We start from the raw sequence: 144,179 nt of genomic DNA, 5'->3' as shown, positions 1-144,179 counted from the left end.
TGGCAATGACATTTAGCAGGAGATGCACCAGATGTCTCCAGTTGCAACTGTTACCTATGAAAACTTGCTGAAATGTATCTTTCACCTTTAATATAAACAGAAGCAGATTAACTAAACAAGTGTCTCCTGGCACACTATGTTGGCTTAGACCTGTCCAAGCCTTAAGCAGATACCATAAGGCCCAGCTGTTTCTGCTGGCTCCTAATGGCTTGTAACCCAGCAGGAAAGCATTCCCTTCTATTCTTAGCCTTGCATGCTGAGCCATGGTGTTGTGGTTTGGACTAGGGCTCCAGGAATCCAAGGTTCAAATCCCCACTCACTCATGGACAGTCACTGGGGAGCTTAGGCAATTTACACACTCTCAGCCTTAGGGGAAGGCAATGGTAAACTTGAAAGCTTGTTGCTGTGTGCCTTCAAGTCACTTCTGACTTATAGTGACCCTAAGGTGAACCTTTCATGAGATTGTCTTTGCAAGAGTTGTTCAGAGGAGGTTTGCCATTGCCATTCTCTTAGGCTGAGAGAGAGTGTGACTTGCCCACAGTCACCCAGTGGGTTTCATGGAAGATCAGGGAATTGAACCCTGCTCCCCAGAGTCACAGTCCTACACTCAAATTACTATACCACGCTGGCTCCTAAATTAGAAAGCATATAACAACAATTTTGCATTCCCTGTCTCAGTTCAGTCTTGTCCCCTATTTACCATTTACATGAAATGGCTGGAAGCGGTTGTCTGGAGTTTGGGAGTCAAGTGTTACCAGTATGCTGAAGATATCCAGCTTTATTACTCCTTTCCACCTAATTCCAAGGAAGCTGTTCCCGTGCTAAACCATTGCCTGGCAGCTGCAATGAACTGGATGAGGGCAAATAAACTGGAGCCAGACAAGACAGAGGTGCTCCTGATCAGTCAAAAGAAGGATCTGGTATTAGGAAATCAGTCTGTGTTAGATGGGATTACATTCTCCCTGAAAACACAGTTTCACAATGCGGGGTTGCTCTTGGATTCAGCTCAGCTCTGACCAGGATTGCTTTTGCACAGTTAAAGCTAGAGTGCCAACTGTTCCCATTTCTGGAGAAGTCAGATCCGGCCATGGTGGTACATGCCTTGATTACATCCTATTTAGATTATTGCAATGCACCCTATTTATACACCAATAATGTTATTGACTGGAGATTGCTACAGGTAGCACACAACTCCCTTGTTGTAACAGCTCCACTGGCTGTCAGTCCATAGCTCAGCAGGATTCAAAGTGCTGATGGTTACCTATAAAGCCCTTTACTGCTCGGGACCAGGTTATTTGAAGGACCATATTTCCCTTTATGAGCCTATGACAGCTTTAAGACTGTCCGGGGAAGCCCTTCTCTCTGAACTAAAATCATCTCAGACTCATTTGGTGGGCCCAAGTGAGAGGACCTTCTCCAAGTCTTAGGAACTCCCTAAGGAGTTCTCTGTCCTTCTGACAACATATTTTTGTGACCTCAGGCTTGTACATAGTAATTGGGGTGAGGCTTTTAATGCTGCGCAGTGCAGTTGTTAAGTTTGGTATCTAGTCTTTTAATACACTTTAAAATTTTTAATGTTCAGTGTTTTTACCTTCATAGTTTGTTTTTAATTCTTATATTTGTACTTTTATTAATGTTTTTGTACTGTTTTTGAATTGTATTGTTTTTAACATGTTAGTGACACAGAGTCTCGTTATTGGGAGGAAAGTGGGATATAAATGAAACTGATTATTATTATTATTATTATTATTAAACTTTATTACTAAAGCGCTGTAATTATACACAGCGCTGTACAAAGTCAGTAAAATTAAGGAATATATAAAAGCCTGCCCAAGGCGTACACTCTAAAAGTAATAACATTTGGATAGAGGAATAGATAAAATTACAATATAGGAAAGAAAAAACAAGTTTAAAAAATCAGATATAAAAGCAAATCACATCAAACATTATCAGACAGCCAGATGACAATCACAAATTCCCTGAGAATGCATCCCTAAACAATATGGTTTTCAGCTCAGCCTTAAAGCTGGTTAGGGAAGTGGTGAGCCGTGCATGCAGAGGAAGAAGGTTCCAGGAATGAGGAGCAGCAAGAGAGAAGGGGCGGATCCGGGATGGGGCAGAGGAGATCCTGGGTTGAAAGAGGAGACTTTGGCTACCAGAGCGGAGAGTGTGAGTAGGGATGCAGGGAAAGAGAAGATCAGTTAAATTAAGAGGGGCCAGCCCATGCAGGGCTTTAAAGCTGAGAAACAGAAGTTTGTACCTGATGCGGAAAGGAAGAGGGAGCCAGTGAAGGGAAGACAACAGAGGGGAGACATGATCATAATGGCGAGCAAGTGAAATAATGCGTGAAGCTGAATGCTGAACAGAAATTAATGGGTGGAGGTGAGAGAGAGGAAGCCCTGCCAGGAGGAGATTACAGTAGTCTAGTCGTGAAATCACTAGGGCATGGACCAGTGTTTTTGCGGTAGAAGCTGAGAGATATGGACGAATTTTGGCAATATTATAAAGAAAAAATCTACAGACCTTGGTTGTAGTCTAGATCTGGGGAATAAATGACAAAGAGGAGTCAAAAATGAAACCAAGACTGTGGGCTTCCTGGACTGGCTGGATAGAGATGTTATTGACAGAAATAAAGAAGGAGTAGTGAAGGGTGGGCTTAGGAGGGAAAACAAGAAGCTCAGTCTTGGACATATTGAGTTTCAAACGCCGATGGTGCATCCAGTGGGAGACAGCTGTTAAACAGGATGACACTTGCTGTTCTAGCTCTGGTGAAAGATTAGGAGTGGAAAGGTACAGCTGGGTATCATCAGCGTATAAATGGTAGGAGAGACCAAAAGAACTAATAAGTTTGCCAAGGGCGAGTGTGTATAAAGAGAACAAAAGGGGACCCAAAACAGAGCCCTGAGGAACTCCAACAGATAAGGGGACAACTGATGATGAAGCAGCAGCAGTAGCAGCAGCAGAAGTGGTGGTGGTGTGCTGCTACCACTGAGAGCTCCTAAGATTGCTTTTCAAGGAGGCAGGAGACAACATCTTCCATCAAAGTGCTAAAGTGGAAGGCAAAACCATTTTCTCAGTTATACCAGTGCTCCTTTCTCATATTAAATGTGGTAACTTTGTGGTCAGATGCGTAATGCGCTTCCACAATATTACATCCTGTGATGCTAAACTTATACTGAAGGGACAGTACAAAATAGAATTTGGATGAGTCAGGGAAAATATGTACAGTAGTTCTAGTCCTTAATAAAAGAATCTTAGATGCTGTACAGACTGGCACTTTGTGCCGGCCTGACCACATACTAGGGCTGACCTAGGGTGGAGCATTCACATGCTCTGAGCCCTAGTTATGCCACCCCGCCGCCATCATGGCACACACTCGTCCACACAGCACATGCCATGATGACATCCGTGGTGTGTACCACCCAAATGGCACTGGCCGGAAGGGGCGTCATCATGGCACACTGTGACGCCCTTTCCAGGAAGCTGCTCAGAGCAGCTTCTTTTAGGGAGTGGATCAGTGCTGCACCATGCAGCTGCTGCAACACCGACCCTGGGTACTGTACTGCCCCTTAGTTCTCTATAGCACAATGGAAAGGTAGACAGAAGAACACAGGGATGGATAAATCTAGAAAGGTACTCTGCAGTAGAGAAGTAAAGAGAGAAAAATACAAGAAAAAGAGACTGCATCTAGACTGTAGAAATAATTCAGTTCAATGCCACTTTAAGTGCTTATGGAATTCTGGGATTTGTAGTTTTCAATGTCTTTTGCCTTTTCTGCCAAAGAGTTCTGGGGCCTCACATAACTGCAAATCCCAGGATTCTGTAAGATAGAGCCAAGCAATTAAAATGGTGTTAGGCTGCATTATTTCTACAGTGTAGATGCACCCTAAAAAAGGGGTGTGGGGGGTTTCAAGAGAAAGGCATATTATTTATTTTAATTTATTTATAGTCTGCTTTTATCCCAACATGGAATATCCCATACAAAATAAGTAGGGGTGGTGTTTTCACAATACTCACTGCAATTATGAGGGCTAAACATATTTTTGAAACAGTAAAATCTGAAGGCCCCTTAATATACATAAACAGCTGCAATAATATGTAAAAAGATTTATAAATAAGGGTGTCTGGTGGCTCCTATATCAGTGGGACATTGAATCTGCTCTGGATTTAAGCATGACCTTTAAAGAGATCCCCAAAGTCCTGAACCCAACACCCAACATCTTTGATAGTGCCTTTAAAGTTCATACTAAAACCCAAAGCTGGTTCACTGCCCCATTGACATAGGAGTCAGCACCTGCAACTGTACATTTCTTGGCAGAGACACTGAATCAATAGTGCAAGCATCAAATCACAATTAAACAATTAAATACCATCAACACTGAAAATGAATTACAACTTAGGATAAAACCTGGTTTTAACATTTCTGTAGTAGTTTGTAACAGCCATTCTGAGAGCCAGAATAGTATAGTGGTGTGAGTTGTTGGACAAGGATACTGAAAGGCCAGAGTCTGAATCCTTACTTGGCCATGGGAATTTGCTGGATGAACTTGGGCAAATCATGTTCTCTCAACCTCAGAGTCAAGGGCAAACTGCCCTCTGAACAATTCTTGCCATGAAAACCTCATGACAGGCTTGCCTAAAGGTCATCATATGTCAAAAACGATGTGAAAGCGTACAACAATAACAAGATTCATTCCAGCAAGCAGGAGATCTAATGATAATTGCACTCGTGACATGATAAAAATGTTACGCAACTGAGTGAATTGGACAGAAGGTAATTTTCTTGCCTTCTCTCTCTCATAGTTCTCCAAAAGTCCACTCCTTCAGGGATGAATGGAATGAATCATGGCACAGGGGAATGAATGCAAAAAAATCAGGCAGAGGTTTGTGTTTACGGAAAGGGTTCCTTGAGTTTTGAATTTTTCATGTCTATCACAGCTAGAGGATTCTTGGAACTATAGTCCAAAAAACAATAAAATTTCCAAGCCCTGAGAAAGAAACGTTCTGCCCAGATACTGGCAAAACATCAGGAAGAAACTCTTCTAGAACATGGCCACATAGCCCGAAAAACCCACAAAAAACTATGGATGCCGGCCATGAAAGTCTTCAACTTCACTTCTGCCCATTACGTTGAACCCATACTTAGTCATACTTAGAATAGACCAACTGAAATTAATAGAACGTAAGTTAGTCATGAGTAAATATTGGCCTGAATACAGTTGATTAGTCCCAACTAGAATAAACCCATTGAATTAATTTATGAATATGAGTCTACACTTAGGTAAAACCTACTGCTTATCTAGATCTGCTCTAGTTGAGAAAAACAATAGAATTCAGAGCTATATCTCATCAATGTTGATGGGTTTGCTCTTAGCATGACTAAATTTGGATCCAGGCTATTATCTTGTAATCCTTTGAGCCTTGGAAGATAGGTCGATATTATTATCACCAGAATGCAAATAGGGGCAAAGAGGGCTGAATCTGAGACACAGTAGCTTGCCTAAGGTCACCTCAGTAAGTTTACAGCAGACACTAGGGTTTGGAAATGTAACTTAATAGGACTACAGCTCCCTGAATGTCCCAGCCAGCATGGCCACTGGGGAGTTCTTGGAGTTGTAATCCTTAAAGAATAACTTCCCTGAGATCCAGTAGAGATAGTATAGTTGTTTCGTGAAAGCACTATTTTTGTTCTTCAAGCTCTTTTTTTTAAAAGTTTATGACTCCTGCTATCTAGTGATTGTGTGTCCTCCATGACCTCCACACTGTAAGCTGACTTGCAGTACATCACAAGTCTTGAATCGTATCTCAACAGGCATGTCAGTCATGTTTACAGCTCTGCATGGCATCTTTTACTGCTCGCTAGCATTTTGTCAGACAAATATGAATAATCTGACATGTTCCTCGTACTACAATAGAGTCTAAGCCAGTTCCTATTAAAATCAATGAAATAAGTACCAGAGAGAAAGAATGACATGGAATCAGCCACTGTAAACGAAACAGGGGGGCATAGGAGGAGATTGTGTTGGCTAATAGAATGGATCAGACCTTCAAACAGTGTAAAAACATAACATTACTGACCTGGTTGGGCTCTCTCAATTTGCAGTAGCTGTCTGCACCTAAAGGTCTTTGCTTTGCCGCCACGCAAAATCAGAACCATATGCTACTAAATAAAAGAGATCTCAACACATCAAATTAAATTATTATTATTCCTTTGCTCTGTTTTTCTATCTTATGAATGTGTTTAACTTGAAAGGGAGGACCAGAAAGGGTCAATCCTCTTTTATTATGGTTTACATGGCCGTTTGTGCCAGACCTTTGAATTGTTCCCCAAAAAGGCTGGTGTAATTTTCACTCTTTGACATCATTTTAACCATTCAAGAAGCTTGTACAACGGTAGATTAAATGAGTCTTTTGCACAATACACTGGGTGAAACCCCAGAGAAAAGCAAATTGGGGAGGGGGGGGGCTTAAGGGAGAAAGGATTAATATCCTCTACCTCCCTGGTTTCTTTAGAAATAAACCACTAAAGCACAATACTGAACAATAATACCACACTGCTGTAGTGAAATATAAACTGCCTCAACCAGATTACATTCTTTGTTTTAAAATGACATTTTTCTCACTCTGCTTTTCATGCTTAACAACATTGGTAAATGCATACAAACAGCCTTTTTTCCCCCAGATGGAAAAAAAAGCAACTGGGGAGTCAGTTGTGACTAGAAAAAGGGTTTGAGTGGGAAAGTTTGATGAATCCTTTCCTCCTCCTGCCCTCCAGTTTATAGCATTGTGCTCTTGTTTTATTCCCCTCTTTTAAAGTTTGAAACATATTGAGCACATTTGTGTGTCACATGTAGTTTCACCTTCAGAGTTCCTGTATGAAAATTTCCTAGTCTGGACTGATAGCTACTAGTCTGCCTTCTGGTTAACTTCCATGGCTGGCTGAAAACATTTTATTGTTTGAAGTAGATCAGCAACTGTCTCTTTGCCTCCTTAAATCAAGCAGCACAGTAATCCCCCAAAGGAAGTTATTCTGGTACTGAGAATGAAAATTTCAGAAACATCTCTACCACTACCTAGGAAGAAAAAAAATGCAACCATAAGTGGAGTAGCAAAGAAATTTGCTGAGGGTTTTCTGATACCAAAAATGACTTGCCTGCAATAGTCAGATTACTCTGCACATGAAGGAACATTATTTATTTTCTCCTGAGAATGATAGGTTTGTTTTACCTGTCCTGCACTTGGCTGTGGTGGATATTGTAATGGAATAAAGGATAACTTTACTCCTGACACAAGGTAATTGTAACTTTAAATTATTTTTACAGTTACAGTATGGGTGTGACCACAGCACACAGATGCTTTTGTATCACAGGCCAGCAATCTGATTCTGATCATTCGTAAAGTAACTAAAAGGAACTATTTAGGTTGCTCTTGAACACTAAGCTAAGAATTCAGTCGGAATCCTCTATGCCGGTTACGAATTTACAACTTAGATGGTGTTTGTATAGGTCAGCATACTCAAGCAGCAGCCTGAGGTATTCTGGCCCAGAAGCTGCTTCGACATCCTCCAATTAGCTACCACTCTGGAGTGATGCTGGATAGCTGTTTGTATGCACATCCCACTGTGCCACCAACCGCTACCACTGCCACAACAGGTCATTCCCTCTGAGGCTGAAAATGAGGCACTCAGCCTCAATCGCATGGCTGAGCAACTTATTCTAACCTCAGAGGTGGTCACAGAGATAGTCACAGTGATGGCAATAGCAGTGGGTGGCACAGCTGGGTGTATTGAAAGCAGCTGCCCATTGTTGCTCTGGAGGGCTCCAGAAAAAAGAGAGCAAAAGGTAACTTTTTAAAAATGGTGTAAGGGGGTATACATCAGTTTCAGTGCCAAACTGGCCAGATGTTGTCTAGACAGTTTGCTCCTGAACTGGGGATTGGATCCCACACTGTTCAGACTACTTATTCTAAAGATGAGGAAGAACGTGGTATTTGGCCCATATGGAAATAGCCCTAGAGTTACACACTGTTACATATTCATGATCCCTAATTAAAATCCCCTGGTCATCACTTACCAGGAAGCAACCACTGTGATCGATGGGAGCCTCTATCCATACAGAAACAGTGGTCTAACATTCTCACCCCCTCTCACTTGATCCGTTTCTAGCATGAGCTATCTCTGGTGTGAGGGACAATTGGAAAGGGGGTTCTGCTTCTGCATTGGAGATCACTTATGGGAGGGATGAGATTCACTGTGTAGCACCATAACTATGGTATTGATGCATATGTATCTCCCATACAGGATTCCAGCCATAATTTCTAAATTTGTAAGTGTAACTGTAGCTATGTTTGGGATTTCATGATGGCAACATCAAAGTTTTAAAAGTACCTTTCCAAGCTTTGACCTGGTCTACTGACTGTTGGTGGTTCATGATATGTCATTTGACATCCAAGGCCAGAAGAGATCTTTAGATCAAAAACTACTGTTTGTAATGTGCAAACAGGCATTACAAGCTATGCAGATCCATACTCTAAACCAATAAATACTGATTTTCAAGTAACATCACTAACTAGGCCTTACAAGCTGCATGTTAACTTTGTTGATTCCCAGATGAATCCTGAAAAAAGTCACAGTGGTAGCCCACTGGTGTACTGTGCAAAACCATACAAGAAAACACATGCTCCCCACCTCTACATTTTGTGCTGAAGCATGAATGGACAGCATGGGGAAAATCCATTTTAATATGCCAGAAGTGTGCCAAATACAGTTATCTATATTTGCTTCATGCTTCCAAGTCAGACACACATACACACCAGCTCATCAATGTAAATATTTCTGTTGATCTGACCATCTGTTTATCTGTGTTACTTTATCTCTGATTTAAAAGCTCTGTCTTAGGGATACTGCTGCATTATTTCACATTGTTCTGTCATTATAAGTGGACTTTGCGTTTGCAGGAGGGGTCAGCATTCTATGAAAATGTATCATTAGGGTTTTAAAATCTCTTCATATAGAAGGCATTTGATGGAGTGAGTCTTATGTATATTATTTTCTGGTTATATATTCAGCCTTCTGTCGCCATAGATTATTAAGACATTACCTATTCTGCAGGCTTGAACCTCCCTTTGGATCATGGATGAGGAAGATTGTAAAAGTCCTTACCTCTTCTTTTGGTTGTCAGTATGGCTAGCTGCTCCTTAATGATAATCTAGGGTAGGCAAACTGTAACAGACTCTCTATAATCCTGAAAGTACCAACCAGAACTGATGGCATTCTTCGTATCTATGCTTCCTTTGCCATGATCCAGCAATTAAATGCACCCCCTACAGGACTCTTCCACCCAACCCCTTCTGGCTCAGATGGTTCTTCCATTCATTTCAAGAGGTGAAAACTGATTCATAGGCATGTTACTTTGAAGATGGTTCCTCCAGTGAAATGAAAAGTGACATAATATGCGAGGAAGGCAAGAGATCCATGTGTATGTTTGAATACACATATAACTACAGATCAGGACAAATGTCTCCAGGGCCCCTTGTCAGTCCTATACACAAAAGTAAAGATCAGAGTCAAGAGTCTTAATAGTGTTGGATAAAGACATTTTTTCCAGCTTGTCTATGCCACAGTTCTAAGCATTCTTTCTCCTTGTTAGTACAAGACAGAAGAGTATGTGAAAAATGGATAGACTGGAACCTTCTAATTCTGGTTTTTTTTACAACTGCAGGAGCATATGTCTCTGCAAAAGGTGAGTCCAGGACTCTGAAATGAAGACAGTTTGGATTGGATTCTTCCAGATTCATTTTCACACTTTCCAAAAGACAATAGGTTCCAATTTCACAAATCTCACAAAACATTAATTCATTATCGAGAAAAAGGAACCAACAAGTGACACTTTGGAACTTATTAAAATGCTCAGCTAATTTAACAATTCACTTCAGGCATTTTGCAAGCTGTGAAAACAGAAGTGTTTTTAAGATAACAACTGCTGTATGATTGTTAATGAAGTCTATATACATATATGCTTCTGCCATTTGTGTGGCGTGTATTTATTCAGGCTCATATGTGATCCTTGTAAATTGATTTACCAGTACCAAATAAAGAAAAAATAACATTTCCCCACTCACCCCCTCCACTGTACGTATAATTGTCTTTTATGCAAGTTTGGTAGATGATCGCTGGCTGTTTACAAATCCTGCTTCAAAGACTTTACTGCAAAAGAAAACCTTGGACTTCTATTGTTTATCAAATGACAGCTCTTAAAGGATCACATTAGCTTGAACACAAACTATTAAATCCTTCTCAATAAATTATTTTGTGTTCCATTCCAGAATCTTGTTAGCTCTGGGATGTAGGTGCAAACTCCTGAGGAAACATGAGCACACATTGAGACTATTATAGATAATGTTTATTAAATAAGCCTCTGAGGATGTTTTTCTTGGGTTGCTCTCAAGCATTCTGAAGGAGTCATGTTCCATGTTTGAGGTCCCATGTTTCTTCCTCTCAAACTATGAGCAGCTGTAGCACATGACCTACTTCTGTAGATCTCTGTAATGATTTCCTTCCTTCAGTGGCTTCAGGAGTCCCTCTTTGCCCTGCAAAAAAAGGGACAAATATTTTAATCCAAGCAAAATGCGAATGCAGGTTTTGTTGGTTTCAGGGAAGAAACTCAATACAGCTACATCACTGAGTGTAGGCCTCAAATTGGAACCATCTGGCCTTCAGAAGCTCCACAAGTTCTTTAGGGAAGGCATGGAGATTTTTCTTGCCGTGGGCTGTAATTCATACACCTGCAAAAAAACCGAGAGAGAATGAGAGTGGGGAGGGAAAAAACTTTAATGGCAGAGAAGCTGGACTAGTGCAAGAATTCAGCCTTTCTCACACAAACTAAAAAAGCAGCAGTGGCTAAATGTGTGGAGGTTGAACGGATATATTTCATAAACATAACACAAAGCTGTAGCTGGAAAGCACTTGAATTAAGGTCTCCCCAAAACATGGCTGTAAATTAGATTCACATATTACAGCCTTTTCTCAAAAAAGCAGCTGACCTGACAAGAAAAAAAGACAAAGGGAGGCAAATGGTTGAACATATGCAGACTTTCCAGTAAAGTACTGCAGAGTGTTTGCTTCTTTAAAGGCTGTGGAAAACAGCATCCTGTTGGTACTTGTGATGTTCATTTCTGAGTACAGTGGTACCCCGGGATACGAATTCACCGCGTTATGAAATTTCCGGGGTACAAAAAAGTTAGATTTAAAAAAACTGTTCCGGGTTACGAAGGATTTTTCGGGTTACGAAAATCTTTTCGGCGCGAAATTCAAAGCGCGGCTAGCGGCTTTCCAGCGGCTTTTCGGGTTGCGAAATGTATCGGGTTACGAACGGCGCCGCGGAACGAATTAAATTCGTAACCCGAGGTAGCACTGTATGTGTAAGCTACACCTTACAAACATGGCCAGGAAACTTGTTGTTTTCTAGTGTTTGTTGCACTGCAACTCCCATCAGGGCTCACCACTTCCTATGGTGACTATAGCTGGTTGGACCAATAGCAGCTGGAGAAATTGTCCATTCCTGCTTAAGAAGGTTGTTTTGACCCTCCCCTGCCCTTTCTTGCCAAAACTGAGTAGCAACATGTGGTCCTTTCCACATTAAGGGATTTAGCACTGCAAAGCCATTTCTTTCCCTCTTAGATGGAAATGTGTGACATACACTCAGACATTTCACAGATGAAAACCTGGCCAAACAGAATATCCCCTTCACCACTCTTCACCCCATGTCCCCCTGTTGGGTCTTCTTTTTGCTCCAGTTTTTAGCCCTGGAGCATGACTTTGTTCCACTTTCCACCTTCTTACTCCTTGTGTGCCATCTAAATGACCTGTCTTCAAAGCAGTTGGATACTGCTTTATTTTAACCATGTGTTGCACCCCACAGTCATATTGGAACAGTTGAAGAGTTAGCTCTGCCCCTCCCAGTAGGCAAAAGCAAACTGCTGTAGCCACCTCTGCCTTGCGTCTTCTTCCTCATTAATATCTTTTGCGCGCGCACACACACACACACAATATACCTGTGGGCACCTGCCTGAAAACTGGGACAGCAAGACTTGACTGATCAGCTGGAAACCATGCTAGTCCATAAAAAAACAAAGCCCCCACTGTGAAGACTGGAAAACATAGACCCTGGGTGAAGGACTTATACAGGCATCTCTATGAAAGGTTTGTCTGCACATACCCTGATAGATTCAATAGGCCTTTTTCTGGAGGTCTTCAGTATTATTCTAGTTACTTTTGTCTAACACAAAAATGCTTACATATTTAAATTTGCTCCTTAAGGAACCATAAACTAGGTATTTTCTCAGATGCCACAAAAATCAACAGAAGGACGCTACTCAGAGGTGCATTGCACCCTTCCAGAAAGTGCAAGATAAACTAACATTTGTTTTAAAATACAAACATTTCACTCCTATCTCTGATGAAAACAACTTTCTACAGTTGCCAATACCGAATGATAGGGTTGATTCAGTGGTTTCCAATCTTGGGTCCACAGAGGTTATTAGACTCCCAGAAATTGTGAGTAATGGGCATACTGGCAGGGGCTTTTGGGAGCTGAGGTTGAATAGCACTTAAGTATTCAAGGCTGGAAACCACTGATCTAGTCCAACCCCCTGTTGAGTACAAGCTGTTAGTATGTGAAGAGTAAACTTAACTCATTTCCAGAGAAGGATCACAGCTCAATGACACAGCACATGGTTTTCATGCAAAACATTCTGGATTCAATCCATGCAAACACCAGATAGAAGACAATGTATACAGTTTGGGCTACCCTAATAGGAAAGTCAAAAGTGTGGCCACCATCTTTCTTCTCTTGCTGGCAAGTGCTTCTCTCTGCAAGGCATGTGCCCTCTGCTCAAAGAACCAAAGAATTCCACCACAATTCATTTTGACTCATTTCAGTTTGGGTTTGGAACAAAATGGGCCCTGGCCACTTTGATGGATCACCTTTATGAGAGGGGCTGAGATTGTGACCCTGGTGTTCCTGCTAGGTCTTTCATCAGCTTTTGAAACTGTTGACCATGGTAAGTTCCTGGACAATTTCTGCGGGTTGGCATTGACAACTTTGCCTTACAGGGATTCCTCTATTATTTACAGTTCCAGGGAACAGCTTTGGCTGTCTATACACCAACAACCAAGGCAGCTATGCTGTGAGATACCTTCTTGCCCCTAGTGCTATTTAAAAAGTCCTTTCGGAACAGACATTAAGAGACCTGGGACAAGGTGAAAGCATTATGCTAGGTATTTGCATGGAAAAGCACAAGTCTAGATGTAGTGACAATGTCAAATAGGCTGAGAATGAATCTTGCTAATGATTCATTGTGATGAATAGCTCTCAACTGAGGGATTTGAAGGATTTACCCATTCTGCAGATTTGCCTTCTCTGAAGGGAGGGGTATGTAGCTGGAAGGTCCTTCTGGATCCATCTTGGCCTCTAAATGCTCAGAGCTCTGTTACCATATCCTACACCCTTCTAGCTGGACATGTGGTTTCATAAATATCTAGCAGCAGCCATGTTTTTTTGACAGGTCACAATGACTTTTAGATACTAGGAAGCTACATGTGTAAGGAGTCACGCTGACCTAAGGACATGTGGGAAACTTAGACAGTACTAAAATAAATGCTGAATGAGTTTACTGATTCCCTCCATTCAATCCAGGCTCTTCACATTTTCTCTCACACGGGAGACTAAGCAAAATAAAAACACTGATAGACTGGGCAAAAAGGATCTGTGAACCCCACTTCCTGGAAGATGAGTTGAAGCACCTGGAATGGGCTGTACAGGCTAATGGTTACTCCAGCTCAGACATCAGAAGGGCTGCCAGACCCAGAAAGACCCATAGGAGTGAAGACAAACAACCACCCAAAGGGAAGGTATTTTTACTATACATCAAAGGAGTCACAGACAGAATAGGGGAACTAGTGAGGAAACACAGCCTTCAAATGACCTAAAAACTGACCAAGAAAATCAAGCAAATGCTACGCTCAGCGAAGGACAGGAGATACCCTCTCATGGCTGCAGGAGTTTACCACATACCGTGCAGCTGTGGACAAGCCTACTTAGGGACCATCAAACACAGTGTTCAAACATGAATTGAGGAACATGAGAGACACTGCAGACTGGGTCAGCTGGAAAAACCAGCAGTAGCAGAACACAATATAAACCATCCTGGGCACAAAATGCTATTTGAAAACACTGACATTCTGGACCATGCCAACAACTATCGGGTCAGAATGCACAGGGGAGCCATTGAAACCTAGAAGCACTTGGACAGGAAAGAGGAAACCCTTAAAGTAAACAAAGTTTGGCCACCAGTCTTGAAAAACACCAAAATCAAGACCCAGCAAGTGCAAATGAAACCGCCCAGAGTGAGGGGGGTTTCCCAGCAGACAATGGATCACAAATTAAATAGACACCCTCAGGCCTTGCCATTCAACAATAGACTAACACAGAGATTAACATCTAAATCACTTCCTCTCAAGAGTATATATACCCCAATTTCTTCCATACCAGCATTCTCTGAAGATGCCAGCCACAGACACTGGCAAAACGTCAGGAATAAACTCTTCCAGAACAAGGCCACATAGCCCGAAAACCCCCACAAAAAACGATGGATGCTGGCCGTGAAATCCTTCGACTTCACGTGAGACTAAGGAGCTTATTGCATGCACATGTAACCCAACTGCACCCTAATGGGGTGCAGCTGGGATGCAGGATGCAGGCAGGAATTATTGCATGTAATTTGCCATCAATTCTGCCAGCCAAGTACAGCTGCATCCCAGCTCCCATACGAGCATTGGTGGCCATTTTTCCAAGCCAGTAGCTTTCCAACTTGGAAAAGTGGCTGTTGAAGCATTCCTGGGAACTGGGATGCAGCCGGGCTGTACTCAGCCAGCAGAATTGGCAGTGAATTATGTGCAATAATTCCTGCCTGCATCTTGTATCTCGGCTGCATCCTGCTAGGGTGCAGTTGAATTAAATGTGCATGCAGTAAACTCTTACATGAGTCCCATTGCAAAAACAGTTAAATACCATACCTTCCACTTCAGGCTGTGTTCCTATTCACCCTTTCTGACTGACTATCCTGGGATTGTCTCAAATTCAATTCATGTTTTATCACTCCATATTTAAAACCACGAGCCATTCCATTTCCCTTTCATCTAGTAACTTCAGGAAAAGTAATCTTAGAAAAATGATCAAAGCTTTGTGGTAACATCAAGCAGCCCTCAATGATATGAAATAGGATATAAATATCAGCCCTAGCTCTAGCCTCATGTGTACACAGAGGGATCCTCTCATTCACTGTGCCACCCTCAGATGCTATGTAAGCCACTCTCCATTTTCCATGCACCTATCTTCAGAACTGGTAATTATCACCTTCGCTAATTCCCAACTCTTCTCTATCCAACCCTCCACATCTTTCTGATAGCCTTATATGGTTCTTCAGGTTCAATTGGTTTTGTATGAGTGCATGCTTCCTTGCACATTTCTAAATAAAAACTCTTTCATTCACTGAAACCGGAGTCTCTCTGCAATTAGTACAGTTGGCCCTGTATACAGATTTTTTTATACACTGATTCAAGCATCCAGAGTTTGAAAATGTTAAAAAAAGTATAAATTTCAAATATCAAACCTTGATTTTCCTTTTTTTATAAGGGACACCATTTTGTTATGTCATTATATTTAATGGGACATGAGCATCCATGGATTTTGTTATCCACAGGGGATCTTGGAACCAAACTCCAGCGGATAATAAGGGTCCACTGTACTAGTATACACAAGTGAAAAGATCCCCAAAGTTACCCTCCTCTTACAGGCTTCTTTTGAGCTATAATTTCCCCAAATTTCAAAGGAGACCCTGACATTGCTGGTGAGGACCCCCATGTCCCCCCATCTTTTAGGGTAACAACCCCCTTACCAACACCTGCACTGTTGGTAGAACACCTGCACTGTTTCCTAACTAGGGATACTTTAACCACAGCTATTCATGTATTGCTAAAGTCATGCTTTGACTACTATCTTGTTTTCTACATGAGGCAACAGTTGAGAGTGGCTTAAAAATGCTGAATGAGGCTACCAGGTACTGAATGAAGTGCTGAGCCATAGACATATCCCACTTGTGGTGCATTGGCTACCTTTTTGCTGCTAAGCTATATTCAAAGTATCCATTTATTGTTAATGTATAAAGACCTGAACCACTTGGGGCCAAGTTACTTGAAAGACCATCTTTCTGGTCTTTAAAGAAGGAGTTGATGACATTTGGTGGGAACATGGAAATTGGCCTTCTCTGTGGTGGCATCTCTCTTCTTAATGAGAAGATCTCAAGAGTAATGTGCTTCTTACACTTACACTTATTACAAGCATAACTCTTTTCATAGGCATTCTCTGACTATTAATTCTGATTCTGTATTCCATTTCTATATTTTATTGGTCATCTTATTTGCATTTTGGGGCTTGATTTGAATGAAGACTTTAACATTGTGAGTTAATCTGGGATGTTTCACTTGCAAGTGGTTTTACAATGCTTTAAATAAATGAGTCCTTCCAGTGGACAAGGAAGGGGAAGCCTTCAGCTTCAGCTGACCAAGTCTCTTTGTTGAGCTGCAAAGGGACTCTAAGTACCTTTGCTAAGCAGTAGTTTGCAGGAGCAGACATAAAGAAATTTCCTTGGTTTCAGAGACTTGTGATCCCAAAACATTTCCAAACTCAGAGCAGAGGTCTCTCTCTCCCTGCCACTGTCTCCATGGCAAAGAAACATGGGAAGCATGTAGTAAAGCAGTGGGCCACTGGACCCTCTGCTGAACAGCAATTGTGAGAGCCTCCCCTGTCTTTCTCTGTCTCCTGCAAAAAAAGAGGTAGAGAGCAGATGGGATTCAGCAGTCATTGGACAGCAGGATGGGAGGATTCAGAATCCCAGTACTATAGAAATCTTACCATCTTCCCCATGATCACCTCTGTTTTACATTTAATATTTTTTTTAAAAAAAATGAGGTTAGGAGGAGAGGTTTTCTGAGCAGAGAACATAGCTTCTCAACTGCCTTTCAAGCCAAATACTCATTTCTTAAGGAATTAAACAGAGTGACAAACATTTAGGTAAGGTTTCACCACAATATTTGGTGTGGAATATTTGGCAGGAATGAAGCATGGATGTCACAGGAAGCCAGAATTTCTCAGACTGCAGTTATTCATGCTATGGACAAGAGAAGGAGCAAGCGCTGATGAATGAAAAGAAATATTTACAGAGGGCTTCCAGGGATAAGACAGCATTCAGGAAGTGATGGCTGTAAATAACATTAAGCTATTTTGCAAAACCCAGGTACTGGAATGTACAAACTGCAAAATGTATTATAAGCTGTAGCGCAAACAATGTTAATGACTGTTACTTCATTAATATTATTTATTGATTTGATTTATATCCCACCTTTCTCTTAAAATGGGACTCAAAGCAGTTCAACGTATAAGTTAAAATAACTTTAAAAAGTGACCCAAAAGTTTAAACAACATTAAACTATCAATCCAATTAAAACATTACTTTTTAAACATTCATTTAAAACAATTAAAATGCATAAAAACTCACTATATAAGCAACATATCCATTTCACATCCTTCAGTCCCACTCAGTTAATGGGTGAAGGGCCTGTTTAAATGGGAAAGTCTTTGCCTGCTGGTAAAAAGAAAGCAGAGAAGAGGCCAACTGAGCATCCCCCAGGAGAGAGTTCCATAGCGTAGGGGCAGCCACTGAGAAGGCATGGAATGGAGGGAATGCCCTCCCAAAGCGACAGTAGAACTTGGGCAGGCTCATATAGGGAGATAGGGAATTTCAGATAATCTAAAACCTGTATCTCCCCATACATGTATTGATGTGTAAGGTTTGGGGAGCTCTTGTCCTGTTTTTTGTCAATCTGGATAGTAAACTTCAATGGGTTTACTTAACAGCAGCCTCTGCCTTCACAGGGAAGCGCTGAGAAACAGGGAAATGTCCTTATTATTTAAACATTGTACAATATGCTTTAAGAACAGGCACCTAGCAGCAGTGCTTAGATTATGACTTCGATGACTACTTAGACATCACCCCAAAAGAGAGAGAAAGGACAGCAGGACATAGGTTAGCATGGAAATAGAATACACTGATGTATAGATCAAAGTGAGACATTATTACTATAATTTCAATTGAAATATGTTACATTTGTCCTAATGGCAAAGACTATGATGAAGGGAATTACATGCCCTTTAGTTGTTGTACTAATTGTTAAAGGTACTAATTGTTGATGGTGCAGTGGTTAAATGCCTGTACTGCAGCCACTCACTCAAAACCATAAGGTTGCGAGTTCGATACCAGCAAAAAGGCTAAAGCTCGACTCATCCTTCCAAGGTCGCTAAAATGAATACCCAGATTGTTGGGGCAAATTAGCTTACAGTTGTAAACCACTTAGACACTGCTTAGGCAATATGAAGCGGTATATAAATGAAGCTTGTTTGTTTGTTTATTTGTTTGTTGATATACAATGCAAAGGGTCCTGCTATCTCTTGTTATAGTTATTCAGCTTCAAACTGGACTTGGGCTATATAGTCATTCAAACAGAAGATCATCCTCTGTAAAGAAGGATGGAGCACTACTTTTATGTATGTAATAGTAGGAAAACTGGAATGGGAACCAGAAGCATCATCATATTGGAAATGTGAGTAGTGAATCTCACAAGCAGAGTAATGCAGTTGGCAAGGCAGAAGCTGAACAACAACTAATCTAAGGTTTACAAACACAGGGTTTAACAGAAGAAAGAAAAAAGCTTAGTCTTCTCCGTAGAACATATAAAATAAGATTTGGATGGTACAAAAGTGACAAATTGTTCAGGCAGCACAAATCAAATTTGTATGAGCTATGAAGGTTCTCTTAGCTGCTCTTTATTATTATTCTTTTAAACCATATTAAATATTAAACCTTAGAATGCTAGTAAGCTTCTCTGAAGTACAGTTAGTCATTATTGCTAAAGAAAAGTGATCCTTCAATTAACTGATTAATTACTCAAGTCGGGTCTTTCAGGGATATCTCCTGCAAAAGTATTTCGCCTTAAAGTTATGGAAGTTCCCTTTGGCTGAACCCTATACACACTTACCTAGGACTAAGTCCAATTGAACCCAATGGACAATTTTCAGAATATATATGCGTAAAACTGAATATTAGGTACTTAACTGGAAGTTTCCACAGTGGTGATCAGAAATGTGAATGCTGCAACATTTGATGGTAGAAAACTGGATTGTTATGATTCCTCTATATTAAAGATCCTAGAATTTGTAGTCCTATGCCTGGAATCAATATTCAAATGGAAATCTTTGAGGTTTAGCTTTCTTTTCAGGGTCTCCAGAGGAAGAACTAACACTTCCTTCACTGGGGCTGCATCTGCACTGTAGAAATAAGGCAGTTTCACACCACTTTAACTGCCATGGCTTCATGCGATGGAATCCTGGCATCTGTAATTTGTTGTGGCACCAGAGCTCTCTGACAGAGAAGGGTAAATATCTCACAAAACTGCAAATCCTTCCAGAGCTTTGAGCTATGGCAGTTAAAGTGGTGTCAAACTGCATTATTTCTGCAGTGCAGATGCAGCCTAAGACTGCAAAGGGCAGAAAGTGGCTTGTTATTTGCTTGGCTTATAAGTATATTGAACTAAATCTCCCAGAACCCACATTCAGTATGGCCAATGGAAGATTCTGGGAGTTGTAGTCCAAAAGGTATCATTGCCAAGCGGACATCATACTACAGAGTATGATGTTGGAAAGAATCTTGATGCTTGGCGCAAAAACATACCTAGATTTCCCTTTTAATCATTCATTTCAGTGGAAGGCCACAAATGTAGGGAGCCCTGCAAAGTAAGGATGACTTGGGAAGGCTGGAACAACCTGTTATTTTTAATAATCAATACAAAAAAAGAGAGATCAAATAGATGACATGCAGGGCTCTCTCTCCCCCAACAAATAAGCTACAGAACAGAACAGAGTTATCTGAGCAAGAGAGAGAAAAGACAAATTGCAGCAGAGTAAATGGGGCTGACAGCCAGAATCCTTCTATCCTGAGCACTGACTAGTCACCCTTGTTCAAAAAGAGATCAGAAGCTGCCCAGGGCCTAGGGAGAAGGCATTCAGCCTCTGCCAGGGGAGAATGCCGGCTTCTGTTTGTTAGCCCTCTTTGTTCATTAGCCAAAGCATTGTGCTGGAAATGGCAGCAAATGTAGCTGTCCTTCTTCCCTACCTCTCTTCCTTCCCCTCCTGCTGCGAGGAGGAGAGTTGCTGACAAGTTCACTGACAGTAAGGGCAAGACGAAAGGGGGAAAATGTAGGATGGGAAGAAAAGCAAAACACATGTTGGGGGTGAGGCAATGCTGTACCGGTTGGGTAGAAAAGCACATTCACTGAGAAGGAGCGAAAATGCCTGCCGACACCATACGCCTACACCCGCCACACAGGCGGCCTTCCCTCCTCTCACAGCCCACCAAATCAAGTGAGAACTCAATTGAGGTCACCACGTTCACTTGATGATTTACATAAATCATGTCAACAGAGCTAAGAGGAACTGCAGACAAATCAAGCCGGGAGGTAATCCATTCAACCTACAGTTACAAATCTTAGAACAGGTAGAGAATGTTCCTGGGCCCACCAAATCTTCCATAATACAGGAGGGATAATCCTGCTAGAGAAGTTACGTGTATTACCACTCTCTCGCTTCTTAGCAGAAAGCTGTCTTTACTGCTTTGGATGAGACTATATAGAGCACCGTAAAAGGGAGGCTGCAGGAAACCTTTGGATAACAGGGGAGTGTGTCTGTGTATGTCTGCGTGGGGGCACAGTGCTCACCTGTGTGCCCGTGCATACATCCACAAACCATCGTGAAAAATATCCCTCTAAAGGATTATTCAGGCAAAAGGTTTACTGTTAAAGAAAATGTGGAGACACTGAGGAGAACATCTGAACCTCAGCAGGGTTTTTTAGGAAGGGAGAGAAAAGGAAATGGTGAAAGAGCCAAATCATCTTTCCCATTTTAGCACCTTGAGAATTTCCCAATTTAGAACCCACCAGATGTGTTGGATTACAACACCTGTCATCATAGCCAGCATGCAATGGATATTATAGTTCAACACATATGAGAGAAATCAGGCTAGGGAAGGCTTAAATAAAAGAAAATTTGTGCAAGCAGTCAAAAGGATTTGGGGGTGGTAGTGGAATCACTCCTTTGTAAGGTTAACATATATGTCGCCTATTCCATCCTAAATTGACCCTAAACCCACTTACAAAGGAGTAATCACTGTTGGACAGAGCAGGATTTACTTTTGAATAAATATGTCTATGCTAACATACATCTGAAATCTAAGAATACGTATTAATCTTCATCTATCCTATAGGAATGCTGTATGATCATGTATCTGTCTTCAGTGCTCTCAACCTAAACTCTGCCTCACTCCAGAAAACAAAACAAGTATGCCATAGCCTGAGTTACCCTTTATTCTATAACTCCAAGAATCATCATCCAACTAGCTGGGGATAGTTATAATTTAAAAAGTTATTTGTTCAAGCTTTGGAATAAAAGAGCAAATCAATAATATATAATGTGTATAGAAAACCAACAAGCACAATGATGTAGCATGCAAAGTAGGTAATGAAGACATTGAAATAGTTAAAGATTTTGTATACCTAGGCTCAGCCATTAATCAAAATTGACACTGTAGTCAAGAAATCAAAAGAAGACTAAGGCTTGGAACAATAGCTACAAAGGAACTAGATAAGACGCTCAAGTATACAGATATATTAGTAGATACCAAAGTCACAATCATTCATACCATAATGCTGCTGGTCTGTAGGAAACCAAGCTGGGATTGAGATCACAGCCTGTTCTGGATGGGCTTGCTCTTGTGCTAAAAAGTAAGTTTGCAGTTTGGAGGTGCTCTTGGACCCAGCACTGCTGCTACAAAGCCAGGGTGCTGCGGTGGCCAGTAGTGTCTTTTGGCTTGTTTTGGCTTGTGTGCCAGCTGTGCCTTTCCTGGGGAGGGCAGATCTGTACACAGTAGTTCATGTGTTAGTTGTCTCTTGGTTAGACTGCTTCAATGCACTCTATCTGGGGCTGCCCTGAAAAGGTGTTTAGAAGCTGCAGCTAGTGCAAATTGCAGCAACCAGATTTAAGGAACTTTAAATAAATGTGTGTCTTGAAGAGTGCATTTTGGAGACCACACAAAACTGGTCTTGTAAGAATTATACTGGCTTCCTGTTTGCTTCCGAGTTCCATTCAAGATGCTGGTGCTGGCCTAAAAAGCCCTAAATGGTTTGGGGTCAAGATATCTGAAAGACCATCTCCTCCCATAGGAGTCTGCCAGAAATTTGAGATCTTCAGAGGAGGCCTTGTTGAGTGTTCGAACATCTTGTGAAATTAGGCTGTGCGTACATGTAACAGGGCTTTCTCTATATCTGCGCCTTGACTGGGAAACTCCTTACTGAAGGAAGTTAGGTTGGCCCCATATCTTTTTAAGTTTCTGGTAGGCAGCAAAAACAGTGGTGTTCTTGGCATTTGATGTTTGAAATTGCTGTTTTAAGTGGGGGGGGGGTTATATATAAAAAATACAAAACCCTTAATTCTAGGATTGTTTTTAGACTGCTTTTAGGGGTTTTTAAAAAGTATTTCAATGTGTTTTTAAATACTTTTTTCTTTGTATTGATTTAATGATTTTTTTTATTTGTTCACTGCGGGAACAAATGAAATGGAGCCATTGTGGGCTGAAAGGCAATACAGAAATACTTTAAATAAATAAATAGTATTCCCAGTTGAATACTGAGTGACCTGCTTCCTTCCTTCCCAGTTTATGTGTATGAGTGTGAAAGCTGGACAGTGAAGAAAGCTGACAGGGAGAAAATGAATTAATGTGAAATGTGAGAAGTATTATGTAGATATCATTGACTACTAAAAAGACAAATGAATGGGTCTTTAGAGCAGATCAAGCCTAAACTCTCACTAGAAGCAAAGATGACTAAACTGAGGCTGTTGTACTTTGGACAGATCAAAAGACAATGGCCTGTTACAGACTGCCAAAATAAAGCTGCTTCAGGTCTCTTTGAAGGCATGCTATTTAAATGATGCATGCATCCTAAGAATCTGGAAGCTGCACCAAAGCTGCACTCCAGTGCTTAGGAATGGAGTGTGGCTTTGGCACGACCTCCGGACTCTTAGGACGCATGCATCATTTAAATAGCATGCCTCCAAAGAGACCCAAAGCAGCTTTATTTTGGCAGTCTGTAACAGACCAATGTGACTCATAGGAAAAGACTGCAATGGTTGGTAAAGTAGAAGGCAGTAGGAAGAGGGGAAGACTGCACTACAGGTGGATTGACATATTCAAGGAAACCACAGTCCTGAGTTTGCAAGACCTGAGCAGAACAGTTGATGACCTGTTTGCTTCTAGTGAGAGTCTTGGAGGTCTCTCAGTCATCAAAAGTCAGTGAGCTTGACAGCAGATAACAGCAAGAACCATTGTTGCTTTGTTTCTTCAAGTCATTTCCACCTTATGGTGACCCTAAGGCATGGCGTTTTCTGGGGCTGAGAGTGTGTGATTCACTCAAGGTTACCCCGGGGTTTTTCATGGGTGAGCTGGGAATCCTGCTCCCCAGAGTCATACTCCAATGCTTAAACTACTACACCATGCTGAAACTTTCAATAGAATATGCCCTTGAAGTATCACCCCCCAGAAATTCTTATCAATAAACAAGTGTTCAGGTTCAACAATAATAACAGATGGATTTAAATTCAGAGGATTCATGGCTGACTTCTAATCTTTTGGTGGTTTGCTCCTATTTGCCTCTTGGCTCAGATAATATAGCCTGATCTGGGTTTTATGCATGACTCCATAACATGCAGTACAGCACATCCTTCAGTTTGTTGTGGAGACCTTCAGATTCATATGACCATTGCCATTTTGGATCAGGCAACTGCCACCGCAGTGACTTTGCACCACATGTCAGCATCATCCAAAGAACAGTGTTATTTTTTCAATAGAAATTATATAAAATGTGTGCAAAATTTTTTTCAAGGCTCCTTCTGCACAGGAACACCTAGGGCTCCCTGTAAACTGCCCCTTTAACAATGGCCAGAATCTGTTGGTACACAATGCTAACAGTTTCACCTTTTTCCAGGGGTGCACAGCCATGATGAAGAAATACAGAACAAAAGCATCTTAGCTCTGAGTGACCTGCTTCCTTCATGGCTGCTGTAATTATGGTATTTTCTTCTATTATAGTGGACCAAGAGGATGCTGGCCTTTGAGTGCAGCTATACTACAGAGCTCTATTAGCTTGATCCCCCTTTAGCTGTCATCCTATCTATCCTATGGGATACTGAGCTGAGATTTGTAGTTTGGTAAGCTCTTTAGGATTCTCTGTGATCTGGGAAGTGGATTAGAACTCTCTAGCAGAAAATTCTAAGTACTTCACCAAATGAGAAGTTCCAGGATTCTATAGGATGGAGCCATGAAAATGATTATGTACTACTATAATTGTGTACGCCAGCATGGTGTAGTAATTTGAGTGTTGCAGTATGACTCTGGGAGACCAGGGTTCAGATCCTAGCTCAGCCATGAAAACCCACTGGGTGACCTTGGCAAGTCACACTCTCTCAGTCTCAGAGAATGACAATGGCAAACTCCCTCTGAAGAAACATGCCAAGAATACCCAGTGACAAATCCACCTTAGCATACAACAACAACATCAACAACAATTGCGGAGGGTAGAAACTGTGGAGAAACAGTTGTAATTCTGTGTGTTCATTCTCACTGAACGATGATCTTACTACCTTTTAGGCATAAGGTGAATTTTTTAAAACTGCTATTAATGAACACTGAGATAGTTTTAATACAATTATTGCTCATCTGCAACTCTTTATTATGTTAATTTGCTGCTTTTACTGGTTGTGTGGTTTACTCTACAATTTTGTTTTTGATAGAAAACTGTTGTTTTTAAGGAATTTTAAAGATTTCAAAATGTAAAGAACATTAAATAAATGGGTGTCTTGAAGAGTACATCCAAATAGAAACTTGTCCCCCATCCACTCTGTTCCATCTTGGGTACCACTACCTCTGGAAAGCTGCATCTGAACAGAGAAGAAACAATATTTCACAATATTCTACAGTTGGATCCAGTCAAACAGATGAATACCCATTTGACATAAAGTTTAGTCTAGCTCTAAGAGAGCTGATTATTTTAGGAAGATTGTGATTAAATGTACATAACTGTAAGTGTCAAGAACCACATCCACTAGTTGTCTAGTAATGATCAGAAAGCTGGTCTGCAAACAAATATACCAACTGCAAAGAGGAATTATGAGAAACTTGAAAAGCTGGCTGCAGTCACATATATTCTTCATAATGCAGTTTGATGCCACTTTAACTGTCATGGCTCATTGCTATGGAATTCTGGGAATTGTAGTTTTGTGAGACATTTAGACACCTATGGTTTATGAGCAAAGAGCAAATCCAACAAACAGATTTCCCAGGAGTGAAGCTCACAGAATCAGAGTTAGAAGAGACTCCAAGGGCCATTTCATCCAACTCTCTAACAGTGGAAGAACTAAAGCATCCCTGGCAGATGACAGTCTATGGCCTGTTTAAAAATGTCCAGTGAAGGAGAAGAGACTACTTTATAATGCAGTTTGTTCTACTGTCAACCCCCCCCCCAAAAAAAAAACACCTTACTGTCAAAAAAGTCTTCTTACTATTGAGTTGGAATATTTTTTCTCATAATTTGCATCCACTGGTTCAGGTCCTAGTCTTTGGAGCAGCAGAAAACAAGCTTATTCCATCTACATGATATGCTTTCAGAGATTTAAAGATGGCTATCATATTACCTCTCAGTCCTCTTTTTCTCCTGACAAAACACACCCAGCTCAACTATTCCTCATAGGGCTTGTTTTCTACATCTTTTACCATCTTAGTTGTCATCTTCTGGGCATGTTCTAAGTGCCAATGTCCTTCTCAAATAATGATGCCATCCTTAAAGATGATGAATCATCCTGAAAAAAAAAACAAGGAAAAGGCAGCTATTCTGAACTACACCAGTGGGATCTCTCTGGAAGAAGCAAAATAATAATAATAATAATAATAAGAAGAAGAAGAAGAAGAAGAAGAAGAGAAAAGTAGGTATTCATCATGTTAGTCCTCATATCCACCAACCTAAGGTAAGCACAGTAACACAGGTAGCTGCATCAACCTGCATCTATGGCAAAGAGCAGACCAAAGAACAGCAGCACACAGTGTAAATCACAATTTATTAGGATCAGGTCATAGGGCAGACATAGAATACTCAGCTAGCAAAAAACAGTGTGGTTAGTATACTGGGGTTTGATTTGAGAGACTGAAGATTACAAAATAATATCTCCAAACAGGATCAAACCTGATTCAGTTCAAAATTTCCCTATTCTTCAAAGTGCCAGTGAGCTATACTTTATCTCAAAGGCTGCATCTGCACTGCAGAAATAATCCAGTTTGATACCACTTTAACTTCCATGGCTCAATGCTATGGAATTCTGGGAATTGTAGTTTTGAGAGACATTTAGCCTTCTCTGTCAGAGAGCTTGGGGCCACAACAAACTACAGTTACCAGAATTCCATAGTATTGAGCCATGGCAGTTAAAATGGTATGAAACTGGATTATTTCTGCAGTGCAAATACAGCCCAAGTCAACAAACTAGTTGTAATAGTTTTCATCTCCACCAAGAGCAGGCCTTTTGTAAAGTTAATGGGTCCTAACTACCCATTCAGGGACAAGCCACTACAACTGGGGTATCCATGACATGAAGAGTTCACAACCCATATTGTTACTAGGAAAATTCTCCTATCCTATCCTGCCTACAGAGATATTGTGGGGATTGTAGCTATGCTCAGAGAGAATGGTGATATCTATGGGTGAGTTCATCACCTCTGATAATCAAACAAATCTAGTGCTGCTATCAGCCCTGAACCTCCTTCATTGCTGGCATATAGCATCCAAAGGGTATAAAGTCCAATGGCTGTGCTTCACGGAACTGTCCTGCACCTACCAGACTGGGAGTCTTTTGTACAAATGGACTGCAGTCCAGAAATAGCATCTCACAATGGAAAAGTTAGGCAAGTTCAAAGGCTTTCTTTTGCACTTGTCCCAAAGGACATTACCCTAAAGGAATATTGTCTCAGTTCTTACACGTTACCTATTTTTCGAGTACCAGACTCCTGAAATTCAACTTAAGCTTTCTTGGTTGCACTAAACTGAAAACAATTCAAGAAACTGAGCAAAATTGTTTTCTCTCTCTCTCTCTCTCTCTCTTTCTTTGTGTACATAAGCTGCCCCAAACATTCTACCTTAAGAACATTGTTTTACACTACCAGGTAAATTCCCTTCTACCTCTGCAAGTATGGAGAAACAGTGACATTCAGTGGTCAGTTAGATTTATGGCATCTTTGTATTTTCTTGCAAATCCCTGGGGTGCCAAAATCCTGCAATAATCTTCTGTTTTGTTTCCAGTTTCTTTCATCTATTGCGAAAGCGGAGGAAAAGGAAAAGAGAATGAGAAGCAAATGCTTCATGTTTCAGATGTATATTTAAAAAAATCACTTGAACATTAATTTCAGATTAACTCAAATGTGTTTGTGCTGCATTTTTATGGAATAAGTGTAATGCAAGAAACTACAAGGAAGAATAAAGAATTTCATGATGGTGCAATAAATCACTGAGGCTTTCTCCTTGCCTTCTCTCAGTCCTTTGTATTTGGAAGTAAGAAATGCATACGCAAAAGCAATTTAAAACAAAATCTAGTGAAAACTGTCCAGTTTTAGACATTTCTATTGGACTCAAAAGGTGTAGTGATGATGCCATAATGTACATGTTAGCACAATAGAAAAAAGGTTGAGTTCCTATTATCAACCCATATACATTGTTAAAGAGATTGCTCTGTGACCAGATTAATGTGGTGGAGATATATGAATACAGTTTTGGGCAAGCATATGACTTTGCACAAAATTATTATATTTATTATTACTCATAAGAAAGGGAGCTAATGTGGGAAGAGCTGACAAAGGGGGGAGGCTTTCAATAAAAAAAATAAAGAAGTGATTTTAAAACCAATTGAATGATCTATACAATGATCATTCATAGGTTACCATTCATTAAATCATAGGTATAATGTAATCATAGGTTGCCATTCATTAAAAGGCAACCTATAAATCTTCCCATCTATTCTTTCTTATATGAGAAGTGAGAAAGAATGGCTCCAGCACAGGATTGGACCACTGTTCCCTGAGTCTGCAACTTGAAGCACATGCTTTGCTGGCTACAGTTGGCCATCCATATCTAATGATTCCTTATCAAAGGATTCAACCATCTGGGGTTTGAAGATATTTAAATATATGTATAAATTCCAAAATGCAAAACTTGATTTTGCCTTTTTATATAACGGACACCATTTTATCACCTCATGGTCATAAAATGGAATTTGAGCATTCACAGATTTTGCTATCCATAGTAGGTCCTGGGACCAAACTTCAGAGGATACCAAGGCCCCTTTGTATTTTAGAAAGCTGGATTTGCAGTGACAAGACAACTTGTCTATGAACCTCAGACCACAGAAAGCAGAGCTGTAGAATCTTGGTCTTACCAAACATTACAGGACCCACTGAAGGAGCTCAAGTCCACATCCTGAAAATACACTAAATATGGTCAGTGACCAGGAATTATAAAAACTGTACCGTTAAGAGATTTTGGACTTCAGCTCCCAGAAGCCTCAGCCATATTGGCCAATTGTCTGGAATTCTGGGAGCTGAAGTCCAAAATTTCTTAAAGAGCACAGTTTGGAGACCACTACTGTAGTCCAACACAAGCTCCATAGACATAATGCTAAACCTAGTTGAGAGGCAAGAATTGTACCTAAATTCTTATCTATATTTGGGTGTGTGTAAGGATATATTATATACCCATTACTTTGTAAACAATAGGTAAACACTGGCACATGAAAAGAACTCTATTAACACATGAGGGTTCCCATTTGAACATCATGTCCTTCTAACTAGTAGAAGAGGAGTGAAACTGACATAGTGTAGCAAGATGGAGCTGCTCCATTGCCTTTCAACAGAATGATGTAGCTATGTTGATGCACCGTAGCAGCGATGCATAATTTTTAAGATCAGGGTGCCATAGTCATGCTCATAACTGAGCTTTGACGTATAGCTATAAAGGAACTTGCCTTGCTTAAACAGCAAAGAGCAAGTTCTGGAGTTTATGTTGTTCCTCTGTTTATTAAAAACGGATGGGAGCACTTGACAGAAAAATCAAACTTCTGGTCATGGCTCATTAATCTCTGCTGTATCTGTCAGAGATGTGTGTTTAGAGTTTCAACAAGGCTTGGAAATTAAGATTACTGCTGTGCTTTTGTGTTTGCTCTAATTTCAAATGGAGAGAACTGCCACCAGGAGCTTAAAATGAGAGACAAGAAAAGGGTCGTCTTATTAAGCCAGATAAAGCAAATGACATTTGCAAGTTACCTCCTTTGGCACTAATTTTCAGAATCAATTGGCAGCTGTTCATTACATGTATTGACTTTCCAGTGGTGTCTGGGCAGCTCAGCCTCTCTAAAAAATTATATCCAAAATTTACACTCAAAATACTGTCCTTTGAGTGAGACTATGACTTTCACTTGACATTTTGAGAAGATGCCTCTCCACAACCAGATTCTGCTATGACATACAATGGGGTCAATCATAATCCACCAGAGTGAAGACAACAGAATTTCACAAATATAAGAACGTCAAGCATAAACTAATGGTAAAGCTTAATACAAGGGCACCTTGGGAAAGTTATTTTTGGACTACAGCACCCAAGATCCCCAAATAGCATGGCCATAGGTCATGCTGGCTGGTGTTTCTGAGAGATGTACTGTAGTACAAAACAGGAATGTTTCCTAGCTCTTTTGATGGGAGCCCTGTTGTGATATTGAACAGACCAGACAGGCATGAAGTACAGGCAAATAGTATAGAATTTCTCAAAACATTTAATTCATACCCTTTACTGAAATAGTTCCAGAACAATATCGCAAGGATTTTGGCTGGGGAGGATGTAATTAGTTTGAACACTGTGGTAGGTTCCACTAAAGGTTCTTGTTCCACTAAAGACTGCCAGCATCGTTTCAAATAAAACTTAAGATGACAGAAAGTTATGATACTCCTCATCTTCTGCTCTCGAGTTACTTTTTAAAGTGTCATTTCTTGAGACTTGAAATTAATATGCTTGCTAGTTTTTAGGGATAGGAGACAACTGGTGTTTAGGACACTTTTCCCCATACAATACTTCACTAGGGAATCGGGCCAAAACCAAACTGTGTCCATTGTACTTTTGTGTTTTCTCAGGGTATGGTTTCATAATTGGCTTCAATGTGTTTATAAGTGATCGTATCTGCACATTTATTGGTGTGAAAGATAACGTTCATCTTGCTTCTACTGAAGACCTCTGCATGAACTATGACCATTTTGGTCCTTGTCATCTTTGTGTTAGTCTCATACAATAGGATATGATTTCAACCTCCCTTTTTCGGAATGCTTTTGGACAGATGACTTCCAATGGTTACATTTAAAAGGCATTGTGAAGCTATTCTGTCTGGACGTTTTCTGATAAGTAAAAAGATGAAAGAAGCCAAGGAAAAGCATGGGAGACACACAAGTGGAAGATGCCACTGTACAGAATGCCTGCAAACCTCCATGAACAGGGCAGTGTGGTTTCACAGTAAAAAAAAATCACCTAGAAACACCTTCGTGCCTGCTATCTAGTAACAGAGAATTCATTCTATGAGTATTTCTGCAGCAAAAATAGCATCATTCATGCAGAAGAGGCAGCTTCCAGGAAACCTGGAAGAACCCCAAGGTTTGTAACAGTACCAAAAAAAAGTCTTTAGAGGAGAAAAGTGCCTTACAGGGTTTGGGCTTTTTAAAAAAAACACTGCCTTGAGATGCTCAGTGGGTATGGACAGTGTGGAAATTAGACAAAATGGAACATTCAGTCAGTTCACTGAAACATGGATAGGATTACACTGCAAGTACAGCCTGTTCCAAATCACTCTGTTAATGATGGCTTTTCAAATGCATTGTAAGTTTCCAGCTAGTATACGGTTGAAGATTGTGATGGGATTGCATGCAAATCTTATCTTCAAGAAATCAGTACCATATGTGACTGTAGTTTCATCAAATTTCTTTGCATTACCCTGTTACTGTAGCAATCAGATCATCAACTATCATTAAGGAAGTACTTACAGTAAGCAGAAGAATGCAAATTCAAATTTTCACCTGTAATAATCATAGCTACCAATATAGCACATATTAATATTTATTCATTCTGTTTCAACCAACCTGTGTGCCTCTAAGCATATCTGTCTCACCATCACAGATGTCACAATCTGAACTTTTCTATGGTACAGCTGGAAGCAACTTGAAAAGAGAAGGATCCATACCAGCTACATTTGTCTAGGTTAACATTGAAACAAATCTTTGCAAAAGTTATTTCACCCAGACAGGGACATAGCCAGGATTTTGGAAAGGGGGAGGTGGGTGGGTCCAGACGAAGTGCCACCATTGGGGGGGGGGAGAGGTAAATACATTGCAAATATATCAGGATATTAAAGTAATAAACAGAATTTTAACTAGATCCACCAGGGAAAACATATATTTTGTGATTAGATTAGGTTTGGTTGATATTATTTTTAACATTAATTAATTTAAGTGGGGTCCGGTCCCCACAGGCCTCCCCTTTGGCTATGACACTGATCCAGAGCAGCATCTCACTTCATTTCTCTTCTTTTTTGGAGAACAAAACATTCTGGAGCTTTCTGTTGTCCAGTGATACAACAGGAGAAACTACAAATCTAAAAACCCATTAATAAGCATTACTGAACTTAATAGCAGTGCAAAAAGACAAAACAGGAAAAAAACAAACTTGTTCCTAATAACAGACTGGAACCATCTCCAATATCTGATTCTTTCCTTTATCCAGAGTATGACCTGCACCAAAATGTCTGGCTATAGAGGCTGCATATTAAACAGGAGAAGTATTAATATCCCTGTATTTAGATGATTAACTAAGGTGCAAAACAGACCACCCCAAAAGTCCAGGCTGGTGGCGGCCAGTTTTCCCGTGGAGGGACGCCGCAACAGCCAAACTGCCTGGTGTCCCTCCGCCCCAAAAAGAACCTGGAAAAACTGGGTTCTTTTTTGGATACCACACACACGTCACAAATGTTCCACTGGCACACTCGTGACATAAGTGATGTACAGTGACATATTTACACTGCATGTCGCCTATGTCAATATGGTGGTCCGCATGTGGACAGGAGGCCAGCATGATGGCAGTGGCGGCACGTTCTAGGTTTCTGGAGCATGTGGTTGCCACGCACTCCGGAAATCTAGGATTGGCCCGAGGATGGCGCTTCCAGCCAGTCTGTCCCAGACCTTAATTAACGGCCAGTTCTCCAATTTCCCAGGGACCAAACTATACATGACACAACTCATTCCCATTGTGAGTCCTTTTGAAAGCTCAAAAACAGATTTTATCACTCCTTCTTGATCAGTAAACAGGAGGCTACTTGAAGCAAAAAGTGCAAAAGCTGTATTCTGATTTCTCCAGCACATGTTCCTCCCAGCAGAAAATGGGAATTTGCTCCAAAGGTTATTGTTGCTGCTGCTGCTGTCGCTGCTGCTGCTGCTTTATCATCATCACCATCATCACACTCAGCAGGATTGCTTGAATTATCTTCCAGTTCTCCCTGAGATTCAGTAAAAGGAATAAAAGATTCCATTCCACTTCCTTAGCTGCCCTCCTCACTATTAAATGGGAGGTCTCTCTAATGCTCTTCTGATGACAAGATGTACACTTGTCCCTCCACATTTGCTGGGGTAGGGGCACAGGCTGGATGGCCAAACAGAGGCTGGATGGCCATCTGTCGGGGATGCTTTGATTTGGATTTCCTGCATGGCAGGGGGTTGGACTGGATGGCCCTTGCGGTCTCTTCAAACTCTATGATTCTATGATTCTATGAATGTGGAAAAACCGCAAATCGCAAAAACACTGTTTTTACCTGAGAGAACACTTCTCTAGGAATCTCTAGGTCCTCCAGTGCAATCCTGTGGTCAACATCTGCCAGACATGGACCATAGAATTGTGCTGGAGAGGCAACAAATGTTTATTGGAGTGTTTTCTCTAGGAATCTCTAGGTCCTTCTGTGTGACTTTTGGTTAAACATGACCATAGAGTTGCTCTGCAGGACCTAGTTATTCCTAGAGAGAACATATTAATAAAATTAGTGAATAATCAAATCCACAAAAGACAAAGCCACAATATGTCTCCATCCTCTGTGAGGCTACAGACCACTTTGTAGGCAGAGGATACTGAATTTCTCAAAAACCTTCATGCTTTGCATCAGGAGAACTTTAGGTGGTGTTGAGATCAAACATGCCAATCCAGTCCCAATATTAGAAAAAAATTCATTTTACCTTTATTGGATGTAGAAACCTGAAATAGTAAGGTCCCAGTCCACTGGCTCTTTCATTCCTGTTGTGCATATATTCCCGTTGTGGATATATATTATGGTATCTTGACATTCAAAAAACATCCAGGGTTAGCCATGTTGGCAACAGGTGTAAAGAGTATTGATATCCAGTTCCTTTCAAAATTAAAAAGGCAAAAGGGCATTCAGACAAAAAATGTTAAGGTTTTATGTCATTCACTTCTTAATCCCAATATTGTTTTCCTTCAGAAAAATAACTGAAACAAATGGAAAAGAAACAAACGGTGCCACAAATAAGGTAATAAATTAATTTTTTTCACAATTGAAATAGGTGAAGGCAACAAGTTATTTTATAAACAAGTTATTTTTTAATCCAATTTGTCTTGAATCGTTTGTGAGGCTACAAGCCCCTTTCTTATGAAGAGAACACTGAATTCCTGAAGAAGCCTCCATGCTTTTGTATCAGGAAAGCTTTTAGATGGATTCGAGACAAACTGGCTCTCAGAAGCAGTAGCTTTTTGTCTTGCTAATGAAATGTAAAGTTTATTTCCTAGACTTTAAGAATCTCCCAGTACCCACATAGCCAGAAGGACAAGGGGCCTGCCTACATGAATACCTTCCATATCATCTGAACTGAGGACAATAACCACAACATATTGACAAAATGCACACCTATGACGAAAACTGTCACCTTTTTCTCTCTCCTGTATGCTTTTTAACACCTTTGCCTGATGAAGAGGCCAGTGGAGGTTTGAAAGCTTGCAACATATATATTGTGCATTTTGGTTGATCCAATAAAGGTATTACTGCTTTGTGGATGTTAGATGTTATTGTACTTTGCTAAATGGCCAGCACGGTTACACTAGATATGTTTAGCACTGAGCAGTTCACCACAATCATGCAAATCAATGAAAATACAAATAAGTTTCATGAGCAGCCATTATTGCATGTCTTCACAATTGCATGACTGGGGCTGTTACTGCCACCGCATTCTCTCCTGCACACCCCCTTAACCTTGTCTCCCTGCCCTATTCCCTACCCAGCATGAATTTTGTTTTACCTTATTTTATATTTTTTTAAAACACAATTCTACAGTTCTGGTAATGTAATTTAAGGGTTTTTTTAAAGAAAATAAATATTTTAAAAATCACTTGAACATTAATTTCAGCAACAGGTCAAACCACATGTGGTAAGTGCCATCAAAGGTGCTATTTCATAAATATAATCACATTTAAAAACCACATATAGTAATTGCCACATTCTCTCAGCCTTGCAAGAAACCTCCTTTGTATAAATTTTGCCAAGAAAATCCTTTGATCGGGTTGCCATACATCAGAGTCAACTTGAAATCACATAGACCCTTATCACTTGTGAAACTGGAACTCCAATCCAAAGCCGTTCTGAAGGGAAAGGGAAGCAGAGTCAATTCGAATCCAAGGCAATTCATGTGCTTAATTATCACACGTGAAGAGTAGGGTTGCCATAAGTCAGGACCTCCAAACCGGGACAAATGTAGGGCAAATGTAGGACAACCTTTTCAAATGTAGGGCACATTTTATAAAAATGGAGGACATGCGGAAAAAATTGATGCTTTTTAAAAATGTTAATATAAATGCATGTTTCTTAGGCATGATCAAAATGGAGGACATTTGGGCATTATTCCTAGTCAGATGGCAGAAATGGACTTCCTTTTCTGCCCAAACCACCCCCCTCCATTCCAAAACACACACAACAGCACATTTGGGCACTTCCCGTGGCTTTACTTAACATGGCCTCTTGCATAGTTCAGAGGCTTATTCCATAATCAAACCCCTTGAGTTTAACACTTAGCATGGTTTAACACGGCTATGCATATTGAACATGTCAAGGTGGTTTCACAAGAAGTGGATTTGCCGTTTCAGGTTTCTTGCACCAACTCTACTTCTCAGAAGTGTGTACTTAGTCAAGGGACTTTGATTTTTTTTCACTGCACATGAGTTTGTAAAAATCAGAGCAGCTAACATTGGCCATGCCTGAGAGGCTTGCTGATATCAATATCACCATCACCATCATCACCATCATTGTCACAACAAGGGAGACTTGTTAGCATTAAAAGCACAAAAAATACACCAAAACCACACTTTGGAAGGTGACACTCTCTCAACTTCAGAAGCTGACTCAAATCACATCATCACCACACTATCCTTGTCGAAGCAAGGGACAATTGTTAGCATTAAAAGCATCAAAAATACACAGAAAAGGCACTTTAAAATGCACTTTAAAAATACAGTTTAAAAAATACGGCTTAAAAATGCACTTTAAAAATACAGTTTAAAAAATACAGCTTAAAATGCACTTTAAAAATACAGCTTTAAAATGCACTTTAAAATACAGTTTAAAAAATACACCTTAAAAATGCACTTTAAAAATACAGCTTTAAAATGCACTTTAAAATACAGTTTAAAAAATACACCTTAAAAATGCACTTTAAAAATACAGCTTTAAAATGCACTTTAAAATACAGTTTAAAAAATACAGCTTAAAATGCACTTTAAAATACAGTTTAAAAAATACAGCTTAAAATGTACTTTAAAAATATAGTTTAAAAATACAGCTTAAAATGCACTTTAAAAATATAGTTTAAAAATACAGCTTAAAATGTACTTTAAAAATACAGCTTAAAAATACAGCTTAAAATGCACTTTAAAAATACAGTTTAAAAATACAGCTTAAAAATGCACTTTAAAAATATAGTTTAAAAATACAGCTTAAAATGTACTTTAAAAATACAGCTTAAAAATACAGCTTAAAATGCACTTTAAAAATACAGTTTAAAAAATACAGCTTAAAATGCACTTTAAAAATACAGCTTAAAATGCACTTTAAAATACAGTTTAAAAATACACCTTAAAAATGCACTTTAAAAATACAGCTTTAAAATGCACTTTAAAATACAGTTTAAAAAATACAGCTTAAAATGCACTTTAAAAATACAGTTTAAAAATACAGCTTAAAATGCACTTTAAAAATACAGTTTAAAAATACAGCTTAAAATGCACTTTAAAAATACAGTTTAAAAAACACATACAGTACTTCCTCCTTCTCCTTCTCCTTCTCTTCCTCTTCATCCTCCTCCTCCTCCTCCTCCTCCCTGGCACCAAAAAAGGGCAAAGGAAATGGCCCTTTCCTTTCCCCTCTGGCTGCAGCCCAGCCCAACAGAGGAGGAACTCCTCCTCCTGAGTCTGGCTGGCCAATGGGGGCAGACTGGGGCTGGAACAGCCCCGCCCCCTGCCAGCCCTCACAGGCTCAGGCCTGGAGGACCTAGCCTCAGGAGGAGGAAGTCCTCCTCATTAGCCCTGCGCGCAGCTCTGCAAGGGCCAGCAAAGGCAACCTCATCCACCCGGGACAAGGAGGAAACCGTGCAGGGACGCCCCCTAGTGGTCAAAACCCGGGATTGTCCCGCCCCCAGCCGGCTTATGGCAACCCTAGTGAAGAGCGAAATTGTGGTCATTCCTGAGGCAAAGCGGAGCGAGTGCAAAATAAATGATCACACCAGTACATACCATGCGGATTCACCAATTCGAATTGGCACCCTTGCGCATGCTCAGTGGGGCTCTGAACGCATTGTGAACCTTTGCACTTCCAGGGTGAAGAAGGGGGCCACTTTCTGGTTCCAGTTTCACGTGAATGATAGCTTCATGTTTCTTCTTTCCTTCTATTTTATTCTTTTATTCACTCTATTTACTCTATTTCAACAATTTAGCAATGCCTGCAACTCCCGCCATGTGTGGTCTTGAGTATACATACAGCCACATCCAAACGTGTCCTCTGTGTCAGTCATTCCTCCCTGTCACATCCAAACATGACCTCTATGTCATTCATCCCATCCCTCTCTGCAATATCTGAACATGTCCTCCATGTCATTCATCCCATCCCTCCCTGCAGCATCCGAATGTGTCCTCTGTGTCATTTATCCTTTCCCTCCCTGCCACATCCAAACGTGGCCTCCGTGTCAGTCATCCCTCCCAGCCACATCCAAATGTATCCTTCATTCTTGAAGGAGTACCAGAAGCAAATGGAGCAAAATTGCAGTGCCACATCATGGGAAATGTGGCACCTTTGAGGTTGGGGGGGCAGTGTACCAGAACCAAAGCAAAGTTGCATATCACACCAAGACCAATTCAAAATGGATTTGAATTGACCTTGGAAAAAAAATTTTGAATTCGCTAGTTCACCGAATTCACCTACATCAGGAGTGACTTTGGATTGACTTAGGATCAGACTCGGAATGACTCCCCATAGAAAGCAATCATGTGTGATAATCTATCGTGTTACATCGTGAATTCACATGGTTGGGCCCGTAATGGCTTTGGATTGCAAAAACCGTAGTGTGATAAGGGCCATAATGACACAACAAACTAGAGGCTCAATAGGTTCCAGGGTCGTCCCCTCAAAGACATATAAGACAGGCTTACATGACCAAGGGTGTTCTGTTCACCAAAGTGAACTCTGTGGCATATACCATGGACTTTCTGTATCTGCATACACAGATTTGGCAGCTCATCCTGGATTACACTGTTTTTGCATTGTTTGGATTTTGAAAAATTCTCCTTAGTTCTAACTCTTAATAAAATTGAAGTGGAGTCAGTGGTTAATAGATACTAGAAATGAAAAATGCAATGTTATCTGAAATGTGTGAAACTAGCTGATTTAAATCTGGAAACAATGCTTCAGTTTTTGAATCTCAATTGTAATAGCTGTGCACTTATATATATCAAAATGTAACAAAGACATACTGAAACAAGCAACAAGGAAAAATTAGAAACCTGGGCATAATAGAAGAGAAAATCACTACAAGAATATTACTTGAAAGGAGATGAACATAAAACATCACAAAATAAAAATCTGTATCTGTTTTATCTGGATGCAGAGTTCTGATTGTTTTGAAAATATGTATCCCATTCGCCAGGTAGCATTACCTGGCTGAAATGAGAGATCTATTTTTAAAAACATTATTTTTCCCATTTCATTTTTAAGAAAATAGAAAAGTCAACTATAAAATGAAATGAATGCAAGGAGAAAGAAGGAGAGGGGGAATCAGAACATTTAATTGTTAAAATAGTGGTCTGAAAAGGATGCCAAAAATAAAATATTAAATGTTTCATCTATATGAATGGAAAAATCCCTCTGTATTTCAGTCCAATACTGAGAAGTATATACTCAAAAGCAGACATTAGAAAATGATACAAAGAACTGAATGTTTGTGGCATAGATCTGGGGCCTAAGGCGACATTTGGTCTTTACTGAGACAATTTTGACTGAATATAAGAGTCATGAGTGCAGTCCTGTGCATGTCTACTCATAAAGAATCCCTATTAGGTTCAATAGAACTTACTGCCAGGTAAGTGTAAAACAGAAATTTCATTTAACTTTTGTTAGGTTAACTTTTAATTTTTGTATTAAGAGGATTTTTAATTGTATTATGCTTTTAAAGTATTGTAGGCCATTTGGGATCCCATGTTGAGAGAAAGGCAGAAAATAAATCCAATAAATAAATAAATAAATAAATAAATAAATAATTTAAAAGGGGTGTACATGAGAGCATCTGTCTAGAATCACAGCAGCCCCTTTTGCAAAACAAACAAAGAGCCAGTTTGCCAATATGTCAAAGACTACCGTATAAACTCTACTATAGGTCAACCTCATGTATAAGTTGAGAGTAGGTTTGGGGGCCAAAATTACAGATTTTGATGACCTGTGGCTAAGTCGAGGGTAAAATTTATAGGCATGAAACAAAAGATCTAAAGAATGACACAAAGGAAAACAATGCCAAAGAATTTACAAAATTCCAGCAGGCATAACTGTTCATGTTCACTTTAAAGGCTGGATGGATGAGAAAATAGTGAGGTCAGTGCTTCCAAGACAGATTACGCTCTTGCGTTTCACTAGGGGATGATTCCCTTTTTTATAGGAGTTAAAGTACAGTACTTACATTGAGCCATGGATAAGTCAACTTAGGTTTGGGGGCAATTTTTTTTGAATAACATTTCTAGACTTATACATGAGTATATACAGCAACTAAGCTAATTAAGGGCCATTGTGTCCAAATTGTCCAGGACTTAAACTGGCATCCTTCTGGTCAATGCCCTGTTCTCCCTGTGGAGAGTCACAAGACCAGAGAGTAAGTGAAATAGGACTTATATTATCCTCTCAGGTTCAAGCATGTCTTTATCTTCCAGACAGCTTATTAGTCTGCTTCTTCTAGCTTAGGCCCATCCATCAGTTTGGATGTCTGCCTACTCTCTTTAGAATATTTCTTCATATCATGGATAAGACTCAAAAACCTTTGACCTCCAGGTGTGTTAAACTTAGCAGTACAATAGCAAGTACATTTCTATACCACTTCTCAGTGCACTTAAGCACTCCCTAAGTGGTTTACAATGTGTAAGCGAATTGCCCCCAACAAGCTGGATATTCATTTTAGTGACCTCAGAAGGATGCAAGCCAGACTCAAGCCTGAGCTCCGGCTGCAACTGTACTCACAACATTGTGGTTTGTGAGTGAGTGGCTGCAGTACAAGCATTTGATCACGGTATCACCAAAATATTTGCCACCATATCCTTACCATTAGCCATGCTGGGTGATGCTGTAGGCTACAACATTGGAAGGGCCAAAGATACCCCACCCTTGCTTTATCTCATTCATACCTATTTGATTGCCTGTCCATTTGCCTGACCTGTGAGATTCTGCCCTCATTGCAGTCTGGCTTCTGATAAATTTCTAGCTGAAATGCTTGCCAGCTGCAAATGATTCTTTCTCTAGATTAATGTTCCTTTGGGTCTTCCCAAGCACTCTGTCCAGCAGTATTGCCAGTCCTGCCAAGAGTCACATTCTGCATCCTAACATATTCTGATTCTCTTTAAAAATCACTTGAAAACCCAAAATGCACTAATTTAAACACAGCGGATATACTGGTAGAAAAGGACACTTCACTGTAGTTCAAAAGGTACTGCAGGGTAACAAATGAGCTTGGTATCCTATCTTCTCTTATATGGAACAACTGTTCTCACTACAGAAGCTCTTTATCAAGATACAAGCTCACAATAATTCTTGATCCATTTTGTTATAAACCTGTACCTCCAATTGGTAAAGAGTTTCTATTCTGGGAACAGTTATTTCACAAAACACCCATAGAGAAGATATGTCAAGGATGGCATTAACCTTGCTAATCAGTTCCACTATTTTTTAAAGGGGGTGTTTTGTAACCAACACAAACATGTGATGACAAAAAGAAAAAGAAAAAAAAGAATGTCGATAAAAACCTATGCATAATCCCCAGGGGGAAATCATGTGAGCAGACAAGAGAAACTGCACTTCTGATTCCTAAGACAGCTGTGGCTCTTTTTCAGCTTCGATATTTCTAACAATAGCAAGGCAAAGAGAGTGGACATGTCCCCTGGTAGAACCGAACCATGTACCATCTGGCCACTAGTCAGGGGAAAAAAATCAACAAAACAGTGTGAATAATCCCCTCAGTCAGTATTCCAGATGCTCTTCTACCACATTACTCATGAAGGCTCATTGTAGCTACTGCTCAAATTTATAGAAAGGATATGATGGTTGAAATTCTTGATCCCTAAACCAGAAGATGCATAATCTGTTGGTTGGATAATGACTTGTAGGATGCTGTTCTGCTTTTCTGTATGTCCCTGTAAAACAGAAACAGCACCTTGAGAAAATCTCTTCTTGTGTTATTAATATGAGACATCATGTGTTCCAGGGATGAGTATGTACTTTATTTCTCATTATTTGAGGACATTTATTTAAATGACTATTTAGTGTATCTAGTAACAGTGGTATATATCTGAGGCTTAAAGTGGATTCAAAGGCTTGGACTGTAATCTCTTCTTTTGCAGTTTTATTTCAGCCCCATGGATTAATCATCTTTTAAAACAACTGTGTACTACACATTTTCAAAACTTTAAAAGTACAGTTTGTTTTTACTTTCAATTTCCAACTCACCATGTCTGGATTTTTCTCCCAAATCAGGATTGATTCACACATCATGATCGCTGATCAATGACTTGTAACAAAATATGATAGACAGGTTGTGAAAGCAGTACATTATAGGAAGATTCTGAGATCACCTCCAACCAGGGCGAGGGGGAAGTGGATGGTACTTATGTCGGTATGGCAGTAAACATGATCTCGGTTTCAGTTGGAACATCCAATGGACTATCCAAAGTGTGAAACCCACCCATTTCCCCCAGTGCAGCACAAGTCACACATTTAATTGCTAGCAATCAGCGATGTAGCACCCGAGGGCCACTTTACATTCTACACTATTAGAGCACTGCAGTTCCACTTGGTCCTAAATGCATTGCATGGAATCCTGGGTTTAGAGGAGATCATTGGTAGGGAATTATAAATGCCCCTCCCTCAATTGCAGACCACCAAGATGCCATACGATGTTGTCATGACAGTTAAAGTGGAAGTATAGTGTAACTGTAGTGTGAAACGAACCTGCAGAGAAAGTCACATACATGCAAAAGTGAAACATCCCTGCCACAGATCACCAGGATCTGAAGCTCAAAGAAGCTTAGACCAATAAATCCCCAAACAACGCAGCAAGTTAGAAGTAAGCTTACTGTCCACTGGGGCTTACTTCCAGTGAAATGGCTAATGCCTCACTGAAAACAAGGAGACTTCTGATTATATACAGTTCAGGTGACTGGAAATACTGCATATTCCTATATGTTATTGCCATATCTGAAAGGTTTAGTTTAGATAAGAAGAACTGGAATTTTGAGCTGACAAAGAATGGCATTGAAAGCTATTTGAAGAAGGAAGAGAAACATCTGATTGTGAGAATTTATAAACTGTTGTTGAGATATAATACAGAAGATACATTGTGAGTTGGTCTAGAAATGTGGGGCATAACATACATTTATGAAACTGGGAGAAGATGCGGACCAAGGACATCCAAACTTTGATATGTTACAGTTTAAAAGAAAATGTCTACAAAATGATGTGCCAATGGTACATATCATATCATTATAAGAAAAGAGTGGGTTTTTTTCTTCTTCTTTCTTTTTTTAGTTATAAAATGTTAAAATTAAGAGTAAACTGAATAAATGAAGTTCACATATAAGGGAATGGGGAAAAGGATTAAGGGATACACTGTTTGTCTTGGCAAATGGGAAGTTAATATTTGTTATCCTTTTATTTGTTTACTGTTTTTTGGTGTTTTGGGGGGGTTGAAAGGGGGATATATGTATATAGGGGAATGTTAGAGATTTGTCTTGTGCTTTTACAAATATGTGTGTGTTAATATATCATATAAATATATATACCATATAAATATTTATATATATATGTGTGTGTGTGTGTGTGTGTGTGTGTATATATATATATATTTAAAAATACATTTTCCCTCTAAAAAGTGTTTTGGTGCTTCTGCAGTCCTTATGGTGAGGTAATCAGTGGCGTCACTAGGGTCAGTGTCACATGGTGCAATAATTCATGGTGTCACCTCCCCATCTCCCCATTGACCTCCTCCCATAACACACCATACAGAATGTTTAATAATTTTTTGTATTAACATCACTCATAAATTGTATGTAATCGCAATACCATATATAATCATCTATAAGTCTAAAAATGTATGCCCAAAAATTAACCCCCAAATCCTAGGTTGACTTATTTATTGGTCTTTATGGTAATGTGATAGCAGAGCTTTCAGATTTACCCTTGCAGTTTCTGTCCTGAGCCAAGCAGATAGAGTCTTTGGTGACTGCTGTTTGTTTAACAGCCAAAATTCATAATTTTGGCTCAAAAACTTGTTCTTGACTTATACATGAGGTCAATGTATAGTCGAGTATATACGGCAGTCGTGACATAAACAACTATCAAAATTAACATTTTACCTTTAAATTGTAATATCACAAATAGAGACTAAATGTACATTTATGTGTACATAATTTCATGTGCTCAAAGTGAAAATTCAGGCAGGGTACAGACCGCCCATAAAGGGCGGCCTGCCAGCGCCTGGTTTTGGTCTGCAGGGAAGCTGCAGCCTCCAGACTGCGGAGCTTCCCCACAGACCAAAAAGAACCCACAAAAAGTGGGTTCTTCTTGTGATGCCACTCGCGACATCGTAATGGCGCCATGACATGCGGACGCTATGTGTCCAGCACATCATAATGGTAGCATCTGTCTGTACAGGGCACCACCATTTTGACACCCTTGCCACGTGCGAGGGGCGAGGGGCATCTAGAAGCGCTGCCCTGAGGCACCCCTCACATGTGACAAGGGCGTCCTTTTCGGCCCGTCTGGACCGAAAAGATGTGATGCTTTTGAATAAAAAATTTAAAGAATATATTTTTTTAAAAATAGAAATAAAAATGGGGCCTCTCCTTTCTCCTCCCATTGACTCTTGCTCCACTCGCATCATCTCTTCAGCACTTTAAAGGGATGCAAGTAAACATCACAACCTGTTTCTGCCCCAAAGCAGATGTTTGTGGAGCAGTAGTGTCAACCTCCCTTTAGGGTGTCACCTGGTACAATCCATATCCCACACACAGCCCTAATGACACCCCTGTGGGTAGTGCTGTTTTGACTACATAAATAATGGCATTCAGAGCCTGAACATCAGATAGAGGAAATGATTATCATGTAAACTAAGGAGATTCACAACAGTGTACTAACCAAACCAGAGAAATGCTATCTGTTTACTGCTGTAGATACAGCAACATCATCACTACAGAACATCATGGTCGTGAAATATACAGCTTCGCATCTTGTTCTAAATCAAGAAAGAATGTACACAAATGTATTTTAATTACAGGTAGTTAATGAAAAGAAGACAACAGAAAAGCATCAATTTAAAAACTCAAGAGATACATCAGTATTAAGATGGCTATTTTTGCCCTTTTTGAGGCTGTAGCATCAGCCCTGGAGATGATTAAATGTTGTATTTGAAGATTAAAGGAATTTGTTAAAGGCATTTATTGGAATGGCTCTTATTTAAAGAAGTACTTCAGGAAGTAATCAGCTGCTTTATAGTTCCATTGAGAAAGCTATCTTTCTGCCACTGTAACCTCAAATAATAACCATGTCATCAGTCTAAGCAATGAGATGTGTATAATATTTCAGGACAAACTATGTGGAAAGCATCTTGTAAAACTGCATAACATACATTTTTAAAATGTGATTAATAGAGCAGAAGTTAGAAAGACATCACAAAATATTCAGTATTAGAGAACATCTGGGAAGAAGCCTGGGAAAGATAATACAGAATACAGAAAATGTGGATTTTATGTGCTATATATATGAAGTGTGTCAGGATGTATTTTGAATTATGCAGGAAATATCTCTGTAAAAAGATATAGTGAAATAATTTTCCAGTCAAACTACTGTGGTTGGGCAATGTGTCCAAACATTGCTTAGAAAACACTAAGAGGCTCCATGTAAAATTATTCTGATAAGAATAATTCCTATCCCCTTCCATTGTCTACATTTTAACTGGGTAGACTAGAGAATGTTTTCTTCTTTGTGTTTATTATTGCAATCCCAGACATCTGTTCTTGTTCACCTCACTGTTGCATTGCTCTGTAATGTAGGAAAGCTTGGGAGTGCATTCCAAGGTATTTAGATTACAAATCCTCCAATATCTAGATTCGAAAAATAAATTAAAATATGGTGAGCTTCAGGGCAAAACTAATTTTGAGAAATGATTTGGTAAGGATCCAAAGAATGTCATATGCATCCAGGAGTACTTCTGACCAGATGCACTGGATCACTTCTGATAATCTGGCACCATTCTGATAATCTAGCACCTTTTTCAGAAGATACCAGTGAAACCATAAACTCTCCAAAGTGATTTTTAGAACTCATTGAGGAAGGGGAATCAAAAATTCTAGCCAGTGGGAAAGGGTTTACTGCTATCACAAAAGCACCAAAGATTAAGTGCTGGTGCTTGTTTAGCTACTCCTTTGGTATGCAGTACTATTGCTGCTGTGTTCCTTCAAGTCATTTCTGATTTATGGCGACCCTAAGGCAAAACTATCATGGGGTTTTCTTGCCAAGTTTCTTCCGATGGAGGTTGGCCATTGCCATCCTCTAAGGCTGAGAGAGTATGATTTGCCCAAGGTGATCCATTGGGTTTACATGGCAGAGCCAGGATTCCAACCCTGGTTTCCAGAGTCATAGTCCTGTGTTCAAACCACTATGCTACACTGGTGCTAACCTCTACTAAATCACAGGACACATCTGGCTGCATAAAACTATGAATCATGGTTGCCTTTCCCACACCTTTACTTTCTTATATTTGAGAATCATGTCAGGTAACAAATACAAAGGTGGCTAGCACAATTCACCTTTCCTTGCAGTTGAGACCTATTGAAAGACAGATCTAGTCCAGTGAAGACACAGGAGAAAGTATTTTTCTAAGCCCATTTGTTATTTGTTTCTTAAAGGAAAATGCTATATCACTGGAAGGGGGGGGGGGGAGAGAAACAGGTATCATTGTCAGGTAAAGATAAAGAATTAGCCCTGCCAAGATAGGAAGGCAAATGCCTATATCAAGACAAGAGTAATAGGTCTATCAAGAAATGTGGTGACGATATGATAGATGTTGGGGGGCGAGGGGAAGCTGCCAGCACTGCTGGTTCACCCCTTCTTATTCCAATACTGATGGAAAACATCTGGGGAAACAATTTAATCCTACAAATTCTGTTTGATTAGAATTCCAAAGATAAAGGCTAAATATGCATGATGATAGTTATGGAAGTCACAAAGTTTGGGGGAGGAAAAAGGATATACTGTAATTAAGTACACTGGGGAATATGTAGTTCTATTTTGTCTAACATCTATTTTGGAGCAGAAATAAAACCTAGCCAATGAGATTTTAGACATGTCTGTAATTTCCCCCCTATATGGCACTCAGGCTGCATCCACACTGCAGAAATAATCCAGTTTGAGACCACTTTAACTGCCCTGGCTCAATGCTATGGAATTCTGAGAATTGTAGTTTTAATCTGCAATTTACAATCTACAATTACAGTTCTACAAATTACCATCAACAGTTCCCAGAATGCCATAGCTATGTGCCATGACAGTTACAGTGGTCTCAAACCAGGTTATTTCTGCAAGTGTGGATGCAGCCTTAATCTCTAAAATCCACAATGACCTAGAGCTTCAGCATTACAGAAAAGGTCAGTCACTGATTAGTCCCCAAGATGACACTTGACTATCTCTGAGACAAATTTGAGGGTGGCCACCTCTGATGTCCCAAACCTTGATGAAGATTTTTTTTTCTCCAGGGTTAAAAACTTAGAACATTAAATATGAGGAAAAGATCAAATAATGTATGAACATTTATACTCTTTGTGATAGCCACAGGAATTCTAAGAGCTACCTTTCTTTTATTGTAAGTGCTGTAAATTTGAAACAGATAAATATTTAAAAATAAGTCCATTATCTTTTTTTTCTATTGTATTTTCAGATCAATGTCCTTGCCAGCTGTTATAAACTGTGGGGACCTGCTGTTATATCATACTTGATCTTTGATTTTCTTCAGCCTTGCAATTTTAATAAAATGCAATCTGAAACATCAGCCACGTGAAACTGATGCTTATAAGAGGCTGAAGAGTTTTTGTTGTGTCCTGTAAAACCAGCATTTCAGTAGAATAAAACTCAGTGTACAAAGCCCACAGACAGTGTTTGAAAAGATGTTTGAAAAGGCTACAAAACAGTCAAAGCAATCAAGGCATTTGCACATGGAATAAGTGAATTCTGTTCTTATCAGCTCAATCCATGCATGCAAAGAAATAAATGTCAATTTTACCTTACACACACATTTTTGCTGTAATTGTATACCTAGGGTGGCAGAAGGGAGGGAAAGAGCATCTTGAAAATAGCAACATGGTGGTTGGTTAGAACTGTAGGGTTTTTAAAAATTAATTTTGTTACTTGTCCCCCTCTGATTCAGACAGTACATATTCTTCTGAACCAGAGCATTTCCTCCATATTAATACAATAACCTGTAAGATGATGGTATTAAAAATGTTTAATAAGGGAAAACCAGCATTATTTTTTCATATATTTTAAAGGTGCTCTCTTAAATATTTTTGAGTGGTTAGATGCATCTGCATGGTAGAAATAACGCAGTGTTAGCCCATTTTAACTGTCATGGCTCTATCCTATGGAATCCTGAGATTTGTAGTTTTGTGAGGCACCAGCACTCTTTGACAGAGAAGGATAAAGACATTGTAAAATGACAAATCCCAAGATACCATAGGATGAAGCTAAACTACCTTATTTCTACAGTATAGCTCCACCCCCTTCTAGTGTTTCACACATAGTTCTTTGGACTCTTGCATTATATAGCATAGAGGACAAAACTGCTATGCAATTTGTAGCGTGGGCCAAAATGTTCCTTTGTTTGTAGATGTGGTTTGGAAAATCAGTCCTTTTGGAAGTATACCTGCGGCAGACATAATGGACACAGGGGTGGTCTCCTGAAGGTCTGGCTGCACTCATCATGTACCATGTTCATGTATGCTTCTGTTCCCTGAAATTGGTGTTCATCAATTGCAAGTGTGCTATTTTGGAGGTCAGTCACACTTACGTTTTTTGCATGGAGAGATTCGCATCTGCAAATCGATTCAAAATGGATTCACCATTCCCACTACGTTTTAAGGCAGCTTATATCCCACTGGCATTTAAATCCACTTTTGAGTTTCCATTCAGCATCACGCTGGATCAAAATGGAGGCACCTCCATTTCCTGAACAGTGGCTGCACGATCCAAATCAATCTGATAGCGCATTCATACTATCGGAAATGCGGATCGTTGTGGTTCTTAAAAAATAGAATTGCTAAAGGATCCAGTTTAGATGGGCTTTTTTGTGTCCCCCCTGCCCACAAACTGCACTGAGGCGACTCAGTGCCAGTGTGAATGACCCTGAAATAACCTGGTTTCCAAACCAGGTTATTTCATAGTATGAATTACCACTTGGGATACTATCCTCCCACTACAGACTTCAGAATTTAGGCTGTAGAAAAAGTAAATAATGATAAGACTCTATTAAAAAAAGAAGCTGAGTGGATTTTAAATTAAAATAGGGCTGACACAGACTGGCTCGAAGGGACAGGTTGATGCTGCCGCTTTGAGCTCGCAAAAAGTCAGCGTTTGCGCCGTAGCGACAGCTTTTTGGCACTCCTGTGTGCGCGACATATAAACGCAGTGCTGCCAGAGCACTGCAACACTGGCTGCCATGTGGCTGGGCAGGTGGCATGAAGCTGCCTTGGCGGCAGTATTGAAATATACATCATCTAAATACCACACCCCCACACTGCTCCAAAGCCGGTGTATTGTGCCGGTCTGTTTTGCTCCATAATTGGTTTCTGGAAGACTAAATGAAATGTTTGATTTTCTTTCATTTTTGCAAATTCACTCAGACCTTTTTCTAGATCAGTTGTATGATACATCCCTGAAGGCTAGTTCACTCCCCTTTCCTTTCTTTTCCCTGATCATCTGCCAGCTTAAAAACAACAACACGCACACAGCCTTGGGCTTAGTTCCTGTGTTTCTTTTCTGTCTAGCAAATGGAATGAGATTCTCAGCTTCAGAAATTTCTGCTCTTAAATTTCATATTTGCTCACACTGTCTTAGCCTCAGAGGAAGGCAATGGCAAACCTCCTCTGAACAAATCTTGCCAAGAAACCCCTGTGATAGGTTTGCCTGAGGGGCCTTTCAGACTACCTTTTGTGCCAATTTGTAACCCGGATTAAAAGGCAGAAGTTCCCATTGGCACTGGTTTAAACACATCAGAATTAGGGTGTTTCACACCCGATCCAGGGCAAATCCCCCTTGGAGCGTTTTTTCCGGAAGTGGATTATTTCCAATGTCTTTTAGGAAACCCCATTTCTTCCCTGCTGCCGGCAAATGTGAACTTGGCCCCGGTCATGATCTGGTCAAGTTCAGGGGAGGGATTTAGGGCAGAGGGAGGAACATGCCTCCCTCTTGCAGGCAGTTTTTTCTCTCTCTCTCTTTTTTTTGTAATTTTATTTTTGACAGACTATGCAAATAGTTCTACAGGTTGATACATACTGATAGAATGTGTCTGCTTGTGCTACATTTCCCTTTTGTTTGCTTGCTTCCAGCATGGCACCTCACTTTGCAAGAGGCATTTTTTAAAAAAAAATTTTGTGTGTAATATGTGAATGCTACAATGCGAATGTTATAAATGTTTCCCTTTCAATTTGGCAAATTGATACAATGTGTGAATGCTTGTGCTACATGTGTGTATGTAAGGAGAGGTGGCATTCTGGGGTGGCAGAGATGGCATTCACATGGCCTCCCCTGCAAGCGACACTTCTTGTTGTTGTTGTTATTATTATTGTGACAGATTACGTGAATGCTTTGGGCTGGAAGGGAAGAGGTTCCAAAGAGGAGGAAATACTGGGCTGGAAGCGAAGGGGAAGCTAGAGGCTGGAAAGCTGTGGAAACCCATGACTTTGGGGGAGTCACACTCTCTCAGTCCCAGGGAAAAGGCAATGGCAAATCTCCTCAGAACCTGTCTTGCCAAGAAAACCCCAGGATGGGGTCATTTTAGGGTTGCCATAATCTGTAATAAACACAACACACACACACACACACCTGGAGGTTTTTAAATTTGACAAGTTGACAGAATATGTGCACACTGCCGCTAGTTTTTTTTTTTTTAAAGAAGCACCCATTCAGTTGGCCAATGGCTGTAGGATACGTCACCTTTGATGAAAGCGGAAGTGAATTTGATTGAGACAACAAGGGGACGCCATTTTAAAACGGTATACTGCAAATGTGAACTTCAGAGGGGCAAATTGCCCTGATCGAGGCAAAGGTAGTGGGCACTTGTAACTGGGCTGATTTGGTATGGGGGCAACCGGATCTGCCCAGTTCTATCCAGAGCAAATGGGCTAGTGGGAATGGGGCCTTGAAGTCTCCTTATGTCTCCATAAATTCGAAATGACAGACAGCAGCAACAATGCATACAATAATTAGAATAATATGTATTACAATGTATTACGTATATTATGTATTACGTATTATCTTCATCCAATTATGTGTAGTCATTTTAATTTTAAATTTATATACATATTTATGTTCTTATGTACCCCTGAAGAAGGCCATTGAAATGTATATTCAGTGGGCCCTTGGTATCCACTGGGTTTGGTTCCAGGACCCCCATGGATACCAAAACCCATGGATGCTCACGTCCCATTAAATACAGTGGCATAGCAAAATGCTGTTCCTTATATAACATGGCAAAATCAAGGTTTGCTTCCTGGAATTTATATATTTTAAAATATCTTCAAGCCATGGGTGCCTGAATCCATGCATAGAAAGAAGCCTGTGGTTTTGTTACCACTCTTCAAATGGCGTACCTAAAAATCAGCCAGCGATGGCGGCAAATGCAGCACGAGTGGCAAAAACAAATGACTATAATGTGATTTTCTTCAGGTTGGGGGAAAACAAAGTTTGAATTTCTGTGGACATGGTTGGATTGGTTGTTGTGTGCTTTCAAGTCATTTCCAGCTTGTGGAGACCCTAAGGCAAGCCTATCATGCTTTCTTTTGGGAGGGTTTGTTCAGAGGAGGTTTGCCATTGCTTTCACCTGAGGCTGAGAGGATGTGACTTGCCCAATGTCACATAGCCCCCAAAACCCCACAAAAAACCTCAGAGACAACCCCCCCTGAACAAATGCCAGAAAACCTCTTAGTTTGAGATGGCTTTAACTGCCCTGGCTCAGTGCTAGGGGATTCTGGGAAGTGTAGTTTTGTGAGACATTGAGCCTCCTCTGTCAGAAAGAGCTCTGGCGCCACAATAAACTACAGTTCCCAGGATTTCCTAGTTAAAGCTTTTAAAACTGTGCTCTTTAGATTGTAAGCCTGAGAAGGCAGGAAACTGTGTAATTAATTTTTTTTTGTTAATTGGCAAGGTTTTGTTTGTTCAGAGGAGGCTTGCCATTGCCATACTTTGAGGCTGAGAGAGTGTGACTGGCCCAAGGTAATCCTGGGGTTAACATCACGGCAGAGCTGGGAATCGGACCCTGCACCCAAGGAATCCTAGTCCAGCGATCAAACCACTACGCTACGCGGGGAACAGCCTCAAAGGGCGGGACATGCGCAAAACAAAACAGCAAAGGGAAAAAAAAAAGCCGTTGAAATAGAAAGCCCCGCCCACTTGTCTAAAAAAAAGAGATGGCGCGAGGAACAGCAACGGCGCGAGCTCCTCCCACTGCCTTCAGTCACGTGACTCCCCTACAAGAGCTGCGCCGACCTTTCCTCCTCACCCAACCCAACCTTCGACTTAAGTTGTTCCAGCCAATCAAAACTGACGTCGCGAAGAGGGGCGGAGTTTGCGTCATGCGTATGCGTGAAAACGTACTGCATTTGAGGAATAAGGCTTTACGCTGCTCTGGGTCTGTGGTTGCTTTTTTTTTTTTAAAGCCCACCCCTTTTTTCACCTCTTTTGAAAGCATGGCAACGGCGGCGGCGATGATGATGATGAGGCGCGCGCTGGCGGGGAGCTGCCCTTGGAGGAGGAGGAGGAAGCCCTTCGTGGGAGCGGAGGTGAGAGGGGAAAGGCCCCTTGTGATGGAAAGAGGCCGCCCAGAGTGCCCTTAAGGGATTTTGGACTCCAGCTCCCAGAGTCCCTGACTATTGGCCAACATGGCTGAGGGCTTCTGGGAAATGAAGTCCAAAATTCTCTTAAAGGGGCATACAGTGGTCCCCAAACTGTTCCCTTTAAGGGAGTTTTGGACTCCAGCTCCCAGAATCCCAGTCTATTGGCCGGCATGGCTAAGGCTTCTGGGAAATGAAGTCCAACAATCTCTTAAAGGGGCACAGGTTTTTTTTGGGGGGAACCAAAACAGCCTGCAGAAGTAACAGTCCAGTTTAAGACCGCTTTAACTGCCCTGGCCCAGTGCTAGGGAATTCTGGGAAGTGTAGTTTTTTTATTTAATATATATATATATATATATATATATTGAAATTTCATTCATAAACACAAAACAACACTATACAAAAACAATGACAATATATAACTAATTTAAATTTAGACACTGTAAACAAACTAGACACTAAATGCATCCTGCCAACATGCAGCCATTACTTTCATCTCTGGTTTACTGAACTCAAACTACATAGAGTCTTGATCATTTCTCATCTTGCATTTGTGCTTTAGCTTTCTATTTTGGTCAAGCAAAAATTTAAATTCCTTTCCTTTCCCAAATTGTAGTTTTGTGGGACTTTGAGCCTCCTCTATGAGAGACGGCCCTGGCGCCACAATTAATTACGGTTCCCAGAATCCCCTAGCACTGAGCCAAGGCAGGTAAAGCAGTCTCAAACTGGATTATTATTTCTGCCCAAAATGGCATTTCGTCCTCTGGCCAGCCTGCCAGCTTCTCCAGGGGAAAAAAAGGAGGAAAGGGCACGTGGTTTCCTTTCAGCGAATATCACTAAACATCAAAACCACTCTGCACCTGAAGAACTGGGTTTATAGCCACAGATGCTCGTGCTTACAATAAAAACAAACTAGTCTTAATGGTGGTGCTGGGAGAACTGGGAGACCAGGGTTCGAATATCCCAATAGAGACCCACCTTGGGCAAGTCACTCACTCTCAGTGTCTGAGGAAAGCAAAGGCAAACCCTCTCCGGACAAGCCTTGCCAAGAAAACCCCGTGATAAGTTCACTATAGGACCTCCATAAGTCAGAAATGACATACCATCATTGCTGTGACATGCTATATCCCCTCCTTCCTCTTTTTTATACCACAAGGTGCTAACGTGACTGCGTCATTGGAAACATTTCAGCCAGTGTTTCTTAGCCTGGATTCGGTACTCTTAAAAGAAACGTGATAGAAAGGAGAAGGCCCCATGCTGCCTCTGTCACAGGAAAGCCTTCAGTGGGTACGTTTCTGCTTTTCATAACTGTCAGAGTCACCTTCTAATGCTAGCCTTCTTTACAGATTCTTAGCATGAGGTTTGTGCTTCACACATGACTTCTGGCAGAAAGCCTCCTTCAGTTTTAGAGTTTTGGATAGCACAATTTCACTCAAATCAGGCTGCTGCCTTGGAAGAAATCAGTGATAACCCGTTTCAACTGCAACGTTAGGGCTGCATCCACACTACACAAATAACCCAGTTTGACACCACTTTAACTGCCGTGGCTCAATACTGTGGAATTCTGGGAACTGTAGTTTGCTGTGGCACCAGAGCTCTGGCAGGGAATTCTGAATGACTCGCGAAACTACGGTTTCCAGGATTCCATAGCACTGAATCATGACTGTTAAAGTGATGTGAATTACTTTTGCAATGCGGATGCAACCCTATTGTTATCACTGATTTCTTCCGTGGTATTCCAAGGCAACAACGTGATTTCAGTCAAACTGTCCCTATCCAAAACTATACAACTGAAGGAGGCTTTCTGCCAAAAGCCATGTGTGAAGTAAGAGTTTGTAAGTCTGTAAGAAGGGTGGCATTAGAAGGCCTCCGTGATTTTGACAGTTATGAAAGGAAGAAACTTTCCCAGCCCAGGATTTATGAAAGTTCTTCAGTAAGGAGTGTGTAAAAGGCAGTGGTTCTCACCTGTGATACCATGAGTGGGAAACAGAATTAGCCTAGGTGGGATGCAAGTTTTATAGCAATTACTAAAAATTCACCCTCTTTCAGTTCCCATGGCCTCCTGCTGAGTGTGCTATACTGTCTCCTTGATTCAGCTTGCCATAGAATATCTATGATCTTCTGGCATGCTAGCAGTAATTTAAACATTTTGTGCTTCTCCTAATGCCCCCTGCCCACCAGGATGTGTCAGTAATGTGCTTCTTCTTGCCAATAGCTATCTGAAATTTTCATCTACTAATGGAGTTACTATTTTCCTTGTGTTTACGCCCGTCAATAGTATTGCATTTTTAATGTCTGTAAAAACTACCGTGATACATTTCTATCACATTGTCAACATACAAAAGTCTTAAGAAAGGTGGACTTGTTGTTTCTGTCGTGATGGGACTCATGTTCTTTATAGAGCAATTCCTGGGACCATAAAGTAACAAAAGATTTAGACCTACTGGGATAAAGGATAGAGGCCAGAGTTCTCTTGGTGAGCAACGTTGACAGCTGTACTTTTCAGACAGCCAAGGTGTATGAGGGTCTGTGCTCTTTGGAAACGGTGATGCAGTTGCCACTCATTGCACACTGTATTGTCATAACAGGCAAAGAGAATGATCACTTTATAAACTGTAATTGAACTTGTTTTTCTGCTTTCTGTTAATTATTTTATACCTTGAAAGCCAACTGTTAGAGAAGGCTGTGTTCTTTTTGATATCCTCTCCTGAATTCTACTAATTCTTGACAGACAGTTTAAAACATTCTCACATCACTTTGTTATAGTACTTCTGAATTAACGTATTAACAAATTAATGCCTCTTTCTTGTCTTTTTAAATAACATACAGCTTTTAGTATATTTTATCCTGTAGTTCATCTGTATATTTTAACATTTTTCAACAAATATCCCTTGTCCATTTTTATTTTTGATGTACAGGAGTTCCTATGCACCTTTTGGGGATACAGTATTAGATATTGCCCTGGGAAGTGTCATGTATACTTCAGTTAGTATAGTGATAAAAAAAATAAGATAAAGCAAGAGTTTGCCACAGGCTTTAAATCTGAAATAAAAGGAAAAGGAGATGGATAGGGAAAAGAAAAATAGGGTGGGATGGGAAGGTGTAGTGACTGAAAGGCCACTTCTGGTTAGAAAAATGGATAAATCTTCAGTAGTTTGTAATATGAGAGCCAGCGTGGCGAAGTGGTTTGAGTGTTGGACTACGACTCTGGAGACCAGGGTTCAATCCCCAGCATAGCCTTGAAACCCACTGTGTGATCTTGGGCAAGTCGCATGCTCTCAGCCTCATGTGAAGGCAGTGGCAAAACCCCTCTGAACAAATCTTGCCAAGAAACCCCCATTATAGGTTCACCTTAGGGGTGCTGTAAGTTGTAAATGACTTGAAGGGACACAGCACACACAGAGTTTGGAATATTAAAGAGTGAGGCTCTGTGGATTTTTGGTTCTCAGATTTGGGGATTCAGCAAGCAACGTGTCTAGACGGAATTGGACTCCCCTCAAAGGAGCAAGTTTGTATCTTGTAAGTACTCCTGGTTCACACTGTCACTGGAGGCACAGGTAGACTCCATGGCTTGGGGTGCCTTTAGTCATCTTTGGTTAATCCTCTAGCCAAGGAATTTTTTTTTTTTTTGAGTGAAGTAACCTGACCTAACTTGACTATCCATGAATTAAGCTTATTAATTCATGCACTAGTAATGTCCTGGTTAAAATACAGCTATGTGGTCTAAATGGGGCTGCCTTTGAAGATCACATAGAACCTGTATCTAGTACAAAATGCATCAGCTACACTGCTGACCAGTGCCCCTTACAGAATTATACGATGCTGTTTTAAAGGAATTATATTGATTTCTGCCATGATTGAAGGTACTGGTGATGACATTCAGAGCACTAAATGACCAGAGCCATCAGTGCATGAAGTAGTGCCTCTGCCTATATAGCTTGCCAGGGATAGATTGTAGCTTGCCAGTGGGGGCAATACACTACGTGAAAACATGTAGGTGACTCTTATGTGTTGTTGAATGCTTTTCTCTTACCCATGTTGGCTCCATTTTTATGCATTGGTGAATCAAAGCTGCAAAAAAATTTTTAGGGGGTTGCTCACATCTGCTATGGAGTATAGATTCACATTGCAGTGGCAGCTACAGAAACACATGCTGTTCTATTTTGGTCATACCACTGACAATAGCATCTTTATGGTGAACTCTCCCACTTCGGCACAAATGGTGTAACAGAAATTATTATATTGGCTATCTATCACTTTGCAAGCCAGTGGAGCAGGACATGGTATAATTGCTGTACTCTGCTACTGGTTCAGTAACCATAAGGAATATGTGGATATTTGATAAAATCTAAGCATTTGAAAATGTGAACTCTCCATATTGCCACTTGATGAATGAAATATTGAAGTCATGCTCTGGCCAATGCATTGACTGAATGTAATTTATGTTGACATACCAAGTTCTCTTTGAGTAGAATTTGTCTAGTTGGAATTAACACTTGGCCTAACTGATCTTAAGAAATTAAGTGATTTTAAGTAATTTTAAGAAAATTGAAATTTGCATCTGGATTCCTTATTGTAATTAATGTAGACCAGTTAAATTTTAATCACTGATGCTATGTGTGCTGTTAATTAAATTAATGAATGAGGGTTTACTGTAGAAATCAGGAATCCACAACATCAGGACACTAGTATATATATAACAGAGTATTCAGTGATGGTGGGTTTAGAAATTCCAGCTGTGCTTCCACATTTTGACACGCGAAAACCTGGGAGGGGTGGATAGCCAAGGTGTTCAGACAGTGGACAATCTGCTTTACAGAAAGATCCATTTTGTTCTGTTAATGGAAGCTAAGCCCTGTAGTTCTGTCTCTGAAACTTCAAACTAGGCACATACAGTGTAGTCAAACAGTTTAATGTAACTGCTTAATGTTCCAGGCAAGCGAAAGCCAAGAAATGGCTCTTTTCAGCTATTGTATGCTGTTTCTACAAAGTGATAAGTAGTGATGAGCTCTCATTCTCATTTTTCTCCAGTTTTCATTCTCATCATTGTACTTGTTTCTGTAACTGTCTTCTGCACTCCACTCATATTTGACATAATAAAAATGGCCTTCCTATATCAGTGCTATGGCAATGTACTTTTGTTCCATCAGGGAAAGGCACAGTGGATGGCAGAGTGTTGTCTTAGCTTAGTTTACTAACAGTGCCACTGGTAAAGGGTTCCTTTAGCATAATCTTTGGCACTACTGCCATGTATAAAGAATCATCAGAAGGATGCTTCATTTCTTTCCTACAAGGGCTTAGATCATTTGTAAAAGAAATTACTGTATTTTTTATGGTGTAAGTTTTAACACTTGCTAGAGCTGGCATTATATAGTGGTTTGAAGGCTGAACTACAACTATGGAGCCCAGACTTTGTATCTCAGCTTGGCCATGGAAGCCTACTGGGTGATATTAGGCAAATCACACTCGCTCAGCCTCAGAGTGTGACAAAGGCAACCACCAACAAATCCTGCCAAGAAAACCCTGTGATAGATTCATCTTTGAGTTGACATAAGTCGGAAACAACTTGAAGGCAGACAGCAACAGGAAAAATTATCTCTAACATTTGTCAAAAGTGTTTGCTAGCAAAGAATGGCATTCTTCTAACTTCTGCTGGAAGCCAAGTTTGTTTGTTGCTGAAGTTCTGAAGTACATTGATTCTTTATCAAATAACTTAGAGCTGCAGCCCCAAAGTCTTCTATGAATAAGTACCATTAAAATCACTAGGACCTATTTTTAAGTAAACAGATATAGGCTTAAATCCCATTGTTAGTCCTAACTAGAATAGACCTATTGGATCAGTGGGATTTACCTATGTCTTAACTCACCATTCAACAATTGATTGAATGTGTCTATTCTAGTTGGGAATAACCGACAGAATGCCAATCAGAGGTGTGTGCTCTGTGGTACAAAATTAAGAATGTGTGTCAAACTGCAGCTTAAAAATACCCTGCTGAACAGACCTCAAATATTACACCCTCTAGCTTGTGGCGGTTTTCTTTTTCTTGTAACTTGTTTCTTTCCAGAGAGACAACTCCAGTAATCTGTTTATGGAATAATTAGACTGCTGAGAAGCTTTGTTAATACAAGCATGGGACAAATAAAGTAGTGCATAAAGTTGGCCCTTTGCCAAGCTTCAGCCATTACTGCTTTGCCAGTGATTCTTCTGTTCCTTTGGCAGAGTGCTTGATTGAAATTACAGTTGTCTTCCCCACTGATTATCTTGGTAAAAGAGAAACAAATCTGTCTAGCCGTATCTTATAGTCTTCCACAAAAGCCAAAGGACAACTGTCTCTTGGATCATTGTTTTGAGCAGGAATTGTGTTTGCTAGTAGGCATTGATGGCAATTTTTCTCTGGTTTCAAGATGGAAAGAATAATTGCTCAGCCAAGCCTATCAGCCTCTGAAACCAGGCATTTTCAACGGGTCGCTGTAGTCAGTGCATAAGGCAATAGAACTATATGCTGAAAGGTTTGAAATCATCATCTGAACTATTGGGAAATGGCCAATACTTGCTAAGATGGTAAACTACCAGAATATTATTAAGGCTTTGTCTTTGCAAATCATTCATAGTAAGGTTAATTGACATGTTCCAAGTAAGCTTGTATAAGAGAGGCAGGCTTAATATACTCTGGATACCTGCAAAAAAAACACCTATCTAACATTTATGACAATTTTTATCCCCTTTCAGCAAAGGTAAATAGGTGCTAGATTGGGAGGTTGGTATAAAATTTGATATCCTGAAAGTCTTGGGTTTAATTTTCTTAAAATGTCTGTCTGTCTTCTGTGTTGTACACCATGAATTTCATAGAATTTTCTTAGGCAAGGAGTACTCAGAGCTGGTTTTACCGGTTACTTCCTCTGAAATATTGGTGGTCTCCCACTCAAGTACTAACCAGGGCCAACCCTGCTCGTCTTCCAAGATCAGACCAATATCTTTTAGGGTATTTAGTAGTGGAGCTGAAATCTTGAAAAATACAGCAACCTTTTCTTTTGATTGCTAATAATAATAATAATATTTATTTATACCTTATGTTTTTAGAATTTGTTCTTCCCTCAGCACTATAAACTGGTTTGTATCTGTTTTTCATCCCCTTTGGCATGCTTACTAAAATAACTTGAAAACACTATTTTTGAGCCAGCATAGGGTAGTGGTTTGAGTGTTGGACTGTGACTCTGAAGATCAGGGTTCAAATTCCTGCTGACCCATGAAACCCACTGGGTGACCTTGGGCATGTCACGATCTCTCAGCCTCTGAAGAAATTTGCCAAGACAATCTCATGACAGAGTCACCTTGGAGTTGCCATAACTCAGAAACAACTTGAAGGCACACAACAACAGGAAATGAGTTGCAATGCTTATAGTTCAGAGTAGACAATGCCCCCCCCCCGCCCCAAATCATACTTCATTGTGGCAAATTTATGAAAATCACATTTACTAGTGAAATGTTCTCTCTAAAAATCTTTATGTCCTTCAATGCGACTATGGGTTACAGTTGACTATAGAGTTGTGCTGGAGGATCTAGAGAGTTAATGTTGTGAGCTACTCTGAGTCCCAGTTTTGGGAAAAGGGTGGGATGATGATGATGATCGAGAGGACATACTAATAAAATATTTGAATACAGTCGGCCCTTCTTATACACAGATTTTTTATACATGGATTCAAGCATCCACAGTTTGAAAATGTACAAAAAAAAGTATAAATTTCAAATATCAAACCTTGATTTTCCATTTTTTATAAGGGACACCATTTTGCTATGTCATTATATTTAATGGGACTTGAGCATCCATGAATTTTGTTATCCACAGAGGATCTTGGAACCAAACCCCAGCGTATAACAAGGGTCCACTGTAATCAAATCCGCAAATAGTCAAATCTGCAAATGTGGAGGGGTGACTGTATGAGCTACATTGTATAAAAATATGTGTGCTCCTACCCTGAAGTTTAAGTTGCATTTTATTTCAAAACAATCCTTTGAGTTGGATTAACATAGTAGAAGGGAACCCTGAGTTCTGGAGAGTCCCCATATGACCAGTAGAGGGTCTTGCAGCAGATGGTCTTTCCTGAAGGGCTATCCCTTGAGCACTAGCAGGGAGATTTCCCCACATTTCTCCCGCACACCCACCCATCTCAAATTGGTACTGCAAGGCAGTGTTCTAAGACGAACGGTGGAAGTTCCTTTAAGTGCTAGCTGCAAAGAGATGCCACCCCTCTTTCTGAATAAAGACAATTGGAATAGGTGGCAGTAAAAAGAAGGGACTGATGATGTAAAACGAGGAGACAAGATGCAGCTCCTTGATGTCATTCAGCTCACCATATTACGCATGCACACGCACCACACACAGTGTTGGGTCATTTCTGGTTTATTGAAGGTGAGAGGTTTAACAAATTAGACTGTAATTGGACAGCTATCCAGAAGAGACCCATGTTCCCTGAGTTTTTTTATTAATGGAGTAGTGCAGCTGCTTGAGAGCAGAATCTACAGCCAGGTTATTTCTACCACGTATTTTTCTTTAAAGGATTACATCTCGGCCAAGCTGGACTTTATAATGTTATACCAGTCTAGATAATATTAAGCAGTCTTACGTATTGACTTTTAAAACTTAGAATACAATGTGAAATTAATCTCCTGCTTTGCTAGTATAAAGGCTGACATGTGTCTCTTAATATCTACTCACTGCCTAATAAGAAGTTGTTGTGTTTCACTTAGACAGACCTGGATAACTTCTGGACTTTATATTTTCCAAAAATGTGGGTCAGCTGTTTCTTCTTTGTCCCAGAATTCTAGATATAACCTGAAACATGTGGCACCTCACAGAGACAAAAGGAATACTGCCTGCGGTCTCCTTAAGACAGACCTTACAGCTGAAGCATCGAGTCAATTTTGTTTCTTCTTACTCTTGCCTTTTGCTAACATCCAGCCTCCTGAACATGGCTGGTTAACTTGAAAGCTTTTTCACTAATTTGTGACATCTTGTGTGAATCTGAGCTTTCATTGATTTGAGTCCAACATTTGAGCTTCTGTTACACACTAGCTCTTTAAAACTTGCTCATGTTGCTAACTGTGGTCCAAAACACACAGCAGTTTGAGACTGCTTTAACTGCCCTGGTTTAGGGCTAGAGAAGTCTGGGAATTGTAGTTTTGTGAGGCATTTAGCCATCTGTCAGAGAACTCTGGTGCCACAATAAACTACAATTCTCATGATTTCCTAGAACTGAGCCAGGGCAGTTAAAGTAGTCTCAAACTGGATTGTTTCTGCAGTGTGTTTTGGACCTAGATTTCTGTTACAGCGGACCCTTACCTTATGCGTTGAATATAATGGGGCATGTGCTCGCAGCGCGGCAGAATGTGCGCGCCATGGATGTGCACACCATTCATTCTTTTCTCGCGTGGCTTCAGCATAAGCTGAAAGCCACGTATAGTGTGCCCGCATATGGCGCAGGCACACTGTATTATTTATGGGGCAAACATTGCTCTCTGTGGATCTGAGTGAATTGTGTTCACTGTATTTCCATCCTGTATTTCTTTCATCATGTGTGTTAAAGCAGCATAGAGCTTCCATGCAGTGTTGAGGCCAGGACCTGCTTACCATCAGCAAGGTGGCTGCATCCTGTTGTTCAGACAATATGCATGCTTTCATTTTTATATTGCAGTTTGTTTAAAAGCTGCTCTGTATTTTTCCTTCCTAGACATTTAGACTAATCTGTTCAACAACAGCAGTGCAGAAGAAAAATGTTTCTGCTTCAGGACCTGAAAAGTACACAGAAGCTTTTATCAAAAAACAGATTGAAGAGTTCAACATAGGAAAGAGACATTTAGCCAACATGATGGGAGAAGATCCAGAAACTTTTACCCAAGAGGATATTGATGTAAGTATGGTTGCTCAGTTGGAGAAGTAATTTACTGCAGGGTTTCAGAATTGAAAGCTCTTTGCTTCAGCGTGAGCCCCTCAGCTCTCTGTGAATTTTAATCGAACTGTCAGCATACGAGAGAATACTACTATACATAGAAAACATTGCAACTGTGGCTCTGAATAGAGATTCTGCCCCTACTACTGTGCGAGGTCAGACATCATGGTGTAGAACTCTATACTATACCTTGCTAAAGCACAGCAGGTTCTTTTTAAAACTACTAATGGATAATCCCCTTGATCTAAGGTCGTAAGAACCACTATCAAGGTTTATGTAGCATTTGGAAGCATTTATCCGTAATTTGACCTGCTGAGTATACTTACACTGGGGTTTCATGTATGATACTATAACAGCTAGTATTGCAAGTGACCTTTTGTTGCATTTTGGGACCAACACTTAGGCTGCAACTCTTTTACATTTCTTTTGGTCTAAGATCCCAGTTACTTATGTCTTAGTAAAGATGACTACAGTTGCCCTTCTGTGCTAAGTGTGACTTGTGGCTTTGCTGTATATTTGTATCCAAGTCTGTTTCTTTCTAATCTTCCTTGTATTAGATGCTTTGCTCCTCAACTGTATATGACTTTTGAAGTAAAAACAATTTGAATTAGCATTTCCTCTTCCCCTGTAATTTTTTTTAATTCTCCTTTTTATTACCATTAGTGATATGGCATAACTTGCAAGTGATGGTTAATCATGGGAAGGTAATATAATATCTATGTGTAGAGGTAGAATGCTTCCTGAATACCCACTATTGGGATAGGCAGTAGGGAGGACATTACTCCCATATTCTGCTTTAGAATAATAATAATAATAATAATAATAATAATTGTTATTTCTTACCTGCCTCTCCTTATAAATCAAGGTGGGGGACAACAACAGTTCAGTACTCAGAAGCATTCACATTGCTACTGGTTAAAATAAATAGTGGACTTGCCTTCCTGTCTAGCAATTGAGTTAACTTTTTAAAACTATGCCTTTTATTTTCCAACTTGGCATTCCCCCCCCCCCCCTTTTCTCTCTTTCCAGAATGACCCCTGCCAATTGTTTGCTATCATATGTTTGGGTCTGTAGAGTACAACATGACAGGTCTCATGGCACTGAGGCTAATGAAAAAATTTGTAGAGTAGTTCAATTTGCAATTTATTTATTAGTCTGGTTCACATTATGACATCCATGCTGTGTGCCTTACCATGAACTCATGGTTATATGGAGTTTCATTATTTATGTGGCAGTTCTGCACAGCAGAGTAAAATGCCAGCATGCAGACTGTTACAATAAGCAGTCAGTTATTTAGGTTTAAATCACATGCACTCATGTTATTAGTATATTAGAACTGATATTCTAATTCTCTGTTTATGACTCTCACTTCAGAATATGTGATAAAGACATTTCCATCCTTTCATGTCATTCTAGGTGGCATATGCCACAACAGCCAAGAGGTATTTACTACAAAACATTTTGAAATTCTCTTCTAGCTGATGTCAGGTAGTCATCTACAGTCTTGGCCTCCAGACATCCTTATTAACTCTTTATCCTAGCTTTCCCAGAGTTGTGACTGAGGCTGTTGAGCTGCAGAAGTTATAGCTTTATTGTTTTATTTTTATATTATAGTGTTGGAAGTATTGTTGTGTTCACATTGTCAAATAAGTTTATAACCAGTGATGCAGATTAAACAAGACATACCCAACTCCCCACTTCTGCAGAAAGTGTGACCTGGAAGAGAGAGTAGAATATGCCATAGGTAAGAAAGGTTTGAGTTGTGGTGAGCTGAGACAATTATTCTGATTTGTGATATGGGTGTGGAAATGCAAGCAATTGCAGGCCAATTCTATCTATCTATCTATCTATCTATCTATCTATCTATAGCAAGTATCATTTAGCCTAGATTCTTTGAGTGCCAGATCTCATTGCCAAAATTACCAAAACAAAGGAGATGCTGTGACACAGTAATATATCAGTAGAACATTTTTAATCTACTTTCATTTCCAGTCAAAGTCCTTCAATTCTTTCTTTCCTTATTTTATATATCTTCTTTTCTCTCCCATATACTCTGCTTTCCTCTTGAAACCATCTGGAAAGCTTTGCATTTTATTTATTGTGTTAATAGACATGTTGAAAAAAATTCTACCATTTTTCATTTCTTCTTGCATGCTTCCATAATAACATCTGTGTCTGTTAGAACACAGACTTTGCCATCCGTTGGCAAGCCCCATTGATTTCAATGGCAGTGCATGTGTGCGGTCCTGGGAGAGCGGCTGTGCATGCACCACCATTGAATACCATAGGAGTTGAGGTCTTATGGTTTTTGCCATGCTCTGGAGGTCCAGAATGAAGACCCTGCTGATAAGAAGGGCCCACTGTATTGTGTGGGGGTGGCGTGAAGGTCTTCAAAAAGTAGCTTTGGACAGGATGGACATGTTAAACCCATCATTTTAATGATCCCCCCCCCCTCATGTAATTCTTGCGTTCTCTGCCTGAAGTTTGACTAAGGGCAAATACCTGTGGGAGTGGGGGAGGCACAGGGATGGGGAAAGGTTCAGAACTCCTTTCTTGTCCACCTTTTTTCTGAAAGGCATGGTGCCCCATCCCACTGTTAGTTGCTTGTCTGTTCAATAGTATCCCCATTTGTGAACACAGCTTGCTGCCACTTTAGTTAGAGTGTTAAATCAGTTTTTCCCCTTCAGTTCAGTAGAAGGTTCTGGTGACAAAAGACTAGGATCAAAATAAATATCTTTTGAAGCAATGTGGAGCAGTTTAAGGTGCAGGAATAACTTTCAATCCTATGACTAGGGAAAGAGCAATTATATTAGTTGTATAATTTATGGGCAAGCAGTTAGGCCCAAGCCTAGTTCATTGTAAGCATTCTTCCATGTTATCACTCTCACTTCAAGAAAAGTAGGCATATCCTGAAAAATCTCATTTTCTCCTTACAGCAGATGTAATATGTAAGACCAGCTCAGTTCGAACACCTGATGAAGACAACAAAGAGCAACATTTTGCTTAGCAAGGCATAGTACTTCTAATGCTTGTTCAATTTGTTCATATAATATCAGGTGTTGTAAATACACTGCCTAACAGTGTCTGTTATGCATAATTAAATTTCTGTTACAAAAATATAAAAGCTGCTTAGCACTGGCAGGAGAATTATCAGGCTTTACACTTGGAATGGTAATAATTCCTTCTGATGAGTGCTTATGCATCTCCTGTCGTCTACTGTTAATCAGCGGGTGTAGTGCATTTCCAAAGTAGACATCCTAGGGTTCTTTTCTTACTGTCATTTTGGGTTTGTATATTTTGAAACCAGTCATACAAAGAAATGTGTTAAGAGTGTTGTCATTGTTTTGACAGAATATTTTTGCCCAGAGTAGTGCTTTACAAGTGCTTTTAATACTTTTAAAAGAAATTAAAAAAGTAAAGCTGTAAATTACAACTGTGTGTCTTACGGGGGGGAAGCCCAGCAAATTGATATATAACTCTGCAGAAGTCTACCAATTGCTTTTTAATTGGTATTATAGACCGTGCTCTGAAATCAGGATGTTTTATTCTCCTATGTGTGAATATGCAGTATGAAGTTTCTCTAATTGATTCGCTTTGCCCATTCCATTTGATGTATCATTTTTCACAATATTTCATAATTTGTGCTCATTTCTAATGAACAGAGTCGTTAGGACAGGCATGTCTAAGTACAACTGACAGCTAACATTAGGTGCCAGATGCAGTTTATAAAGCTATGAAGAACTGTAGAGAACAGTTTAAATAAATTAGCACCTGTACATTAGTCTCACTTGCTGGTAATTTATAAGCGAATCAGTAGAGATGACATTTAGGTAAGTCATTGATCAAGTTAACAGCTGCATACCTGCTGCCCAGCTGGGATACCTAATTAATAGAGATTGCAGTCCTGACCTAGTGGTTTTCCCTGGGTTGAGAATGTAATCCTTTTATTTTGTGATTTTTAAAATTTATTTATTTTTTACTTTTAATATACAGAGTAAACAATTTGTTTTAGTTCTGTATAGGCACCTGAAAAACTGAACTAAACAGTATCCTCGCCTACTTAGTGTTTGTTTAGCTATCATACCTCCAGTTCTCTGCCAGAGAGTTCTAGTGCCTCAACAAACTATAAAATTACGCAGTTGTAGCACTGATACCACTTTAACTATCCTAACTTCATCCTGTGCACTCTAAGATTTGCAGTTTTGTGTAGTATTAGAAATGGGAGGTTGTGCAAAGAAGAACTCAATCAGTGGATGCTTAGCTTGAGATCTTAGAGCCTCCAGTGTTAAGAGGTAGATTTCCATCGTAGACCGTCCCCTCTTCGTGTAAAAAGCAATGGAATTGGATGAGGGGCAAAGAAACAGAATGACTGTCTCCATTCCTCCACTTTCATGCAGGACTAAAGTATGCATGTATTTTGTCTTGAGAGGAAAAGGAAAATAGAGTTGAAATCTCTAGCCAGTCTCTCTCCTTTGCCATCTGCATCCATTCTTTCCCTCCCGCCCCCTGTCTTCTTCCTTTTAACAGGCAGTTCACAGGTGTACAATATGACTAAAATGCTAGCCTCTTAAGATTTGCACAGTAGATTTCTCTTTAAGAGTAAAAACACTTAAATGTTCTTCTCATATTGTTTAATGCTAAGCTACAGCTAAATATCCTGCCTTCTGTGCCCAGAGGCTTGCACTTGTTTTCCTAGGATTTCAATTTTTGCTTCATCCATCAGAAGCTTCATTCTGTATTGCATTAACAATCACGCTTGAAACAATCCTGAGTCTGAGAAGGAGTCATGGCATGGTGAACTGCTTCAGGAAAGCAGAGGTTTCATAACTGCAGTTACAGCCTTTTAGATGTATAAAAGTTATAGTGGGAAGCACCTGGTGCAGTAAGCTTGCTGAAGTTAAGCATACCTGAATTAGGTTAGTGCCTGGGCTACTTAGGATCTCTGTGTGTCCACTTTCTTGGATTTCACGGAAGAAAGAAAATGAAATTAAATACATACAAGTATTAACATTTTCAAAAAGTTTCATTGTATGAAAGTATGAAAAGATACAGGGATCCTTCTAATAAAAAAGGGTTGTGAAGTAAGTTTTTAGCACCCTAATAATAATAAGGCATAGTGCATTTGCTGGCAGTAGCTGTGTCAAGCTGTGATGCTGATTTTGTGCAATAATCTCCTTTTCCCCTATAGTTAGTTATTGAACATCTAATGTTTAAGCACCAGCAATTCATTGAGATGGGATAGGCACAGCCACCAATCATGGATCTTATCATGCAACCAGCTCAAACAAACAAGGTATTCATGTTCCATTTTTCACAGTATAACTTGAAGACCACATCTATCAATAAGAAGGTCTGTTATTGTTAGGCTATTTAATTTTTTAAAATGGAAGTTCTTCTTTGTGGTTTCTGTGACTCATACAAATGGGTTATCCTATGCTTTTGCAGTGGCTCTTTCAAAGCATTCGGAAGAGTTTGGTGGTAGATCATCCCACTGCTGCCAGACCTATACAAGGGACTCCCACTGAAACCCACCAGTTCCTTTTGTCTGCAGTTGTCTTATCAGGAAGAGTATCCACGTACTCAGATTGGGAGACATCTTCTGAGATTGATTGTCAGTGTGGGTTTTGAGCCATGCTAACCCTCGGGGCTTTCCGGATACTGCTGGCTTTTTAAAAGAAGTGTGTCAAATGCAGCACTAAGATTCTGGGCCAAGATGGGCATTTCAGATCCCTGCAGTGTTTGGGGAACTCTCATATTGTTGCCTCATGTGTGGCATTTACACTACAGGTTGGATGCGACAGAGAGTGTTGGCTTAAAGCTCTTCTGTATGAGCAGGCCTTCAAACTGTAAGAGCCTGTGCGTCGCCAGCAGATTACAACTTTTAGAGACAAAGCAGCCCTTGGCATCAATCTTCAGCTTCAAAGAAATTGAAATCAAGTATGGAAAAGGCAGTCTCAGTCCCAACAGATGTCGCTATATCCAAACGGAAGGCCCCAAGTACATTACCTGCTAACAGGATCTGAGACAGTACTGGGGACAAGCTGTGTCATATGTGTCCATATAGCCTGGGTATATCTCCTGAGACTGAAATGCAGGCTGGCTTGAAAGACAAGCATAAGAAAAAGAAGAGATTGAAGCAACACTCTTGGTCTCAGCCACCTTCTTCTCATTCTGCTGAACCTGCAGCTGTAGCTGAACCATATACTCTTCTTCAGGGAATTGCCTGAGAGATAGTTTTTCTTGAGGCCATGGTCTCCCCCTTGCTGGCTTCTCCAAAACAGTATAGAGTGGTGATGGAAACCATCTCCATCCAGGACAGAAAGTGAGACAACCATCTTTTGGAGAGAAATACAGGAGTCTTCTGTCATTACAGCTTCTTCCCTAGCTCAAGTTTTGATTCAAGAGAAACCTCTACCATTGATTCCATCTGGATCTGGTTCTGATTTGGTGGCCATGCCAACTAGAAAGTCTCCTCCAATTGAGTTAGGATCCATGTACCCTTTCGCTCCAACTGATTATATCAAAACATTTATTGATCAGATGTTCTGCATGGCCAAGTCTGTCGACACCAATGTCCAGCAACAACTCATTCCAATAAGGTCCCAGTTTTCCAGCAGATCGAATCACAAGCAATCACTCCTGTGACTCTACCAATTCTTCCATATCTTGCTTGGATCATTCGGAAGTCTTGGTTGACACCATCATCCATTCCATCCACTTCCAGCAAGTACAGGCTAGATGATGCAGCATTTCATCCTCTAGGGTAGCATCTGAAACGTAATTTTGTCATTGCTGATGTTGTCCAATCGAGCTTCATGCTGTCTGTATTCTACACTTGCATATGAGGAACACAAGAAGCTTGATGCCATGAGTAGGAAATTCTACTCTTTGGCTGCTCACATCTCCAAGATCTCTGATTACTTGACTTGCATGGGGCCTACAACCAACTCCTTTGGGACAAGATTATACCGTTCTTGAACAAGCTTGGGGATGAAGATTGCAGAGTGGCTTTTCTCCTGCAATTGGAGGCACACAAGCTGACTTTCAGCAGGTTGCCAAGTGGATCCCTTACTATTTAGCAATATGGAATAGTACCAAAAAAGTGGCTTGGAAATTTATAGCTCGTGTCCAGCATTCCTTTCATCTTGTTTTCTACCTCTTCAGCATTTATACATACAGTATTTATTCTGCTTTAATTATGGATTTGTTGCAGTTAGAATTTTCTTCTCACAGCTGTGAGAATGTTTGAATCATCAAGGAGAGCCTAGTGGAGAAGAGACTACTTAATAAGTATAAACAGTTGGTCCCAGTATTCCTTAATATATTCTTTTGATATGTTTTTTATACAGAGTCTAATATCCGTTCGCTCACAGTGGGTTATTCTATTGTCATTATAATTAATCCTCATTTGTTCACAAATGGATGTTCACCTACTCTGTGTATGTACAGTATCCCCATTGACTAACAAATGGGAATTCATCAAGTCACTAAGAGAATCAAAATACCATTCAATAAAATCAAGTTAATCCTTTTTGTTTGCTGCTGAATTCTCAAAATTTCTGTTTGGAATGCCAATAAGGTATTAATAAAGTAATAGGTGAAATCGTGATGCACTCTATGCATATTAAGTAGTTTGACAGTTCTGACAAACCAATCTATGTCCACAGAAAATATCAGTGTGTAATAGCCTTGAGTTAATGTAACCAGCAATGCAACACAATTCTTCAGAGAGGAAAACATTAGCTGTAGACTTTAAACTTTATTTCTTGTCCTTGTGGAAAACATTTTGCTTCCACTAGTTTTTCTTGACATTGCAATTTAAAGTTCAAGATTATAATGAATTTTACATAGTGTTAGTATTACACTGTATTATGAAAGTGCTATATTAAATAATTTTGTGGTTAATGTATTACTTTGAGTGATTTAATAAATTAAAATAATTAAGAGATGTAGTAAATGATTGTGTAAGTATATTGTGCTAGATACTTTTCCTAACATCTCAGTCCTAAAGATGTCCAGACCAAGTCACATTTACTGTTCACATGGAATTCACTTCTGTCATGCACTCTTTCATCTTGTGTAGTCTGGGCTCTTTTGCAAGCACCCAGAACATTTGAGTAACACTAGCTTCAGCCAAAAGAAAATATGTCTTTTGTCCCTCCAGTTGTCTGGATACATAAGGAATTGGAACTATTTACTTAGAAGCGAGGCCCACTGAAACCTGTAGGATCTGTGTGTCTCAGTGAGCATTGATCTGTCCTTTGCCCCGCTAAACACGAGAATGATGCAGAATAGGGTGAAGATATTCTTGGGGAAAGTTGCTGAGTGACCTTTGCTCTTCTGTTTTCCCAGAGTTGCAGAGAAGTGGTTCACTTGAAGGCATCTGTGCCTTTCTTTGTACAGAAAATTGCCTGGATCTCCACAAACAGCCCCCAAACACAAGAGACTTGTGAATTCTTAGAAATGGCAAGGTTTTGTTCAATTGTAATAACATTAGCCAAGATCCAAAGAGCACAGTGCACACCTGGAAAGAACTTACACTTGATGGGAGAATACTACAGATTCACTCACATCCCAAATGTCTTAGCTCAGAACACATCAAGACTATTTTTTCCATCAGATACACTTTTTAACATGCTTTGAAATTATTTTTTGTAATTTATTTAACATTTTCAACCTTCCTGTTTAGCTTTCATTGTTAGATTAATACTTATCTTGGCTTCAGGCTTTATTGAGAATACCATTGTTTTGGCAGTGAGTTCAGGTGGAGCTTAACATGATGTCTTCCAGGGTGGTGTCAGCTCAAGACTGGACGATGTCAACAGCTAATTATGCCATGATCTATGCTAATTCCATTGCCTCATTAGAAATCCCATGTTGACTTATGAAAACTTTAGAGAAAGCTATTGCTCAGTATTGTGACAGGATTCCTTCCATCTCTCTGTCTCTCTTAGTGAAAGGGGATCTTCCTTCTGTAGTATTTCAAAACACATTGTGGAGAATCTGTTACTTATATTCCCATGTTAAGGTCATGTGTAAACCAAGTTTACTGATATGGGTATGCTAAATATCAGATAGGATTGTGCAGCTAAGAGAAGTTAGATAGTAATCTTCTGGTAGAGCTCTGTATGTGTTGCAGTAGATTGACAATAATGTCTTATTCCCAGTTGTTGACAATAATGAGCAAAGAGAAATTTGACCTGCAATATTATGCTCTTGAAATGGAGAAAGCTTAGGAAAAAAACAGGAAGGGTTTTTTTTCCTGTCAAAGGGTATGTATGCATGGCAGTTGGACTGGATGGCCCTTGTGGTCTCTTCCAACTCTATGATTCTATGATTCTATGCACTTAGTTCTGGGAATGAATATAACTATCTGAACATGTATCCAGAAGCCCTGCTTCTTACTGCTAAGTATGTGTTCTGTTCTCCCTGATCGACCCCTTCTTCTGATGGCTTGTGGATTCTTTGTGGGTTCTTTACTAGAGTCCTGAAATCTAATCATCCTTGTAAAATATATTTCCTGAATTCATGGTTTTAGTATAAGATGCTGTCATTGCCATTCTCAAAACAAAGTCTGTTTTTTCTTTGTTTACAGAAAGCTATTGCTTATCTTTTTCCTTCTGGTCTGTTTGAAAAAAGGGCCAGGCCTGTAATGAAGGTAAGATCATAATTCTTTGCTGCAGATTATATAACGATAGATGTTATATCAAATAATGCTAACAATTTTTATCATTGCTTTTATACAGCACCCTAATGAGATTTTTCCAAAGCAAAGGGGTAAGTGACAGTATGAATATATTAAAGTAAGTTGCTGTCTATAAACATATGTATAAAGGTTGGGCCCAAATAACTACTAGGTGTGCATTCAGAGGTTTATCCATATCCACAGTGATGCTTTTTTCACTTGACCATGCCATGTAAAAAACTACTTTGGAAAATATCAGTTTCAACATCCATTTTTTATATATATAACACAACAGAAGATCTGTGGATTGATGGACCCTGTGTCTGGCGGTAATCAAACTGTTCTAGATGGGGTACACTTCCTCTAAAGGAGCAGGTACATGGTCTGGGAATGTTCCTGGACCCATTGCTGATGCTGGGATGGTCATGCAGATTTGGTGGCATGGAGTGCCTGGGGAAGCTTTGGTTGGCCCACTACAGTTGCTTACCCTGTCAAAATGGCTGAACCGTTTAGATTGTTCCAAGGTGATTTTACTGACTGCACCCTTCCCTGAGATTTATTACAGGTTGGGTAAGAAATATTTATATATATATATAAATATTTCTTACCCAACCTGTAATAAATCTCAGGGAAGGGTGCAGTCAGTAAAATCACCTTGGAACAATCTAAATGGTTCAGCCATTTTGACAGGGTAAGCAACTGTAGTGGGCCAACCAAAGCTTCCCCAGGCACTCCATGCCACCAAATCTGCATGACCATCCCAGCATCAGCAATGGGTCCAGGAACATTCCCAGACCATGTACCTGCTCCTTTAGAGGAAGTGTACCCCATCTAGAACAGTTTGATTACCGCCAGACACAGGGTCCATCAATCCACAGATATTATGTTGTGTCAGGATTCAGTTTCAGTTTATTGGTCCTCATACAGTGCACTACAATGTCAGTCTCTGTAACCAGCCCTGCAAATACTGTAGCTCTGTACCTCCCAGTCCCATGAACTAGAACCACTGCAGTCAGATAGCATAGTCATTGGTATTGGAATTCTTTGTGATATTTTGAAAAATCATCAGGGTAGCTCTCCCAAAGTTTATCCTTGAGGTGAATAAGGGTTTTTCAGTTTCAAATCCCTTCCTAGATAATAGAAAATTTAAAGTTTCCCAGTCACTATGCTTTTAAAGTAAGGTAGTCACATTTTTAAATGTGAGGGGGAGATAACACTGCAAAAATGTAAGCACAAACCTGGAATATGCAGAACAATTGTGCAGTTCTTTGGATGCCAACCTGTATCTGTCTCATTCTTTCATTACTAATTTTTATCCTTACAGCTTCATTTTGACCACAGATATGAACATTACAAGTCAAAATGATAAATAATACTAACAACATTGAAACAGTGGGAATTTTCAAACTTCTTGTTCAAGTGATTTAAAAACTATTTCTATTAAACTTTTAAAAATATGAAATTTTAGACTGAAGGGTTGGATTGAAATTGGTGCATCTTAAGTTATGAATCACTTGTTTGATTTCACTGAGACTTAATTTGGGTAACTTTGGGTGATATCCAGTTAAAACTAACCACTGATAAAACTGCTTTTGTCATCAGAACGGGAGCAACTCTGCTTTCCTGTCTGTCTGTAAGGACATCCCAAGAATCTCTGGAGGTCTGTCATATTGCATCCAACTATAGGAAAATGCCAGTTTCTCATATCAAATAGTTTGAGAAGTACTGACATAAAGTACAGTTTGTTTGTTTTTTACCCAGATGTTTATAACTAATTTTTGTTTACTTGTATTTCTTTCTTTCTTTTTTTAGCAATACAGTGGAGTGAAGATGGTCGTCCATTTCACTTTCTTTTTTACACTGGCAAACATTCATATTATTCTTTAATGCACGTAAGTAATTACTGATTTTTTTCCCTAATGGACCAAGGTAAAATTACTTACAGTACAATATCTGTATTTAAGTTATAATATTTTTTTAAGGAAGACTTAACATTTTAGAACTCAACTCATTCAGTGAAATTAAAGTATGTATTTCCTATTGTTCCCATAATGGTTAAACAGACCTAGTTACTAAACATTTCAAGCTATGATAAATGAAACTTCACCCAACTTCCCACCAACAATTCTATTTAAAATTTAGAGTATTCTTTGGAGATTGAAAGTTGCAGAAGGTACTTCTTTAATCTGCTTTGAAAGGACTTACATTTAGTATGTGTGATGCAGCTTTAAATGTTTAATTTACGTAAAAGTATAATAGCTGAATATTCAGGCATGTTTTCTGGTCAGGAAGCATATCTGGCTGGAAGGTAATTTTTAAAAATGTGTGAATTAGTATGAGTTCTTTCAGAGTTTAGATGGCTTTTTTAAAAAAACAGCCTATACAAAGGACTACGCGGGAGGAAATTAAGAAAAAGTAAAAAAGATACAAAAGGAAACTGAACAATAATGGAGAAATGCAGGAGGGTGGGATAAAATAGAAAGGAAAATTAAAGCTAAACAGGCCTAGACAGAAAAGACTCTCCTGTTAAAATCAATTCTGTAGAGGTTCTACTCAGGAAAGAGTCTACTAAAACCAGTTTCACAGATATTCTAATGCTTGCCTAGGGCTATAGACAGCAGAGTGAGGAGCAGGAAGCCATTCCTCATAAATATACTGGTGCCGGTTTAAGACCTGAGGCCATATTCGGGCCAGATTACTCAGTGGCATTTGTAGCCACAGAGATAATACTGTTAAGCCATGCATTGTCATCGCTAGATTTCTGAGCGGTTGCAGTGTGATGGTCATGTTAGCCTTAACCCGCTTATTTTGAAGCTATAGAAAACCGCTTCCTCGTGTAGCAGAGGCACAGAGTTAACTATGTTAATTCATTCTGGTGATGTCTTAATTAGAAAATATTGTGCCTATCACAAGGGATCTTCCTACTCAGTTATAATACAACTTAATGAAAGTTCTCAGTTAATCCCACACTTGATTATTGTGTTAGTATCTAGGTTCCCACCCTTTGTTTTCCTGTGCTGCCTAGCTCAGAAATATGCAGTCCGATGCCCTTCAAATGTTTTAAAGAGGTATCTCTGGCCACTGGTTCTTCTGGCTGGGACAGATGGGAATTTTAATTGAGAACATCTGGAGAGCATCAGGTTGCTTACATGTTCAAAAGAAGTACAGTTGGCCCTCCGTGTTCATGGGGGATCCGTTCTGGACTCCACTGCAAAAATGGAGGCTTGCACATATTCAAGCCCCATAGGCTTGAATGGGGCGCGTGCCCGTGCACGCCCCCATGCATGCACGCACAGGGGCGCACCCCATTAAAAATAGCGAAGGTCACCCCTCCGGATTTCCAAGGTCACGGGAGGGGCAACTATATACCTTTCTGAGCAACTCCTCTTAAAAGGATATCCAGGATGGATGGAACTCAGGAAGTAAGACAGTTCTCAGATGAACCTGTACAGTTACCTTCTTGGTAATTTTAATTTTAAAAATAATTAAAGAACTACTGATTGTAATTGCAAAACCAAAGCATTCATAGTATATACATACTATACTAGGCACCTACAGACCTTGATTCATCGACTTTTCTAGAAGACTGAACAAGGTACTGATGTTCACTTACAGAAAACAGGACACTGTTCTGCAGAGAGACGAGTTTGGTGTGGTGATGCCACATTTGGTTTCCCTTATTATCTACTAGGCTTCAATAGCTTTTAGAGGACTTCTGAAAAAATCCTGGCGTTAGTGTGTTTTTTTAGAATTATCTCATGTGTTTGTACTCGACACACCCAAAGGACAAAATTCCCACTTGTCAGGTACATTTATTTCTTTAGAGGAAGAAGAAAAGAATTATTTTTTTCTTTTGGTTGACCTTGGGCAAATGAGCTTCTTGCCCTGGCAGAAATGAAATGAATGATAAATGTAGAGTGTGTCTTTGCTGAGTAATGGAGCTGCAGCAGAGGCTTTCCAGAGAGGTTTTCTCCTGCACAGCCTGAGGCAGCCTGAGGACCCCTACTGTTCATTTAAATAGGTATGTCAAATCTGCCTCGAAACGCCGCTGGTTTGATCTGTGGTAATATTTGTGAAGGTTCCATATGGACTTGAGCCCCCTGCAGTGCTAAGAAATAATGTACAACGCTTCATGGTGCAGACGCAAATTTTCTCTGAAAAGGGATGCAGCGCTGCGTTTTAGCTGTCGGAGAGGATGATGGAGCTGACGCGCTAGGCCTGTCAACTTGTTACACGGATGGGTTGCACGCAGAGAGGCTGTGGAAAATCTGTGCCTTTTAGCTTTTCTACTTAATCACGGTTGTAGCATTGCCTTTAGACTGTATGCTACATTAATTCTCTTCCTGCCTTCTGCCTTTCATCCCAAGTTTCACGGAAAAAAGTAAAGCATGCAGGTCTTGTAGAGGAGCCTTATCAAGCAGCTGTCATCTGACAGGCTATTTGCATTTGTTTTGGCTGAAACAGAGCAACCCAAGGGCAAGATGTTTTGTTGCGTTCCATCATAATGAAGAAATGTTTAAAAAATTACAAGGAGCACAACTTTAGTTTTTTAGCTATGCCTTGCCTTTGAAAAAAGGTACGTAAGGTTTTCCTGAGTTTGAGCTTTTTGAAGTGTCATTTGCTACTTGATTAAGCCATTCGCTATATGAAATCCTTTTGACAAACACAAATGTAATTATTGAGGAATCTCTGGTAAGTTTCTTTAAGTAGTGTCAGGGCATTTGGAAATGTCTTCATTAAAATATAAGATAAATAATGTCATTAAACAGGATTTCTGATAACATTTTGCTAAGGAGATGTGATGTATGTATAAAATGTTTTATAGCAAGATTCTTAGGTTTACAGAAATCAGGGATATACTTAACTACAAAACTGTTGCTTAAAAAGTAAATATAGAACAGTGTCACATTAATTTAGTGCATTCTGCACAGACTGCAATTTATCATGTCTGGCATAATATCTGTACAAGTTAGCATTACATCTGAACATTTTACAAAAGAAACTGTGCTTCCATAAGTCTTTTCAGCATTTTATTTCCTTGGTTTATTTCACTTCTTACTCGTTGCAGGTTAGATCTGCCATTTTTATAAGTGCAAATAATCTATGATGTTAAGTTTCCTTATAGAATCTGTATCATTTGTATTCCATTTCATGTACCTTTTAGATATGAAAGCTTTGTGTAACACCACTGTTGTTTATAATCCTAGTTTCATTTGTCTTCTCTGCTTTCTGAAAACAGTTTGAATTTAAACAGAAGCATTGAGTTCATGTGATTTTTTTTTGTAAGGGTTTAGTTCATGTAAAGAATTTTTAGCCAGAAGGGTTTAGTTTGTGTGATTCAGTTGCATACAGAGCAAGTTTAACCCCTGATCTTTGTGTTAGAATAATTTTAAATGATGTTAATACAAACTCTGATGCACCAGCATCATTGTCATGTTTAAAATTATATTAAAACCTCACATACAGTTCACATACAAATTAGCTAAACTTCTTCACGTTTCAGAAGTGAGAATATATGTTAATTTACTTATCTTTGACTGTTAAAATATTTTTAAAAATCAATATCAAAATTGCTCTTTCTATCCTTAAAGCACAAAATGGCCTTCTACAGTGGTTGCATATAACCCATCTATTTTTCTTCCCCTCATAGCACCCTTTGTTTTTGTAAGGCTAGTGTTATTTTAAAAAAACCTGTTACATAAACAGTACTAATGATGGTTATGTAGTCTGTTCTTCCAAGATGTGTTTCAAAAATTCAGTCATGATTGCTTGCTTTTTACCTATTTACCAGCAGTGTAACATTGTTTAAAACTGACTATTTTGTTAATTGACAAGCTCAAGGTTGAAGTGCTCCACAAGTATTTTATAAAATCTGCTGCATAAATAGTTACATTTGTAAGCAATATAGAGCTGTGTTGTTTGTGACTATAACTGTTGCTATCACCTCACCATTTTGCAGAAGTCTCAAATGTCTTAGTTGAGAATATTTGCCAGTTGACATGTTTCTCAGATTCTTTTAATTTTTGTTATACTTTTCAAGATGAGGTGTGTCATTATCCTGTCCATTGATCTGTTATCCTGTACATAATTTTGCACGTACCGACCATAACATCTATGCTAAAAGCATTAATACAATCTAAGAAAATCAAAATACTTGGGAAAACAGCAGAAGTAAAATACAGAATGAAGACGACTTGAAAAAACCAACCCATTTTACACTTTACTCTGTCAGTAACTAAAAACTCTTCAGATTATTAGTGATGTTTTTACAGACTTTATTTGAGAACAATGAGGTAATAGGTTGAGAAATATTTAGAAAAGATTACATCAAAAGCTCCATTGTATGAGATCCTATGAAGCATCCTCATAAGGTTTTTTTGGCCTGCTGTTACCTAGCCAAATGCACACAACCTCTGCATGTTGTCAGGAGAGTGGATTGACACCAGTGTCCAGAATCACACCTGTATGAGTGAGGCTGTTTGGATTAGTTACTCATTTTAACTTGTAACATCTGGTGCAGATTTTTAAAATGTTTACAGGTCTTTGTGCAGAGAAGAGCTGATAAGTGTGTAGGCCATTGAAGATTCAGGGGGAGACTTCAGTAATATTCCTCAAAATGTATTTGAAACTTAGAAAATCCCAAGGCTTCAGTTGAGCCAACTGTGAAAGATAAATCTCCAGTGGAGATACCATTTATTTCACCCCATGGCTGTAGATGGGAAACAAGTACAGTACCTCTCTATCCAGTTAGAACCATTATGGAGTTCTTTAGATTTCTGAACCTACTATAATTCCAGGTGACAGTAAGTGAAGCAAGATTTTCCTTTTCTTCCACCCAGGTAGCACTGTCTTATATTACTGCCATCTCAAGGCTGAAAGAACTTGCAAGGATAATAACAAAGCAGCATGTAATTTTTCCTTTTTAGCATGCATGAAACTTTGAGAGCATTTTACCCAATTTTGTTTTAGAGAGAGGAGAAGATGCAGATGAATGACTATGCTTTCCATAGTTTGGAAGTTGTAACCAGCACGTTCCTTTTTTGAAAAAAAGAATAAAGTTTCATTGTGAGATGCCAGCAATGGGGATCTGTTCTGATACTTTTTGTATGCAGATTCCTTAGTTTTGATGACACCAAAACCACCCTCAGTTCTGAAGAAATGTTCTAATAGAAATTCTGTCCTTTTCTTCAATCTCTAATTGAAATATGAAATAGATTTTTTTACTAGCTAATAGGATAGCTGGTTGATCTGTTGCCACAAGAAAAGTGAACGTCCTCTTGTTTTATGGCTGTTTCTCCCATAGCTGCCTGTGTTGCCTGGGGCCACCAAATTCCTGACAAGGGGTTGGCCTTGGAAGAGTCCTCATATAATCTGGAGTAGCAACTGGGGGAGTGGCCATAAAAACAAGAGGGGAATCACCAGCTTTGCAGCAACAGATTCACTGGCTGCCCTGATAGCTCTAAAATATTGTTACAGAGGCCTGTCTTGTCACCAGTCAAGAAAAGAAATTGTTTATTAGTGTGGCTTTCTCAAAAGGATTTTCATAAGCTCAGTCTGTTTGTAAACATTGATGGAAAACAGTTTGCCCTAGTGTAAGACGCTTTCATATTAGAGACTAGGATGAGATATAGGAGGAATTTATAATTTAGGGAATAACCCCACTGTACAAGTGCATTTGAGAGCCAGCATGGTGTAGTGGTTTGAATGTTGGACTGCAGCTCTGGAGACAAGGGTTTGATTCCTAGCTCACCTGTGAAACCCACTGGGTAACTTTGGGCAACTCACATGCTCTCAGACTCATGGGAAGGCAATGGTAAATCTTCTCTGAACAAACCCTGTGATAGGTTCGTTTTAGGATCGTCATAAGTCAGAACAATAACAAGAAGAAGTCCATTCACCATTTATATACACATGCACTCCTCTTTTGTACCTTTAAATTTAAGGACGAAACTGGTGGTTAGAGGATGATTGAAGTTGGATAAATTTCTTTGTTTTCTTTACATAATTATAACTAGAACTCACCTGTCTACACATTCCTATGTATTGTAGGACATCTATGACAAGCTGCTGCACATTCAAGAACAACAAGATCAACTGCATGGTCAAGGATCAGCTCCTGACAACAAAACCCAGTTGTAAGTTGTTTCTCCGATATTAGAATAAAGAACCAATGGCCCGTTACAAATGGGCCTTAAAGTACGCGATGAGCGCATACTAGGGTTAGAAAGGGGTGTCCTTTCCAGATGCCCCTAACCCTAGTATGCACTCCGTGCGTAGAAAATGGCGGCGGCCATTTCACACGGCCATCACCATCACTACGTCACGACCGCACCGCCTCCAAACGAGGTGGCGTGGTTGTGATGTATTGGGGCCGCGCCAGGGCGCCCTTTCCGTGACCCTGGAAGGAGCTCCATTTCGGAGCTCCTTCCTGGCTTTGCATCGCTGGGCGCAGCCTTCAGACGGCTGCGCCCAGCGATGCAGAGGAGAAAGGGGCCAAGCGGCCCCTTTCTCCTCCTCCCTGCCGTCGCGGGATGTCCTTGGGGCTTGGAGCCCCAAGGACACCCCTTTCCAGGCGGCAGGGAAGCGGCGTTTTGCTGCTTCCCCGCGGCCTGGAAAGCGGCAGATCGGGGCCTCAGCGGCTGCCGCTCTAACTGCTGAGGCCCCGATCCGGCGGGGAAACGGGTGGGGTGCAGGCCACCGCTTTTCAGCGGTCTGTAACCCGCCAAAGTTTGATCAAATTGATTTTTATGAAAACTTTTCAAGATATATAATTCTGTGCATCATGTACAGTCCTCAAATGAGTTCTTAACATGTTTTGTTAAGAACATTGAGCTAGACCCAAGCTAAGTTACTGGCTGGTGACTTAGGGCCCGAACAGACAGGCCAAAATAAAGCTGCTTCGGGTCACTTTAGAGGTATGCTGTTTAAATGATGCATGCATCCTGAGGTCTGGAGTGCAGCTCTGGTGCAGCTTCTGGCCTGTTAAGATGGGTGTGCCATTTCAACAGCATACCTCCAAAGTGATCCAAAGCAGCTTTATTTTGGCCTGTCTGTTGGGGCCCCAAGTTGCCCCATTGAAATCAGGGTCAGAGTTATTCATAATTAACCTGAGTCCAACTGGTATATCAACATTTTCAGCCTGTTAATTACTGTGATGAAAAAGCAAACTGATAGTCATGTGAGAACTCAACAGGGCATTTTGGATTTTAAAAAAAACCTAAAAGAATATATTTTTGATATATTTTCCAACAAAGTAAGACAAGTGTATTTAATAAACACTGGAGTCCTGGTGGCACAGTGTTTAAATGCTGGTACTGCAGCCACTCACTCATAAGCCACAAGGTTGTGAGTTCAATCCCAGCCAGGAGCTCCAGGGTCGACTCAGCCTGGCATCTTTCTGAGGTTGCTAAAATGACTACCCATCTTGTTGAGGGCAATTAGCTTACACATTGTAAACCACTTAGGGAGTGCTGAAGTGTACTGATAAGTGGTATAGAAATGTGCTTGTTATTGCTATAAACAAATACCAAATGCAGAATGAAATGAGTGGGCAAAGTAAAGGTGGAAGATAAGATGTAATTCCTACCAAACATATATAAAGTACAGTGGAGTTCTCCGCATGTCTGTCTAGGAGTTAGTCCTAGTGCAGCAGTTTTTTTTCTTGCAAAGCTAAACTTAGATTTCCTGTTTTCCTGTTTACAAACCTCAGCTAATTTCTTCTATATGCAGGATATTAAATTTAAACACCCACATCTCGAGTCACTAAGTAGAGATAATAGTAGAAGAAGCTTGTAGGCTACGGTTCCCTACTCTTGATACAGATTATATGTTCTAGGGGGAAAAGAGGCAGTGAAACATTTTAAAAGATTTCAGTGCTCTTGAACAATTTATGACAATGAGGCAGAGGCCAGGAAAGAAGGAAAAGATAGCAAAAATATTACAGGGCTGGAGGGCAAACAGTCAAGAAGAGGGAATGGGAAAAAAGAAGAAGAATAAGAAGGAGGAATGAATCAAAAGATGAAGCAGAGTGGATATAGTTCAGGAACAACAGAATTTAAGTTAAGAATGAAGAACAATTACAGTATTGAAAGTGTGGTTGAGCATTAACCACCTTTCAAATGTTTAATGAGACTTAGAGATGATTTCTGTGCATAGCCTCTTTGCACCACCCAAAAGACTGTATCAGAACCACAAAGTGCCAGATAAACTGATTTGGAGCTTGTCAGACCTTCAAAAGAACAGCCTGACTGATATCAAATGGTGTATCCTTACTGGAAATGGATATTGGTTGAGGAAAGAAGTGGAAGTTAGAAGATGGATTGGTGAAAGGTAAATTGGAAAAAGAGAAGGAAGTGGCAATCAGAAGGAATTTAAAGCTAGGAATACAGAAACAACATGATGATTTAAATCCCGAAGAATAATGTTAAAAGATGTCAGAAAAGATGGGGCTTAAAATATAAACTATCAAGTCAAAGGGAAGGTTTCCATCTAGTATAAATCAAGGAAGGAGAGAATGGAAGAGGAACAAGAAGAGAAAGAAAGAAAGAAAGAAAGAAAGAAAGGAGATAATTCTTTTGAAAAAGTATAGGGTGGGATGTAGAACAAAGGCTAAACAGAAAGTAAAAAAAAAAACAGAGCCATTGAAGTGTGAGAAGAAGCAGAAGGAAAGTAGAAAGCCTGAAGTGTAGTTAGATGGGAAAAAAAGTACAACTTAACAGGCTGATAAATGAACATAACTAAATCCAGGATGCGCTCACAATCCCACTGCTCAGTGTTGATTTATAATCTGAGAAACAGGTGAAAGTGGAGAATGGCTAATTAATTTCTTCCCCCTGTACATTTTAATGCTGAGCTATTCGCTGCTGTATCTCACCGCTGTTGCCTATTGAGCATGAGCCAGTGCCTGGCTTGCATGCCTTGGGATAGAGCATATAGAGATAAGCTATCTAAGATAAGAAATCCCAAAAGGTAACACCTTTTCCATTTGCATGATTCAAGCAATGAAACTACCACCAGATTGAGAGGAAACATTAAAGGGAAGGGGAAGTGAGAACAATGTGCTCAAGTTTACGTTTTTTTATTGTGTATTTTCACTGGGAACCCTGTTTCACATTTTATTGTAGTACAAACATTTTTCCTATGTGTTCAGCCCTGTATAAAATCAGCCTCTCAACTAAAGTGATCTATGGCCTATAAACTATCAACTGTGTTAGTTGTGTTATTAATTAGTGTAGTCAATTTATGAAGTTGGAACTGAACCTCTTTGCTTCTTGAATACCTGTAGGGGAAATTTGCACTTTTCCAAACTAAAAAGAAAAGTATATTTCTAAATGAAGTGTGACTGTATGTGTGGCCCTTTGCAATCTAACTCTAATTGCATGATTAGTTAAAAAGAGAATATATGTGATATTTTAAACAGCGACCTGATTGGCAGCAGATGGCTGATTAAAGAGGAATTGGAAGAAATGTTAGTGGAAAAACTGTCAGATCAAGATGTGAGTAATTAATCTCCTTTATTTAATGAACCCTGTATCCTAACAGAACAGCTACTGCTTGTTTTTAAGGATTCGGGGGGGGGGGGGGAATTCTCCTTGGAGACAAGGCATATTCACATTCTCAGTGTGAATAAGTGTGTGTGATTAAAGTATAACCTTGTTTGTTCTGATAGAAATTATTTAAGCAACAGTTGGTGAACTTGTTTACCAAAAGTTTGGTATAGTTTGGACCTTGAGTGATATCCACGGGTAAAACTGTTCTTGGGTTCTACCACTTCAGAACGTGCAGGGTGGACTTATACATTTGAATGTACACTAATTATATCCTCCTTCCTCAAATATTTTGCCCCATGTAGGGAAGAAGCGTAGGTAGGCTGAGCACTTTCCTCCAGGGTGTTCCTTTTCCCATGTACAGCAAGGATTCTTAATCTGTGTGGATTAAAGCATGAAACTTCCCAGCAGCATAAAAACATCAGGTCCAAGAATTTGTCAGTTCTTCTGAATCCTGTGTGTTATGTTATGTGCCCCTCCTCTATCTGACCTGTCTCACCTTAGCACTCATGTCATCCCTCTCTTATCCATGTATTCTTGCTGGTAGCTACTTGCCCTCCATCATGAGCTCCATGTCTCTTTCTCTCCATTTCTATCTCTGAGATGACTGACAGCCAACTATCACAGTCTCCTTACTACTGCCTGGAAATCATTGACAGGTTATCATGGCTGCCACCAAAGAACAGCGCTGTAGAAGTCTGGCCATGCTTGATGGACTACTAGTATTATTTAAAAGCCTGTACACTTTTAACAGCTTCTCTTCCTTGCACAGCACCACCTACTGAATGTGTTGCCTTCCTTTTACAGGTGAATTTAGAACCAAGACATAATTCTGGAAGAACAAAATGAATTCCTTCCCAAAAATTGGTTTTCTTAAATCACTGACTATTAAGTAATACACTGGATAGCAAAAAAAAGAAAAAAGAAAAAAAAAGGAAATCAAAAAAAGCTTCCTACAATGCTACCTTTAGGGCACAACAGAATGTTGACACTAAACAAATATGCAATAGTATATACAGTCAGCCCTCCTTATCCACGGATTCAAGCATCCATCACGGTTTGAAAATATTCCAAAAAAATATAAATTCCAAATAGCAAACCTTGATTTTTCCATTAAAATAAGGGACACCATTTTACTATGCCATTGAATTTAACGAGACTTGGGGGTTGTTCCCACTTAAGATTTGAAACGATTTAAAATACAACGTTTTTAATAAAATCGATTCAAAATAACACTGTTCTTATCCCGCTATCCGAATCGCTTTGTTCATCGTTCCCATCTGGTTATTTAAATCAAAGTTTTTACCTGCAAGCGTTCCTACTTGGCATGAAATCGGTGTTTAAATAAAGCGATTCTTCTCCTCCATACCTTATTTGGAGCTGTCAATCAATAGTACGTCAGAATGACGTAACGTTAATCCGGAATATTTGGAAGCAATTTATCTTTTGGCATCGTTTCCATTTCATTGACTGTTTGTGAATTTAGCGAATTTAGGAAAGCGAATTTAAGAAACCCAAGCTCTTTCCAGAGGAACTATGGGATAGGTTTTCCATGACAGCATCCCCTCTTCATGTCTCCCAAAAGACAGCCAGGGAGAATCCCTTCAGAGAGCACAGAGATCAATGGGAGAGGCTTCTGGCAAAGCGAAGCTCTTTCCAGAGGAACTATGGGATAGGTTTTGGAGGGCAGCATCCTGTCTCCCAAGACAGCCAGGGAGAATCCCTTCAGAGAGCACAGAGATCAATGGGAGAGGCTTCTGGCAAAGCGAAGCTCTTTCCAGAGGAACTATGGGAGAATCCCTTCAGAGAGCCCAGAGATCAATGAAGGAGGCTGCTGGAAAAGCAGGGAGGGAGCACTCTTCCCAAAGATTCTCTTTCCAGGGTTGGAGGAGAAGGCAGATTCCATTTGAGAAAGGGAGAGAGAAAGGCTCTATCCCCCCCCCCCCCATTGATTAGAGCCCTTCCCTGCCTGGGCGAGATCAGATGTCTCCTCGCGAGGAGCCATCCCTTCCCTGCCTCTCCTCCATTAGAAATGGGCTCTCCCCACACAGAGGGGAGTTTGCAATCCACCGGGGGAAGCCTTGAGCAGCCGGGACTTCAGGTGTTTAAAGCGCTGAAGAGATTAAGCGCCTGTAAACCATTAAAATAAAAAATAAAAATAATCCTTATCTCTTATTGAAAGACCACAGCGGACAAAGGGGTGAGGGAAGCAAAAATGGCGACAGCCATGACAGATGGGGACAGAAAGGGCAACTCCCCCAAGGACAGCCCCATCGCACTCCGCTCCTCCCATTCATCTAACGCAATTTCAAAGGCTGTCGTTCCTATTTAAATGCTCCGGTTCCTAAATCGAATCAATGGAAAAACGTAGGTCGGACCCTAGTGTTTTTTTAACACGCGTTAAATGAGGAAAACTCGATTCAAAATTTTATTCCGCTCTACAATTCGATTTGTAGTGGGGACGATTGCGGGTTGCTCTAGAACCGTTCTAGGTTTAAATCGGATCCTAATAGGAACGCCACTCCTTGGATTCGATTCAGAACGCGGGGTTTCACCTAGTGAGAACAACCCCTTGAACATCCATGGATTTTGTTATCCACGGGGGGGGGGGGGTCCTAGAACCAAACCCCAGCAGATAACAAGGACCCACTGTACAGTAGTAATATACAAAGGATTCTGAGATGTTTAGTTTCAAAGTTACGTGGAGGGAAAGAATGGGATAGTGACCATGACTGCAACATTGTGCAGCCACACACCCAATGTCCTTAAATTTGAAGCCTGTTGAAGTCTCATAGGCTTGCTCTATGATCTGGAGCCCTGCTTGTGATTTCCAGATAACAGACAGATTATTTGTGTTCAGTAGGTTTTTCTGTTAAACATTTCCCCAAATTTGTGGCTGGCTTGATGGTTGACAGAGGGCAAGGGAGTGGAGATAGCATGCATGTTTCATCACCCACTCGCTCTGTGACTTTTCTCATGTTGAAAATAATGAACGAAATATCTCATGTTAAATGATTATTATTATGTGTGCCCTCAGATTATATTTAACCAAAAGCAATGATATGGATGATAGTAGTATTCTCAGAGCTTGCTCTTCATCTTCATCGCCTCACCTCTGTTACCACCTGATTTTCTTCCATCTAATTCATCCTCTTCTTTATTGATGTGTGTGTATGTGCGTGTGTGGTGTATAGAGTCTTATGCTCTTTTGATCAATAAATGAACATTTTAAGGTCTATTTTCTTCACTTCTCCAACATTCAATGTAAATTTCCATCCACAAAGAAACATTTGCCATTGGGTGAAAAGGTTTTTATCTATCACTAGTTCTTTAATTCCTGGTTATCAGGGGGCCACAAGGCCTCCAAATAAGCCTTGGTAACAAGACCATGTATTATCAGGAAGGCATTTTGCTTTCTAATCACATGTTCATGATGTAGGGAGAGAAGCATAGAGTAGCAAAGGATAATTTATTTCAAGAGGTTGCCCTTTAAGTCAAGTATCTCTTGAATTTTTAAAAAGCTTGATTGTTTGGCTTTTAAATAATATCATAAACATTAAAGTAACTCCTGCTTGAGCAGCCAATGGCATACATACACATTTCCTGTATGTATTATGAAATATAATCACCTAACAAGTGGAGTTTAGGAAAATAAAATTATTTCCATTTAAATGCAATACGTCAACTTCTTTGAAATGAGTTGGGAAGCTTACTTCTTGCCACTTTCATCAAAGAATTGGATGCTGTTTGAGGCCTGCTAAATATTTCTTTGAAAATTAAGATGAACTTCATCTTAATGTGGTAATCCTGTCTTACAAAAGGGTTGGTTATATTTTTGAATTGTGGATTCATTTGTTGCTAGGGGGAATGGGGATTAGATATCTTTATTCACAAAGAAAGATACATCTGCATGTTGTTTTGAAAGCAGCATGCAAATGCAGAAGTGTCATCCTGTCAAAAGTTATCAATAAGAACAGAATCAAAAAGATCAAGCATGTAAAAATAGAAGTAGTTGACAAATGCAATTACACTTGCACCCCAGCCCCTTAATGAATTTTTATTGTCTACAGTATTCACGATGTATTCAGCTGCTTGAGAGATTAGTAGCATTGCCATGCAGTGGCATTGAAGAAGCATTTGTGCTAAAATTTCGTAAGCAATTACCTGTACAATCCAAGAAGCAGGTAATTGAACCCCTGAAGTATGATGAGCGGGGAGTGGCCTTTAGCACTGCAGAAGGTAACTTATTTTCTTTTTGCTTCTCCTTAGTTCGGACATAAAGTGCTTGGAGACCTGAAAAATCAACTATATATTCTATTGTTAACCTTATCTGTTGACATGGAAAAAAGAGCTATTGTGTCAATACTGGCATAGGCAGTGCACTATGTTCCATGCCATCATTCTTGTTTAATAAATTTTAAATAGATGGCTGTGAATTTTATATATTTGCAGACATTTCTTCCAGGTGTTTTCATCTGTGCAGAAAAGAAAGTACATATCAAAAGAATTAAGTCATTATAATCAGTGGCTCTTACTTCTGAGTAAACATCCATGCTAAAGATCAGGCTACAATTCAGTTTTTAATATGAATTTTATATACCATTCTGAAATTTTGTCATTGAACAGAGAGATGTACATGTATTGTATCAAAATAAAATAATGTAGATTCACAGATTTATCCGATAGATTCTGTAAATATTTGCAGCATTTGCACATTCAGTGTAGCATTTAGTATTATGCGACTACTATGTAGTGTTTTTTATACATATTTTAAAATTATTAATTGTTCATTAGGCTAATTTAGTAAATCCTTAGGGAGCAAAAGTTTAAGTTACCCATCAACATATCTAGTTTTCAGTATTACAGTGTCTCAGGTGAATATTAGAATCTCTTCCTGCCATTTCCTCCCTTAACTGTTTGGTCTGATGCAGGCTAAAGATGATCAAAATCTATCAGATAGGACAGACTTTGTTTATTTGAACACACTGTTTATAACAAGAGTAAGCATAAGAATGCATTACTTGTTTAGGTTACTAAATTTGTTCAGTGATCAGAATAGCTGGAAATGTTGGTCATACTTGACACAGTGATACGCATAATGAAATTCAGTGTAAGGAACTCAGTACAGTTCTTTACATTTTACAATTCAGTTACATTCTTTAGTCCAAGCAAAGTTTTCTGCAACTGAACTGTCATGTTCTGCAGTGTAGATTAAAAAAAAAAAAGGAATGTTCTTACAGTGCCATCGTATAAACATGTCTACACAGAAGTAAGGTACATTGAGTTCACTAACTCAGTAAACTCACAGTTTACCTCTCAGGAGTAAGCCCTACTGTGTGTAAGAAAAATGAGTAGAACTGAAGCCCTGAATGCATTTACTGTTGCAATGTTAATGCTAGTATGTGTTTTCTTCATTAATAATTAATAATATTTTTTCCTTCTAATTCACACCAAAGTCTCCTAAAAGTTTTGGTTCACCAGCATCGTTGCCACTCCTTATTAGTTTTTTCTACGTTTGTATCTCACATTTTAATGTTACATTACATAACATACAATGTTACATTAATGCACTCCAGAAAACTTGCAGAAGTGTATAAAAATAAAAATATAAAAATTAATAACAGAAATAAACAGGCAAAAAATGTGGGGGGAATTATATTGCCCTAGGTTTTTGCATATTGAGAATGGCATATATGCTACCCTTTTGGAAATACACAGGATATATACATAGCTTGTCTTTCAATGTTAATGAGACAGAGGATACGTATAGAACTTTTGCTTCAGTAGGTCACTCTTAGAGAATTAGCTATATGCGCTAGTCATATGTCTGTGAGTCTAGGCTGAATCTTCTGTCAAAAAACAGTTTCTGTCACAGATGATGCTGGCTGCCATGTTGAATTCTCAGAGTATGCTTCCCTCTGCTGGGGAAGAAGGGGAATATTTATAGCAACGGCACATAATTTCTCTTGTACAATACTGTTTTTTTTTCTTAAGATGAGCCATGTTTTTGTTCTTATTGTTTATCCCTTTTTGATAATTTATTCAAATCTGTTTAGAATTTTTATAACTGCTGCTTGCAGGGACAGGAAGAGATTATGTTGAAACCCTTTGTTATATAAAGAGGTTAGTCTCTTTGCTTTGTTACAATGCTAATATCAGGACTCAGCCATGCCACTTAGGGTTTCCTTGGCAACATTTTAGCAACCTCAGCTAAACAGAAAGTATCAGAACCCACTCAGTGGTCAATACCAAGAATTCCTGTCTGTTGGCTGGAAACCCACCCCCCCCCAACATTTTCATGATTTTACTTACTAGGGGAAAAAAGGGAAGTCTTTATCATAGGGGAGGGTCACAAGGCTGGCAACCTGAGTCTTTCCCAGCCAGGAACAAATTTAGAATCTCAGTCAGCACTTGGGATTCATGATAGTTATAATAGGCATTATTATATCATAGTCTGCAAATCAAGAATTGCTTCTTGCAAAGCAGAAGCCATCTCAACCTTGGCCTCAGCCTTTTTATTCATGGTGGCACTGTAGTTGATCAGTACAGGACCTTGCTTGATGTTTGAATAAAATTGTCTTTATGGAAAAAGCACTATGCGTTTAATCCTTGTTGGGATTTTCTTGTCATTAACATGCTGTGTATGTTGTTTGAAACATTAATGATATATATATATATATAAATATATACACACACACAATTATGTGTTTTCCAAGGCCGGAGAAAGACTGCAACAGCAACTGTTACTGTTTATGACAATGGAAGTGGGAAAATTACAATAAATGGAGATAATTATATACTTTACTTTCCAGTATTGCAGGACAGGTGAGTACACCGAGCAAAGATGTACTTATATTTTCAGTCTGGGGTAATTCTTTAAATTAGGCGGGTGGGTTGTAGAATCAACACTGTGGTGATTTTCTTAGTCTTGTTAGGTGTTTTTTTCTAATTAATAATTAAATTTTATTATTAAAACAAATAATAACACAACAAATATTACAAACTACCATCAACCCCGTCATTTAGACATAACACTTCCATCTTAAAAATAAGGACCCTACTTATTAATTACATACACTCATATTAATTATCCTATTTCCAACTAATTATAACAGTGTTATCAATAAGCCCTCCCTCGTCTCTCCTCCTCCTACTTTCCATAAACCCCAACCTTTATGTTTTATTTTAATACACATATTTAACCTCTAAATAAATCCAAATAACCTATTCATAATCATAATAACATCTTCCCCCCGTCCCCTTTCTACTTATTTTCTTTCATACTTTCATTCATCTCCCTTTCAATTTCTTTCCAGTCCTATCCTCCTCCCTCCATTACACTTTTTTACTCTTCCTACTCTTTCTGATTCATTCTCCATCCTTTATCTTTCAATCTCCATCCCTCCTACTTCTTCCTTAATCTTCTCAATCTTGTTCTCATCATTCCCATTCTCTTTCCTTACCTTTCTTTCTTCTAAATCTCCTTTCCTTTCACAACCCTTCTCATACCCTTTCTTCACTTACTCATACCTTCTTTACACTTAGATTTCTTCCTTCCTACTTTTCCTTCTTCCGCCCTCTTATTGTTAGTTCTTTCTTTTAAAATGAAAAATAATCAAGGTTGTCACTGTATATCTTGCTAATGGAACAATTAAAAAGCATGCAGGGTGTCATACTTTACCATTTTGTAACAATACAACAACAACAACAACAACAAAAGAGCCCTGAACCACTGTTGACCAGTCTTGCCCATGCTGGTGCTTCCCTAGACTTGTTGAGATACAGCTCTCTACTTCCCCATCATGAAGCACCAGATCAGAGTAGATGAACTGTACTCTTGTTAAAGGGTGAAGCTTCTTAGGTAAATGATTTGTTTCCATCACTTTTTAAATTTGCTGTGAAAGGTATATAGGAAGACCACTTAGGTCTCAGTCTTTTCAAATGACACAGAGCAGACTCCTGTACTGTTCTGAAACTCTTGTGCAAACCAGTCAATTTTCTTTTTTCACAAACATGGGTTGTTCTATTAAGTGATTGTAATATGACCCATCTACTGTGTGAAAAGGAAGTTTATGCAAATTAATTCTTAGTATTTATTAACATTAATTAATCTTTGACACAAAATGGGAATTGTGAGATCTGATAGGTGCCATTTATGTACGAGCTTTACTGATGGGAATGCAGCACTTTTCTTGGTTTGAATCCAGTATTTAATATACAGAGATGTAGTGATGGCTTTTGCTTGTGGCAGGTCTGTAAACTTGCACTGACCAAGCCAAGTGTTTCTCATAGAAGATTGATAATATCCCTGCAATGGCTATCTAAAAATGAAAAGAAAAGAAAAAAGGGGGGAGGGAGGGAAGAATTGTAGTCAAGGATCTCACAACAATGTAATACATAGGCTGAATATTTTTTGCAAGAAATAAATTATGCTGTTTCTCAGAATCTTGCTGCTTTTTTCATTTGAATCATTTGCGCTTTGCAAATGAGCCTGTCTTAGGTTTTGCTTTAGGAGTCTTCATTTCTATATTGGAATAGAAATGAACTTGGAACTGAGTTTTGTCACTGTGAAATTCCCCACCTGCAGGTGTCTTTCTAGATTTTTGTTCCCCTTTCAAAACATTTTGTATACTATCAAAGTATTACATCTGCATGGAAAGATTATCTGATCTAGTTTATTTTACTGTTAGCTATAACAAGTAGAAATGTGGACTGGATTTACTCTTTGCAGGTTTTTTTTTTCCCAAACAGATTTCAGTATCTCAGGAAAAATTTAATTTTAAAGAAATTTTATCATGGCTTTTTACAGGAATGGGAATATTTAAGCAAGCAGGCTGTCCCTCTTGGATCCCAGACTATGCTCCTGTGAGAGAAAAATGCACTGGATACTGGGGAAAGAGAGGACTATAGTCACTCTTGGAAGCCCCAAGGGCCAGCAGTTCTCTTTTGAAATGGTGCACTGATATAAGCATACCTGTATCTTTCTTTCACCAAAACAAGGAGGGTTGCAAACCAAACTTCATTCACTTCTGGTTTCAATTTGGGAAGCTTGTGTAGCCTATAGAGGGTGCTAGGTGTTGGCTACTAGCATACTACTGCCTACTCTTAACTGTCTTATGTATATTTATACAAGTGTAATAATTTTCAGAGAACAGCTGATGTTCCCATTCCAGTTTCTTGATCGACTGGAGAAACATGACATGATCTGCTCTGTTTCTGGAGGAGGAAGGGCAGCACAGGCTGGTGCAATCCGCTTAGCTTCTTCAAGAGCATTATGTAGTTTTATCACAGAAAATGAAGTTGAATCCATGAGGCAAGGTATAAGTATAAAGTGAAAGAATGATTTGACATTAGTTACTTGATTTACCTAATATACAGAGTTTCCTATATGTTGCATTAAAAGGTGTGTCATGGAAAATTATCTTATTTCGTGTTATAAAAATATGGAAGTAACTGTTGTGTAAAATACATATGGACAAGAAAAAGCTGATTCTGTGCTTGCTATTTGTCTCATAAAACCAGGAAAATTAAGCATTAAAGTTTCTATAAAATGTCCCAAAGGGCTGGGCTGGTTGAAGCAGCATATCCCAGGTTCCTCCCTCATTGCACAGTGTGGCCAGAAGGGAAGCCAAACTTACCCATAGTCCAAGGGCTAGCCAAGTGTGAGTGCAGCTTTTGTGTGTGCTTAGCCTAGCCTCAATCCGGGGTCAAGCTGTCTCCTATCTGACCCTTCCCTCTATTAAGGAGGTGGAAGAGGTAAAAGTGTAACACTGGGCTTCCTTTCCACAAGTCTCTTTCTACCTCTCCTTGCCTACAAAATAGAAGATTCCTGCTGCAAAAGTGAAAGCTTGATACCTTCCTTTCTTCTTGTCCTCCAACAGGTGCAGGCTGTTCTTTTTTTGCTGGGGCTGGGGGAACAAGGTTGTTTTTTGCATTCTGAACTTGCAACCCAGATTAGAATACTAGGGCCAGTGTGTCCAAACATAAATTGTTAATGGGTAAACCCATCAGTAAGAAGTGCCTTGGTGAGTGCAGTGTAAACTTTAAGCAAAAAAGCTGCCTTGTTTTCCATTCCTGCTGTGGCCCGTGGCAGATACTCACCTAACAGAACTGTCCCTCCCCATTCCTGCAGACATGTATTTACAGTACTAGGGGAAATCCCACCTCTTCATTTTTGTTTGGGTTTGCCTGTCTGCCAATTCTTGAAGTCATATGGCAGGCCTGGGGAAGTTAGGTGAATTTTAATTAATGCCTTGATTCAGAATAATTTCTAATTTCTGTCTATGTGCTGATTTGATGAGGATGAAGATGATAATACAACTGAAATATGCAATAAAACAGTGTTAAATGTCAAAGTGTGTGTGGGGAGAGGGGGGTTTGTTGATAATCCTCCCAATCAAGCCGCATATACTTTAATCCTGATTTTGTGGAAGAGAATTATGGCTTTCCAATATTCTTCCAACCCAGTTCTGAGAAATTCTAAGCTTTGCTTTGTGACAGAAAATCAAAGGGGTGAAAACTATTTTTGGGGAACTAGGAAGAACACTACAAAAGCACAAAGTGTATGAACAAAGTAAATTTTACATTTCAAACGAATATTCCTAAAGATGGTTATGGGAAGCACCTGCTTACTTGTACTACCTCTGCCTACATCCAGGAAGCAACAACTTCTGTTGTTCAATATGGTAATAAGTATAGAGGGTTTTTTTTTAATGTGCTGTATTCAACTGCTACCCCACCCCCAAAAGACAGCACAACAAACCTATGTAGAATTTACAGGCTGAAGTTTAAATCTTAGAAAAATGGTTACGTTTCTGATACTCCACTAAATTGCTGAGGGCTTCAACGTGAGTTTCCCCCTTTCACCCCCAGACTCCACCATTCTGAGTAGCCCTGAAATTTCTGTAACTGAACTGCATCAAACTCTTCTTCTTACCTTTGCAGCTGGTCTCCTGACAGCTGATCCTCGTGTGAAAGAAAGAAAAAAGCCTGGCCAGGAGGGAGCCCGCAGAAAGTTCACATGGAAGAAGCGCTGAATCAGAGGATGAAGGAACACACATTGCTGTTCTTACAAAATATTTTATATATGTGTGTATATATATTTGTAACTAAAGTGTATTTCACCTTCTTTCCATTGTGGTTCTTCATTGTACAAAACATTAATCCTCAGTCAGTGGAACAACTGGAAAGCACTGTGTCTACTTAATCTATTGGAGGTAACAAACCAGCTGACAGCAGTGTTCCTTCCTACCAAGCAGATGGTTAGAATTTACTCCAATAAACTAAAGACAGGATAGAGAGGCAGCCTGACAGCATTTAGGATCATTGTGGCAAACCTATGGCACACAGAGCCATTTCTGAGGGCACACAGAGAGACAGGTGGGCGGGGAGAGAGGAGGAACAGGTGCTGCATGTCTGTTCCTCCTCCCCCACCACCACCATCCTGGGCCTTTGGCTGTGTCCAGGGAAGTCCTGTCTCCTGAAGTCCCACCCCTGGAGGTCCCAGTCCCCTCTGGAAGTATTCCCCCAGCACTAGGTAATACTCGGTGTGGAAACACCTTTGAATTTGGGCACTTGGTTTCTAACAGGTTTTAAGAAATGGGGCTCTACTCTATCTGTTATGCAAAAAGCTTCAATTTTATTGAGTATTCCATATGAAAAAGCAGGGCAGTGAATATACCTATTTGTACATAAAATTCTTATGTGACCTCCTTTTAAATAATGAAAATAATTTGTTTTCTAGCACTGTGCCAATAAACTGACATTAACCCTCAGGACAGAACAGGGTAATGACTTCTCATTGCTACATTTGTACTATTGTTCATGATTCTAGTTCATGTCCTTCATGAATCAGGCCATAGTAGTATATTTGGCCATAGAATCATAGAGTTGGAAGAGACCACATGGGCCATCCAGTCCAACCCCCTGCCATGCAGGAACTCTCAATCAAAGTATACCCAACAGATGGCCATCCAGCCCCTGTTTTAAAGACTTCCAAGGAGGGAAACTCCACCACACTCTGTTGGTCAGGAAGTTCCTCCTAATGTTGAGGTGGAATCTCTTTTTCTGTAGCTTGCATCTATTGTTCCGTGTTCTAGTCTCTGGAGCAGCAGAAAACAAGCTTGCTCCCTCAATATGACATCCTTTCAAATATTTAAACAGGGCTATCATACCACCTCTTAACCTTCTCTTCTCCAGACTAAACATCCCCAGTTCCCTGAGTCATTCCTCATAGGGGATGGTTTCCAATTGCTAGTCCCAAGTAGAGTAGACACTGAATCGATTCCTGAATGGCAGTAATTTATCTAACATCTATCTAAATCCTGCTGTTTCATTTGTTCTGTTCTAGTTGGGAACCAGCTAGATATTTAGGCCTTGATATTTTATGTAGTGGAATAATTCTGTTGCTCTTCTCCCAAGTATAACATTTTCAGATTTTAACTACACACAGAGAAAAATTGTGAAACTTCCAAATGCCTTTTGAAGTATTGCTAGCTGTTAGTACCTCTTCTTAACCACAAGATGGGGTTATTTACTGCTGTTAATAAGCATGAATAGGCTACTCGAAGGAAAGATTAAGGAAATAATGAAATAGTTGTGTCAAACCTTTAATGAAAATATTTATATAATGGACTTCATTATATTTATATCACAGGCTATTTTACATATATATATGCCATTTATGCAATTTTTGATTAATTTGTGGGCTCACTTATGGCAATCCTAAGGCATGGGGTTTTCCTGGCAAGATTTGTTCTGAGAAGATTTGCCATTGCCTTCCTCTGGGGCTGAGAGTATGTGACATGCCCAAGATCACCAAATGGATTTCTGTGGCTGAGCAGGGATTTGAGCCCTGGGTTCCAGAGTCCTAGTCCAACACTCAAACCACTACAGCATGTTTAAATAGGGTTGGAAAATACTTAGTTTCTTGAACATTATTAGGTGTAATAATAAGCAGATCAATTAGCTTTTTGATCAGTTAAAAAGATTCCCTAATTGAGCACAGAAGTGATTTTTTTTCACTATTGTTATAAAAATGAGTTGGTGACATCTTAAGAGAATCAAAGCCTGCTTCAACACCTTTGTGCATTGTCTAATACAAAAGAAGGTGTTTTTTTTTTTCAGAAGTATTCATATATAGTTATTCAATTAACATAAAATTAATCATCTATGACTATCTTAATTGCTAGCTCCAACTATTATTATGGGGGTTGGGTGTCTGAGAAAGACATTAATATCAAAGGCCCGCTGAAGCTAGAGTGGGAGTATGCTGAGCTGTAAAATGACAGGGTGAAATCAGTATGTAATTATATTTTTATGTAGTAATGTTTCATCACGTATTTTCTATAGTAGTGGTTTGAGCTTTGGACTGTGACTCTGGAGACCAGGGTTCAATTACTCACTCAGCCATGAAACCCATTGGGTGACCTTGGGCAAATCACACTCTCTCAGCCTCAGGGGCAGGCAGTAGTTAACCTCTGGATAAATTTTGCCAAGAAAACCCCATGATAGGTTTCCTTGGGGTAGGAAATTAATTGAAAGGCACAACAACAATGCTAAACAGTAAAACAAATAGGATTAAATGCACTGACCAGTTTTCCTATGCACACTGGTTCTTTGTGAAGTATTCTTTCTTTCTTTCTTTTCTTACATCCTGCCTTTCTCCCAACATAGAGACTTGAAGCAGCTAAAGTAGGAAGACTCGAAAGTAGAGTAGAAAGTAGCTGAAAACAAACTAGCCCTCTTGCATACAATTCTGTGCAATCATATGTACCACTGTAAGTTCCATATAAGTGGTACTATGAAGCAGATGCAAGAAGAACCACTGCATGGTTAGCTATGGGTAGTCAGTTATCCTCTTGCAAGGGTGTACTGATATAGTTACCAAGCCACCCATCCATCACTTTATACCTTCCTTTTTCTCAGGCTGGGACTCCAGATGGCTTACAAGAGACAGAAAATTACAATAAAAGTACACATGGTTAAGGACATACAAAAGTTGAGACTAATTCAAAACGGAGTTACAACCATTAAATTGGGCCTGAAGGTGATCCCTCTAAGACGGTGGTTCCCAACCTGTGGGTCGGGACCCCTTTGGGGGTCGAATGATCCTTTCATGGGGGTCGCCTAAGGCCATTGGAAAACACCTATTTAATTACAGTTATGAAGTAGCAATGAAAATAATTTCATGGGTTTGGGTCACCACAACATGAGGAACTGTATTAAAGGATCCCGGCATTAAGAAGGTTGGGAACCACTTCTCTAAGAGCCAGTGGATACGTTGTCCATTGGGTTCACTGTGGTATGACCAGGCTCTATCAGAACTTAACAGGAACAGCACGCAGTTGTAAAACAATAAGTAGAAATGTATTAATACACAAGTAGATCACACATTAACACCTGAACTATTTAATCATTCACAGCTCCCCCAAACCCTATTAATTTCTTCCCGTGGTTGACTGACCTGTCTCTGGTATCTTTTTTCTATGTGCCTTTGATCAGAGACAAGCCTTGGCTCTGTATTCTTTCTTTTTTTACACACACACACATCCTATTCACAGCATTTCCAGTGCTGTGATTGGCTGGCTCTTCCACAAGCACCATCAAAAGTCCTTTTCTTTTAAGACAATCAGTTCTCAAAGGCTTGATGGAATACGTTTTCCACCTACTACTGAAAAGACAGCACTGAAAGAGTCCTCTTAACCTCCCTAAGGAAAGGTGCTCCAAAGGTCCTCTCTTGCATTCATTCCCATCAAACATGCCTATAAAAGTGATGAGATAGAAATAAGTACCTTCTCTGGAGATCTTAGAGCTTGGGTGGGCTTATAAGGGAAAATTGGATCCTTTAGGTAGCTTGGAACACAGCCATATAGTGCTTTAACCAGCCCAGAAACAGCCTGGCAGCCAGTGGAGCTGTTGCGACGAGGGATTATTTGAAGCATGCCCCCTATATCAAGCAGTCATCTGGCTGTCGTACTTTGGGCCATTTGAAGTTTTTGAACACCATTCAAAGGCAGCCCCATTTATAGTGCATTGCATTGTGCAACTAAGGATGTATCTAAGGATGTTGCTTAGGACTTAACTAAGGCATGTCATTGTGCCAAATCAGACATACCAAGGAATGGGCACACCTAATGTGCAAATGCATTCCTGGAGACTGCAAAAATGGAAGCATCCAGGTTCAGGTCTTAGTCTGGCAATCTGCTAACTTTGTCTTCCCGGGAGAGTATAAACCCATTCAGCAAAGGCTGAATCCTTAAATACCCTTCCATTTGGAGAGGTAGTAAGAATACAAGTACAGTGCAGGCCCAGGAGAAAAGTACCTTAGGAAAAGGCTGCAATTCTCAAGATTTGCCAGTATAATTATAGGCTACCTGAAGCATCCAGCATGCCTGGACTGCATTTAGTAGATGATTTTAAATATTGCTATAACTTTACACCAGAATTCAAAATTTCAGTAGCTGTGTAGGCTAGTAGAAGTGGTTAAGAGTTGCATGAATTTAGCCATGGAAACCCACTGGGTGATCTTGAGCAAGTCACACCCTCTCAGTCCCAGAAAACCCTGCAATGGGTTCCCCTTAGGGTTGCTTGTACGTTGGAAGGCCCCCTGTTACTGTTATTATTCAAAGACCTAGCCGTGTTAGTCTGGAAAATCAGTATCTTGCAGCACCTTTGAAATGTAAATGAAATACCAAATTTTGTAGCAGGAGCTTTCTTGGACTTGAGCCTACAGAAGAGAGCAGTTGGTAGCCTGAGCCTTTTGTAAACTTGAGCCTAGAAAGAGAGAGGTTGACAGCATCGGATTTTTTAGACTTGAGCCTACAAAAGAGATGTTGGTAGCAGGAACTTTCCTAGACTTGAGCTTAGAAAGAGAGAAGTTGGTAGCCTGAGCTTTCTTGGACTTAAGTCTATGAAAGAGAGAGGATGGTAGCCTGAGCTTTCCTACAGACTTGAGCCTACTTAGGGCTCAGGTCTAAGAAAACTCCTGCCTCTCTTTCCCTTCCTCTCAAAAGGTGCTGCTGATCCCTCTGTGTATTGCTGTTGTTGTTTAGGAGAAGGTTTGCCAAGCACTCCTCCAGTGCCTCCCTAAACTAGAGACCCCAGGATGCCCTGGATCCTTCTTGGCCATGAAGATGGTGGGGGGCATCATGGTGAAGAAGGTCCCTGGCTCTAGCTTGCTGCTGCCTCTTTGGGAGCAGCGATGGCTCTGGATGTCCTGCAGGGGGCGCCCTTCCCCTTGGTCTGGCAGAGAGGGCCGGGCCTTGGAGGAGAGAGGCCTCCTGGAAAGAAGGCAGGGAAGGGAAGAGATGGCCGGGGAAAGGCTGTGCTTTGATGCTGCTGCAGGAGAGGCTTTGTTTGCTTGCAGCCGAAGGCAGGTAGGCGGCAGGGGAGGGACTGCTGCTGCTGATCCCATTGCTGCAGGAGGGGCTGGGGAGGATGGGGAAGAAAGCACTCCGCCACTCCTTAATCAGGCAAGGCAGTGCAAAGCAACCCTGCTCTTTCTCTCTCTCAGCTTATCCTTTTTAGCCTATATTGTAAGTTGTTTTACAGTCTCTTGGGTTTTTTTATGATTGTGATTATTTTGAAATGCATATTTTTATGTTTATTGTATTTTACTGTTTTTTCTCCTTGATTCCTTCGGGAAAAGGCGGGCTATTAATAATAATAATAATAATAATAATAATAATAATAATTCTGTCCCTGGGAGCCCTCCTGGGGCCCTTTGCTCAGCAGATCCCCTCCTGGGGATAGTCTTCCTAGCCACCTGCACCTGACATTTCCTACCCTGATCCTCCAGCCCCAGGGATCTTGCCCCCATTTCCCCAAAAGGCAAAGGCAGCCTATTCCATGGCATAAGGGATCCCCAGTGGAGGAAGTTCTGCTGCTTTTGGAGGCATCCAGGGGGAGCAGATGTCCTCTATCTCAGCCATCTTCTGTCCAGGAGGAATTCACCTAAGGTCCTCCATTCTGAGCAGGGCTAAGAAGCATGGGTTTATAGTTACAGGAGTGTTTAGGGCTTTGCTTTTGCAGTGGCTTGCATTTTTCTTCTTCTTGAATGCCCTACATTTTACAGGGCCTTGTCCTCCTTTGCTGTTAGGAGACCTGGTTGCCCTGGAGGCATCACTTTTGAAAAAGGGGGCTCAGCAAATGGGCTAGTATGTGAATGGGTAGCTTAAGCAAGCAATGAAGGAAGGAAGGACATGGAAAGCTGGGTTTCCAAAATTGGGTGCCCTCCCTAAACCCTTCCCCTGCAGTTTATTTTGAAGGAACTTTGTTGTGGTTGTTCACTGTCCAAGAGTAAACCTCGACTCATGGCGATCTTGGATGAGACATCTCCAAGACCCCTGGTCCACCATTGCTCTGCTCAGGTCCTGCAAGTTGAGTCTGTCCATTTGACATGTGGCCTTCATCTCTTTCTACTTCCCTTCAGCTTCCCCAGCATCATTATCTTTTCATGCATAGTCGTGATGTGGCCAAAGTACAGCAGCCTCAAAATGGTCATCTTGACCTCTGGGGCATTACAGGCTTGATCTGTTCTAGGACCCATTTGTTTGTCTTTTCATCCATCCATGGGATCCTTAGCACTCTTCTGCAGCACCACATCGCAAATGAATTCAAAGATATAGCCATGCTAGTCTGTAGAATCAGTATGTAGAGAGATCTTGTAGCACCTTTGAGACTAACTGAAAGAAAGAAATTGGCAGCATGAGCTTTCCTAGACTTCAATCTACTAATGCATCTGAGGAAGTAGACAAGTATATGAAAGCTCATGCTGCCAATTTCTTTCTTTCAGCTAGTCTCAGAGGTGCTACAAGAGATCTCAAATGAGATCATTTTCTTTTTATCTGCTTTCTTCGCTGATCTGTATGTAGTGATGGGGAATACAATGGCTTGGACAATTCTTAGTTCCTTAAAATTTAAGCCTTTGCCTAAGTCAACAACACTCTAAGGCAGTGCTTCTCAATTATTTTCTGTCATGCCCCCCCTAGGAAGAAGAAAACATTTCACGCCCCCCGCACGACTGTAAATAGTATCATTTGTCTATAAAATTGTTATAAGTACACCTCTGCATAACAGAGCGTCGCACCCCCCTTTATGGAGCCTCGCGCCCCCCCTGGGGGGCCCGCCCCACTATTTGAGAACTACTGCTCTAAGGAAAGCACCACTGTACCTTGCAGTGGGTTCCGTTCTCCTTGGGTTCCAAAAAGCCAAGCCGATGGAGGCCTTCTCTCCCCCTCCATTCTCACTGTCTGCCCAGATTCAGGGTGATTGTTGACACCACAAGTGTTCTCATTTCAAGAGTGATCAAACTGTGGGTCTGGATTCCCCTGAGCTCTTGCCCTCTACATGTGATGTACTACAGGGCCTATCCCTAGGACATCCAGACCATGGTAGCTGGGGATGATGGGAGCAACACCAATGGAGGGCTTCTGCTTGGGCAAGGCTACTGGCCTAAAAACTCCCAGCTGTTAATAGTATGCAGGAAGGATGCAAGATAGCCTGTGCTCTCTCCCTGCGTCCTGCCACTGGTACGACCACAAGAAATGCTTCTCTGGTCTGGCTTCCCTGTCAGTCAGTCTATTCAAGTTTTTACTCAGAATTTTAAAGCAATTATTTGCTGTGCCAATTTGGGGGAGCCAGGTTCAAGCACTGTTGTTGACATTTGCTTCTCAGGATGGCTTACATTTATGAATGAGACATCCAAGCATCAACAGCTCTACTCCGGTCTTGTAAACTCAGCTACTACTGAGTGCTTCTCGGGCTATCTGATGTAGGGGACTGGCAGTATTTTTCCCCAGTGTGTCAAGGACTGTCACCATATTTGTTCTCATTGGCTACAGTTCCTTCTTGAAAACTTACCAGGGACTGGCAGCTAGTGGTGGTCCAGGGATCACTACTTTGAGTAACACTGACTTGGTCTAACAATCGATAATATGGTCTTCCTTTTTGCCTGCTGCTCTCCACTTTTCCTAGCATCTTTTCCATTGAGTCATGTTGTCTCATGCTATGTCCAAAATACCATAGATTCAGTTTAGTATTTTGACTTCTAGGGAATTCATGCTTCATTTGCTCTATGACTCATTTCTTTGCCTTTTGGGTAGTTCATGGTATCTGTGGAATTCTCTTCTAGTACCACAATTCAGATAAGTTGATCTTCTTCCTTTCAGCTTTCACAACCATACATTGCAGTCAGAAATACTACAACACGGATGATCCTGATTTTGGTATTTAATGATATAGCTTATATTTTTATACTTGGGGTCTAATTCTTTTATAACTGCAGCAGTGATTCTTCAGTTACAGTATCCATTTTGATTAATGACTGTACCAAGGTATAGAAAACCTTTTCACCCTTTTGAACTCTTTGTCGTCCACTTTTAAATGATGTAAATCATCTGTCATCAAGTATAGTTCCTCTCAAGTTTAAGCTGGCTTTCTGCTACTATTATCATTGATTGAAAACTACATATATTCAGCTTCCAGCAGTTCTCTGACATCATCTCAACCTAGTCTCTCTTTGAATTGTGTGTGTGTGTGTGTCTCACACATGTGTACTCTCCTTGCTCCCAGAGCTGATATCCTGTACCCTCATGATATCTAGTCTAGATATTCACACAGAAGTAGAAGCAACAAACGGCTGCTGCTCCTGTTCCTTGTGACAACACAACACAGCCACAACACAGTACTGCATGTTACAAGCAAACTCTTCATGTTGTGGGAAGCCTCCCAATGAAACAAACCCATAGTCTAGAAGTCCCATATTTGTTTGAAGACTTACTCTTTATGCATTTTCATGTAATCAGGCAATCTTTATCACAGTTAGCCTTCTTCTAAATTCATTGATTTTGATGCTATTTCTATGCTGCCCCTAACCATAGATAAAAAGGTATGAAAATATAGTGGCCTGTTACAGACAGCCAAAATAAAGCTGCTTCGAGTCACAGTGGAGGTATGGTGTTTCAATGATGCATGCGTCCTAAGAGTCCAGAAGTTGCACCAAAGCCACGCTCCAGCCCTAAGGACTGGAGTGTGGCTTTGGTGTGGCTTCTAGACTCTTAGGACGCATGCATCATTGAAACACTATACCTCCACTGTGACTCGAAGCAGCTTTATTTTGGCTGTCTGTAACAGGCCAATATTAACAATTTTAAAATGTAGTGGAAAACCCCTGAGGGAATTTGAGCAATAATGTTAAACACATCAAACCCTGAACCTCAACCAGGTTGTGGATTTGTTAGAAATAAATTTTATTCTCCTGACTTATGTTATTTCTGCCTGTTTTGTCAAGATGGATCACTCCACTGGGTCATCATGTCTGCCCTTTTCAAGTGAGGGATTGCCATGGAGATCTGGGGAAGAATATGAATGCTGCTTCCTTGCCAGAGGAGATCTGACTCAACCTACTAATAGGGCCTGGATTTTAAAGGCTTGCATTAGGCGGCATGGTTCAACCCCCATTCATAAAGTGCTACCTTGCTGTGATGTTTCATAGATCATAGATGGCCCTTATCACAAGGTTTAGGTTGAAAGCACTTCTTTTGTCTAATATTCATTTAAAGACAAATGTTTCATTTCAACAGGAAGCATTGAGAACTGTCAGGTTAAGTGGCTCATTTAAATATTGCTCATGTATCTTTATCATGTCAAAAAAAAATTTAAGGGCCTTTTCCCCCATTACTGTAAGTAAGCCAGATGGATAGGCCAAAATGATGATGGGTAATGGTGTCATTTTTTCCACAATGACTTTTTAGTCCCCTCCCCCACCCTAAAATATTTTGTTGCAGATAAACCCTGAGAAGTACTTCATGTAAAGAATGCTTATACAGTATACATGTTCACAAGCATGCAGATCACAGTTTGGGAGTAACTTATTATAAGTATCTTTGTTGTCTGCCTTCAGATCATTTCTGACTTATGGTGACCCTTAGGTGACCCTATCATGGGGTTTTTTTTGGCAGGTTTCTTCACAGGGGGTTTGCCATTGCCATCCTCTGAGGCTGAGAGTGTGACTTTCCCAAGGCCACCCAGTATTTTTCATGGCTCATCGGGATTCAAACTCTGGTCTCCAGAGTCATACTCCAGCACTCAAACCACTGTAGCACACTGGCTCTCTAGTGGTTTGCAATTGGTTCCTTTACTCAGTAACAAGCTTATCCTTGCATCTGTAATTTAATGAGGTATAATACATTTTGCAGTGGGACTATCATTTTAAAGTTATTTTTATAGCTGATGTGGCTTCATGAAATGGTGGAGAAAGGATGTTGCAGGATTGTAGTTCTAGTGTTGGCTTATGCTGCAGCTTGTGCTGCTGTTCCATCATGCTCTCTTGGGGGTACTGAGGCATTGACAAGGGGTCAGGAAGCCAGAGTGATTTATATTTCAAGACAGCAACTTGTAGCCTTCAGATTTTTTTAAAAAGTAAGTCAAAGGAACTATTTCAGTTGCCTTCAAGAAATGGGAAATTAGAGAGTAACTATCTAAAAATTGCAACAATAGCTGCAACTATCTGGTTTGTTTGTTTGTTTGTTTCACTTCTATGCCACCTTTCTTTCCAAAAAAGCACTTCAAGGTGTCTCACAAGATAAAACATTATTAACATCACAATAATTTTTTTAAAAACAGTTAAAAACATCCAGTTAAAACAGTATAAAATCAAGACAAAAACATACAAAAGTTTAAAAACATAACTAAAAACACACACCACGTATTAAAAAAAAAACCCACTCTGTCTTGATTGTATGTTTAAAAGGCTGCTTAAATAGGGAAGGGAGATCCGTAGGGTGGAAACAGCCAACTACTGAGGGATTAAAAACTCATCTGATTACTTGCTAAATTTTCTTACCAAGCTTTAATTTTTGTATATGTGTCTGATCTAGCTGCTGTACAGGGCCAGCCCTGGATGGGAGATCGCCAATGAACACCGGGTACTGTAGACTATATTTCAGAGGAAGGAACTGGCAAAAGCACCTCTTGGGTATTCCTTCATTTAAAAACCCTATGAAATGCATGGTCTTGCTGAGAGGCAACTTGAAGGCACATACTTTACTTAACAAAATGAGGAATTGTTGTGAGAGACTAGCTTGACGTAGTCCATCAATGAATTGTTGCAGTGGTATTTACAGATCTCCCAGTCTGCCAGTGGAGTGGTGAGATCAGGGCAACAACCAGTTGCCTCTGTTGCTGCTTACTGTTTGTGGATGAGCTTGAATGGGCACATCTGAGCCAAGACAAAATAAGCAGAGTGTCTTGCATCACTCTGCAGTACTGAATTCTGAGGGGTTGTATATTAGATCTATTGCTCTGCTGTGTCCTTAAGATCACAATAAAAATACTGGAGAGGGCAAGGAGTCTGGAATAATGATGTGAACTGAGGCCAAGGCAGACGGATAAGAGAACCGGCAAACTCCCTTTAGGAAACAAGAACTTGCTGCTTGCCTCTAGCAGAGAGAGAACATTATGTAGTAAGAACATCTTGTTACTGCTGAAAGACAGCGAGTTGATCATTCAGTAGCAAGCAGGCTGCTGTTCCAAAGCACTTTGCCCCCTTGTTTGTGTTACTTCTGTTTTGTTCATGTTTAGAATTGTATGATCCAATTGACCTTTTCATTTGAGCTTCAGCAAAGCACTTAGGAGCAGATGGAGTTCTGCTGACTGGCCTTTAGTACACTTAGGGCCAAGCTAAAATGCAGAGCACACCCATGTCTATCCTGTTTTCTCAGGTCACATATAGAAAGAAAGTAGGGGGAACCTACTTTTTATACTGAAGGAATGAATGCATTTGGAGTGGAAAGAAAAATATGTCTCCTCTCTTGCCTTGCTTCATGTTGTGTTGCCGTATCAAGCCATTTTCCCCTAGTCTGGCAAGAATCAGAGTAAATAGCTGAAAGCAATTGCACATAGCATGGAAGGAGACATGTTTAACTCCCCTTTCTTTTGGGTCCCTTTTGAGCCTTGCCTCTTATATGAATAGGACAGCAGACTTATAGGAGGATGTCCCATATCGTTTGGCCACAATATCCAACTGTCTCCAAAGGGTTCAGATGGGCTTATACTTGCTTTCCAGGAATTCACCTCTCCAGAGTTTTGAACAAAGATGCTTGTTGATCTATGCACCACAGTTTGGTAGTATAGGTTGAGTCTCCCTTGTCCAAAATGGTTGGGACCAGAGGTGTTTTGGATTTTGGATTTGTTTTGGATTTTGGAATACCTGTATTTGAATATATGTAACATACATAATAAGATACCTTATAGATGGGAGCCAAGACTAAACACAACAGTTATTTATGTTTCATATATACCTCATACACATACCTGAAGATAAATTTATACAATAATTTTAATAATTTTGTGCATGAAATAAAGTTTGTGTACGTCAAACCATCAGAAAGAAAAAGTGTCACTATCTCAGCCATCCATGAAAAACATTTTGGGTTTTGGAACATTTTGGATTTTGGAATGCCAGATAAGGGAGATTCAGCCTGTTATGTAATACAGTACAAGCAACGACATTATCCATATTACAAAAAAATTAAAAAATAATGTTACCAAATAATTGATGTATGGTAACAATTATTTTGTCACAATTAGTTACATTTAGCAGTAGCTGTAATAGTATTATGTGCCTTTAGCAATAGCAAGTACATTTCTATTCTACTTAATGCACTTAAGCACTCCCTAAGCGGTTTACAATGTGTAAGCTAATTGCCCCCAACCAGCTGGGTACTCATTTTAGCGATTTATGGAAGGATGCCAGGCTGAGTCAACCCTGAGCTCCTGGCTTGTATTGAACTCACAACCTGCAGTACAGGCATTTAACCACTGTGCTGCAAATTTCCTGCTCACAGATGGTGAGCCCATGCATCTGATACAGTTTTCTTAGGTAATTAATATCATGAATGCAATTGCCTCCAAATACCTGGTATTTACTCCTGTCCTAAAATGTTGTTTTGCAAGGGTCATTTTGAGGGATTTCCTATTATTTTTGTATTTTTAAATAGAACTAAAAATCAACATATTATGTTAGTAAGGAGTTTTCACTGGTTTTGAGGCACCTGTAGCATGAAATGTTGGTTGTTGGTCTATGCTATGGTCCAGCAACAACTGGGCATTTTAGGGCCCAGGCAGGCCAAAATAAAGCTGCTTCAGATAACATTGAAGGTATGCTATTTAAATGATGCATGCGTCCTAAGAAGCCGGAAGCCGCACCAAAGCCACACTCCAGTCCCAAGGACTGGAGCGCAGCTTTTGCGCAGCTTCGGGTCTCTTAAGATGCATGTATCATTAAAACAGCATACTCCAAAGTGACCTGAAGTAGCTTTATTTGGGCCTGTCTGTTTGGGCCCTAACAGCACGAGATGCTTTTATGTCACTGGGACTATTCATATAGCAAGCAATTTTAAACTGGTGTATTTTAAAATATAAGTTGCATATATTAGGGATGGGAGAGATCTTCCTCTCTAGATACTTTTGGACTACTACTATATCATTGGCAGTGGTAGCCAAGAATGTTTGGGAGCTACAATCCAACTACCTCTGTAAGATCACATTTCCTACCCTTTGATGTAGAGTAAGTGAGCAGTATTACTATGAGATGTTAACAAGTCTTCTTTCTGCATAGCTGGCTGTAGAGACTAAGGATTAAGGGGAAAGGGGAAAGGATCACTACGCTGAAATGGCTTTTGGATAAATCACTAAGATCCTTCATCTTCACCATGCAGTTGAGTACACCAGACTGAAACTTTGCATGGAGGATTAATGGAGACACTATTCTAAGGTGATTGGAAGCTTCTGCAAATTTCTCTACTCAGTTACCTTCCTAGTGAGCCATCACATAGAGGCATAGCCATGCATGTATTATGGCTAGCAGCTAGCAGTTCTGATATGAATGCAATCCAATGAGCAGAAACAGACCAGTCTGAGGTATTTTGGATTTCAGAATCATGGTTTTGTAAAGGGCAGTTGATGATGTGTGCTAACTAGAAAATTTTAACAGACAGTTGTGTAGGGAAACCACTCAAAATATTTTACCATTTTTCTTTAAAAAACCAAAAACCATAAGTAAATAAGCTAGATAGTAGTTTGAAAGCTGTAGTTCTATGAAGCCTCACTCCATCCTCTAAAGAAACTTGTCGTTCTGCATCATGTTATTAGAGCAGAGGCTAGAATTCTGTTGATACATAGCACATAGAAATTGAAGTTAGGCTTGAAGACATCCTGACCTCACTTCTATTGCAAACTATTGATATATGTATATTGCTAATAATCTATAGTTACTATCATCACATTTTTCTCCAGTTTTCCAGATCTGAGAATTCCTGATAATGGCTCGACCTATATCTCTGCTAAGGAACTGGACAAACTCACTGTTGTCAACAGTCTCTGTTGTCACACTTTTTCATTGACTGCTAAGGAAACAATCTTTGGACAGGCTCTTTATGAAAGGATAACTTCTGTTTAAAATTCTGTTTAAAAACTCAGGCAATGGGAAAATGGAAGCAGCCAAAGACTTAGCAGGAAGACTTTGTGGGCTCTCCTCACCAGATACCAGTATTTTGCACTATGATGGCATGCAACGAGACTCCTCCAGGGATTTTCGTTACCTTGAATGCAAGTGCCCAACTGCCGGGCTCTGATTACAGAGCCTTGCCAACCCCGCTCAGGATAATGTTGGCCATAATAATGCTATTAATGATTGTGATCGGGTTCTTAGGCAATGCTATTGTCTGCCTGATCGTCTACCAAAAACCAGCGATGCGTTCAGCTATCAACCTGCTTTTAGCTACTCTGGCTTTCTCTGATATCATGCTGTCTTTGTTCTGCATGCCTTTTACGGCAGTCACCATCATTACAGTGAACTGGAACTTTGGGGCTCACTTTTGCCGAATATCAGGTATGCTCTACTGGTTCTTTGTGTTGGAAGGTGTATCCATACTCTTGATCATTAGTGTGGACCGTTTCCTAATCATAGTCCAACGTCAAGACAAGCTGAATCCTCACCGTGCCAAAGTCATGATTGCCATTTCTTGGGCCTTTTCTTTCTGTGTGTCTTTTCCTTCAGTGGTTGGGTGGACATTTGTAGAAGTCCCAAGCCGGGCTCCCCAGTGTGTCTTGGGATACACTGAATTTCCTGCAGACAGAGCTTATGCAGTGATGCTGCTAGTGACCATTTTCTTTGTCCCTTTCAGCATAATGTTATACTCTTATCTTTGTATTCTGAACACTGTCCGGCGGAATACTGTTCGGATCCACAATCATGCCGAGAACGTTTGCTTGAGTCAAGTGAGCAAGCTAGGCTTAGTTGGGCTCCAAAAGCCTCACCAAATGAATGTGGACATGAGCTTCAAGACCCGAGCCTTTACTACCATCCTCATCCTTTTTGTTGGCTTCTCTCTCTGCTGGCTTCCACACACAGTTTTCAGCTTGATGTCTGTGTTCAGCAGGCAGTTCTACTACAGCCGCTCTTTCTATGTTACTAGCACCTGTGGGTTGTGGCTAAGTTACCTCAAGTCAGTTTTCAACCCTGTCATCTACTGCTGGAGGATCAAGAAGTTCCGTGAGGCCTGTCTGGAGTTTCTGCCAAAAACATTTAAGATCTTTCCCAAAGTGCCAGGCCGGACAAAGAGGAGAATAAGGCCAAGCACAATATATGTCTGTAGTGAGAACCAATCAACTGTTTAGGAATACATCAGGATGATTTAACTGTCAAGAAGATGACACAAAGTGTTTGAAATGAGGAATGGTTTGTTTTTACAGTCACTACTTTTGTCGTACCATTCTGCAATATTTTTGTACTGAATGTACAGCAAATCTGACGTGTGTTCAAGTTACCAGAATTGCACTTGCTACTGTAATATCATGAGAATGACTAAAATGTGAAACTGTCAAATCTACTGTCAGTCATTATCACAATGATGGCTGGAATCCTATTGGGTAGTTATGCATGTGTAACTGAGAGTTGTGCATTTGTGGCTGCTCTGTATTCATAATCGCTACATAGCCCCTTGTATAGGAAGTATATAGGGACTGTGAAAGTCCCCCAGTCCCCACTTATAGGTGAGCAATCTTTGCAATCAAGGCTCTGTTCCTCTGTTGCTCAAGAAGTGGCTGACTGATGTTCTCCCCTCCTCTGTGCAAAACATCAGTTGCAAGGCAGGAGTGCAACAGGGACAGCATGTTGCAATGGAAATGTTTTGTGTGAAGGGCGGGAATGTCAGTCAGGCACTTCCCAAGTGACATGAGAACACCCCCCTCCCCCAAATTGATCCCAGTGCTGCTGACTTGTAAGTGGTGATTGGGAGGGCTGTGATTTGCTAAGTAACTATGTTATGTAGCAATGTAGTGCATAGAGGATTCCAGCCAATAATAAGGGCCTGCTGGAGATTTACCTAGGTATATAGACACTGTAGTTACAGTGCTATGCAGTGATTTACATTCCACCCCCCACCAATCTGTACTTACTGGGAAGCAGCTGCTGCAATCGATGGCAAAGGGTCTGTTCCCCTGTTGATTAGGAAGCAGTTGACATTCCTACCCCTTCCCCTGAGTGATCACCAATAGAACCGGCAGAAACAGGGCCTCTGTTGCAATTCCTCTTCGTGCCAACTATCATTCACACAAGGGGGAATGGGACCATCAGCCAACTGTTCCCAACTGACAGGGGACCAGACCCCAGTAGATCACTGCTTTCCAGTAAGGACAGGTTGGAGGACTTTCATGATCCCTATGTATCCCCTAAACTAGGGATTGTGAACATGAAGCAGTCATGAGTGTGGAACGCTAGGTTATGCATTTGTAACTGCCCAACAGGATTCCTGCCAATAATACTGTGTGTATCATTTTAGTTTCTTCTAGACATTAAAAAGCACACACCACAGATCCACAACACTTATTCCAGCTTGAGAACAACTTGTCCTCAATAGGTCAGTTAAGGTCCTCTTGTGAATGCATGAAACCAAACTAAAAAGTTCAGTTCCTGGGAAAGAAACAGATTATACAGAAATGTATTTTATATTTTGAACATGTTATAGCATCAGCTGGTTGCAACTTTAAGAAAAAATCGAGGCAGTGTAGAATTTCTGGGAATTAAAAACCAAGTAGTCATTACATTACATTCACTACATTTAATGTGTCACCTCGGCCCATATAACACAGGTTGACTTTCAGTCAAAAGCAGGACCACAGATCATGGACAATTTAGCTCTCTTGCCCTGCTAGAATCCTAAAATTAAAATTATTCTGCCAAATTTGCTATCGCCTTTAGTCAGTCCAGCTAACATTAGTCATGAACCAAACATTTCTTAATTGATTTTTCAATAAGAAATGTTTGGTCCATGACTAATGTTAGCTGCGGCATACACTTATTGACTGGCAATAAAATTTGTTGGTTTAACTCTTTCAGTGCTAAGTGTCAGCCCATCAGTGTGCACTAAAGTGATCCTCCAACCAATGAGTTCCATGTAGAATGGTTTTAAGAAGGCCATTGAAATCCACAGGAATTACACTCATATCTTCTTTTTTGATTTTCATTTCCAAAGTGACCTAGCTCCAACTCACCTTTTTATGGGTTGCCCATGATGAATCTGTTTTCAGATACGTTCCACAGGAAACAAGTGTTTTGGCACAACACATTCTGTATTTTGCAAAGTAAATAAAAGCAGAACCATAATTGATGTCCTTTGGCCAGGTGATAAATTTTAGCATTCAGAAAATACTTTCAAATATATAAATCCAAACTAGACTGTTGATGATGCATACCATATAAGAGAAATTAAAATATCTGATTGACATTTATTTGGGTATCAGTTTTGTTTTTCTACTAAGTAATGGATGCTTGTCAATTTTCATTACCGTATTTAACTTTTCAAATTCCTCCTCTATTATCTAGCCAAATATTTCCATGTATTGACTCTGTTTCCATTTGTCTCCAGTATTTGGCATATAGATTTCTTGTTGCTGCTTACCACAATGACAGTTTTCTATACCTACTATACTTAGGTTTTACATGTTAATAAAAAAGTTCAGAATATATGCTCACTTTACATATTCTTTTAATCCATTAAATATCCTATTATGCTTCACTGATGCTAGATCTTTGTGTAAAATTGGCGACTGAACAAGACAAGCATAAATATTGAATGCAATTTGCAATCAAATGCTTATTGCAGGACATATATCTTATTGTGCATTCTTCTCCTTTTCCAAGTGTAAATGGAAGCTGCATGGCCTTTTCAGACCATGGCATGGGGCTGGGGCTTGTAGCTTTAACCCTTTCCTCCCATACCACCTTCCCAGTAAGCCCTAGCTCATTGTTAGAACACATGCTTTGTCACAGAAGATCTCAGGTTCAATCCCTACCATCTCCAAACAAGGCTAGGAAATGGTTACACGTGAACCCCTAGTGATCCACTGTCTGTGTCAGTGAGGCAGAGGAAAACTGCTGCTGACCTCCATGGCAGTCTCCCTATGAGAGAGAACAGCTAGGCAGAAAAGGAAGGTTTTCATCAGGCTTAAAGAAAGGACAAGGATTAGGAGTAGCTAATACACCGAAACTCCAAATAACCTTAATAGATCAGAAAGCTGGGCCAGAACTAACAAAATGAATTTCAGCAGGGAAAAACATAAGGCACTACACTTAAGGAGAAAAAAATGCAATGCAGATATAGGATGGGGGACACCTGACTTGACAAGACAAGGTATGAAAGGGATCTAGGAGTCCTAGTAGACCACAAGTTGAACATGATTCAACAGTGTGATGTGGCAACTGAAAAGGCCAACACGATTCTAGACTGCTTCAATGGAAGTATAGTGTCTAGATCAAGGATAGTAATAGTACCACTCTATTTTTGCTTTGGTCAGGCCTCATCTGGAATACTGTGTCCAGTTCGCAGCACCACAATTCAAAAAGGATGTTGACAAGCTGGAGCATGTCCAGAGGAGGGTGACCAAAATGGTGAAAGGTCTGGAAACTGTGCCCTATGAGGAGCAATTCAGGCATAATTGTAGCCTGAGGAAGAGAAGGTTAAGAGGGGGTATGATAGCCCTGTTTAAATATTTGAAGAGATGTCATATTGTGGATGGAGCAAGCTAGTTTTCTGTAGCTCCATAGAACAGGATCCAGAGCAATGAAGTCAAACTACAGGAAAAGAAATTCTGCCTCAATGTTAGGAAGAGCCTCCTGATGATAAGAGTTGTTTGACAGTGGAATACACTGCTTCACAGAGTGGTGGGGTCTCCTCCTTTGGAGGCTTTTAAACAGACTGGATGGCCATCTGTGGGGAGTGCTTTGATTGCATTTTCCTGTGTGGCAGAATGGGGTTGAACTGGAGACCCCTGTGGGCTTTTCCAACTCTATGATACGTTTTTAGAAGACGCATACCACATTCTTGATCCTGGCCATGGCCTCCCCTCAGCTGCTAACAGTTAACACCATTAAATACTTTAAATCACAAATGTAAGATGTGTAGTGGTAGCATCAGTTATAGTGCAGTTCTTAAAAGCAGCCAAGGGTGGTGGTGTTGAGATGGGACAAATTCCTTCCCAGCTGTGGACTGGAGTGTTTAATACATGGGGGTCAATTGGAAGTATAAACAGTGATTAATCCATGGTAATCCCAGAAGTTCACTAATGGTTTTCACACAACATTGTGTTCGAAGTGCTATTATCCCGTGAATAACCCATGATAATCCCGCAATTGTGCTAATGGTTTTCACACGTTGAGATGAAAGTCATTAAAGTTCCATTATCTCACGAATAACCAGGCAAGAACCAGCAGCAAATTATTTACAGGATTTTCCCATGAATGACTTTTTGGTGTTTATTGCCTGGCTATTCCCTGGTTATTCACAGGATAATGGCTCTTGTGTTAATCCCATTTTAATGTCAATTAAGCAATTTTCATGGGTCATTTACTGTTTAAATTCCTAATTTCCTCATGTGTGATACATCCCTGGGTAAGGTTTTGCTGATCCTTAAGATGGACAGCATGACCAAGAAAAAAGTTAATTATTGCTGTGTGCTTAAAGGATGCAGCCTGCAGTGACAAAATTCTCTGTACTGAATCAAACAAAAATCCACACACATGAAGAGCTACCCCTTTCCCTGATTTTTTCATCTAGAGAAAACTTCTTGCATGGAGGAATATTCAATCACAGAAACACTCCCCCACCCCACAATGATAAGGCTGCTATTGATTTTGCAGTATGTTGATTTACTCCTGGCTTGCATGCACTCTGACCTATTCTCACTCTTGGACTTTTACTTCAGTGTAATATTGCACAGTTCAGAAAACATGGTATTTTTAAAGCTTTCTCTAGTTTTTCTTGAATTCAGAATTCAAGCTTTGATTCTTGAGCATGTCTGAAGTACTAACAGTGATCATCCTTCCTCATATAAACAGAACACTGGGAGTAATCTGGTGAGGCAGAAACAATAGGTATATGTCTGCAATCTTCGTAATGCCAGTTTACATTACAAATTAAAAGTCAACATCACAGCAATTTAACAGATACTAACAGATTTCAAAGATTTCAGCACACTATTTCAGAATCCATTAGAGCATTTATTAAGTGTTATCAAGCTTATTCAGCACCTTCAGGATGCAACTACTGATGACTGTACAGCACCCTTTTCCCTTTGTGTAAATCCATTCCTGCAAAGCAGATCAGAGGCACAGATTTCTTTACTTGCAGGGAAAGATGGCTCTTTGTGATGGCAGGTGTAGACTCTTAAAAAGCTGTACCTGCAATTACTGATTATGCATGTTTACTCTAGAGAATGTCAAGATATAAAACCATTTCATTCAATTGTATTTACAGAACATCTGTATGATAATAAATAAGTCATGACATTTATTAAAGCTTCTTCCTTCTGCCCTTCCCACCCACAAATGGTTTATAGTTTCCTGGGACAGACACCAGTAGCTTCACTGTGATTAGTAGTGTCAGAAACGCAAGACTTTCGTCATCCTATGGTGTTCCCATCACCCTGCCCCCTTCTTAGTCCCAGCGAGGGTAGGAACTCCCCAGAAGCCAGTGCTACAACAGGCTCTGTAACAGACTTACAGGGCAGAAAAAGGAAGGAGAGCAAAGACTCAAAAGTGCATCCAATTGATAACAGTATAACAAGCACAGAACAAGTTCATGATGCTGTCCCACCAGGCAATATTCAGGCCAAGTTGGGAATATAAATGCAGCTATTCTCTACTCTCAAGAAAGTGCTGCTTTGTGCCACTTATTCAAGAGACTGAATTATTATCTCTTTGGAGAAAAAGGCATTGCTTCCTCACTGGCCTCTACCCTTCCAAGACCAGTTGACCACCAAATTCAGTGCAAGTTTCAATTTTTTCTTTTAAAAAAAACAAGAGTTTCCTCTCCCCACCCCCTCCCTCTCACACACTCATACTGTAAGGAAGTGTTCTGTTGATTATATAAACATTTGTTATTTCTTGTGCTGCCTACATTCACAAAAGACCAGTAGTGAGGTGGCCATGTTTCACATTGGCTGGAGACACCTCATCCACACCAGGGAAATCTCTTCCTCTTGACTTATTTGTTCTTTATGCTGCAGATCCTCCTTGGTTGTTCCACAGAATCATCATCTCAAATGTGCTTCATGTCCGTCTGCTGGGGCTGGATAAATGATGATTTGTGTTAGTGTTCACAAGCCTGTTTGCTGCACAGTGCATATGGGCCACGCCACCATCTGGATACCGGACAAAAACAGGCTCACAGAAGGGGCTCTGACACACCTGGCAGAGTTTTTTGTCCGAGAGGACGGTTGGGCTTCCTTTAAGTTTTACCTATAATCAGGAGAAACAAGATAAAGTGTCACTGAAAACTGGTACTGGAGTCAGGTAAGAGCTACAGTTTTTGAAGTCTGTTTTCCTATTCCTGCTGTGTTGTTTCTAGTGATACAATTTGACTTGGCGACACATAAAGTCTTTTTATTCCACCAAGAAGCTACAAATTGAAGGTTTCTTTGGAAAAAGCCATGGCAGGTAGCAGTATTTCCAACTGCAGCCGGCATGGGGAAGGTGTGGCTCTCCAGCCATTAGCCACAATCCTTCATGGGGGAGACATAATGCAGATGTCTACTATACATTTCCCCTCTCTTCCCCTTCTGCTTCCTCCAGGTCTCACCTTGTGGCTACTGCAGCTCTCCCCACTGACCATTTACAGCAATGGCATCATTCACCAAAAATTCCACAGGAACTCAGAGGTTGCAGCAGATGTTGTCACTGTTCTGCATCTGACTATAGAGACGAGCCAGATGTTTTCCTGCTGCTTCCCATCCTCCTACTGCTAAATGGGTGTGAAGGATGTAGCAGCTAAAAGGTGAGTCCAGAGCATGTATCTTGGTCACTGCACAAGGTTGACAGAAAATTCCAGCCTCTATAATGACCACAAAAAGACTTTGTTCTGTGCCTTCAAGTTGTTTCTGACTTACAGCAACCCTATCATGGGGTTTTCTTGGCAAGATTTGTTCAGAGGGAGGTTTCCCTTTGCCTCCCCCTGAGCCTGAGAAAGTGTCTTACCCAAGGTCAGTCAGTGGGCTTCATGGCCGAGCAGGGATTCGAACACTGGTTTCCAGAGTTGGAGCCCAACCCTCAAACTACTACATCACACTGGCTTCAAAGACAACATACGATGGTGTGAAGTGGGCTTACACCATAATATATCACTAACAGGATGCCAGCCACTATTCGACTCCCTGATCCCAGAAGCCTTAGTCAGCACGGTGAGGGACGATGCCATTGCAGTTCAGCAACATCTGACAGCTATGCTTTCCACACCCAACGACTCTAGTTACGGACTCTAGGTTACTGGAATGTGAGTTATACATTTTACACTATATAATGCAGAGTGTAATCCATTTTATTTTATTTTTTAATAGGAACACACATTACCTCTCCTTCTAACTTTGGGACTACAAACTGTTTTCATATTAACGAAGAGTGACCACTACATCAGTTTCTGTATGATAAAAGCTCTTGGCACCTGTACTTCCAGTAAGTAAGTAAATGTGTATGTGTGTTTGTGCCTAGTAACAAATATATAACATTTCACCTGGAACTAAAGGCCCCAGGTAAAGTCTATGTACTACATATAATACTAGAAAAATCTAAGACAAACATTAAAATCTCATCTCCACTTTACAAAACACGAAAGCCCCACTCTCTAATACATATCAGTCCAAGATCTTCTCCCAGCAGTGTTTTCTGTTTTCCCTTTGTCATCATGAAGTCTCTTTTTTTTAAAAAAAATACAAGATTCTCAGAAATGCTTTGCACATGAAAAAGAAACAATGATGGGGATGCAGAAGTGTTTTGTGCATCACCTTTCTATACTATGTATGGGTGCTGTACCAATTGTTGGGGTTTAACACTTTCATAACTGCAGGCTTGCCTATAGATAGTGATGAGAGGCTCAGCACTTCACATTCATTTACTTTTAAGGAGCTATACAAATGACAATGTAAAGAGACATACTGTATATACATGACCCAAAAAACCTGAGCCAACTTATTAATGGATCAATGTAAGTCCTGTACTTTAACTATTTTTTATTTTATTTTAAGAAGGAACCATCCTCTGGTGAAAAGCAGAAGTGTAACCTGTCCTGGAAGCACTGAAACCGACCCCCCCCCCCCAAATCCATCCAGACTTTAGTGTGAGCAAATCCAGTTATGCCTACTGGAATTTTGTAAATTCTTTGGCACCATTTTTCTTTACCTCATCCTGGGGCCGGAATTTGGGCTCAGGAGAGCAGAGTGTCTGCACACTCCGCATTTTCCAGGCACCATTTTGGCACGCACACATTCACATGGTGCGCATGCCAATGATGTGTCGTGTGCTCCACATCCAAATTGGGTGGTGCACAAGAGACATCACCACGCCACTCCAGGGTGCTAATGGCGCCTTAGCAGTGGTGCGGAAAAAAACTGTGTTTTGCAGCTCCATTTTGGAACGGATCATTGCCGAGCACATGCTGTTCTGCGACAATGATCCGCCGCCTCTTCCTGTCCATCTGTACAGGGCCTTTCTTACATGCCCCCTTTGTTTTACCCTTGACGTATCCATGGGCCACATCAAAATCTGTAATTCTGACCCAAAAACCTGCTTTCAGCTTCTACAAGAGGTTGACTTACAGTCCAGTATGGTATATCCCCCCACCCCCCACCCTGACTTCTCCAAAGATTCCCATAAAATTGAGCAGTCAGTGGTAGGGGTAGAAGCCTACAGAAGCCTACTAGCACCACATACAACTCAAAGTTATAAAATTGGAATTAAATGAAGCAGGCTATTTGTCTACCAAGTGTTTCCTTCAGAAGGGAATTTGTCACATTTTGTACTTAATATAGGAAAGCAGGACGGAAACCATCAAAGATTATGCTTTCATTGGGTTGTGCTCCATCCATCAGGAATCAAAATGTTCCTGAGGGTTATCCTGAGATTTCAGTATGTTCATACAAAGTCTGAATGGTACACTCACCTTTTCATGCTTATAGGCAAGATTCTCAGCATTTGCTAAGCCCACTGCAATCTGTGTCATTCTTTGTGCATGAATGCTTTCCCTCATTGCACCAGTCAAAAAGGAGGAAAGGAGTTGCACTGACCAGCTGTCAGGAATTAGCTGTAAAACACACACAGCATCAAATTCAGCTGCATGATTATTTAGGAGATCCACAGCAGCCATGACAAGTTCATGATCTAGTGTGCTGGAATTCAGATATGCTGAAAGCAGCATATGAAAAAGTTTCCGTCTGTAAGGAAGGTCTTTGCTCTCAGATTTCCATACACAGTAGTCCTCAGCAGCAGCAAAGTCCTTCAGTTCATGGACCAGGATATGTAAAGCTTTGTCATGCTCTTCCAATTTTCCATATAATATTGCACTCTCCACATGAAGATCTGTTCCACTGATTTTATCTGCAAATGTAGTATTTAAGAAGAGTCCTTGTCAATGCAAGATAAGGATCTATTTCCCATACAAACATGAGGACTCAAAAGACTAAATTGAAAACTAAAAAAGTAACCCAAAAGATAATTGAACAGAAAGTTCTTCCCGAACTCTTGGCACTGCGCTTGGAATTATGGGTTCACTGTTATCCTTATGTAAAGCAGTTCTGTACATGAGCAGAAGGCATTTCCCCATGTAAACTGAGTTGGTACCAGGCAGAGCTTGGAAAACCTACTTTTCCAAACTACTATCTCTGAATACCATATCTAGCATGGCTATGCAGTTGTGGTCCAAAAAAATAACTTTCCTAACAATGACACTCCCAATTCTCCTGGCTGCATCAGAACCCCAGACTAATGGAAGAGCTTTTCGTGATTCTGTCCAATATTTTTGTCATCATTGGCAATGCTGTTTTGCTTGTGTATAATCCTGCATTAAATGTAGCAATGTTAAGAGGCCAAAAGTTTTGGGTCACAAGAAGGCCTTGCCAGCTTTCTCACAATTCTGGATTAATCTTTATGTGTAGTGGGGCACAGATCCATGAGCTCACCAAGGGGCAAAGCAGACAGCCCACCAGGAGCCAGATTTAATCAACACCTTTTTGATCCAGGCCAAAAGGCTGGATAGCTGCAGCAGAGCAGCTTTTGGCTGCTTTGGGGGCATGCATCATCTGAACGTCACACTCCCAAAGTGGCCGGAAGCCACTTCTTTTGGCACATGTGTTTCGGGCCCAAGATTATGATCCGGTTGCATACGAATGGTATGCCAAATTTTTACAAGCTTCCTTGTAAGTAGTGGAAGGATTTGTCAACCAGGGAGACTGTCTGCTCACATCATATCCTACAAGAGAGGTTTTCTAAAGGGCTAGACTGACCTGCAGTATCCTATGTGTTAGGATGGGGTGGGAAAACTGGGGCCCTCCAGATGTTCTGGGGAGACAGGGATGACACTGGTAAACAACAAAGGGCCAGTTTTATTTTAGGGGGTTACTGGATGCAGCAGCAAGCTATCCTGTTTACTTTATCCTGCTATACTGTAGAAGAGACTATTGTCAATGAAAGCTATTTACAATTATCCCAGTGATAACTTCCCTGTTCAATTTTGTCCTGTTTTTTCCTCCCATTCATGCTATTTCTATGTGTGTTCCTCTACAGTATCTAATCCAGGCTGGATAGTTTAATTTCAAAAGCTCTCTGCAAGTGATAAGTTCAGACCTCTGCGACAGCAAGCTATCCTTCCATTGGCAGTCAACTGGACAGCGAAAAAGGAGAAAGAAAAGGTGGTTGCAAGAGAGAGGGGGGGACATACTTTTGGTTCTTGGGTTTGTTCAGCATTGAATCTTTCCCTAACAGAGGAACTCTGAGGGTTTATGGCCTGCAATTGGGGGGGGGGGTTCTTCACCACACTACTATAAGTATAATTTTAGTCCTCTTACCTAAAATAAAACGAACTCTATAAAGGTCTGATTTTCGCAGAAGATTTCGTAGTTTTGTCTGCGTTTTGGCCAATTCCTCATACTTCTCTGAACCCAGTGATTTTAGATGCATCACTTCATCCAGGTAAAGCACTGCTAGATGGGTGTGGAACTTCTCCTTCTGCCAGTAAAAGAAACAGTCAGTTCTAAGATGATCTCCATAAGGCTCTGTAAGCAATCCTTATTATTGTTTTCAACAACTATGAATTACAACAAATTTTAACTCAGATTAAGGAAGCAAGGAAGTCAAATATAGACATATGCATAGGAAGTATTTGAAAAGGACTTTAGCAAATTCTGAAATTAGAAATTCCACTAATATAGCCATATTCCTGTGTGGCAAGAAAAGTTGAATTTTCAGAGCACATACATTAAAAAAAAAATCACCCTGCCTTTCAGAATACGCCCACCAGAGCAGTAACTAAAATAATTAAGGCCCGGGACAGAACGCCCCAAAAGGGTGGCTGGCGGCAGCCTGTATCCCTCCAAAGGGACGCTGCAGCCAGAAACTGCACAGCGTCCCTGTGGAGTAAAAAGAATCCGGAAAAAATGGGCTCTTTTTATGGCACTGGGCGGACATCACGAGTGTGCCCATGGTGCACTCGTGACGTAAGCGATGCGCTGCGTGTCTCTTACATCAAGATGACGGCGCCCTTATGGACAGGATACCACCATTAGGACGCCACCATGCCGTGCTAGGGCTAGGGACCGTGTGGTTGTTGCAGTCCCTAACCCTAGAATTGCCGCCGCCACACCCCTTTCGGCCTGTCTGTCTTGAGCCTAAAATAACACAAATCCTATTATCTAGACATTTACATGGCATTATAGCACTACAGTTTTGCCATTCTCATCTCATTTGCTTGTTTCCCATTCAAATTCAGTAGTTTACCTTGGCAAGGGCCTTTTCTTTTTGTAAAATAAAATTATAAAAAAATCTTGTTTCAAATTCTACAATCTGTTGCACAGGAAAAACAAAGGCTGTGAACCTACACTTCTGCTCTAAGCAAAGTGGACAGTAAAGACTTTCTCATCCCTAAAGTTGGCCCTCAATCCTCTTCGGAACTAGCAGGAAATGTTGGTGCTGCTGTATGTCCAATCATCATATAGGAACACTTCACAAGGAATTTGATCAGATCAGACTTGAGAAAATTTAGGACATTTGGATTACAATTCCCAAGAGCCTATTTCTAGCATTCTAGTCCAAAAATAACTTTTCCAAGCTTTGCATCAGACAGGGGAGATGTAAAAGCAACTAGGTAAACCTTGTATCCTGACCTTAAAAGCTGTCCAAAGAGAACACTTCATTAGGGCTGGTCAAAATACTGTATTTTCTGGCATATAAGACTACTTTTTAACCCAGGAAAATTTTCTCAAAAGTCGGGGGTTGTCTTATACGCCGGGTGTCATCTTATAGGGCTGAAACTTCCAAACTGGACTGGAGAATCTGCGGTTGCCGCATATGGTGGGGGAGCTCAAAAATGGCCACGGCCGCATACCCACCATATGTGCTGACCATATGAAAGCAGCAAGGGCGGCGCTGTACAAGTACGGTAGAAGAAAATCTTGGAGACAGGGAGGGCTGAGCAGGCAGGGAGAGCTGACCAATCCAAGCAGGCTTTGTATACAACACTTTTTCCTGCTAAGTACCTGCATGTCATAAGAATTTGAATTAAAATTACCATATTGAAATAAAATCTGATGGTGTTTTTTTAATTTTTATTTGGTGTGCATTGGAAGAGGGGTAGTCTTATACGGCGAGTATATCCCAAACTCTATATTCTAACTGGAAAAGTTGGGGGTCGTCTTATACGCCCAGTCGTCTTATATGCCGGAAAATACGGTAAATGGGGGAATCATTTAAATAGGAAGGATATCCAATTATCAAAAAGAGTAGAGACTAGCTAGTCTAATTCCCTGCCCAGTGCAGGATGTAACTGCAGTATTTCCAACAGAATCAAACAGGACACTTTGAGGCTATACAGATGGGTGGCTAAACACTGCCCGTTTGCCCTGGGTCAGTGTTGCAGCAGCCATATGCTGCGACACCGACCCACACCCCAAAAGAAGCTGTTCTAAGCAGCTTCCTTGAAGGGGTGTCACAGGTGCGCTCGCGTTCCATGACGCCCCTTCTGGCCAGCACCATTTGGCCGCTTTGCCACCCGTGCATCATCATGGTGTGCCATATGGACAGGCGCATGCCATGATGGTGGCAGGGCGGCAGAACTAGGGCTCGGAGTATGTGAATGCTCACCCTAGTTCAGCCTTAGTAAGCAGTCAGGCCAGCACAAAGTGCAGGTCTGTAGTACCTCTATTTTAGCCATTTCCCCTTGAGCTAATCAAAGTAGTCTTCCAGGAGCAAATACTGTATAGGTTAATTCTATTTTTTTAATGGTTTATCACATTTGTAACTACTGTATATACTCAACTATAAGTCATGTATAAGTTGACTGTAGGTTTTGGGGCCAAAATTATGGATTTTGATATGACCCATGGATAAGATGAAGGTAAAACTTAGGGACATGTTGTAAAGGATCTAAAGGATGATGCAAAGAAAACAGTGCCAAAGAAGATACAAAATTCCAGCAGGCATAATGTTTGTGCTCATACTAAAGGTGGGATAGATGAGAGAATAGAGGAGAGTCAATGCTTCCAGGATATATTATGCTCTTGCCTTTCACCAGCAGATAGCCCCATCTTTTATAAGAGTAAAAGTGCAGTACTTCTATTGACCCGTGGATAAGTCAACTCAAGTTTTTTGGGTCAATTTGTTGACTACAATTTCTACACTTATACATGAGTATATACAGTAAAATGGCAGCCTTATACATACTTTGTGTCACAATTACCTCTCAGTACTACTATATTCCTTCCCCAAGCAACTAGTCTGCTTAAAAGACTGTGTAAGCAGACAGGAGAGAATGGAAGAAGTGTTAAAAGCCACATATTACTAATGTTGTTCTGCAACAGTGCACAGAACAATGTGAATGATCTAATCTACGCAAAAATTCAGGGAAATGAACTCCAACAACAGCAATGACAACAATACCACATTTTTTACTGCTAAGGACTCACCATCACCCCAACTTACTTTTATTCTTCTTTCTAGAACCAAAAATTCTAAATATTTTACTAGTGATGTGGGATATTTGTTAAGGCAGTTGATGACATCATCTGGCTTAAAACTGTTCTTCTGTTCATCTTCCAGAGGCCTTTTTGTGAAAATGTATACTCCAACCTAAAACAAGATCCATTTAGAAAATCATGACACATTCAGGAAATCACACAAATTTCTGATCCAGGTTACTTTAGTCTTATGATTCTTAATATATTAAAAGTGACAAAATGGATCTACTATCTTCTAATTCTATTCAGTCACCGAAAGCATGAATAACACTATGTGACCAAAAACAAACCCTACACGTTTCAACAGAAAAGAGCTTAAACGTCCATTACACATTACAGAATTTAGGAGAAAGGAACAGCTGAGCTGTGACTTGCCTCTTTAAAAATATTGGCTAAATCAAAAATGAAATTTAAAACCTTCTTCTTTTACAGGGTGGAGGCAACCATTTTGATTTAATGCATGACAAACAGTATCTAAAACGGTACTGAAAAACAATTGGTCCTCCAGCTGTTTTGGATTTCAGATCCCAGAATTTCAGATCTGAGGTTCCAGCCAATGGTATGGGATTGTGGGAACTGCATGCCAGACATCAAGGGCAACAGTTTATCACCTCCCATGTAATGGATTCCTGTGATACTAAAATCATTTTGTTAAAATGAGTATAATGGTAGACAGTTTCAGAGATAGATAGCATATTTTTCCAGATACAGACTACCAGCACTCGGTGCAGGGAACATAAAGTCTCCCAGAAGTATAGCTTAAAAATAAGATGCAGTCTTCTGCACAACAAAAATTTCAGGTCATTTTAATGGCCAACCTTAGCAAATTATTTCCCACCATTTGACTGGCACTGCATTACTGTGCACTATTTCATATTTCTAGCAGGGACACTAAGATGCTGTAATTGTGTATGAATAGCCTTAAAGGTTTCCAAAATAGAAAAAAGAACAAGATATGAAGGACTAACGACTCTAGACAAGGTATCCAAGCAACAGCAATTTAAAAAATCATTTCTTGAAAGAATCCAGTAACGAACCTCCTCACTTCGCTGCAGGACCCATTCCGCGTACTTCCACACCAATTCATGGTCTGAGCAGGAGGTAAGGAAGTCTACAATGTAATCATAGAGGTCTGTGCGTGTAGAGTCCTGAATGTCTCCGTTAACTATTTTTACCCATAACTGAAATGCAGAAGAAATATAAAACCAAACAGGTTTAATTTCATGACAATTCATACAATCGGCCCTTTTTATACACGGATTTCTTATACATGCATTCAAGCAGCCACAGTTTGAAAATGTTAAAAAAAAAAGTATAAATTTCAAATTTCAAACCTTGGTTTTCCCAAGTTTATACAGGACACAATTTTGCTATGTTATTATATTTAATGGGACTTGCGCATCCACAGATTTTGTTATCCACGGGGGATCTTGTTATATGCTGGGGTTTGGTTCCAAAATCCCCCATGGATAACAAAATCCGTGTATGCTGAAGTCCCATTAAATATAATGACATAGCAAAATGGTGTCCCTTATAAAAAATGGAAAATCAAGGTTTGATATTTAATAATAATAATAATACATTTTATTTGTATACCGCTTTTCCACAGATCAAAGCGGTTTACAGCCGTAGAAAGCCATTACAACCATAAAAAACCGTTACAAAACCGTTTATTTGAAATTTATACCTTTTTTGAACATTTTCAAACTATGGATGCATGAATCAGTGTATAAAAAAATCCATGTATAAGAAGACTGTACTCCACCCACTTCTTAGTAAGAATAACTTCTGTCTCAGCTTCCAATAGGTACAAAGATACCTACCAGGATGGACAATAAATATTCAAACACTTATGCCTCATTCAAACCTGACAGTAGGCAAGCTATTGGTTTTTCAACTCATTTTCACTTATTTCAGTGCAATAACTATATGAAGTAGAGTGGGACCTCGGTATCCGCGGACTTGTCATCTACGGATTTGAACATCCGCAGATGGCAAGTCCATGCTGTCCCCAATGGTGGCACTTGCACGCAGCCATGCTGCCATTGGGGACGATGGGACTAAAGTTCTCCTTCCCTCCTTCCTACCTTTCGTTCTCTCCCCCCCTCCATTCTCTCTCCTCCCCTCCCCTTCCGAGGCTTCTTCCCCTAGCTTGGCTTCGGCAGCAGTTCAGAGGTGGAGGCTGAAGCCCATCAGCTGGAGGGAGCTGGAGCTTGGGTCTGAGAGCTCCCCCACCAGGCCCGACACCCGGGACAGAACCTCCAGGCTCTGAGACCCAAGCTCCGGCTCCAGCTCTGGCTCTCTCTGGCCAACAAGGCTCCAGCCTCCATCCCCAAACCAAAGCCCAGGGCAGACGCTTCAGAGTGGGAGGGAGGACTTCAGTCCCATTGTCCCCAATAGCGGCATGGCTGTGTGGCCATGTTTCCATTGGGGTCAATGGGACTTGAGCATCCACAGATTTTGGGATCTGCAGGGTGTGTGGGTCCGGATATCAAGGGCCGAATGAAACTTTAGAAGAGATTCCCTCAAGCAAGCAAAACAGATAGATACAAATGATAGGGGACAACTATATTACAGCTAGAGAAGAATGCACCCAGGATAGGAAGACAGTGAACTAATATCAGGCCTTCTACTGTAGAGATACATTGAAGGAACAAAAAGATTGTAAAGAAGGGGAGGGACACTGAGAAAAGTTCAAGATTTTACCCTCCTTCTGTTAGCTGAGCCATTTACCTGGACAGTGACAACAACATGTTTACTAGTTTTAAATCCATACACATGAGAATTTGCAGTGGCCCAAACAAGAGTCAGAACTAGTTTTTGTTCATTATGAAGCATTTACAAGTTGCTTTGATTTCCTGGAACCATTTGTGGCACTCTAACCTGTAATGCTGCAGCATCTTGACCATTCGAGTGATACAGGAGCCCAAGTGCAAAAAACCTGTTTAAAAAAAAACACAACATATCAAAAGAGAAATGACTGGAAATATTATTTGGTATTTACAAAACAGTCTGTGCAACTAACACAATTGAATCAGATCTAGTAATTAAGGACCCAAACTAATGCTTAGATACTCCTACATTTTAAGATGAACCAACAGTAGCTATTCTCTGGCAGGGGACACATTTGCCTGCTCATCTTCTAAGAGACACAAACATTGCCTGTAAAGCATAAATATTTTGGTTATATTTTTCTTTTGACAGCAAACAGGGAGACAAAAGAAGACTGAAAACCATCTGTTCTGGGGCAAATCAACTTGATGGCTTGGGGACTAAGGTCTTCCCCTCCCACACTATTGTTTCACATATCTGTTAGTTTCAGCATAAATATTTGTTATCTGCTGGGGTTTGGTTCCAGGATCCTCCATGGATAACACAACCAGTGAATGCTCAAGTCCCATTAAATACAGTCAGTGGGGATCTAGATCAATGTCTCCTGATTCCCAGTTAAATTTGGTTTATATAGCTTTTTTCTGTCGAAAGCTTTCTAATGGAGCATGCTGTACTTTATATCACCAACATGTTTTAAAATTATTTTAAATTTACCTTAAATGATTGTTTCTTAGCTTTTGTACTTTATGTTGTTTTGGCTTTGCTTTGTTTTCACTTATATTCTAAGCTGCTTTGAGCCTCACACTGAGCAAGAGCTAGGATATACAATACCTAAGTAGACTGTTGTTCTTGTGTGTCGTCAAGATTTCTGACTTATGGTGACCCTAAGGTGAACCTATCGTGGGGATTTCTTAGCAAGATTTCTTTAGATGGGGTTTGCCATTGCTTTCCCCTGTTGCTGAGAGAGTGTGACTTACCCAAGGTTACCCAGTGGGTTTCTATGGCTGAGTCAGAATCCTGGTTTCCAGAGTCCTAGTCCAATGCTCAAACCACTACACTATGCTGGCTCTCATATAAACTCAAATCAGGGCTCAGCAGCTGAAATGGACAAGGTACAGATCCCTGCTGCAGTTCACAAGGTGAAAACCTGACAGCCACCTTCCTGTTACTCTGCTCAAGCAGAAGCAAGAGAGAGTCACACTGGGAAGAACAGATGAAGCCAGCCCTTCAACCCTTGCTTAACTCAGACTGCTACAATTACACAATAAGCTTCTCAGTATTAGGACACAGTACTTATGCAATAGCAAACATTTCTTTCCCAGATAGCTTTTCTAAAGAAAAACATATTCCCTGAATATTAAGGTTTTCTTAAAACTGTAAACTTGTTAGTAAGCAAAAAGGATCTGAGAAATGTAAAATGTAAAGATATACAACTGAGCACTAAAGACAGAACTGTCCAATCCATTCTATTCTCCATCACCATGTACGGATGTGAAAGCTGGACAGTGGTGAAATCAACTCATCTGAGATGTGGTGGTGGTGAACAGTTCAGAGGATACTATAGATAGCCAAAAAGACAAACAAATGGATCCTAGAACAAATCAAGCCTGAACTCTCCCTGAAAGCCAAGTTGACTAAATTGAGGCTGTTGAACTTTAGCCACATCATGAGAAGACATGACTCTTTAGAAAAGACAATAATGCTAGGAAAAGGAGAAGGCAGTAGTAAGAGAGGAGACCGCATGTCAGATGAGTAGATTCAATTAGGGAGGCCAGAGGCCTGAAACTACAAGACCTGAGCATAGCTGTGAAAGATGGGGGGCTTGGAGAGGTCTCATCCACAGGGTCACCATGAGTCGAGGTTGACTTGAGGGCAGCTAACTGTGTGTGTGTGTGTGAGAAAAAAAGAGGGAAGATGTTTATTTTTTGTAAAGCACAGAACAGTATGCAATGTATTGTTATAATGTTATTTTTCTATTTGTAAAAATGTTTTTTTCTTTCTCTGAAAATAAAACAGATATAACTTTTGCATCTTATGGATCAAAGGGCCTGAACAGACAGGCCAAAATAAAGCTGCTTCAGGCCACTTTGGAAGTGTGCTATTTAAATGAAGTATGCATCCTAAGAGGCCGGAAGCTGTGCCAAAGCCACGCTGCTGTCCTAAAGACTGGAGCGCAGCTTTGGCACAGCTTCGGGCCTCTTAAGATGCATATGTCATTTAGACAGCATACCTCCAAAGAGGCCCAAAGCAGCTTTATTTTGGCCTGTCTGTTAGGCCCAAAGACTTCATGTTGTTTTACAGGGCCACAGCTGTCAAAAACTGGACAGAAAAAAATATCTAGCACTCTACAGAGACTACACAGTACACTCCAGATGCTACAAGCTTACTTTTTGTGCTTTTCCAGCCATGCAGCACTATCTGTGAGAAGGCAGGAATTTTCCGAGACCAGCAGATCTAGAAGGCTTTCATGATTAGATTCTGCATAGAGCTTCAATAAAGCTGTATCGACATCTTCCTTGTATCCATTTGCAACCTCAGTGCTGCGCACCTCACTCAAGTAGCTCATGAGAAACTGTTTGCACTTGGCCATCTTCCCCTGGTCCCCTTGCGTCAGCTGGTTTAAGTCGGCATATTCATGGAGAGGAGGGTGAGATCGCATGAATGAAGAAGTAGTAGGCAACAGGAAGGGGTAGAGGGATATCAGCTCCCGGACATCAAGCTGGCCACTTCTGTAATTACAGTGTCAAACTAGATGAAGCAGAGAGAATGTACACATGGGCACAAACCACACAATGTGTGTGCACACACATGGAGGATACTGAGTTTTGTGCACCTACTTAAGACAATTAAACAGTGGTTCCCACTTGCACTCTGACATTTTAGGCAGTCTGTAGAGCCCACAAAGGGTCATGGGGCAGAACACTGACACCCAGGCCTGCAATAGTTGCCCACCCTGATCTGTGCACATTGAGACACACACACACACACACACACACACACACACACACACACACAGAGAGAGAGAGCTCTCACATGTATATCTTAGTGATGATGCTCCTAGTTCACTACCTGCCTCAATATACCCGTTTGTCCAGTTCATGGTGGGCAACCTCAGAGCTCGTGAACATATTGCAACCCCTGCAACCTACCAGGAGCTACACCACAAGAAAGGGTCTCCTGTCAGCCTCAATTTGGCAATGGCCAAGTTCCCCAATACAGCCACAGCTGCCACCAGGAGCAATTAAAGTTGATATTTATGGTACAAAAGGGTGATGTCCTCCAACACCATAGAAGCCTGTCAACCTGCAGGACAAAGAATTCCCTGCACCACTGCTGATTTTTGGTGACATCATTCTGGTATATGCTATATCAGCACCAATTTCAGCAGCTAAGTTCAGCCCACACCATTCCATTACACTACAAGCCAAATGGTATTGTACATATACAGGAAGACGATCTTCAAATTTATCATTCTCAAACAACTGCCTAAACAATAAACTAAAGAAATATGAGTCCCCTTGCTGAATTATTCACAATTTCTGCTATTTCATTTGTGCATTTGGCAACCAAACCAAAAACCATCACTACCAGGGGACTGTGCAATAATGAGCATATACACAATACTAATAAAAGCTATGTACCAACATATGGGACAGGATAGAACACCTGGAAAAAACACACACACACCCCTCCCACAGACACACAATGCTTGCCAAAAACACTGTAAGTATTAAGATGATTCCTAATCAGGTATGCGAAATAGGTATGTGAAATCAGTCATATCTAACAAGCAGCAAGACATACCCATAGGCAGAATAGGTAGATTCACTGCGTTTCCACACATCCCAGTATACCAGAATCAAACTGTGTATCAAAATGAGTTGTATGTTTGTTTAATTATTTCAATTTAGTCTTCATCCAGTCTGAACATATGCTTTTTATGTATTCCATCCCAAATCTCACAATTTAAGACCTTTGGAAGCCAAATAAATCAATTTAAGAGCTTTGAAAGCTAAGTAAGATTTAATCAATGCTCAATTTACACTCCAAGAGTATTTCTCACCCCATATGAAAGGTTACCTGAAGAGTTCTTTTGCTTCGAGGAACTGAAGCTGTGCAAACTGTATAAATCCTGCTTGCTGAAGGATTCGCTTATACATTGTCTAAAAAGAAATGAAAAACAAAACAAAACATTGAAATGTGTCAACCATTTGCTAACGCACTACTTGTGTTTCACTGAAATGAGGAATTAGCCAGAACTGGGCTGCCTAATTTTATCATTTTGTACTTGCTCACACAATATGCATAATCAGGAAGTTGGAAGAAATTAAAAGAACATTGTAACCTTAGTGGACTACAAAAGGATGACAAGTGCAGCACAGAAAATATGGCAAGAGACCTATATAATTATTAAAATCATAATTACATGTGTGTTTAACTGAATCTAATGTATATTTTTTCTTTCCTAAATGTTGACTTCATTTTCTCTAACTGTAGGCAATATAAAATTACACGTACATTAAAACAGCACGATTGAATTATCCATCTTCTAGGTATCCAAAAGTCCAAAAGATTTCATTGCTTTAACCACAGGCCAATGCAAATATCTTTCATTTATCAACAATTTATTTTGGAAGGAGACTATTTAATTATCATAGCCCATGTAGCCACATTACAGGTATATTTTTATTAGTCTGCAGTCAACTGCAGAACTACTTCATTTGGTCTCCTGGGAAACCAGCTCTGCTGGGCTCCTCTCTCCATTCAAGCTGGCAGGAAAAAGCGGCTTAAAGCTGCCTTTTCCAAAGCCACATTGAAACCTCACCAACTGCACCGCCCGCTCCCAAGGTGGCTGGAATGCACAGATCACGACCACATGGCCCGGCTTCAAGCCACACCGCTGAGTACTTTTTTCACTGCTCCACCCACCATCCCTGCTCACCTTCACAAAAGTGAATTTCCAGCGACTGTCATCCCACTGGATGACTGTCTCTGTGAATCTGCATATGCAGCATTTCATCCAGAACAGGGCATTGGAGTAGAGGTGTGCCCATGCACATGCCAGCAAGGTACAATCATACCCGCCTCCACCTCCCCTTTACCCCATGCCCCCTCTTTGACTGTTTGTTTTGTGCAGTGTGTTTTGGACCTAAGAGAAGATTTAGGGGGCACAGTGAATAGGAGGAATTGCCAAAAGGTGCCTCTCACCCTTGGTTACACAATCAAATCCTTCAATTATTAGAGGAACACTAGCTGGACTGTACCCATAGTCTAAAATGTGCTTTAAACGTTGAAATATACTCTCTATATATTTATAACTGACTCCTGAACTTGTTACATTACCAGGTCCATCTGGTAGCAAGACCACAAGATCAACAAAAGAGAAGATATAGAGTCATTCTACCATTTCTCCAGGGGAAAATGCATATATGTTAGAGCTGCTCATTTCTCTCAGAATTTTTCAGTTTTTCTTTTAACCATCTAACGCAGCTCTCCAGACTTCTAACAGTTTCTTTCATTCAAAAGTGCATTCTGTAATCAGCAGTAAGAACAAAGTACCTCTCTTGAAATAAAACATTATCAGCCATATTAAAATAAAGCTTCATCTTCACAGCTTGTCTGATATTCAACCATCTTCATATAACTAGATATAACTTAAATAACAACAGACCTGAAATTTCTCTTTGGGGATATTCCTTCGGGCTCCCTTTGCTAATACTAACGCTTCTTCAACTCTCTGACTGGCCAAAAGATCCTGAATTTGTTTTTCCAGTGGTAGTGGCACCAAAACATATACCCCTTTGGTGGTTGCTACAATTACTTTCCCTGAAAATTAAAAAAAGGAAAAAAAGAAAAGGCAACAGAATGTGCTTTATTCATTCCACCATATCAAAGGACTTTTTAAAAAACAGAGAATAAATCAGATACACATTTATTGAATACACTTTTTAAAGGGGGAAATTTACCCTTTCAAATGCAATACAACCCAACAATTTCTTTTTCACTCAAATTAGAAATATAGCAGCAAGCGCTGCAAAAATCTTTTTAATAAATGGAATGGAATAACCTGGTCAGCTATCACAATAAGCCAAGATAGCTGACATGCTTCAGATCTGTCCTAGCAGGATTTGTTCAGCTGACAAGACCTGGCACTCCAATAGAAATATCACTAAAATAAATTGGCTACATTTTGTTTATTTGCTGGGGGAGAGACACATCAGACTGCCAGGTCTGAATATGAAAAATCCAACATGGAAAGTCTGTGATTTCTGCAGGTAACTTCTTCTGCTTGTAATGGAGGTAAAGATAAAGTGGATGTGAATGCAGAGAACTATGAATATCACTTTGAGCTGTTATAAATGTAATAAAAAAATACAATGAGAGCTCACAAATCTCCATAAACTATCCACATACACAAATACTTGCTGATACTTCCAGAAAGACAATTTTGCCCTTCCAGTTTGAGGAAATGAAAGTTCAGATTTGCTTATATTTTCCACTTATGTTTACAATTTATATGCTGCCTTTTCATGGAACAGTTAGTTCAAACAACAATTTCATAAAGTGCATTTGCAAGACTTCCCATTTATCTCAATTTTCTATTACAAGTACTGCTTCCTTCTGAACCTATGAAGGATTTGTTGGCTGTGGCAGCAAATGCACACATCTAAAGGCTGCATCAGTTAGCTGAAGGCCTCTTCCACTCAAAAAAGGACTATCTCCAGGCTAGCAGAATCATCATCATGCCAGAAAAGTAATACCAAACCCTTCCATGACCATATTTCAAATGAGCTGATTTTCTTCCTATCAGCTTTCTTCTCTGTCCAATTTTCTCAACCATACACCGAAATGAGAAATGGTGGCGTAGACAATCCTAATTTTAGTATTCAATTATATAGCTGCACACTTCAGGACCTTGTTTAGTTCCTTAACAGTGGCCCTTCCAAGTCCTAGTCTTCTGACTTCTTGACTGCAAATTCCATTCTAATGACTGAGTCAAGGAATGGAAGATCTTAAATTATTTCAATGTCTTCATCGTTTACTTTAAAGTTATATAAATCACAGGTGATCATTATTTTTGTTTTCAACTATAAACCCCCTTTGCATTTTGCACTAACAGAATGCCAGCAATATTTGCAAACAAGATTTCACAGTATGTATTTATAGTGTTTAAAATACACACTTCTGGATTTGGCGAGATTTGTCCAATGAATGGTAAAAGAATATACTAAGGGCAAGTCTTCCAGTATAAAATTAAGTCCTTTCTACCCTTGATAAGCTAACAGTTACAGTGGGCCCTTGTTATCCACTGGGGTTTGATTGTGGATGCTCAAGTCCCATTAAATACAATGGGATTGTAAAATGGTGTCCCTTATATAAAATGGAAAATCCAGGTTTGCTATTTGGAATTTATACTTTTTTGGAATATTTTCAAGCCGTGAATTCTTGAATCTGTAGATAGAAAATTTGTGGATAAGGAGGGCTGACTGTATTCCATCCCTAAGGTTTATACCAGAGAAAGCAACTGAGGAAGGACCAGAGACCCAATTTTTGGCCTCTGGTATTCTCTGCAGGCCACAAAACCAAAGAAAAGAAAAGGAGGGAAGGAAAATAAAATAAAATAATTTTAAAAATGCTTGTGGAAGTAGCTTCTATTACATTTCCAGTTGGTGGCATTGGAGGCCTTGCACTCCATTTTTGCTGAAAGCCACTACACATGGAAGCATCCAGGAGTGAGGAACATGGACCATTAAAAGTAAAAGCAGTCTTCAGATGCACTGTGCTGACCAGTGCCTTAGACTTTAACTCCTACTCCTCATTGCTGTTGTGCATATTTTATGTCTGCCAAATTCTATGAACAAGCATCTCATGCACTGAAAATATGTATATTCACACAATTTCTTATGTGCACAGAGTCTGGGTTTCCCTCAGTTCAGACCACCATCTGTATTATTGAGCTTATGCAATAAAGACATTCAATCCAAAGGAATATGTCTGTTGAATGCACTCAGGCTGAAGCAGTGTGGTTATTAGGCTATTAAAGTATGAACTATGGCTTCAAACTACAGGAAAAAAAGATTTCATCTCAACATTAGGAAGAACTTCCTGACAGGAAGAGCGGTTTGACATTGGAACACATTCTTCAAAATGTGGTTGAATCTCCCTCTTTGGAGGTTTGTAAACAGAGGCTGAATGGTGCTTTGACTGTGTATTCCTGCATGGCAGGGAGCTGGACTGGATGGCCCTGGGGGTCTCTTGCAATTCTATGATCCTGTTATTAGGTTGATGCAATGCACACTTTTCAAATGAGAAATGTTAAGGAAAAGTAGCTGAACAGTAAATTTTTGGCAGCTCCTTTTTGCATTTGGGGAGCATTTACATTTTCTCCAAAGCAATTATTTATTGTGTGTGTGTGTGTGTGTGTGAGAGAGAGAGAGAGAGAGAGGGGGGGGGGTGCATAAATGCACACACATATATAAGCCAGAGGAAAGGCAGGATACAAATGTCACTAATAAACAACAAGATCCAAGATCAACCTATCAGTACCTTCAAAGTCTTGTAGAATATGACCATCCTTAAAGGGCAGTGTCTGTTTTTGCTGCTGGTCCAACATACTGTGTACAGTAATGAACTCTTCATCCAAAGCAACCACATAAGGAAAACAGACAGCAGCACCAATCACATTTTCTGACCAGTGGACAGGGGCACGCTGGGAAATACCATCAACAGTGGCAAACATACCTGGGGAAAAAGAAAGAAAGGAAATATAAGGGAAGAAAAAATTATCAACTAACTAGCTGACTGCCTGTATTTCACACTGTATGAAGTAAATCCCATGCCCTGGGAGTAAAAACAAACAAACCAACAACAATAATAAATTAACAATTTGCCACTCTCTGAAGCAACTGCCTCCCACTGCCCAATCTTCAATACCTTCACTACCTTCCAAGATAGCCTGCTCCACTTTTCTACCATCAGGAAGTTTCAATATAAATTTATATTCTGACCTTAGACATCATGAGTACTATCCTAAGCAATTTTCTGTAGAAGCAAGATTCAATAGAACTTATTTGAAATACGATCCATTTAATTAGCATGACTAACAGCACTTTACATTCCTTCCCTCTATGAAATAAGGGTCTGCTTGGCTAGCAGCCATCTTTATAACAAAGTTTCCTACTCACTGGTGATAACAATGGCTCTCACCTTGATAACAAGCCTGTTTACAAATGGGTTACTCTTCCAAATTCAGAGATAGCTGAAGATCCTTTATGCATTTTATGTTTGAAAACACCCAGTGAACGTCAGCATACATTAAATAAGAGGCTGCTTTTCATTCCCAAAGATTTTTTAAAATGATTATGAATGGGAGTTTTACAAAGACAACCTTCTTTCTATAGCATACGAAAAGAATTCCAAAAAATTAACAAGAAGTACGGTGGCTTAGTGGTTAAGACACCAATTCTGATGATCAGAAGGTTGGCAGTTCAAGGCCCGAGCGCTGCATGATGGGGTGACCTCCTGTCACTAGTCCCAACTTCTGCCAACCTAGCAGTTCGAAAGCGTGCAAATCCAAGTAGATAAATAAGTACCACTTCGGTGGGAATGTAACAGTGTTCAGTGCAGTCATGCTGGCCACGTGACCACTGGAGTAGTCCTTGGACAACACTGGCTCTTCAGCTTAGTAACGGAGATGAACACCACCCCCTACAGTCAGGTTACGACTAGACATTCATGTCAAGGGACTACCTTTACCTTTTAACAAACAGTACCGTTTTAACACATTTCTGCATTAGAAGGAAAGCTTTAATTAAACTGGAGTGTGGTATCACGCTGCCCTTTCTGCGGCCCTTGGAGCTGTCCACCAGCCCCAAAAAAATCCCTGAACCCCCAATTTGTTTTTGATTTGCATGATTATGGGGGGAAATTGCCCCCAAAATCCTCCCCAGATGCATACAAGCATTTCTTTAAATGAGCTTGAACACACCTAATGTTACAAAGGATCAGGCTCTAAACATCATTAGTTTTCAGAACCAGATTACAGTCTAGATCAGTTTTCATCTCTATAAAACTGATTAGGCTTTTTTGCTCTAGCGAGCTGCTATTTCATGAGGCAACCAATGTTTACATAGTTTAACTGTGAGCTTTTCATTTTTTTTAATGATATTGTGATTGTTGTAAACCACTTTGAAAGGTGCATTTGCTCTACAGGAGAAGAATAACTGTAAATACAAGCTAACTCACCCACTACTGTATACGATATAGAAACACAAACATCACAGGTATTAATGGACATTGGCTTTGACTTCAACTTTCTATGCACACCATTCTAAGAACTTGCTTTTAAATTTCACCTTTAACATTGTTATTTATTTATTTATTGTCTGCATGCCATCCTCCTGTGAAATCCTAGTCTGTTTTGCAGAAACAGGATATTATGGAATTGGCAGTATGTAAGGATTTACCAGAGCATTGCCCTTTTCACTTAGTGCCTTCAATTTTTTAAAACGGGGTTCTTGTTTTTAAAACTTTGATGATAGTTTTGTTTATATTATATTGTTTTTATTGTCTGAGTTACTCCACTCTATATCAGTGATTTTACAGAAAAGAAGTAATAAATTAAGAAAAAACAGATAATAAATAAATACAATTAGGCAAACGAGTGTGTTCACCTTTGACAAGAGCAAGCTTTGCTGGACCCTTGAAAAAAAGCTTACATACAGACAAGGCAAAAATCTTTCAAATGAGGATGTAACATTCACTGCAACCTTACCTAGTCCTCCAGGTCCTGCCAACAGGAACTCTTGTCTGCCTATCCTTTTCACAATTGGCCGTCTTTCTTCACTAGAGTATGGAAACAGATCCTGGGAGACTCCAGTGTTGTAATTCAGTATAATATACTGGGTGGTCAGAGCAAGGCATAAATAGTGACCATCTACAGCCACAGCACAAGGCTGTTCCTGAGTGGAAACTTCCTTCACAATCTGGACTTTGTCTTCATAAACCAAGAACAGCTGAATGGTCCTTCGTTTGACAGAAACAATACAAACCTCAACACAGAATGGGTCCCCGTTCACGGGGTTCTCATTCAGGGTGAATGTCAAAGCTCCTTTGATTCGAGCCCCTGTAGGGATGGGTTCCAGGTTCATCATGTTCATCAACGTTATAGTATTGTCACAAAGCACTAGAAGGCGATTAAGAGCTGAAGCTGCTTTCAACTCCCCCACGGCCTTCCGAAAACTTAAGTATTTCTGCAGCTGTTTGGTGACGGAAAAAGCTGCTTTTTCTGCTGGTGAATTTTTTTCTTCCAAGAGGAAGTAGCAGATCGACCCATCATTGGTGCCAATGTAGAGGTTCCTTCCACAGCATTCAATGCATTCGATATTGATCCGAGCTTTGTCACCCATCAGCATTTCCCGCTCAACTGCGGGGACAAGCTTGAAAGCCTTGACACTCATTGCGTTTTCCAGCTGCCCTGCTAAACAAACAAGAGAGGTAGCATTTTTAGTCACACCCATGCCAAACAGATAATAAATTAAGCAGGTAAAATTAAGTTTAGATACTTAGATCATTTGTATTTCCTAAAGGGCAGTGAATAAAAGACAATTCAAAACAATCCTAAAACAGATTAAATAATTAAGAATATTTGTTGTTAGCAGACTTTGTCGTCTTTGACATATGAATGAGAGACCTCCAAATCACCCTATCCTCAACTGCCCTGCTCAGGTCTTGTAGTCTTCCCTGATTGAATCTATCCATCTTCTTCTTCTCCTATTCCCTTCACTTTACCAAACATTATTGTTTTTAATTGTGAGCTATGTGTTCTCACGATATGGCCAAAATATACATGCCTCTAGTCACCTTTGCTTCCAGGGAGCGTTCATGCCTGATTTGCTCTAAGACATCCATTGATCTTTTTAGCAGTCCATGGTATTTTCAGAACTATTCTCAGAACTCTTCTCCAGCACTACATCTCAAATGAGTTGATTTTCTTCCTATCAGCCTTTTTCACTGTCCAACTTTCACAACCATATGTAGAAATGGGGAATACGATGACATGGACAATCCATGCCAACAGCTAATATACAAATTAAGTGAGAAAAAGACAACTATGTTCTGTGCAAATAACAGCACTTTAAAGAAGTGTCCAGTTTCTGCTTCTCAGTTCACATGCAGGGAGAGTTTTCCAAAGGATGGGTGCCACCATTGAAAAGACCCACCGTTGGCCACCATTTTTTAAAATTGTGCGACATCTACTAAGGGTCCCAGTCTTCAACCAATTCAATAAATAAGGCCTTGCTTTTCAGAGCTCAGTCCAAAGAATCAGGAGCAGGCATGAGGTGACCCAGTAGTGCTTTGGTGTGATACGTAATCTGATATCATCAGCCACAGGACTCAAACACACCAGTGTAACAGAAATGAATCACATCCTTATTTAACCATACACACTGATGTGAACTAGAATATCTACCCTATATGAAACATGAATAATATAAGAAGTAGCTTTTACAGGTAGTATGCCATAGAGTGGGAAGAACACCATGTTTATTCCTTGGTTGTGAAGCATCCTGTGGCCCTGGTCAAGCTGAACTCTTCTTATTATTTACCAACATGATAAACAAATGGCAGTATTCATTGAATGCATGTTCACAATAACCATATATTAGATATTTAACAAGTTTTTCACAGTGCAATCCTACATATGTGTGCTCAGAGGTACTGTAAGTCCCACTGTGTTCAATAAGGCTTAATAATCTCAGGACTGCAGTCTGTTTAGAAAGAATATTGGTTTAAACATAATCAAACTTTGGTAATTTTAACCATTTTCTTTAGCAACTGCCAAACACTCATGACAATCAAATAAAACACTTTTAGAAAGCAATTCTTACTTGGGGGGGGGGGGGGAAGTCCAGTGATTTGCTTCCATTTAGATTTGCATTAATAGGCTTAGAATGTACATTTTAAATTATATTCTTAAATCCATGTAGACTGTAGTGCTCAATGCTTAAACAAGTTTCTTTTTAAAATATTAGTTTCACTGCAATAATCAAATTATACTATTCTTATTCACATTAGAAATGCACACACAAGTAAAGGATCAAAACTTCCTCAGTTTTTAAATCAGACATATACACACATAAAGAGTTGGTGTAGCAGTGAGACTCAAGAAATGGGCAATTCAAATTTCACCCAAACTACAAGCCTTTCTTTTAGTCTTTTAGTTTAGTCACAACCCACATAGTTTTAGTTCTGAGACAATATTGACAGGGTTTTGTCAGGATTCTTGATAATGTTTAACTACCTGGAGCATGTGTAAAATACATAATATTCTTAGTATTACTTATCTATATATCAAGGGTTGGTTACTTGTATGTAAAAAAAAAGCAGAACAACTAAATGTTACCACATATATGCACACACTAATAACAAAGTGGTTAAACTGCAATTGTGAAATTCAACACATTTGTTTCTTCAGTAAGCATTCCTATTAATCAGAATGAAACTGCAGAATGTTCCTTAATTTAAAGGGTACACCATATTTTTTTTAAAAAAGGTGTTGTTGATTTGACAAAAGCTCATTATGACACATCACTGATTTAGGACATTGCTGTTTATCATTTGTTAGAAAGTAACAGCAATAAAGACTGTTGTGAATACCTTGACTTTCTAACTTGACCTACTATCAGAGTTTTCAAGACTGCTTTCTATTTCCCAGGCTTTTCAAACAAACAAACAAAATGGTGGTATTTTTCATTCCAAGTAGGATGAAATTTTTCATTTCATTGCATTCCATGTTTTTTGCAGTGCTCTGAGTATTGGACTACAACTATAGAGATCAGGGTTCAATTGCAGTGGATTTTTTATGCTTGAGCATAAAAACCAACTGGGTGACCTTGGGCAAGTCATACTCTCTTGGTCTCAGAGGATGGCAATGGCAAACCCCCTCTGAAGAAACTTGCCAAGAAAACCCTATGAAGGCCTTAGGGTCACCAAAATCAAAAATGACTTGGAGACACATAACAACAACACCAAACAGCAAACTCTCCACAAATGAAAATTGGAGCCTCAACAAGCACTAGAAATGGGAGTATAAGATCCATAGTCACGTATATGACCTGTCCAACCTGCTGTGCAGCCTTGGGCAAGTCACACACTCTCAGCCTTAGAGGGAGAGCAAAAGCAAACCTACCCTGAAAAATCTCAGCAAGAAAACCATGGGATAGAGTCAGAAATGACCTGAAGGCATGAAACAAACAAATATCGACTCTTTAGGTGCATCTGCACTGTAGCTATATAGTAAGGTCCCTCCACATTTGCTGGGGTTAGGAATGAAGGACCTCCGTGAATGTGGGAAAGAAGCAAATGGAAAAAAAACACACAACATTATTCTTTTTACCTAACAGAACACCCCTCTAGGAATCTCCAGGTCCTCCAGTGCAACTCTATGGTCAACATCTGCCAGAGGTTTGGATCATAAAATCATACTAGAGGACCTACAAGTGCCTAGAGAAGTGTTTTCTCTCGGATCTTCTAGGTTCTACAGCACAACTCAATGATCAACTTCCAGCAGAATTGTGCTGGAGGACTTAAGAGATTCCTAGACAGAACATATTAATCAAGTCCGCAAATAATCAAATCTGCAAAAGTCAAAGCCACAAATGTGGCATGCCTACTGTAATGCAGTTTGACCACACTTTAGGTGCCACAGCTCCATCCTGGGGAATCCTGGGGCTTGTATTTTTTTCAGGGTCTTCAGCCTTCTCTGCCAAAAAGCACTGGTGCCTCAGAAAACTAGAAATTCCAGGATTCAGCAAAGTGGTGCTAAAATTGTATCAAACTGCATTATTTCTACAGTGTAAATGCATCCTTCATCTTCAGAAGCAGCCTATGATGTCTCCACATCACAGTCTTCCAAATACCCAGGGAGGCACTTGGCAAGGGCTGCAGTCTAACCCACAGCACCCCTTTCTCCCACAGAGGTGAGCTTCCCCCTGCCTCTGCACTCCACCGAAAGACCAGTCACAGGATCATAGAAAAGACCATTCACAGGACATGCCTTTGCTTACCAACCCCGCCACAAGAAACCAGTCTTCTCCATCCTGATAGGCCCTGTACAGACAGGCCAAAATAAAGCTGCTTTGGGTCACTTTGGAGGTATGCTGTTTAAATGATGCATGCATCTTAAGAGTCCGGAAGCCACGCTCCAGTCCAGCTTCCGGCCTCTTAGGACGCATGCATCATTTAAACAGCATACCTCCAAAGTGACCTGAAGCAGCTTTATTTTGGCCTGTCTGTATGGGGCCTTAGAATCATAGTTGGAAGAGACCCCAAGGGCCATCCAATCCAACCCTATTCTGCCACACAGGAACACACATCCCCAACAGATGGCCGTCCAGCCTTTAAAACCTCCAAAAAAGGAGACTCCCTCCCTCCTCTATCAGAATACCAGACTGGGCCCAGGAAACCAGGGCTTGCATCTGCATTATAGAAATAACACAGTTTTACCCCATGTTAGGGAGCTAGTGTAGTGTAGCAGTTTGAACATTGAACTATGACTCTGGAGACTAGGTTCGAATCTTGGCTTGGCTACGAAAACCCACTGGGTGACTTTGGGCAAGTCACACACTCTCAACTGCAGAGGATGGCCATGGCAACCCCTTCTGAAGAACTCTTGTCAAGAAAAACCCATCATAGGTTCACCTTAGGGTTGCCATAAGTTGGAAACGGCTTGAAGGCACACCACCACAACAACAACAACCACCTCCACTTAGGGCTGTGACGGCTTTATCCTGGAATCCTGGGATTTGTAGTTTGGTGAGGCACCACCGCTCTTTGACCAGGGTGACACCAGATGCCCTAACCACAAAGGAGGAGGAGGAGGCACCACAAAATGGCCCCAAAAAGGAGGACCTCTGGTCACCCTGAGCTACAGACACTCCTAGAAATATAAACCCATGTTTTTTTAGTCATGCTCAAAATGGGGTGGGGCATTTTTGCAACCTCTCCCGGACAGAAGGCTGGAAATGGAGGGCAGGTCCTGGAAAAGGAGGACGTGCCTTGGGCAGAGAAAACAAAGACCTTGTTTTTAGAAAAAGGAACTACAAATCCCAGGAGAGCCTAGGATGCAGCTACAGCATTCAAAAGCAGTATCAATGGGCATTAATGACTCCTGCAGTGCAGGAGACCACCACCACCACGCCCACCCCTTCACCTTGGAGTGTGTGTTCGTGTGTGTTGTGGGTCCCACAACAAACTCCAACTCCCAGAATTCCATAGCCTTGAGCCAAGACACAGTTAAAGCGCTGCCAAACCAGGTTAATTCTCCAGTGTAGATGCAGCCTAAGCCACTCAATCACCCACCCACCCATATGCATGAATATGTACCTGCTTACCTACCTCCCCACCCACCAGGGCCGAGGCCTACCCCGGCCGGCCCCTCTTCTCGCTTCTGCCCGCTCACGGCCCTCCAGCCCCGGCGCTGCCCCTCACGCGAGGCCCCGGCTTCGTCCTCGGCTTCGTCGAGGCGGCAGCGGCGGCTCCCCGGCCTTTCCGGTCACAAGGCAGGCCGAGGAGAGGCTCCTCCCGTTGGCTGACGGGAGGAAGGAAGGAAGGAGGTCCATAAAGAAAGGGCTAGGCTGCTCAGAAGCCCCCAGGGCAGAGTTATGAGGCTGCAGCAGCGCCATAGCACTTGGGCTGCCATGGCCATAGAACAGCCCTGGGGTTTGGTCCTTTGGGGGATCTTTCCTCCCAGGGCATTTCAGCCTCCTGTCCAGGAGGGATTCCCAAATGCCCTCCATTTTGAGCATGACTAAGAAGCATGGATTTATATTTCTAGGAGTGTTTTCAGCTTTTGTTTGTTAGTGTCCTACGTTTTGCGGCGCTTTCTCCTCCTTTGCAGTTGGGACATCTGGCCATCCTGGTCAGAGAGCTCTGGGCCCTCGCCAAAGTACAAACCTCCCCCCAAATTCTGGAAGATAGAGTCGTGGCAGTCAAAGTGGTGTCAAACCGCTTTAATATTGCAGTGAGGACGCAGCCAAAAAGTGTGCACTGCTCACCCAGGGTGGCCAGATGTCCTAGCCACAAAGGAGGACAAGGCACCGTAAAATGCAAGCCATTCAAGAAAAATTGAGGATGTCACAAAATAAAAACACTAGTATAAATATTAACTTCATGCTTCTTAGTCATGCTCAAAATGGAAGATGTTTTGAAATTTCAACCAGAAGGTTGAAATGTAGGACATGTCCTGGAAAAAGAGGGTGTATGATCACCCTGTATGCACACCAGAATGTATCCTTTATTTAGTGCTTAATGGCACCACTGGGGTGTTGTATTCCTGAACACATGCCCAGTCTGAGGCCTATGTTTTCTTATTTTGAAGCAAGTCAGTATCCAT

The 144,179-nt window shown here is 40.3% G+C and overlaps 3 protein-coding genes across 8 annotated transcripts; 2 read left to right on the top strand and 1 right to left on the bottom strand.

The window, feature by feature from the left end:
• Positions 1 to 51,908: 51,908 nt before the first annotated feature.
• On the top strand, positions 51,909 to 108,050 carry LOC149319260 (small ribosomal subunit protein uS9m-like). 2 transcript variants are annotated; one of them, XR_016280172.1, is made up of 12 exons: positions 51,909 to 52,171; positions 61,952 to 62,131; positions 71,766 to 71,828; positions 71,917 to 71,947; positions 73,668 to 73,747; positions 79,905 to 79,990; positions 83,275 to 83,350; positions 87,472 to 87,640; positions 90,118 to 90,226; positions 92,550 to 92,719; positions 94,346 to 94,489; positions 108,021 to 108,050. XR_016280172.1 is itself a non-coding variant. In XM_089511394.1 (11 exons), exons 1-11 carry the CDS (start codon positions 51,965 to 51,967, stop codon positions 94,435 to 94,437), a joined length of 1,263 nt encoding a protein of 420 aa, XP_089367520.1. In that variant the 5' UTR covers positions 51,909 to 51,964; the 3' UTR covers positions 94,438 to 94,529. The 2 variants fall into 2 exon arrangements, 1 of the variants encoding a protein (XP_089367520.1); XM_089511394.1 differs by lacking the exon at positions 108,021 to 108,050 and having other exon boundaries at positions 94,346 to 94,529.
• A 901-nt stretch (positions 108,051 to 108,951) lies between these two features.
• Positions 108,952 to 112,373, top strand: LOC149319259 (high-affinity lysophosphatidic acid receptor-like). Its single transcript, XM_089511395.1, has one exon. It carries the CDS (start codon positions 108,962 to 108,964, stop codon positions 110,078 to 110,080), a length of 1,119 nt encoding a protein of 372 aa, XP_089367521.1. The 5' UTR covers positions 108,952 to 108,961; the 3' UTR covers positions 110,081 to 112,373.
• A 2,565-nt stretch (positions 112,374 to 114,938) lies between these two features.
• Positions 114,939 to 143,374, bottom strand: TGFBRAP1 (transforming growth factor beta receptor associated protein 1). 5 transcript variants are annotated; one of them, XR_016280171.1, is made up of 13 exons: positions 143,183 to 143,374; positions 137,559 to 138,263; positions 135,332 to 135,526; positions 132,456 to 132,610; positions 130,865 to 130,947; positions 129,172 to 129,513; positions 126,836 to 126,893; positions 124,990 to 125,133; positions 123,918 to 124,064; positions 120,791 to 120,950; positions 118,891 to 119,324; positions 115,858 to 116,198; positions 114,939 to 115,167 (listed from the first exon to the last, which is right to left on the bottom strand). XR_016280171.1 is itself a non-coding variant. In XM_089511391.1 (12 exons), exons 2-12 carry the CDS (start codon positions 138,241 to 138,243, stop codon positions 116,010 to 116,012), a joined length of 2,592 nt encoding a protein of 863 aa, XP_089367517.1. In that variant the 5' UTR covers positions 138,244 to 138,260; positions 143,171 to 143,374; the 3' UTR covers positions 114,939 to 116,009. The 5 variants fall into 5 exon arrangements, 4 of the variants coding, with proteins under 4 accessions (XP_089367517.1, XP_089367518.1, XP_089367516.1 ...); XM_089511391.1 differs by having other exon boundaries at positions 114,939 to 116,198; positions 137,559 to 138,260; positions 143,171 to 143,374; XM_089511392.1 differs by having other exon boundaries at positions 114,939 to 116,198; positions 143,179 to 143,374.
• Between the last annotated feature and the right edge of the window lie 805 nt (positions 143,375 to 144,179).

The sequence above is a fragment of the Sceloporus occidentalis genome, unplaced genomic scaffold, assembly GCF_023333645.1.
Source record: "Sceloporus occidentalis isolate IW3139 unplaced genomic scaffold, rSceOcc1.0.p SCAF_2, whole genome shotgun sequence".
NCBI classification, from domain to species: Eukaryota; Metazoa; Chordata; class Lepidosauria; order Squamata; family Phrynosomatidae; genus Sceloporus; species Sceloporus occidentalis.
The sequence above is the reverse complement of the archived record's forward strand: the minus strand, read 5'-3'. Positions and strand labels throughout refer to the sequence as shown.

Coding starts and splice junctions, on each gene's coding strand:
- TGFBRAP1 (XM_089511391.1), bottom strand. CDS start 138,243: ATGAGTGTCAAGGCTTTCAAGCTTGTCCCCGCAGTTGAGCGGGAAATG. Junction 125,134..126,835: donor AAGATGCTGCAGCATTACAG/GTTAGAGTGCCA, acceptor TCTGCATTTCAG/TTATGGGTAAAAATAGTTAA. Junction 120,951..123,917: donor TTCTAGAAAGAAGAATAAAA/GTAAGTTGGGGT, acceptor TTTTACTGGCAG/AAGGAGAAGTTCCACACCCA.
- LOC149319260 (XM_089511394.1), top strand. CDS start 51,965: ATGCGTATGCGTGAAAACGTACTGCATTTGAGGAATAAGGCTTTACGC. Junction 83,351..87,471: donor AAAAACTGTCAGATCAAGAT/GTGAGTAATTAA, acceptor TATTGTCTACAG/TATTCACGATGTATTCAGCT. Junction 90,227..92,549: donor TTTCCAGTATTGCAGGACAG/GTGAGTACACCG, acceptor AATAATTTTCAG/AGAACAGCTGATGTTCCCAT.
- LOC149319259 (XM_089511395.1), top strand. CDS start 108,962: ATGATGGCATGCAACGAGACTCCTCCAGGGATTTTCGTTACCTTGAAT.